This window comes from Idiotropiscis lumnitzeri, chromosome 4 (genome assembly GCF_059441095.1).
Source record: "Idiotropiscis lumnitzeri isolate Australia: NSW breed Sydney's pygmy pipehorse chromosome 4, RoL_Ilum_1.0, whole genome shotgun sequence".
NCBI classification, from domain to species: Eukaryota; Metazoa; Chordata; class Actinopteri; order Syngnathiformes; family Syngnathidae; genus Idiotropiscis; species Idiotropiscis lumnitzeri.
This window is the reverse complement of record NC_142394.1, coordinates 7783937-7903877: the sequence shown is the minus strand read 5'-3', so window position 1 is coordinate 7903877 and position 119941 is coordinate 7783937. Positions and strand designations below refer to the sequence as shown.

Sequence of the window (119941 nt, the reverse complement as noted above, 5' to 3'; positions counted from 1 at the left end):
AAGAGCACGTTGGAAGAGGTCAATAGGCAGAAATCCAGGGTTCAAAGGTCAGATCCATTTGGCCACTTTTCAATGCTCGCTTATTGACAGTTTCTAAAAGCACTAATATATACAGTTTTTTTCTTTTTGATAATATTATTACAATAACTGAGTCCAGATTACAAATGTCAGGGCCTTGCCACATATTTAATCAAATCCTAAATGAGAAACTGCACCAATCCTCCTCACTTAATGATTAAACCGAGAAATAAAAGCAACCTTGACAATCAAAGTTCTTCGATTCCTTGCATACATACAACAGTAAGAATTTATTTTTATGTGTTCCTTTAACACTTGATCAGTGATTGGATTTCTTGATGGCTGAGAAGTCATTGTTTGCAACACCAATCACAGTCATGATTTCATAAAATAAAATGCAAAAGATATGCAGGGGTAAACCTTAGTAAAAAAGAATTCCGAAGATTTGAATCATTATGCTTTTAAGATGTGACTTTAATGAATTTTGTGCATTCAACTGCAGAATGTAAAACAGTGGTCGTTCTGATTGGCTGTTTGCATTCAAAATGCAAATCGACTGCTTTGAAGTCAAAGATGTGTGGTGGCCGATGAGTCTCGCTACGGTACCTCCACAATATGTAAAAATAAATAAATAAATGAGAGTCTCGTTTATTTCCACACTTTTGTTAAGTTCATCATATAATTTTTTTTATAGTTTTTTTGTTTGTTTGTTTGCTGATCATTGAATGATCTGTGTGACCTAATTCATACGATTAATTGATCAGTACCCACTGTGTAACCCACCCCTAACCCTCACACGCTGATACTGCATCAATAACATGCAGATGTTACTTAATAAAAACACAACAGCATTAACAGCAGTAATTTAACACTGGACAATATTATTATAACAAAACATTACAACAAAAAAAATCGCATTATTTAGCAAATTTTCCGAACCTTCGAGCAACTGTTTTTAGCCCCAAAATTGCGAGCAAAAATGACAACAGTGGTAATGTCAGCAACTTTCTTTTTTCCTGCACGGTGGATTTTTTATGTTTGAAACGCTAACCCTGTCTTAAAACCCCCATTTTCATAGTTTGAAACCCAAAGCACATTTTAAAATCAAATCGTAATTTGACACCCTAACTCATGCTTGAAACCCTAAATCCGACTCAAAACTCAAAACCACACAAAAAAATCTTTGACATTTTATGGCTTCAAATTTGAATATTTGTTATTTTCTTATTCACAATAAATTACTTAACCACTTACTATTAAGACAAATGCATAAAAATAAATGATGACAGAATAAATACATTTGAATTGAATTGCCATGAAACCAGAGGGGCATACTTGACCCCACCCATGATCTAACGACATGTTGTGTCACATCAGCACGCCGCAACCTCTGCGGGCACCCACACTACTGTTTTTACTTCTTTTTTTTTCACTTGCAGATGCTCAACCCGACCTTCACACTTCATCAGCCAATGGGATGAGCACGAGCGAGCTGCATGACTTCACGTTTTCACGTACTTTATGATTAGCTCAGCAGTCTGCGCAGTGAAGCTGGCTAAAGCAACTCCTCGCTGGTGTGTTTTCTCCCTGGAATAATCCGTTCAAGGTGCCTCTGTCATGAAGCTGCTCACTTTTTTTTTTTTGTTTACATGCTGCAGTAAATAGAAACATGCAATTCGCAATTCTCATTCACATCAAAGACAATACAACCAAATTTTAAAATGCAGAAAAATGATGCAAACTGTGTAAGCTACAGAGCTGTCAACCTACAGACATTCACCTCAAGAGCAATTTCAATGAATTTCCACATTTACAAAAAAATTTTTAAAATATTTACCCAACATTGATATTCCAGCAACACATGCACACCCGCACGCACACATGTTTTTTTTTTTTTTTTTTTTAGGTAAATGCAGCCCAAAATAATTTAGTGCCACTAGCCATTTTCAGACGACAATGTGGCCGATTCCAGCTCCGGCCTTCCGGTGTGGAGTTTGGATGTTCTCCCCGTGCCTGCGTGGGTTTCCTCCGGGTACTCCGGTGTCCTCCCACATATCAAAAACATGGTGTGAGTGTGAGCACGGGTGGTGTTTGTCTTTGTGTGCCCTGCTATTGGCTGGCAACTTGGTATACCCCGCCTACTGCCCAAAGACAGCTGGGATAGACGCCAGCACCCCCCCTGCAACCCTAATGAGGAGAAACGGTACAGATAATGGATGGATGATAGCCATTTTCATGTGGGGACATATTTTCAATGACCAACACAGAAACATATCATTCTATCAATAATATGCGTATTAATAATACGCATGAATGAACCAGCATATTCTAAGTATTCAAATTATTATGACAGTAAAGACACAGTTGCCATAAAGTGACATGACAATTGCTATTCTATGATCATGAATTAAGTATTCTTTAACACACAGTTGTTGTCCGAGCATTATTGGACGTAATAATCTATTCACAAAGTTCCGGCCGTTCGGGATCCCCTGAAATTCCACCACCACGGCACGTTGTTTGCAGTTGTCAAACGGAACCTGACGGAAGCAGAAACTGTCCTGCTCATGGAGGAGATCAAAGAGTGTAAGGTACGTGAATAAGGAAGCCCAAGCAGACCCTGGCGGGCAGATGATGTGAAGTTGGCCAGGGCAATCACCGCTGTGAAGTGGGGGCGAGCTATTGGTTTTGCTTGATTTTAAAGGCAGTGAGAGACACCTCCTTGATTGGCTGGGAAGCAAGTCAGCCGTGTTTACACCCACACTGGCACAAAACGGCTGTTTATAACCGCACCAAAACGCATGCATCTACGAAAATAACAAAAGTAATGTAACCCCTCCATGTGCAGATTTATGCCACATTGGGCAAGAATACAGAGCCCTGTGTCTCAGTGAGCAACAGTATACATGTATAACAATATGTAATAATGTGTAATGTACGTCACAGGGAAAGCATATGAATGTGACAGTATGTGACAACTTAAAACAGTCGGTATCATTACGTAACAATGTGCAACATTATAACCAGTAACAGTACAGTAAGCCTATATCTGTATCTAACAGAATGGAAGCCTAACGGAATGTAAAAGCATCTAGCCGTATATAAGAGTACGCAATATGCGTTGCACAATGTTTGCACTTTAGATTTTCTTAAGTCGACACTAATGTGACGAAAGCCGACATCGATGTTGACAAATTGCTGTTGAAATCACTGATATTTCTTCAGGATAGCACTGTTTTTTTTCTTTCAATCAGAGGCTAATGGGATGTTTTGCAATAATCTGGAGCTGCAACGGGATGCAGCAAGACGAGCACTCTGCCAAGCAGGCTAAAGTTGAAGGTTGCCCCCCACCCCCCTGAGCCACAGATTGAAGCATGGAGTGAGTGAGCGAGCAAGGGAGAGTTTAATGCTCACAGGACGCATGAAGCTGGCAACAGTGCATGACCATGTAAGTGTCCAGGCATGTCATTAAATTGTCCCGAATCTCCAGCTGCAGCTCATCAATCACAGCACTGGTGATTCACTAATGATCTCTATCTGCTTCCTCCCCGTGCAGCATCAGGACCACCACGCCCAAGACCCTGAGAAAGAACAACACATTCAGGAATGTGTCAAGGCCAAACAGCACATTTCCATCTCTAATGCAGCAATTTGGTGAGCAAATACAGTCTGAAAATACATTTTCATGTCCCTTGTGAGCAAATGTACCTTTTTAATAGGAATATATAATAATATTTAAATGCTGTTTCCATTGTCCAGGCTGTATCACATTTTATTTGGAGAATATCTCATTTTTTCCCAAAACAAAATAAAATGCCAGGAATAGACTTCATTTATTTATTTATTTTATCATTTTAAATGGGAGCGATCCTGAAGTTTTAATGGCAATATGTTATATATTAATACGGCAGAGGCCTGTTAAAGATTTTTGGTAACAATGCAAAATATAATGAAGGCTAATGTAGCCTTTTCCTAAACAAATAGTGTTTTAGTGGCAGAACATTTGCACGCCTTTTTGCAAAAAAAAAAAAATGATCATACTGTTTTAAAAGCAAAATATTCTTTCCAGGCCAAAATACATTTCACTCGAGAATAGCTCACTTCAAATCAAATCAAATGATCAATGTCTTCACATAAGTATTAGAACAACACTATTAAAGGTAATTTGAGCAAATTTCCGCAATGTGTATCAAATTGCTATCCCTTCACATTAATCATTAGCCAAGAAGTAGCTCTCATGGCTCCAAAAAATTGGTGACCCCCAATTGTGGCATACCTAGGTCATTCTGAAGTTGGTCATGGCAAGCTATTATGTTGTCCTGCTGTATTCATAGCCTTTTTATGAGCAAGAAAGTGTTTTTTTTGTGCCCATGATTTGTTGTCAGAGCAAAATACAATGCCTAATATTATTGTAAAAAAATATATTTTTGAGTCTGTGAGCAAATAGTGTTTCAATGGCAAGGTTTTCCTTTTAAATGGCAAGCGACTACCTTCCAGGCCAAATGCCAAGCCAAAGCTTTTTTTATTCATGCAAAAATATTGCATTCAAATGACATACAACCACTTTCTGCACTAATGTCCCCTTTGTGAGCATATGTAGTGTTTTCACAGAAAAATACCCCCAAAAATGTGTTTTAGTATAAACCCATTTTCATGCCTATGGTGGCCTTTTTGTGAGCAAATTAAAAAAAAAAAACTTAAATGTATGACGCACCAATAGTGACTGAAATTTACTACTTATAAATAGTATTTTGAAACATTTTTCAGCCATATCACCCAGCCTTAGTAAGATCATTATGTTTAAAAGGGCATTTATTTAACCGTTGATTGTGACCTGACATTTTAATATTTGCATTGACTCTGGTTCCTTATTTTGAAAAAAAAAATAAATAAATAAAAAAAGCGAAAAGAAAAAAAGATCTATATGGACTTATATCATGACATGCTTTTCAGCCATATTGCAAAACCTTATCTCTTATTGTGACAATAAATAGTGTTCGGGGACATAGCTTATCATTTCAGCATTCCTCGCATTACCTTATACTACTTGTAAACAAGTTGAGATGATATCCCTTGTGAAAAACGATCTCCCAGGCCCCTTGCCGTGTAATTCCGTTCCAATCCGCAGATTTACGGCGGCGAGGACAGGGTGTTTGCAGAGCGCCCCCTTTGCAGAAATGCGGGCTATGCAGCTGCCACGCATAGCGGCAAAGCTTAATAACCGCTCGACCTCGTCATAGTCGTTGTGGTGGTGGCGGCGGTGGGATGGCTGACAGCGAGGAGGTGACGCGAAGGCCAAACATCCAAATGTCAGCGTTCCAACACTCACTGGCTCTCCATTTACAGCCGCCAAACTTGAAAGGAAAACACATGGGCTCAATCTCCCTTGCTCTCATACAACGCGGCTGACTATTCTTGCTGCTGTTCACATTCACATCTGCATACATACCGCAGCAAAAATATAGGTCAATCAGAGACGGCGGCGTAATGTAGCCGTTAATGTATAAAAGGTTAAAAGTTGGGTGGGCCATGATTTTTGCAGTCATGAATGACTACAAATGGGGGCGGCATGGCTCAGTGGTAGAGTGGTCGAAATGTCCTTGAGCGAGATAGTGAACCCCCCACTTGCTCCTGATGCTGCGTCATCAATAGGTAAATGTGGCAACAGTGTTAAGTGCTTTGAGTACCGTAAAGCACTATACAAGTGACAGCCCTTTGACCATATACCAAATGTATCCTCCTGGGTATACTCTCGTTGATTAGGATAGTTTGTGTGTCATAAATGTTCTTGAGAACAATCTGGTACCGGCTGCGGATGGTGATGATTGTTTTAGATGGATGCCGTCATTAAATCACAAGACAAGCATGTCTGTTGAGAGCAGGTAATGATTAAAAGACCTGACTTTCAGCAGTTGTGTCAAAGCAATCACCAAAAAGGCCTTTTTCCAGCTCAAAACTATCATCGGACTGATGGGTTGCATGCTCCAAGCGGACCAGGATAAAAAACGCTTTTATCTCTAGTAGACTTAATTATTATAACTGTCTTCTGACTGAGCTCCCTCAAAAGAGCATCAAAGTGCTGCAGCTGCAGCTTGGGAACTGACCAGAACTGTCAGGTTTAAAATGCCCACCAGAACAGATTACTCTAGTCCTAAAGGCTTTATTTACACAGGCTCCCAGATAGCTGTAGAATTGATTTTAAAATTCTGCTACTGGGCTATGAAGCACTGAATGGTTTGTGTCCTGAATACAGCGGATTGAATATAAACCTTGTAGGGCTCTGGGATCTGCAAATTTGGGTCAATTAGTGGCGCGCTAAATTCAAAATAAACATGGTGAAGCTGCATTTCGCCGTTATGCTGCACATAAATGCAATAAGATGCCAACAGAAGTGAAGTCAGCGCCAAGTATAATTTCTAAACATCTTTAAATCTTTTTTCTTTTAATATTTTGGAAAGCCACACTTATTTTTTACTCTACTTTTAAATATTTTTAAAGTTTCCTATTAATGTGTCTAAATGGCGTCATAGCACAATGTAGTATGTTTTTAAAACTACTTTTGTTTTCTCTGCTTTCTAAATGTTGTTAACTGTTGTTCATGGAAATGCTAGAAGGTGTGTCTTTGCTTTTGTGAAACACGTTGAGTTTCCTTGTGTATATGAAATGTGCTATATAAATAAAGATTTCACTTTTTTTCCACACAATTTACAATGCCTAAAAAGGTCATATTTAACAAAAAATTCTAATTGGGCATCGTGTGTGAATGTAAGGCCGACGCAGAGGTGAAATTATTAGAGATTCATATTTGTGGACGACTGAAATGCATTCTATGATTGTTTAAGACAAGCTAAATATAAATGTGCCACTTAAGAATTGAACAAAACAATCAAGCATCTGTTGGGCACGTGTTGATTGATGGACAGCAGGAGTTAAGTGAACTAGAAATGCAAAGTATTTGACGGTGGAAGTTTTTTTTTACTTTGTGCCATCATAATTATCCTACAAAACAATCTGATACCGGAGTGATCTGTTTTAGCAGGACTTTTACTATTCACCTGTCACCAGACATTGCGTGTTGGGGCGTGCGTGTGCGTGCGTGCATGTGTGTGTGTGCGTGTAAGCTCGTGAAACATGTACTGACACACATACACGCACAAACACACACCCAGATTCTGGAACGTGACAAGTGTCTCTTTTTTTATTACAAATGTTAATAATGTTGTCATGTTTTATGGTTATGTTCCCTCAGATAGAGGAGAAGCAGGCCGTGCAACATATACACACACTTACACATGCACACGCATACACACACACTTAGCATTTGTGCTAAGGTCAGTAATGCCGGCCAGGTTTCGAACGACACGCTCCACTGTGGCCGTCACCTGTCTCAAAGTGTTAACCTTTTGTCTTTTGACACATGTACACACATACGCACTAACACACGCACACACATGACTCACTCGACCTCTGCCAAGACCCAACGACAATTAGTGAGAAGATGACGATGGGGATTGAACAGAATAGAAAGCTGCATTGCTACAACTTTATTGAGTGAATTATCTTGATCCATTATGTTCATTTGTGTTGTGCAAGGTATCAGTTCTCATTAACAACTCGTGAGGAACAATTTCATTACAGTAATTGTACTGGTATGAGAACATTGTGTATTTCTGCTGTTTGTATGCTCCTATTTACTCGCTCACCAAGCAAGCATGACTGCTGTAAAAACTTGTTTATATGCTGTATCTACTGAGATCATCGACGTATTCATGCCAAAATTTCGCCCCAGAAATGAACATATTTGTTTTGAGTTGCTTGCTCATGCTCGGGTGAGCACGTCGAAACCTGTTCAACATTGTTATTCACTTGGTTACACTGTAAAAAGCATGACATGTATTTTTGCCGAAAATGGTCATTTAAGTTGAAAAAGAAACTTTCAATTGTAAATTACTGCCATTTATGGCAACATTGTTAGCGCAACAAAGCGAGCACGTTGTTTTTACTTAAATTTTTAAACTGGAGTTTCATATAATCGCCATTCAATAAACTCTTATCTGTTTGTTGTGAAATGCAGGAAAGCCAATTTTTAGTTGCCTTGGAATTTTGACTTCACTCAAGGATAGCTAATAGTTAGGGAGGAGCGAACCGTAATTATAATTATTCGTGTTAACGCTGTCTGTTGTTAGAGGTCGGTAATGTCCCTCTCCGGTCCAGTAGGTGGCGATAGCTTTAATTAAAAGAAGACCAAAAGTTACGCGTCTGCTGGTGATGACGTTCATTCGGAAAATGAAAACACTGCTCCCAAACATTCCACAGTGTTGGTTGAGGCATGTCTACTGGAAAACGTGATCAACAAATTGATGATTCACATTAAGAGGAATGAGACCTGGGGAAGGAGTGGAGCTGGCGAGAACCATACAATAGGAAAGAGCAAGTCAAGTCAAGTTCATCTACTCAGCCCTTAATTTCACAAGTATAAGTTTCTCGTTTTTAATGTCTTCTATTGTGAGCACCACTCAGTAAAGAATCCATGTGTGCCTCATTCCGACATCCGCATGTAAAAGCACATGTGTGAGCCATGTGTCATACTGTAGATCACGTTTGAAGACACCTCCCCTCCAAACAACCAAACCGATAACTGCTTTTGAATTCCCTATGAGGAGCGTGCCCCCAAAATGCCCGCTTCAAACCAAAGTGGCTTGTTCAAATGGGTGAACTTTGGAGTTTCGTGTTTGAGACCCTAAAGTACAATACATCTATTTCCACCAGGACTTCGCCATTTACTGTAATGCTGCCAGGATGGCCGAGTGGTCTAAGGCGCCGCGTTCCGGACGCAGTCTCCCCAGGAGGCCTGGGTTCGAATCTCGTGGCTGCCAGGATGGCCGAGTGGTCTAAGGCGCCGCGTTCAGGACCCAGTCTCCCCAGGAGGCCTGGGTGCGAATCTCGAATTTCCCCATTGTGGGACTAATAAAGGCATTATAATATCAGACGTGTCAGGGATACCTGCTCCACATTTGGGCGTATTTGGTCTGAATTACTTGGAACAAGTTGCCAATTTGTGGCACAGTAGATTTCCGCTTTACAGTACAGAGGTGAAGGGTTCAATTCCGGCCTTGCCCTTCCTGAGTGGAGTTTGCACGTTCTCCTCGTGCCTGCGGGTGTTTTCTCCGGGTACTCCACTTTCCTCCCACATTCCAAAAACATGCATAGTAGGTTGACTGGATGCTCTAAATTGGCCCAAGGTGAGACTGTGAGCTCGAGTGGTTGTTTGTCATTGTGTGCCCTTTGACCGGCTGGCAACCAGTTTACTGGCGGACTGCCCGAAGGCAGCCGGGATAGCCTCCAGCACGTCTGCGACCCTCATGAGGAGAAGCGGATCAGATAATGGATGGATGGATGGATGGAAGTTGCCACTTCAAACCCAGATGACTGATGATCTGTTTAATTTCGAGTATGGGTCTAGGAGACTATTTGGTGTGCCCTGTTATGATCTCCACCCAGTTTTGTGTAGATTGATGAAATGGTGACAGGGGTAATTATTCTTTTCAAAATTCAAGTCCTGAAATTCCCTTAAATTTCCATTTCCTGTGCAATTTTGTGCATGGATAATCCTGTCATGACAGATATATAAAGATAATTTCATGTTCACTGGTGAAGACCTCGGTGGCAAGTGGTTAGCACAATGGCCTCACAGTACAGAGGTGTAGGGTTCGATTCTGGCTCCGGCCTTCCTGTGTGGAGTTATCATGTTCTCCCCGTGCCTGCATGGGTTTTCTCCAGGTACTCTGGTTTTCCCTCACATTCCAAAAACATGCATGGTAGGTTGATTAGAAACCCTAAATTGCCCCTAGGTGTGTTTGTGAGCGAGGATGGTTGTTCATCTTTGTGTGCTCTGCGATTGGCTGGCAACCAGTTCAGGGTGTACTACTACTACTGCCCGAAGACAGCTTCAAGCGTCTTGCCATGCCAGACATAGATAGCCACCCAGTTTTGTGTAGATTGGTGGAATTCACTCAAAATGGCCTATTCAAAACCAAAATACCAACTCCCTGTTGAATCTTGAGACTTTTGGCCTTTAGATGGACATTTGCACCTGTTTTTGTGTCCAACTGTCTATCAGTGAAACTGGTATCAGGGGCTGATGTTTTTTTTTTTTGGTTTTTAAATTTAATTTAATTTATTTATTTTCCCCAAACCTCCTTTGGGGTTCCACTTGGTGACCTGGGGGGTCCTGTTTGGCCCCCTAAAATACATCAGTTTGATCAGGTTGACAGAACATTAAATAGTATCAATCGCCTTTCTCTTTGGCGGGGATCGACTCCACTCACGCTAATTAGCGTCTTAAATGTTTGTTTTCATTTGAGATAGTCTAGTCGCGGTTACAGATATACGTGTGTTTATATGTAAGTGTGCGTGTTTGTGTGCGTGTGCCAGTGAGCGTGATCCCTGTGTAAACAGAAGCGCCCCCCACAGGCCTCAAGCATCATTGCAAGTCTCCTTCTATTACTCAGCCGCCTGGCTTCGCGGCGCCTCATTCACTAGAAGATGGCGGACTGCGCTCCACTATTAGATGAGGAACTCTCGTCCTTCGTCTTCAATTACCTGACAGAGAACCCCGACAGCCAGGTAAGACATCTGGGTGGTGTGTGTGACGGACTTGGCTTGGCTCTTCCCTCGGCTCGTCTCCACGCACCATCACCAGCACCGGTGCTCGGAGCGGCAAGAGGCCGGCTCGAGGGAGCCCTTCGCCGGCTTGTCAGCAGCAACTCGCCGGCTCAGTGCTCCACGGTGTCTTGCATTGCGGCGTTCACGTGGAGGAGGATATGTCATCATTTTCGGTTTGGAGGATTCGTGGCGGATAAACGTGTGTTTTTACACGGTGGGGGGTGTGCGTGAGGACGCCGAGCCCCCTCCCCGCCGCTGCAGCTGGGGGACTGCGGAGCCGCACTTTGGAAACTTTTTGACGCATTCTTCACGGGGGAAGTTAGCTGTCAGTGTAACCCGGCGTGAACACGTGGTGGTTCCGCCAACGCGTGCACCGAACCCCCAGCGGGGGGCTCGCTGAGCCCCCTGCAAATACATTTTAGCGTCACTTTAAGTCATAAAAACACACCTATTGCAGTTTGTATACTTGATTGCATCTGTTTGTTGTTGACGGCGCGTACACGTGAGAAGCTGCTGCGTTGACAGTCCAAGGAGAGAGTTCTCTGCTTCCCTGCAGACCGCCCGCTGCTCCTCCTTGTCGGGTCATTTCTCACGGTGCTCCGTGGTTGCGGGAGCCTTGCGGTTGTGACGAGACAACATTATTTTGAAGACGTAGTGGTAGCTGGCGCTGTTTTTATTTTGGGAGGGAGAGTAGGGCACGTAATACTTTGCGTAATAGGTTATGTTACAAAACGCGTGACTGGTGTTGAATTTGATCCATGCTATACATTGGCTATATGTGTCTGCAGTTTCAATGCCGTAATAAAATCACCTTTTAAGCGGATTGCTAAGGTGCGTTTTTGCACCTTGCGACTAAGCGCAACTTTTCCAAGATGAGACGTGGCACACAAATCCAATCCCTTATGGGATGTTACTGTGCGCCGATGTGTTAGTGAGGCCATGCTCTGCGGTTTGGATGTCACGCGTTGCGCAGAAACGTGCAGTGGGGAGAAGAAAAGGCGATGCAAATCTTAAATTCGGTGATTTCCGGACGAAGCTGCGGCAGCGGGTGCCCTGGGACAGGACAGAGCGGCGAGGGATCAAGGCTCTAATCCCTCATCTTGCTCCTGGATGGATGCCCCGCTTCCCAAACACGCACAAACATGCTTACTTAGACCCCTAGTTCCTCCCAATCTCCATCCCATCCCTTTCCAGGATGCACCCCAAAGCCACCCACCCACCTCCCCTGATATAACCACTGCATCGCTGCTGTGTGACATTGGTGACTGCATCATGTGTTCAGGAAGATTGGCACTTGAAGAAGGTTAAGTGTGTTTGTGTGTGCGTGTACATGCAGTGGTCTATTTATAACACACCATATTAACCTTTAAATTGCACTTCATTGTGACATTGCTACATTCATCATTTAATCCCCCCTCACACGTACATATTTGATTTATATAGTGTGACCTTGCTCTTAATATACAAGCCATGTGACCACGTTGTTACGCTCCCGTGAGGAAACGCAAGCGTGACCAGTCCGTGGGTCAACTTCCAAATGAGGTCGACGTGCATGTAACGTTGCAACAGGCCTCAAAAATTATTTTTATCAAGTATGAATACAATTCTGTGCATGTCTATGTCGGAATTACAGGAATAACAAGTGTCTGCTTTGAATCTTATCTTTTGCGTTAATATTTACTCTTGGTTATTAAACGGTGCTCTCTCTCTCTCTCTCTCTCTGCCTTTTCGTGCCTATGTTGCTCGCCCCCCTTGTAATACTACTCCTCGTGATGTGTTACAGAACCGAGCTGCTGCAGTCATGTGAGTCGTAGTGGAGGAGGGAGGCAGGAAGGGAGGCGTTAACGTGACGTAGATGGTGGCGCGCCTCCTCCTCGTCCTCCTCTTTTTCCCTCCAGCATGTGACTCTTCCTCTTCTCTCTCTGGGTTGGCTGGCTGTCATTCCCCCTGTTGCACATTCACACGCTTTCTTTTTATTTTTTTGACATCTACTCTTTTGCCATCATTTTGCTGCGTTCGCCGCCGCTATTGAGCTTTCAAAGAGGATGTATAATACGGAAAATGAACTCATCTTTGTCCATAGATAGTTGTGTCTGGAGTGACTGCTCACCTACCAAGTGTGAAATTAAACATCCAGTAACATTTTGGATAGGGAGCCTCTGAAATATCCAGTAAAAATTATAGTGATCTGGCAAACTTTGATTTTGCATTATTAGTCAACAATACCGACACAAAATATGCACGTAGGTATTATTTTAGTCCACCTCACTCACATTTTCACTGTAGTATTTGTGACTTCAAATGTGTGTGGCTTGTAAAATGCGGGGCCTGCGATGGTGAGTGATGTGGGAGTCAGTGAGTGATTTTACAGCTGGCTGTCGTGAACTCAGGTTAGCGACTTGCTGTCAACTGGCTAACCATTAGCCCAGTTTGCGCGTCGAGTCCTCACGTGTCAGTTGTGTCTGTGCAGCTAGTGTAGGAATGTACTTGTTATATGTTTTTTTTTTTTGGTGTTGCCGTTCGTTCAATAAAGTGATTGAAAGTGCATCGGCGGCAGTGTATATTCATGACCACCTGTGGAGAAATACGATACAATCTAAGATGTGGTGGTAGGCTATATTGTTGATGTGCTGTTGTGTAAGCTAGTTACCCTTTCGTGTGAAATACCTCCAAACTTTGGACACTCTCTGTGCTTTACGTACTTTCCTCCTGGCTCAATGCCAAATTTCAATGTGGCAAATTATTTCTACCTAACTCTGAAGTAGCATTAGTTGAGCACAGATGGTTTTTTTGTTATCAAATTATGAAACATGTTTTTTAATTCACTTACAGAATGCAGAATAAAATTTCATCTGAATAATCTATGTAATAATTGACAGAATATTTTTTTCTTAAAATATTGGATTGTGACAGTCCTCTTTTTCTTATTTTGAACAAAAATCACAGGAGTTAAGTCAATTCCAAACCCAAGTCATCTAATGACACTTTACACATTTAGCAGATCAAGAACCACACTCCTCATATATTGCCAGTTATTCATGCTAACCACCAGCACACACAATAGAAATAAACAGAATGACTGAAAATAATACAAGGAATCAAAAATTCCCCACAAGGTCAGTCATAATGGACATATCTGTGTCCTTTAATTCATGCGAAGGCTCCTCTTACCAGCTATTCATGCTAACCACCATCTTGCACTGTAGAAATAGTCACTCACACTTACTTCCTGTCCACAAAGACATTTTAAGGTTACTTGTAATTCAAACTTCCGACCATCAAATGAAAATTAAACGACTAGCCATAGATTAGAAATAAGGAAAAAAAAACAGTGGGAGGTTGGAATAATTGGAAAACTCTGGTTAGCCGATGGCGACAAACGACTTGCACTTTTTAAGACGCCCAATCAAGCGCTGCGCAACCTTCATTTGCCAACTCTCAAACCGCAAGTTGCAAATGGAAACGGTAATAAAGCTTAAAGTCATTATACTGGAGGCCCCCAGCACTCCCACGCACTGTGAGTCAGCAATACGTGTGTGTATCATGTGACCATCTCAAACGTCAGACCCTTACTGAGCACATATATCCTGATATTGCAGGTGCAACCAGTCACCGTTAAAATGCTCCTGCATCTTTAAAGTCACAGTGTTAACTATGATACTAATCATTCTGTAGTACATTATTGCAAATTGCACTGGAAGGGTTTTCTGTTTCCTCCTGGCAGCAAAGTTTGGTCAGTTCAGTACAATTTGTTTTGTGAGGATGTAGTTTAAGTACACATACCATTTTTTTAAACACCACTCGGTTGGGGTGTGGTTAAGGTTGGTGGTCAGCGTTAGAGGATTAGGAATAGGTTCGGGGTGATGGAAGGTGTTAGGGCGTACCATATATGGATATGTGATAAATATATAATAATTGTATACAAACATCTGGCAATATGACAAAGTGTGTTATCTTAACCACATATTGTTTGAAAACTAATTTTCTTCAATGTAGCATGAATTTCACCCAAATATAATACTTTTTAGCGTAACAACTAGTCATTAGTGACGTTAATTACAGAATGCATGTTTTAAAGTGAGTACAAGCAAATACAAGACTGCTTCTTGCAGCTCCAGCTGTTGTGAAATGCGCTATATAAATAAAATGGTATTGTATTTTGTGTCCACGACGTGTCACGGTGCAGCACATTGGTGATGGGAGTGTGACTGGCTCGACGGGAATCGAGCTGACAATGAATCTCGAGAAATTTTATAGTGTGTTCAATAGATTTTTGTCTGTGATACAAAGTGACATTAGAAGCACAGTTGCAATTTTGCCAGCTAAAACAACACACTTGAGTAATTCTGTTCAAGTAATTCAAAAGAAGTGCTCAATCGGAACGGCAACTGTGTCAGGCTATCAGCATCAACGTGTGCAGAGTCATTTACATTGCCTTGAAAAGTAAACCGCTGGCTCTCGCCAGCCTGTATGGGGCACTTGAGCGCTGCGAGCCACTAGCGCTAGTGCCACCGCTAAACGCTGGCAACAGGTGTCATAAAGTGCAGTGTCAGCATTATTAAGTAATTTTTTACTTTGCGACATAATGTTATTTCCGGACGACGTGTTGACGTCTTTATTGGAGCTTTTTTCCGATTCCTACTGCTTATATACAGTATTGGCATTGATACTGATGCCACTATACTGTACTCGGCCCCAGATGACAAACGAACCTTGAGGAGATGCGTTATTGAAAATGTATGAATGGATTGGTTGGTTCGGGTTGGAGCCAGAGAGCGTGCTGGCTAGGATTAGCGTTAAACAGTTTGGGGTCTATGGTTAGGGTCTTGGCTACGGGTTGGAGGGCTTCGAGGATTAGAATTAGTTGGTTAGGGGGTTTAGGCTTGGGGGGCAGGTGTTTTAGGGTAAGGAATTTAAGTTTCGAGCTGTGTTTAAGGAAATAGCGGGAAGCCGTGACAGGGCTGTGAAATTTAACATTACACACTCGTCTGCTTTCCAGATACTTTGAAAGGAATTGTCACTGCTTGATTTAGCAATGTCCGACTTTGGTTGCATTCTGCGTGAAAGGCAAAGGTGGATTCATTTTGAACCAACAATTTTGTTTTATTGCTGTGCGAATGAAGCGATTGCAAATCCCTTCCTGATCGCTAACATTCGACGTGGGAGCGCCTGAGCGCTGGGAATCCGCTGCTTTCCTCCCAAATCCCTCGGAGGTTGAAGCGGCATCCGGCTCGGATGCACACCCTCCCCAAAGGAGAGCATCGTGTTTGCACTCAATAATTCATCAAGGTGCTAACTCAGCTTCTGTTTCGTGCTAATAAAGTCATGTTCTTTTGACTGGACACACATGTTAATCCGTGGTGCAAAACTTTGGCTTTGGAAATTTCAGTCCCGAAGCCCGTCTCATTTAGTGATATGAAGTTTGGTCGGCTTGACTGTCATGGGTAAATCCATAAAAAAATCCAGAAGTCATGTCTTTTAATGTCTCCAGGTGTGTTTGTGAATGTAAAATTTGCTAGACGCGTGAATGCACATGCACACACGCACGTGCACAAACACCCCCACACACACACGCACACGCACACAGTACATATTCGTGAAGTTTACATTTGATGAGGAAATGTCTAAAAATAACAAATGCTTTGTCAGGTGGAGTAATGCAAGACGACTCTGCCTGTGTGTGTCTGTGTGTGTGTTGTGAGTGTATATAATAAATAAGTTCATGCTGACACTGCGCACACCAGTCTGTACCTGCCCATGGCACCTGGTTACCACAGCGACAAAGCATGCTGGCACCTGTGTGTGCGTGTGTGTGTGTGGGTGTGTGTGTATGTGTGTGTCCAGTGGGCAATGGAAATTTCCTTTCACCTTTTCTCCATTTTACACCTGTGCCCTTGAAAGCCTATATGCACACGCACACTCTCACACACACACGCACGCACACACATACGTGTAAGCACACCCCCACACACAGATAAAAAAAACCGTCACAATTGTGTTGTGACTGCAAACCTCCGCCTTGACCTAGCCTGCCACAAGCTATTTAGTGATGCCTGTTGTGACATCATCCATCAACCAGGAAGTGGCTGAGCCAAACAGGAAGTGAATGTACGAGCGGCTAAAACTCAGTTGTTACTTTTAGTAGTGTTAGTAACATGAGCAGCTTGGCTAGCATGTGACCCGTCCTGCGGTGGCATTTGTCAGACTTCATTGCATTAACTGTTCTCTTAACGCATTTGATAGTTTACAATTGTTTGATACATTTGTTCATAGTTTAAATTGCTATCTTAGCTTGTTAGCAGCTCCGTTCTTTGCATTTGCATTCAGTTCGCTGATAACTCGATGCTCATTTTGGCTGTTAGCATAGAGTGCAAACAGATAAGCTTTAGGCATCATTCACAGTTTTAGCTGCTACAACTATATTAGAATTTGGAGTTACTTCCAGGTCAGTTGGCCAAAAATGTTGTTTGTTGGTTTAGAATTCAGTTAGCCTGTTAGCAGCCAGAGAGAACCGAGGGGATGTCAAACTGTTAACCTACTTCGGTTTGACGAAACACTTACGACCATAACAAACCCATAATAAGGTAAGTGGATTTAAATAGTAAATTAGACAGCTGTAGATCATTATAGGGATTGTGGTGGGGCGGGGTCGACAATTTTTATGAATAAGGCCGGAGGGCGGGGGAATGACCGGCAAAAAAGGGTCAACAAGTGCCCAGTTCTGGTAATTTTAAGCACTTAAAAAAAAATCGAACATTTTCATGTGAAAATAGAGCCAAGTATAACATTGACATTTGGTTTGCAGGACAAATTTCTTCCTTGTTGGCCTTGTTTGTTGCTTGTTCTGTTACCTGACCCCGTCTATGCCGTTACTATGAAGGCAGACAGTACCGCTCTCAATGCTCAGTGACTCTTTAGCGGTCCTCCTTGCTTCTTGTATGCACCTTGGCAGCAGGTTGCTAACTTGACAGAGTGACATAACCCACCCACGCCCCCTTTAATCCACCTAACCTCGTAGATCCCAAAGTCTTAATCACACACAATAATCCTGCTTGTGGATTACCTCCGGTGGAAACAACAAACTGGTGCATATATGTTGAACTTGTGCATGTGCGTGTATTTGTGCACGCGTGTGCTTCTGTTAGTGTGCCTTAGCATCTGTTACCGTGAATTTGTTTGTTTGTGCGCGTATGAATGTCAGTATGTCTGCGTGTGTATGTTTCCATGCCTGTTTGCGCTTGTGCGTTATTGAGCGTGCCTTGCTGTTTTTGTTTTCGCATGTATGAGAGTTCATTTTAGCATTTGTGTTTGTGTTACATTGTTTGTGTTTATATATCTTTTTGTGTGTGTGTTCGTTTATGTGTGCGTACGTGTGCGATAGCATTTGGTTTGACATTACAGGTGTCAAGGGCCACTATCCTGCATGTTTTAGATATTTCCCCTCCTCCCAAACATGATCAGGATCATTATCAGGCTATATGATGGAGGATGCGGAGGCGGAACCTCCTCCTACACGCGCACCCGCTTTTCGTTCACAAATTTGTGAGTGTGTTGATGTGTGTCCAGACATCCCTCGTGACGTGCTTTGCTTGTTGGCCGCGTCAGGGCGAGCTCCAGTCAAAACACTGGCATCTTGTCAAGAGAGGGAGTGAGAGAAGCACTGTTTATGCCCGCGGCAGCCACACTTCTTTTTTTCTTCTCTTCTTTTATTGTTATTGCAGTGAAAAGGAACCCCAGCAATGAAGTGAGTGGTCTGCCTTAAGTGGGAGACACCAGGGAGGTTTTAAGCCGTAATACAGCTGCAGGGAGAATCCAATTATTAGCAGCAGTAGCAATAAGGGACACTTTAAGTACAGAAGACAAGGAGGAACGTCATCGGCAATAAAAATAAGCTTAATAGAAACGGAATTGATGATGACTGCCATCCTAATTACGAGTTGCTCTCGCGAGATGTGTCAGAAATGTGCTAAAAGCCATTTTCCGTGTTCATCATTTCATTCTGTCTCGCCGTCGTTGAATATTCTCTGGCCGAATTTTTGTCCCAGTATGTCCCTGGCTCAGTCGGACTCGTGCAATCAGCCTCTCGCCTCCTTTGTGTTTTAAAAAAAGACATTTCCCTGATGGAGGTTGCCGTGATAAATCAGCTTTCAAAGAAATAGGACAGCCAGCACGGAGGCTCGCAGCAAGCCTCTCTGGTGCTTCCTTTCACCGCGCTCAGCTAACATCCACTTTACCTTTAACTTCCTGACTGCGATACTAATGCACCTGATGCGTGTGTGTGCTTGTGGGAGTGCTTGTGTGTACATGTATGTGTGCGACACTATCAATATGACAAAGAGGGCCTGTAATGAATACAAAGGGCAGGAAAAGGTGAGAAAAGGACACTGATGTCCACTTTGATTAGAGCAGGAACTTACTGTGCATGCTTAGCTTTTCCCCCTTTTTTGGGGATGATTTAAAGACCTATGCACACATAAATGAAGTTGCGAAATGAAATGACTAGCAAGTGGTAGCGTCACCACATGTCCTAGCTTGTTATCAAAGCTGAGCTATGCACATCTACTTTTTATACTGAAACGCTATGAATGTTATAAAACAAGAAGTCCAATTTAAAATGGTTAGACTACTCAAAAACTGTGAAAAAATGAAATGAAAAATACTGAAAATAAATTTTTAGTGAAGCAAAAAACTCTTTAAAAATGAAATGAATAAATTAGTTATAAAAAATGCAGAAAAGAAAAATAGACTATGGGTATTAATAAATAAAAAATAAAACAGTTACAAATTAAACAATAAGAAATTTAAAGGGTAATTAATAATTTACTATTTAAAAAACAGTAAAAATCACGAGGAAATGAAACAAAATACAATTAAAATTAAATAAATAAGAATTGGAAAAAATAATCAAAAAACTAAATATGAAATTAAAAATACAAATAAATAAAAGGAAAAGGAAATAAATTAACGTTAAACATAAAATAAAATGCAATAAATAAAAACCAAAAAATGTAAAACCACAATACAAATGCATAAGAATACAAATTAATTACAAATGTTGTTTTTAAAAGAAAACAAATATAAAAAGAAAACTTTTAAAGATAAAAAAAACCTAAACGAATTAGAACATAAATTTAACAAAATATATTGAAAGGTGGGATAGGCTTTAACACGCCCACGACCCTAGTGAGGAGAAGTGGTTCAGATAATGGATGGATGGATAAAATAATAAAATGAAAACATTTTTATAACTAAAATAGAAGAAAAATGAACAAAAAATGAAATGAACAGGTATATTAATTGCCATTAAAAAGAAAAATGAAAAAAAATATTTTTCCAAATTACTCATCAAAAAAAAAGAGAAAACAAATAAAGAAAACTGAAAGAACAAAAAGTCGCGTTTGGATGGTATTCAAGTGTGCCTGACACTCTACTGGATAGCTTAAATAACACTTCAAAGATTTGCATCCTGTTTCATGTGCAGTTTATGACACTGTGTACTCTGACCCGCCTACATCCCGACTCCCTCCTCCACTGATCTGCCAAGATTAGTGTTGAACATAACCCCAGAACTACTTCACACATATCAGTTCAGTGCGGCCGGCGTCACAATTAGCCACGATGGCTAACAAATGGCAGCAGTTCGCAGGCTAAGCCTCGGCCGGCCTGCTTTCGGAAAGCGGGCCAAAGGTCACTGGGCTGCAGCGCTGTGGGACATGACGCAGACCAAACTCACCTGTAGAGGAGAGATATTAGTAAGATAAAAGCAATATACAGTGGGTTTTGAAAGTCTATTTCCGAATTATTTTCAATACATAAACGGTCTCAGCATGGACAATCAAAATTGTTTTTCTTGTCGCGCTGCATAACCATCACTGGCAGCGTGTCTGAAATTGCTGTAAACTGAAAACTAGTTTTATCCCTGTGGAGTCTAAGGCAGAAAGCGCTTGCATACGTATGTAGGTGAAAGTTCCTTTGCATCCATGATCATCCAATCACAAATCTAATAGCAAGATAGAAGTCTCAAAATCATTTAGTTTTCCTCCCCCCAATAAAAAAAAAATACATATAATTTGCACGACAGCGTCATTGTTTTGAGAATCTAAAATATATTCTTGCTTTTTTTAACCCACAATGACCGAAAGAGGGAAAAGTGTGGATTTGATTGCAGATATACTTGCGAGGCCATTTTCAAGACGGACCTTTCAAGAGTAACTCTCGTGAGCCGAGTTGGTCCAACACTCAGAATTGTGTAAGCGTATGTCTGTATCTTATGTCTCCAGCCGTGGTGTCATAAATGATGCCGTTATGATCAGTATTTATTCAAGTCGGATTAAGTAGGACTTCACTGAAGCCGACACGTGAAATGCACGGCCTGGCAAAGGGTCAAATGTTGACATGTTGAATTTCAAAACAAAATGGCATCTTTTCTTCATCTGGCTTTTTGAGCCCCTTTTGTGGGTCTACTCATGACGAACACACTGACCAATTTTCATGTTATTGAGTGAATTAAAACATTTTTAAAAAATCCTCCAGGTTGCCAAATGGCCCAAATAGCCACTTCTGACCAAAATGGCCGACATTTAGTGTTTTTTTTTTTTCCAAGCATTACTCCTTGAGACTTTTTTGTGGGTCTACTCATGATATCCACATCTACCAAATTTCATCTCACAATGAGAAAAAGGCAGACCTTCACTGTCTATTGTTTTTTAAGACACAACACCCTAATTAGTCTCACTACAGCGTCGCCAAGCTGATATCCGACAGTGGCAGTTGATTGGCTCAGATGTGATGAGGTGAACTTGTGTGTGTGTGTTGCATTGATGGGTGTTGCACACTCACAAGCACGCTCACGCGTTGTCGTCTTGACGATCCTTAATGGCCAAATGTAATAACCCTGATTTATTCCCCCTGCGAATAATGTGTGATGACATTATAGTGTGTGTTCATGAGGATAAACGTGCCAGGGAGCGGCGGATTGCCAAAGTATAATGATCGAAAGTTTATAGCGTGTGGATGTGCGTGCGTGTGTGTGTGTGTGTGTGTGTGTGTGTGGGAGGGTGCATACATGTGTGTATAAGTGTTTGTGTATACATGAATGTGTAGACATGCTAAGTACCCACATGATGAGCAATGAGAAGCTTTTTGAGCGGTCCATCCAAGTCAAACAAATGGCCATTTTGTGTGTTATGTTTGAAGAAGTCATGCCTGAAGAGTGGAAGTCGGCCATTTTGGATGCAAATGCCCACTTTAGTGGCATTTGGGCCATTTCCAGTCTTCCTTCAATGGCAGACTAGTTGTGGATAGTTTGTCTTTGGAACTTGAAATTTACCTGAACCTGAACCCAGAAGAAAGTGTCAAGAAGCCGGAAAAGACACACGGTGTCTGCCTTTTTGGTTCCAGATGGCCATTTTACTGGAGATCTCCAGGGTGTCCTTCATAAAAGAACTTATCCCCACCTGCTTAATTTGATCAGCATGTCAATCATGATTAGACCCTCAATACGGCCCAAGACACCATGCTGGAAGTGATACAGGAATTCTTCCCTTTTGGTTCGAAGCGGCCATTCTAGAATTTGACGACTCACCAAAAACAGGAAACTCGAGTAATAGCTTTTTAGAAAATCCAGACCCTGAAACCAGTTTCACTAAGCAACAGAAAATTTGGTAGGCTTGTTCAGTAGACCCACTAAAAAGTCTCGAGAACGAATGCCCAAAAAGTACTTGGGAGTTTGCCAGGATGGGTTTAAAACATCCATTTTCGGATCACTTTGGCTATTTCCACGAAGACAAACTCATCCTTAAGACTGTCGGAATGCTACCAATTTTGAACCTCCTTCAGTATATCAGCTCAATGAGCGATGCAATTTTGCAAGACATTTGAATTTTTGTCATTGTGTGTGGGCAGAGCATGATGGCAAAGTGTGATATCTTTCTCGAATGTCTGAATAGCATCACTCTTTCAAAAATTTTGCAATCATGGAGAGCTCATTTGTTGGCCTGCTGCATTTAAATGGTCACTTGCCGTTCTTTTCTTCTACTTCTATCTCTCTCTCACCATCTTTGAGCTTTTCTCTGCCTCGCTCACTCATTGACCTACTTCCCAAAGGCCCGCTCAAGCTTGCGTGACCACTGTGCTGCAGCAGCATCACACCCCTCACTGCTTGCTGCTGTGTGATGCTTAGACTTGCACATTGACTACCACACACAAACACACATTTGTGCTTTAAGTGTGTTACCTGATGGAGGTGTGGTGAATTTTTTTGCTTGATGGCACTAACTTACTTGCCAGACATGGGGGACTTGGGTCACATGACTTGCCTCAAGTCAGACTTAAGTCAATCTTGCTTGGCTAAACCTCATGAAAGATTTGTTAAATCTTGCCTGTTAACGTTGACTAGTCAACTAACCATATAAAACAAACAGACAAAAAGAAATGCTTGGTAACATATTTCACTCTTCTTGGGCACCATTCCTTCTTTATGTAGAAAGGAGTGAAATCATATGAGTATAATTAGAGAAGTGCACTGTGCTAAAGTAAACTAAAATAAACACTTTTATTGTTTTTAAAGATGACGAGGAACATCATTTTTTATCAGTGTAAATTAGTATAGTCTGACTACCTAGGTAGGTTTTATCTTTAATCGTTATGTGTTGCCGTTAATAAAGGGCTTGTGGAAAAAAACCTCATGTTGTTTTTTAGATTACAAAGTTCCTAAACATAACACTTGTACGTTGTCGCGACTCATGAGTGACCAGGAGGTAGCACATGTGCTTTTGCTGTTCGATGTCTACCGCGGGTATACAGACATTGTGTTTTGGTTTTTAATAAACGTGAGCTTGCTGACGAATGCTGCCATAATCCACAGTAGACACGACAAAATGTTAGCGTACCACAACAAGACATGCGTGTGGCGTTCCATCAGACGCCCACTGTAGCCAGTGTGCTAACTACAGCTAGCTTCCAGAAAATGTCCCTATGTCAGAAATGAAATCAGGCATCAGCTGTAACACGCTTCCTTTTTAGATGCTCGTTCATCATGCTGCTATGAAACTAAGGTTCACGTCGTATTAAGTAATTTTGTGAAGTAAGACCAGACTTTCAGACTCTGTTGCTAGCGCTAACATGAGCCCGATCTCAATTATGGTACCCACAATGCTTCTGTTTTACATCACAGATGAGTAGTAGTTGTAGTAGTCTTGTAGCGGTAGTGGCACACCCACATGGTACGTTGTTTTCGCTCTACCATGGCGGCAGTGCGTCTGACAGCTGGAATGTCGCCGGCCGCACTGATGCAATACAGTATGGGTAACAAGTCAAATTCTTGTCAAGTGAGTGTGTGGGTGTGTGTGTCTCTCCTGAAGGATGCTAATATAACATCTGGTATGTTAGGTTTTTTTGTCAGGTGTCATAAGTATTTTTACTCACGATTTTCGGAAAATTCAGAACTTTTGCTCTATCAAGGTTAGCTTGACTTTTGGGCATTGGCGGCCAGTCAATAAAAAGCGTTCTGGCACCACTGCACCACATAACTTCCTTTGAACATAATATATATATATATATATATATTTGATTACAAAATAAAAAAATATTTTGCAATGTACTTATGCCTATTTAAATGATGAGGATACGTAGTTTATAGGTACTGAAGGGTAAAGTTGTTTTGTTCATTCGTGGTCTGATTTTGTGACATACTTGTGGGACATACAAATCTTTACTTACTCATTGACTCTGGCGAAAACTCCATTAGCCGCCACTGCTTTTTGGAATAAGAGGTGTTCAAAACAAACAAAAAAAGCCAAAGTAAAAGCAAAGATCACTTGAACCAATCTCCTGTGAGCAGGCAATTGCTTCCGACCCCCACATTGTCCGTGGGCTTTCAAGGTTCCTGTGAACTTGCCTTTTTGAAATAACTACACCAAGAAAAGACAAAGAAAAAGCAATAGTCGCTAGAAAAAGAAGGAAACACACCAGGGAATGAACACACGCACAAATGATAGTGGTTTGAACCCTGCAGTTTTGTGCAGATTTTGTGGCACTACTTTAGCAAAATTAAACATTTCTGTATTTTTAAGGTGTTTCTGAGCTTGACGTTTCAGAATTTTTGTCACCAAAAAAGCTACGTTGCCAAAACAAAATTCTGGAGAGCGACATTGACATCACAGATGACCATTTGAATGGCAACTTTTAGTGTTGTTATGGTGGCCTATTAATCACCAAGATTTTGGCAAATGAAAAAGCAAAATCTTTTCAAACTGAGCTCTTGTGAGGTACGCTGACATTGGAATGACTGCAGTCAGCCGCTGACATTCTATTACCGACTTTAGCAGCGTATATTTCCCGATGATTTTGATTGAATTCAGATTTGTGTTGTCCTTCAGAAGGTCCTGTCAACATAACTTGAGTTTGAGCTTGACTTTGACAATCCATTTAAAAATCTCCAATCCGGCCGTTCTCCAGAGGCTAAGGTTCTACTGTATGTGTGCAATAATTAACAAGCGATAGTTACTAAGTTACCCTGTCTGGTGTTTGATTGTGAACGTCAAACTAATCTGTGTCTCGCTCACACTTACACATGCATGTCATTTGGCTTTTTGTGTTTGCAGGTTGTGCTAAAGTCTCATGCACGCACACATGCACGCGCGCACACACATACAGCAACATTATTTGGTAAATCAACATGTTCATGCTTGCCCTGTCCTGCTCTCATCCCTTTTTGCTTTTCTTGTATCTTTCCACTCGTCATATAGTTATTTCCTTTTTTTATAATTCACTTTGGCCTTACCTGGCATCAGTGAATAAAACACACACTGTGACAGATTTTGGATGTGAAGTGCCCAACTGACCTACTCGCTCTAATAGCTTATCGACTGTCCTGCAGGTGATTTATTTATTTATTTTTTTCAAAGTCCTGTTTTTCCTTCTAATTTTGGTTTGCAAGTTGACGCAAACAGAATCTACCAATAAATGAAAGAGTAAGCCATAAAATCTAATAGTAACAATGAGCGAAAGAACAGCTAAACTACAACTGAATTGGCGTGATCTGTCAAAGATTAAGTTATTTGACAAGAGAAGTTCCTACCAACCCTCTTGTGGGTGTATCGCCAGAGCGACGTGAAGGAGGAAGCTGTCGTGGAAGGTATGTCGTCAAAAACAAGGCAATTCAACAAACCTGCTGAAACATTTGGACAGGTGATAAAGTGGAACGTATGAAAATGTGGGCAGAGTTTGCATAGCCTGCCCACGTAAATATTAGCAGTTTAGCTGGTAATAACTTGCCGACTGCCACCGGGCCAAAGCAGCCGTCAGTCATGTAATCTTTTGAGCATGCACATTTGCAATTAGCAATATTAACGACGTATGCAAGATCATAACTTTTAAAAAAATTATATAGTCATATACATTAATCCTGAGGGGTCCATTTTTAGCAGTTCACTGTGTTACTTCATATTGTTGTACATATTGTTGTATTGTTGAATCACCCTATAATTATCTTTGTTGCCAGTACCAACACTTTTAAAGTGACATTTTAAAAGCAATGAAAAAAAAAAAGATTTTCTTAAAAGTCTGCAATGTACCTTGGGTGAAAATTATGTGACAAATTTTATCAACCTGTTGTATCTTTGCTACCCTGTGCGTAGCTCTGACTGCCTTTCAAGGTAAAAGTCCAGAGTTTTCATTCAAGGGACTCACGGAGTTGTCGTGCTAAGCTAAGCTAAGCTTCAGGAAACAAAGCAAAGCGGGAGACATTCGGGCTTGAAATAAGTTCCATTTATGGCCACGCCGTCTCCTGTGACTGAAACGAGGCTAATTAGTAAAAGGTGGGAGTGCTCTTGATGGACCTTTTAGGGTGAAGAAGAGCCGTGCACAGCCTCCTCATCCTCATCTTCCACTGCAGTGCAGGATAAAGAGCGCTCTGGTTCACGTAGCCTCCAGCAAGCCTTTTAGAACCGTTAGCTTGATCGCAGTTGTCATGATTCAACTCTCTCGATTAGCACTTTAATAGCGACACATTCAACCCCAAGGCTACACCTTGCTATAAAGAGTCGGTTATGTCATCAAAAAGGCTACATTATGTTTATGAATATGTTATTTGTTTTCATTGATCATGTGTTCATGTCCAAGTGTAAATTACAGAGGTGGATGCGTCAGTGAATTTCCCCGGTCCATCATAAACCCTTCACCAGTGGCCGGAACACTTGTACGTCATCGTCAGTCCGTTGTTATTTCAAGCCGAACATTTTTTATTTAACCGTGCTTCCGTCAACGCTAAATGAAATCACCTCTTACACTATTCTAACTAACATTGTATCACATAATTTTTTGTTAACCGTTGCCCACTCGGTCTCCATTGCAGCCTGGTCACCCCGGAAGGGAGATTCCCCCTTCTGCGCCCCCTTATTTTTCACCAAATGAGTTTTTGAGTTCTAAACTTGCCCTCTTTGTGGGGTTAAGATCAGGGGATTTTGTGAGTATATGTCAACAGTGGGCATGTGAAGCCCTTTGAAACTCTTCTGTGATGAAGGGCTACGTAGATAATTTTAACTTTACTTGACTGTCTAAATTACAGTTGGTACATCATACAACATGACGCTCTCCAGCGATGTTGCTTTGTCTGTCTGGCTTAGGTGACCCAAACTGGAAGCATTCAAAGAATATTGTGGAAATGAATAATTTCTCCAAGATTTCACAGAAAACCCTAATCATAAAGGTGTATATGCAAATTAATACACATATATGAATTATCAGACTCAAAGAATCGAATTTTCAGTTGTCATGATGGCAACCAATTGAAGGTAATAGCACCGGGACATTTTTAATATTGTGAAGCGTATCAGTGTTGATATTTGACTTTAATTTAGTCTTACGCAAAGAATAAAGTGGACATTTGTTGCGACAGTAAGGATTCTGACACACAGACGGCGCATTTGTTACACACGTATATGACACGCGTCATCTTGAGCAGTCGTTTCCATCAAATGACGGCATCTAGGAGCAATCGTCCCCTTAAGTTCGACCTCCTCCCTTGATGGAATTTCTGTTGGGAGGTGTTAGCATGTAAACAGAGGAGCGAGGACCTAGGAATGTGCAATTTGAGGAATGAAATGAGTCCAGAGGCAATATAGTCTGCTTGAACCAACCCCGATGTATATTCTGTCACTCGTAAGCAAAACGCGAGTCGGTCAGTGGCAGACTGAGAAGGTTTGTTGGTTAGCATTAGTGTCGGTTAGTGAAGATTTCAGTGACATACAAAAACCCATTATTGTTGGCGCTCGATGCCCCCCCCCATGTCATTCATCATCTGCCAGCTTAACACGCGTCTGTCAGTGACGTATTGACGGACTGACGGAAAGTTAACTACTGGTAATTTAAGCAATGCTTCATTGAGAAATCTCCAGCACGCCCGCGAGCAACCCTTGTGCGGATAAGCGGTTCGGATAATGGATGGATGTAAAATATAGGTTGGTTTAACGTATGAAACATAACCATGATATTGCAGCATATCATACTTTGTGTGCATTAAAACTATGCAAAAAAAGTCACTTTTTTTTTTAGTGCATTACTACCGACCTTTGGTCATAACAGCGTTCGTGCTTCTACCAACATGCCACAATGAAATCAAATTTCTTACAAATTAAGACTTTTGTGTTTCATCTTAACAGTATCGACACATTTTATGCCAACCTGGAGGTGTTTGGAATCTATTTTTAAATCGGAACAGATCTCTGTGGTATTATTAGGTGCTCATGTGTTGCAAAAGCTGCCAATCAAGCCAGAGTGCGCGGATGTTTTTTTTTGTCCCTCTCTCTAATCACAGATATCGAGTCTCTTTGTGGAAGCACTCGGGTTGTTTGTGGCCATCTCCAGCCATCTTAGAGAGTTACTGAGATTTTTTTCGGCCTTTGGTGGCCGTCATGTGCCATTAAGATGGGTTGTCAACCGCCATTAGACCCCACAGAAGAATAACAACAAAGAAGGATGATTTTTATTTGCACTTTAGGGACTTACATATTTTATATTGGGGTGGAAAGGATACATATTTATGATCAGAGTCAAATTGCTCTAGCACTCATTGATCCACAAATGCCATTCGACTCACAGCAAGGATGCTCAAAAAGAATCCATCTTTTAATTACGATAAATCGCCGCTGTGGGTTTTGCTTTTTTTCTTTGGCTTTTTTCTTTCCAGCAGCCAAACGTCACCATATACTGTCCATCATCGCTGAGTTAAGCTCATACTTTCGTGGATTTTTCTAGGAGAAGAAAACATTGGAGATTGCAGAAATGTAAAACTGGCAAACACACGTGATGGACAAGTTATTGGACACATTTTGACCATAATAACGTTTAGTGTAGATTCACTATTATGACAAAATGGCTGCCTGAAAACGATATTTGCAGAATGGTGAGGAAGTTCAAAGACCACTTGACGGATGCACACGCACGCGCGCACATGCACTCGGATGTGTGCGACTTTTTGTAGACGCAGCCGAGATTCTGAAAGTTGTGCAGATAAACTTGATGGAGGTCGAAGGTTGTAGTTCAATGTCTCGCTACCCTTGTGCGCGTGTGTGTGTGCGTATGGGTGTTGATGCCTAATATGGCCCTGCTTGCTGTAGTTACATGAGTCTGTGTGTCACGTGCATTGGAGTCCACTGACATGCGTACACGCACACACGCGCACACACCCATTCAAACACTTTCATTTTAGTTACTGTGGAGGCTGTGTGTGTGACCAGGATAATCTCAAATAATCTTCCCACCTTTCTGGATTTTGTGCTGATTCATCACTTTTGACTGAGGTCCGCTGCCCCTTTTCGTCAGTAGATAGCTGAATGACTGACGTAAACACATAATGATTGCATGCCAATTTTATCTGGGTGGAGAATAACATTGAAACCGCTTTCAGAGCATGTTTTACAAAATGTGATCCTTCTTGGGTGTGTTTTATGAAATGTAATCATTTACGGAATATACTCCCCCAAATTTGATCACTATTGGGGGTGTATTTTCCAAAATCTGACCACTTTGGCGGTTAGTTCCCCGGATTATGTTCCAAAATGCAATCACTTTTGGGTTTACTTCTTAAAAGTAGAGTTGTTTCAGTGGACCGCTTCAATATTTTGGCCACTTCCAGGACAAATCTTACCAGTTTCTCAGCCACTTTGACCATTTTGGTACCCCCCCCAAAAAATTCCATACTTTCGGCAGGACAGAAAGAAGGGAGGAAGATATGAACTAACTAACTAAACAGAAATGGAAGCCTCCAAGTGGAGGAATGAAGCACATACCGACAACGGTTCTATTTTATTAAATGTTTTTTCTTCCATTTTTAGTTTTGCTGTTATTTAGGTGCCTTACTTCTTAATGCGTTATTCCCAGTTTAGTTGAAAGCAGCCGTTGGATTTTCTCAGGTGTCTCTACCACGAAAAGAACATTGAACTTGTCGCACCGGACTAATTCTGAGCGTTGTGCGTTAAGCCACTTAGCCGTGGTTATCTTCTGGCATTGGGCTAAGCGGCCTAGTCGGCCCAGAGTCCGACTTGGACAGACATCTTTTTTTTTTGGATGATTGGCTCTGTCTCTCTCACTTGTGATGATGTCAGATGCTGTTAAAATGCTTTTAAGAATGCTCTCATACAGGTTTTTATGGCAGCTACTTACTCCAAAGTACGGCTAATGAAGATCTAATTGCACTCATGCAGTGGAAATAGAAATCATCTGTTCTTTTTTTTTTTTTGTCGGTACGGGCACTGTTTTAAAGTAATATTTTTTTGTTAAGACGTGTTAGTCATTTAATCATAAAACTTACACTTAAATTAATTACACAAACTGTAGTGACATACATTAAGTTGCTGTCTGTGGTTCTTCCTCAGTTGTCGTCGAGCTTTTCCGTTTAGGACGTTTATTGACGATAAAATGACCACTTGGCTGACCAAAATGGTTGACACCCTGTGTGTCCTCTTGAGTCTTTTTTTCACCACGGTATGAGAAAGGGAAACTCCAAATGAAACTTGTTGCGACTTTATTTCTGCGACTTTTTATGACAGACTTGTCTGACAACGTTGACAAGTGAAACTGCTGCCGATGTTTTTTTTTTTTTTTCATCAAGGAATTTGTCTTTTAAGGACCCAAAGAAATGACCAAATTGACCATAAAGTGGCAGCTTTGACAAAAGAAACAGTGAAGCAATGCGGACATTCAACTTTTAGTCCACTGTACATTTTGTCTTGCATTCTTTTCTTTGACTTTTGAGGCCTATTTCCCAAAAAGAAAACATTTTAGGGGTGTCTTGGTAAATTTTTGGAATTGACCACTGTCATAGCATTTGGGGTATTGTTTTTCAAGATTTGATGTCTTTGGGGGTTTGTTTCTGAAATGTGATGACTTTTGGGCCATATTTTCCAAAATCGGCACTGTTTCTCACTATTTGATTACTTTCACGGTAATTTCCTAAAATGTGAACACTTTTAGAAACTACAACTTTCTGGTAGTATTTTCCTAAGCTTTTGCACTTCAGGGGTTTAATTTTCAAAATTTGACAAACTTTGGGGCATAGTTTTTCAAATTAAATTCCTATTAGGACGTATTATTTTTTTTTTTTTTTAACAATTTGGTGACAAGTTTTGAAATATTTGACTTTTTTTCCCACTTACCTAAATGTTACTACTTAAGGATGTATTTTTCCATGCTTGGGATTTTTTGCTCTGTAAAAGAGTCAGACCATAGCGGCCGCAGGATGATGAAGCGCTCTGAGAAGGAGGCTTGGGTTGAAAATGGCGCAAATGTTTGGCGCCGTTGCTCATATCAGTGTGAAATGTCAGAAAGTTGAGGGGAATTTTAATGGGGAACACGCAAGCACATTTCTCTAATAATGTCACCGCCATTGTATGGATGTGAGTATACTGAGTGCACAGGGGTGTGTGTGTGTGTGTGTGTGTGTGTGTGTGTGTGTGTGTTTGTGTGTACGTCATCCCCACATCCCTCACGCCTCAAGGACGGAGATGTTGATTACTCTGGCCTTCTTCCTGTATGTATTTGTGTGTGTAATGATGCATTAGCTACCTCCTCTATATACCTTCTTAATGTATGCACGTGTGTGTGTGTGTGTGTGTGTGTGTTTGTGTGTACGTCATCCCCACATCCCTCACGCCTCAAGGACGGAGATGTTGATTACTCTGGCCTTCTTCCTGTATGTATTTGTGTGTGTAATGATGCATTAGCTACCTCCTCTATATACCTTCTTAATGTATGCACGTGTGTGTGTGTGTGTGTGTGTTGTCCTTGCATGTGACAGGCTGCTGAAATGTGGCACGGTGGGGTGCTCATAGGGGGTGTTGGCCTCGCGTAGTCCGATTGGTTTCTTCCTGTACAATGTGTGTGTATGTGGCGGTGCGTGTGCGTGTGTGTGTGCGTGAAAGATTGGTTGTGTTAATAATCCATTGGTTGGGTTGATGTTTGATGATGAATTGGTTTTGTTATTGGGCGCATTTCTTTTGGTGGTGCTGCCAAATGGGAACATGCAACCAATGTGACCGGTGGGTTAACATGTTGAGCAGAGGTCAAGTTTAACATTAGCCTGCTTGGATGTGACCTACATACACCGATGCACACATGCTAATATTCATGACCTTGTGAAACTGAGTTATTGAAGTTGTGGGTTTGATGGTGTGTGATCAAACTCAAATCCTTGACATTTTTTGCAACGTCTGTGTTTCTACTCTACGTGTTTCAATGTTTGCAGTAATCGAATAAAGTTTATTTACCCCAAAATATGTACCTGGAACCAAAATAGATGACTTTTTACCGATTTTTTAGAAAGGGTCTCTTGAGGCTTTTTGTTGGCCTATTCCTGAAAGAAGTCACTCACTTAAAGCACTTTACTGAGTGAAACTGTCTTTGAAGGACAGTTTAAACCGGGGATTAAACCAGGAATAAGATGGTAATTTTCAAGAACGATCCAGTGTTTTTCACAAAATGGGCTCAAGAGACTTTTTTTAAAATGTATTTTTATTAGGTCTTCTCTTGTACATGCGTATCATACCAAATTTCATGTTGCAACTGGCTTTGGCATTGCTTTGAAGAACCGCTCGAAATGACTAAAAAGACCATAAAATGGAAACATCAGAGTTGATGTGTCTTTCTCAAGACTTTTTTTGTGGGTCTACCCATAAAAGACATGCCTACCAAAGTTCATGCTAATATGTGAAACTGCCTAGGACAAGTCTTTGTCAGGCCGGAGGAAATGGCTATACTGTCAGGTTCTGTGTTTGGTTTTTTTTTTGGTTTAGTATTTAGTTTAATGTTTTGACTTGTGTTTGGTGTGTGTCTCAATTTTAACCAATGTTCACCCGTGCTTGTCGTCTCACCCCCTAGTGTGAACCAATCAGCTCCCTCCAACCCTTTGAGATTTGTCCAGGTGTTCCTCGTTGTCCCGTTAATTTGTATTTAGGACCCAATCTGCTTTCAGTTCATTGTCCACGTCTGTTGTCCTCCTGCATGTCTCCTGTTGTGTTCTCTAGTGCCTTTTGTCCGAGTTCCACGTCCGAGTTCCTTTTGTAGTATTTGTTTTGATACTTTGATCCTTGTTTTGTACTTTGATCTTTTTGTATATCAGAGTTCCTTGTTTGCCTTTAAGTTTTCCCCCATTAAATAGCCTTTAAGTTAGCGCTGCCTCGCTTTCATGCATTTGGGTCCTCAATCTCCACGCAAAACCCCGACACGTTTGACCCCAAAATGTCAGTTTTGATCCAAAATAGATGGCTTTTTCTACATTTTTATACATTGTTTATTGAACCTTTTTGCCATTTTTTTTTGAGGACTGAATTTTGTTTTGCTAATTTTCTCTTTTGTTCAAGTTCTCTTCAAGGCATTCTTTAGGGGTCACATGGCATTATTTGGGCTGAATGACATGTCTAACCTTTTCCTGTGTGCCACAGTGTTAAGATCTCGTGTGTGAGTGTGACAGTGATGAATCGACAAGGCTGCATGTGCTCACACTTGTGTACGTATTCATAGCTGCGTGTATAAGTGGCTGTGTGTGCGTGTGTGCCTGTATACATGTGTTAAGTGTATGTGCTAATTGCTAAAGTCCATTCTATTTTAACCCGCCAGCAAAAACAGACGACATAGCAGGCATACGGTCTTTGAGACGGCCACAATTTTATTTTTAATCTGACCTTGTGAGATGCAGCGAACATGTCCCCTTGAGTTCCGTTATTTTTGGCTTGTCACCTAGCTTTAAAGTTATGACTTTCTACATCTTAGGCACGGGTACATTTATTTTTAAATCCAATTTGAGTTGCCCGTGGTGCTAGTTTAAGCTTGCCAAGTTAAGCGGTAACGCCTTGAAAACCCGTGAATACATCTCAACAGCACTAGCCCTATTGGTTAACTAACTTGGCTGCCAAGATGGCCGAGTGGTCTAAGGCGCCGCGTTCCGGACCCAGTCTCCCCAGGAGGCCTGGGTTCGAATCTCGTGGCTGCCAGGATGGCCGAGTGGTCTAAGGCGCCGCGTTCAGGACCCAGTCTCCCCAGGAGGCCTGGGTTCGAATCTCGAATTTCCCCATTGTGGGACTAATAAAGGCATTATTATTATTATTATTATTATTAACTACGTTAGACCCTTCAACGATGATGAATACAAGCCAATTTATGTAGTGGTTTAGAATGAACAATGAATAATTACTAACAATTGATAAATCAGTCTGGTATTTTTGGTGAATTGATAAATCAGATCTAAAATGTAGTTGCTGATGGAGTAGTGGGATACTTTCCGGACTTGTGCGCAGGTGGCGTGGGATCGGTTCCCACTCGGTGACGGTGTGAATGGTTGTTTGTCTCTTTATGTGCCCTGGGTCCATATATGGCTTCATACGAACACATTTATGTGAACAAACTAATTTAAATGACATAATGCCCAGCTTCATAAGTCACTCATGGTTGTCTAAAAGTGAATCCGATTGACCGATACTCAGTCCAATAGCTCAGAGTAGAGCTAACATTAGCTCCCTTTGGGTTTAAACCATCAATTGTATCTGCATTTGGTTTTATCACCTGTCTTAAACTAATGTTAGCCTTTCACCGCTATGTCAGTTAGGCTACTGCAGTTGTTGGCTAGTGTGTGTTGCCTGCGTGTGCGCGTGCGTGTGTTTTCCCAGAGGACAAAGTGCTGGTGTGGTGAAACTGGATCAAAGGTGCTTGAACAACTCAAAAGGATGCAAAAGTTGTTTCCCTTGAGGAGTTGCAGAGATTATTACTGAGCAACCAGTACGTTTTTTTTTTTGTGTGTATCAATGAAGAAGAGACCTTCAGCCGTCACTGCTTGGCTTTTTCATGGGACTGTACTACCAGTTTTCTACTCATGTTTGCTATGAGTAGATACACCTCCAAAAATATTAAGAAGCAATACTCAAAAGGGCATGGGAAGTTGACATTTTGCTTGAAGTGGCCGCTTTCGGTTCAAATGGCTCAGTTGTGCCCAATGGTATTAAAAATACAGTTATGATTTAAAATTTAGTAACTAGTATCTAGAGTTAATTACTCCACACAAGTCTTAAGAATCCATGCCTGGAAATTAAGACAAAGAAAGTTGGCCATTTTTTTTAAGTCGATATATTAGGCTCAATTGGCTCAATTGTGCCCAACTGGAGTAAAAAAAAAAAAAAAAATCGAACCACCAAACCAGTTTCACTGAGCAAGAAATTTAGTAGACATTTCATTCATCACCCACAATAAAATCCCAAGAAGCCATTCCCAAGAAGACACTGGAAGTGTGCCGTTTTGGCTTGATATGTCCATTTAGGGTCGATTGACCATTTCCTTGAAATTTGGTGACTCTCCATGAAACATAAAAACTCTTTAAAGTTTGCACTACTACAATGCAGAAAGGACAATCTTCTGTTGACAAATCTGTGGAGGCTAGCGTGTTTAACTCCGTACATGAGTGAACTGCACTTCTGCGACACTAGCGTACTCGACAAAACAGGAAAAACGACTAGCTACTCTTGCGGCTATTGCTCTGGGGAGCTAATTTCAACACACGCGCACACAAGCACACCCACACGCAAAAGCACAGACTCATACACAGGCACGTTTTGCGTTTACGCCACCATGCTGGCTGCTTCCCCGGCCTGTTGCATCTCCGTGGAGACTAGGGATTGCACAATCTCACACGCACACACACACACATCCATACATGCATACATACAGTGACACTATCAATTATCTCTCATTCAGATCTGTGGATTGTCTTCATCGTGATGGGAAAAAAAATCCTGGATTCTCAAATTACCTGCAGCAGCACACCATGCTCAAATTGCCGTCTGACGTCTGACCTGAGAGAGAGAGAGAGAGAGAGAGAGCTAGAGAGAGAGAGAGAGAGAATGGCAAATGCTAATGCACGAGCCACAACCAATATTTGTGTTCATCAGCTGTTACTATCATCCTTCCATCCATACACTGATTTGCTTCTCCTCATAAGGGTCGCGAGTGTGCTGGAGCCTATCCCTGCTGTCTTACAAGCAGGAGGCGGGGTACACCCTGAACTGGTTGCCAGCCAATCGCAGGGCTCACAGAGACAAACAACCATCCGCATTCACACTCGTATATGGGGACAATTTCGAGTGTCCAATCAACCCGCCATGCATGTTTTTGGAATGTGGGAGGAAACTGGTGTACCCGGAGAAAACCCATGCAGGCACTGGAAGAACATGCAAACTCCACACAGGAAGGGCGGTGCCGGAATCAAACCCTGCACTTCTGTACTATGAGGCCATCGCGCTAATCAGTCATCCACCGTACCGCCCGTTACTTTTATTTTATACGTAAAAATAGGACAGAGAAAGAAAGAGACTTGTCTGTTCTCACCTATTTGTGGAGTTTGTACTCTTTCCATAAAGATTTCACAAGATTGTGTCAATTTTCTAGCTCATGACAGAGCAGTATTTTTTGGGTGAGATAAGTTTAGCCATGGGGTTGTGAGTGGAAGTTCTGTAGATGTGCATGCATGTGCAGTTCCGTTGCATTTTTTTCCAAATGAAATCATCTGTAAGCCATTTATTTTTCTGTGTAACCATTTAATATTCACTCGTTTACTTACTCTATCCATCTCTGTCATTGAGCGGAATCTTCCGGACTTCCCAGCATATATACAGCTCAATTCTTTCCTGTCTCTGGTGTTCCATCTCAAAGATGGCGTCTCTCTCCCTTTCCACTGTTGCTGCCCTCGGGAGGTGGGAATGCAGTGTCTGCGGGCCGGTGTAAGGATGAGTGTCATGGAAACAGTGCAGCTATAAATACAGTGTGTATCATGCATGCTTCCTCCCTCAACTCGTCTATGAAGAATCCTAACGAAGCACGTTGGAGGAAACCACACTCAAGTCTTTATTTATCGTTTTGGGGAGCAGTTCACTGATTAATAGTTCTAAGATACCCGCTATATGGATGAGAAAATGACACACCGTTGTTTTAAGTCATCTATTGTTGCATTTAATTTGTTAAAGCGTCCCCTAATAAAAGCTAAATTGAATTTGGTCATCTTGCAAATGAAAGATTACATTTTAGTGATGTGCTCAGTCAGTTTGAGCTTCAATTTACGTTAATGTGCAATTTCATTCCAATTGAAAGTGGATGTCTCCTTCAGTGTTTTTATAAACGCCACATCCCAAATGAATGTCTATGCAAGGTGCAGGTCAGTTTTTTTTATTTTATTTTAAAGCAAAATGGCCGACTTCCTCTGTCTTTTCGGGTATGGCTTCTTGGCATTTTTTGTGGGTTTACTCAAGGCCGACATGCCTCTTAAATTTCAGATTGCTCAGTGAAACATAATTTAAGGGCTAAATTTGTAAATACTGGTTCTTGGCTAGTCATCAAAACTTTCTTTTCATATGCAGCGTACAATGCTGTGATGGAAACTCATACTTTTTTTTTTTACAATTTAGCGTCACCCATGTGGCTGGTATGTATAGTAGGGCTCAAATCTGGTAGTAATCAGACTAAAAATCTTTTGGACAAGTTTGCCTTTGAAAGACATCTGGAAATGTAGCTGCTTCAAGCCAAAATTGTTGACTTCCAGTGTTTTTTTTCTTATTATTGGTCTACTCATGCTAGATATGTCTACCAAATTTGATGGTGCCAATTAAAACGGACGGACAGCTAAATTAAAATAAAAATCTGAATCGAGTTGAGCACAACGGATCTTAAAATGGTCATTTCAAACCAAAATGGCAGACTCCCTGTGTCTTTTCTGGCATAGCTTCTCTTGATTGACATGCCTGCTAAAGTTCCAATTTTTCTTTTTTTTTTTAATTTGCAGGAATGAAATGCCAAAAACGAGCAGAATTCGGGTGAGTTTGGAAATGTCCTTCAAGCGTGCTCTGTTCCGGACCGACCATTCGGAAACTCAGCGTTGTTCAAATTTACCATTCGGTTATTCAGGGTGCCACCAAATAGGAATGTAGGAACACGCTTTGTGGGTATACTCATGATAGCCATGCCTACCAAAGTAGTCAAGTTGCTAAGTGAAACTGGCTTTGTGGCTCAATTCTTTTACATTTCTGGAGTGTGTCCTTGGGCAAACATAAAAAAAAATGTTACTTTCTGCTTTATGACATATTTACTAAAAAATAATAATAACTTCGACTGTTAGTCACAGAAGTAATTGTAATTAAATACTTTGTAATACTAATATTTTACTGTGGATGAAATGATGACGATCACATGATCTCCAAAAACACAAATTTTATCTAGACTTTTATGAGAAGTAGAACCTGCAATGTGTGCTCCTTGTGTAGAGTTGAACAATCGCAGTCTATTTTTAGAACTCCTTTTTGTGAGCCTGTGGCCTTCAGCGTTTGTGACATGCAAACATCAAAGTGAATGAAACAACAACAACAAAAACTCTTTGTATGAAGTCAATTCTCTAGAATGAAAATATACAACGTTCTTTTCAGGCAAAAATGCACCTCTGTTAAAAGAAAAAAAGGCAGAATCATAGAGGCACAATAATCTGGTATATTTGCATGTAGTTCCACATTTATTGTTGATCACGAAGGGCCAGTTTTTTTTCCCAGCATTGGAAAAGGCATTTTTTGCTATCCAGGATCAGGTCATCGGTTTTAATTTCATGCCATTTTTTGTTTTACTCAATATTGGATTGGATATCCCACTTTATCAGGATACACCATTTTTGAGATTACAAAATTTTAATTACAAGTGCTCTAAATTATTTATGTATATTTCACGTGAGCTACCACTTTACTAAAATTGGTATTAACTCATTCACTGCCATTGACGGATAAATACGTCAAAGATCCATTTTTTTCACTCGGCTGATAGTGAATGAGTTAATTCGTAGCTCATGTCCCCTTTATCCACTAAATCAATCTTAACTGTTGAATTAATCAAATCCTATCCCAGCAGTTGGAATCATGATCATCCCATTTTGGGGATCAATGTTAAGAATTGAAATATTTATTTCTCTTTTGAACGAACCATTTCCAAGATTTGATCTAGTCAGATTTACATTTTTAACAACCGCCCCACAAATCATACAATTAGTTAACAAAGTTAGACAAACCCAGATAAAGATTAACACTAATAAGCAGATAAACCAGATAAACACTTTTTTTCATCACAACTTTTTTCATGTTATGCTCGAGTGCTGGTCACAGAACGTTGCTGGGAGATTTTTGAACAAATGTTGCTACAGTTTGAATTGTAGATTTTTTTTTTGTGTAGACAAAGCTTTAACAAGTGTTAGTGTACTCAAACATGCAATCAAAGAATTCACTTAAACTCTTGGAAGTTGAATAATTAATCTATAAGAGTCAGATTTGGCCGCTTGTCTGCTTTTTAACAACAAGAGCAGACGGGGAGCGCTTAGTGGTGAATTGTTAGCGATCTGTCCGTGTCCTCGTTGGTGTCATCTCACATTTGTCAACAGTTACGACAAAGTGCCTGTGAAAGTCGTCACGTCGCTTGCTAAAGGGGGCTCGAAGTCTTTATGGAAAACTTTCTAAGTAGATCAAACAGGACAGCTAATTTTCTGTCTTATTTATAGACTGACAAACCTGTCTTGGCTGAAATCATGTAGCGCGTGTAACGGTACTAAATCGAAGAATTTGGCCTTCTACCGTTAACTAGCATTAGCAGAAGCTATGCAGACACAACGCCAGAAAATGATAACCTGTGTTACAAGTCAAAGCAAACATACAATTTGACAAACTGAAAGCCACGTGACTAATTTGCTCTGTTAGCAAACAAAGCTAACCCATATCCTTGTATGTTTGGACTGGGCTGCTTTATAAAACCACTTTTCAGTGCAGCCCACCTCCGATAAGTCACGTCGAACCAGAATGTTGCAATTTAATGGAAGGCAACAATACGACGGGAAACAAAAAGTTGCTGTCTTCGGAGCAGATGGCTCATCCGTCGTCTGTGTGTTAGTTGTATACACACCCGCACACACACGTTATGTATTTTGTTGTGTCATATTCACGTATGTCCATTTCCTCCTCGTGAGATACTAAATCGGTGTGTGTGTGCGTGTGTGTGTCCTCAGAGGCAGCAAGGAACATCGCTCTCAGATTATGCACAACACACACACCTACACACTCACACAAGAAAAAATGATTTGGGAAGGCAATTGCTTTTTGATAAGAAATGATAGCATTTTGATAGCATTTGGATCAAAACAACACGTTTGATTGCAAAAACAATTGAGCAAAATCAAACTCTGCGGGAAAAAGTCTGCCTTTGTTATGCAGTTCTGACTGCATGTATTTGTCCTTGTGTGATGATGATTTTCGAGTGCAAGATAAGACATACGTTTGACCAAAATAAATACATTAATGAAAATTGTTTATAGTGACTTATCAATTAGAAAATATCTTAAATATATTAGAATTCATAATGTTTAAAATAATAAAATAAAAAATCAGACGTAATGGATATTCAAGGCTCTTGACTAATTTTATTTTTTTTACTCGGAGCACAGTTGGCCCCTATCCTAAAATTTCCGGGAGCACAAGTAGAAAATTTAGATGCGCACAAAAATCACAAATTGACTTAAAGTTGTAAATATTTATACGTCCACTCATTTTCACTATACTACTAATAAATGATCGTAAGTGTGGAGCAGAAGTTTGTCAACGACAAGAAATATTCAATAATTAAAAAAAAAAAATGTAAAAAGAAAATTTCTTGGTCCCACATGCGCGAGTAGATGAAAAATTGAGTTGCACTGTCTCAAATTTTAGCGGCAGTTTGCGTTTAAAATGACTAATGTCACCATTTAGGGGCATTAACATATCAATGTTTAACACACACAATGTCATTGAGTGTACAAAGGCCCGGCTGCTATTGTTGTAAAGTGTATCGGTACACATATTACATGTCTGGAGAAAATATATAAAACAAGAAAAACAATGACATTGATGTCAGATAAACTAATTATGTAAAACCCAACTATCAAAAGAAAAGAAGAAGACACTTCTCCAAAGCGGTATCGTTGCGACAGTTATGTCATGGTGCCATTTTTATTTGCCTGTGAAATGCGACGCTGAGAGGGTCAGAGCCGGTTAGCTAGCAAATCCTCTAACAATGTCTTCGTCATAGTTTGTCAAACTGATCACACAATAATGTCTTCATTAGATTTCAGAAAACTTTGTGAAAGGTTGAACACTATCCAAAGAAGAACCCATTAAATGTTGCTGCTGATTCAAATTGTATTTGTGAGCAGGTATGGTAATAATTGACGACAACTTAAACGCTAATTAATTAATTAGTTTTCACAAAACTATGACAATGGAAAGACAAACCCATCAAATTTTGGTGCTCTTGTGAGCAGATATTGTGCCGGTAAATATTGCTGTAGACATGGTAGCTTTATTTTCGACCTTATTTAACAAGATGATTTTTGTGAGCAAGCATTGTAGCTTTTAACTGCAATATGGAATGTTCTTTTATTATTTTTAGCAGGATGACGCTAAAAGAACAAAATTGATTTTGACAAAACATCACAGAGGTTTAGTACTTAGTCCAAGGAAAAAGCCATTACATTTTGGTGGTGATCCAAATTTTGTCAGAGAGCAGGTATTGATGCTTGCTCAGCCACCTCTGCTAATGTTGTTGTTTTTTTATTTCTTTATTTTTTTCATTGGTTAGCCAGAGCTCACAAAAATGACTTAATCGACTTTCACAAAACTTTGTGAAGTTTCAGGGCATGGTGCATTAAAAGTTTGTGAATTTTACCCCATTTCCCAGTGAATAATGTATGAATTTTGATGACAAAATTCCAATATGTGAGTGTTGATCCAAATTTTGATTTTTTTTTTTAGTGTCATTTCAGTTCTCCTCTGATCTCTTATTCAGGATAAACGATGTTTAAATCATTAATATTCCCACTCTGCGGGTTGGGAATGATCTTAATTGGAGCCGAAGCGGCGCACGTAAGCCACTAATGCAGGCTAACACTGGAGGAGTGTATGTATTATGTAGATTGTAATTCCATTGGCATAGCGAGGCGAACCGTGTACTATGTGATGTCTTTAAGTATGCAGGATCTGTGCGACTGCAGCTGTAATCACTGCAGCGTGTCGATGTGTGGATGCATGTGAGTGTGTGTGTGTGTGTGTGTGTGTGACAGCTGTGCTTGTTTTTGCTGTATTACATCTCCACTGAGCCAAATGGTGAGGTGGTTGTGCAGAAACTGCGGGTGGTGGCATGCGTTGTCATGTAAAGTAGCAACTTCTCATTAAGGCATTGATTGAACGAGCCGTCACTCAGCATCATCTGTCGTCTCGTTATTTTCATAAATGCACTATGTTGTCTTGGGTACGGGAAAAATCATGTAATGCGCATGCCAGGCCAGTAGTTGGCAGTGTGTCACAAAGCAAGAAAACACCAGAAATTGTTGTGGTAACGGGACACAAACAATGACACAATTTAAATATCATATGTCAATATTTTTGCTAATTTAAAGTACAATTGTATCACGATTTCTTTTCCTTACTTATAATGAAACTACAAAAAAATTATGACTTTTGGATTATTTCGAATATTGAAACTTCATTCTGCTGATATTGAGATTTGATTCACCTAAAATGATAATTAATTTTCATATAATTTGGGCTGCACCTAATGATTATTTTAATAATCAATTAATATGTTTATTATTTTGTCGATTAATTGATGAATAAAATAAAAAAGTCCTAATTTCCATTGCTATATTGAAAAACACGAACGTGCCGAAAATGCACAAAGTAAAAGCAAATGTTTATTTTTGATTGAAGAATAATAATATTGTGACTTAAATGTGGTCATTTCTTTTTAAATAACATTTCAAGCTTCGATGCACCATGAGCTAAACTGTGGTAGTCCTGTTAGAAGAAGTTAGGGATTATTTCACATTTAGCGTTTTTATTTTTGCATTTTCTTCCTCCTGTGTCTGTGTGTGTGCGTGGGTGGGGGTGTGTGTATATATTATTTGATTTTTTTTTTTTTATTTCGGATGTGGAGTGTGTGACGCTTGCGGGCATGTTGTGATCCAGCGTGAGCGTTTTGTTACTTTGACAGTCGGCATGCCCCCCTGCGAGGCCTTGATTCACTCGTGATATGTTTGGGAAAAGACCATCGCCGTTGTGGGTGTGTGCGTGCGTGTGTGTGTGTGTATGACAGCTGTTTCACGCCGTGTCCTTTTGACCTCCACCCTGTCACCCCAACACACACACACACATGTACACGTATAATAACACACATTTTGGCACCCCAGTCGTCTCCAGAAGAGCTCCACCCGTCCTGGCTGTGATTGAGTTTCAAAACAAACCTACCCCCTCCCTGCTTCTCTGGCACCATCTTTTCCAACCGCAGTGGGGGTGAGGTGGCTGTTTATTGACAGTGACACCCCCAAATATCTCACACGCACACTAGCGGTGTACGATTAGATGAATTTTTCCCACACCTGGTCATCGCTCCCGTGTGTGTTTGTGCCTGTTTGTGTGTGCGTACGCGCACATGTGTCAAGATGGTTATTTTGGGGGGTCTCTGCTGTTTAGAAGACTGGCGAAGGTCTCATGAGATCCTAGGGGAAGCGCATCCCTCCCGAGTACCACGAGAAATGCTTCCAAAGGGAACTGCTATATTTAGATGCAAAGCAAGGGGAAAGAAAAATAAAATACTCTCACTTGGACTTTTACTTTAATCTGGAGTACGACTTTAATACGTACACAATATAGCAAGGGTTTATTCTCGTCAAAATGGGACCTGCAGTCTTTATGGCCTCTCACATTCAAAGTCACTCGTTCTATCTATCTATCTATCCAGCCATCCATTCATTTCTCTCTCTCTTTCTCTCTCGAGCCATCCATACACTGTGGGTTGCAAAAATATTGAGCAAAGCTCAATTTCTCGGCATCGAACAAATGGAAAGTGTGTTTCACCCGTTGCGTAAAAGTGAAATAGCACAAACACAACAATCATTGCTTTTTTTGTTCATGAGCACTCTTTACCATAGATGGAATGCATACGTTTGGATTTCATTTTTGCAAAAGTATTCACACCATGGCACTAAATATGTTATGTTGAGCCAAAAATAAAAATATTGCATGACTTTGTCACAAGCCTGCATTTCGTCAATCATCACTCGTATTGGCTTGATTGCTCCCTATAAACTGTGCCCAATAATCACCTGTCCACAGTCATCCCGCGCTTGTCATCACACAACAGTCATGAAGTCCCCGTTTTCTTCGGACAGCAGGCAATTGCAGATGAATTTACATCTCCAAATCAAATACGTTGGGCTTTTTTCTCAACAAGTGCACGACACTTTCACTGCTTATGTGTTTGTTTATAAAATTACGTTGTAGACGTCATTGTTCCTTTTCCTCCCTCCTCCCCGCTCGTTTTAAGAGTCGTGACCATACAGCTAGTTGGACACATACACACACGCATGCACGCACAGACACGCACGGGGGGATGAAATGATGCGAAGGAAGGAGAGGGGGGTGGAGTCTCACCTCCAAGACAGCCAGAGGAGGAAAGCAGGGAGGATGGAGGAGGAAGAAGAAGAAATAGTGTGTGTAGGGGTGTGTGTGTGCGTGTGTCCAGGCCATTTAGATTAGTAACTGTGATATAAATGCTTAATCTGCCCGGATACAGTCCATCCCATGTTGTTGATACAGGATAGCAAAACGGGGAACGACGGCGGATTAAATGTGGCATCCCGTCATCTCGCCTTTGTGGAATACCTTTTCATGCAGTCGGTCACGAACCCATCTGTGTTACACTTTTGATGTTATCTCCCGTATCGACTTCATCCCCTCCATCCCACATCATTTACTACATACACCAACATTAAACTTTGCTCATGATCAAATTCATACATACTTTAAATTGTACAGGAGTTGACAGGTGTTGGCTATCTATGAAAGTGCAATTTAATGCTGGTGGACTTCTTCGCACCACACTTTATGTCCACCACAATCAGGAGCAGAATGCACTGCAGTGTTTTACTTTATCACTTATTGTGCACGACATCAATTGGTTGGTTTACTGGGACAGGCGAGAAGGGGATGATGGGAAATGTAGTCCCCTTGTCTAATCAGTCTTGTCCTCCACGTGTCTTGTTACTTATCTGCGCATTTCCTCGAAATTCTACCCGACGACCTTGACCGCACTAGCATTGCATCGATGTGTGTGAGTGTGATAGGCTTTTTGTGTGCCGCAGCGGAGCTCGCCGTATCTCAGGCGAAATGAGACAAACACCATTTACTGGCGCATGTGATGTGTGTTTAACATTATTATAGTTGTGTACAGTATATATTAGAGCATCCAAAATCCACATTCACTATTTGTTTGCTTACAGTTTAACCAGTGAATCCTGACTCTACTTGAACGGTTTACTAATTACTCCTTACTTTTGGCGAACAAAAAGACGTAGTCCCCAAAAAAATTGAAATCCAATTTGATCATAATGGTGAATTGTGAATGGAGTGAATTATATTAACACCATATGTTGGCCCTTTATCAAGCCTCGCATTCACTTTTTTGAAAACATATCGGGAGTGTACACTGACATGCGAATGCAACTGCTGGTTTTCCTTTTTTAATTTAAAATAACTTAATACATAACTGAAACCTCCAGGATCCCTCACCGCTCACTGGCTAATGGCAGAACCCAGAGTGTTTTTTTTTTTTTGCTTTTGGTAAAGTTCGTACCAGCTAGCTGGTGCTAAGTTAACCGCCTCTCAGGTCCAGTGTTTCCGTTTGTGCTAGGATAGTTTGAGCTCAACAGCAAAATAATGAGAGCGGCATTTCCACAATGCCGAGATGGCTTCAATGACTTGATTGCATAATAGTTTAATTTGATGCTCATGAGCCGGCTTAATATTTCAATACACGTGTTAACGCTTCATGGTGTTGCGCTCGAAGACGACACCCCCGTCATGCTTTACGTACATACATCACATGCGTGGCCAGTCAAACATTCCTATGACATTAATACACACGACAATATGCTATGATTCATTCTCATTTGCATTTGTTTTTAACGGCCAATTTTCATCTCAATTCAAGTCGGCGCCAATTTGTGCACAGCCCTATCCTACACTACTGTATATGTATTGATGCAAACTATATACTTCCACATACAGATGATGCAATTATTCACGTTTGACCTTGCGAGATGCGCCATTTCCTGCCATTTGCTTTAATTCCTCAGTGAATAATGTATGAGATATCAAACACACACTTATTAAGATGCTGCGGCCTAGGCCGAGGTGCCCTCAAGAAGCTGCCATTTTTTTCGGGGCATGGGAGTCAACTTTACTTTTAATCATGGGATTGAGGCGGTACAGGATATAAAGTTCACCGGAGCAGACACAAGCAGGAGAGTCCTCGAGGAAAAGGGGGACAACCAATTGTTTTTTTTTTTTGTTGTTGTTTTTTTTTTTTAAATGTAGCTGACCCCCAAAATGGACCGGCGCAAGACGGCATATGAGTCGTTTTCACCGGGACGGGACAGTCTCATTAATGAATTTATTTTATTTTTACTGTGGTCCAGGATGAGTTTCTTCTTTGGGAGTGAGATGAGATGGGAGTGAAAATCCACTCCTGTGTCGCCTTCTAGTCTCCGTTCCACTGAATTAATATATAATTTGGAGTCACACTGAGGCAGTTAGTGACTTACTTGGCAAAAATTTTGTCAACAAACATGACATTTCAGATTTTTGGTTTGACTTAATTATTGGGACACTGCTCGAGGGGTTGGAGTAATATAGTTAGCTTAAATTGCTTCCTAACGGGGGAACATTGAATGTTTATATGGATTTATTCATTTTATTTAAATATTTTGAGCTTAAAAAAGATTTAAAATTAGTTTTTCTTCCCCAATGTTTTTCAATGGGTGTCAATTATATGTAGATTTTCACTCTTCATAGTGCAGCCTGGTCCACCATGACAGGGCTCCACTGGTTACATGAAACATTTTTTGACCCCAAATCCACTTTCCAAGTAGCCAGGTTTTCAAGATTGACCACTTCAGTGTCAACATTGCAAACCCACACACATTTTCCAGCCTGAAGTAACTAACCGCACAACACTTTATAATCACGCACACACGCACACACACTCGCCACAAAGAGTTTCACAATGGGCGGGGGGTAATTTCTGGGCCTGTACCAGACATTCGAATTTGGTTGGTGTGTAGTATTCGTAGCAATCTTGTATTTACTTATGGATTTTATTTACAGTTCAGCACAAAGTTGCATGATGTCGGACTTTTTTCTTCGCGACTCTTTAATTCTTCTATGTATGTGATTACGTGGGTGCCACCCTGTGTTCAGACTGAGACACCACAGTTGAATTGAACATTTTTTTTTTTTTTGGTGGCTGAGCACTGAACAAGATTACAAACTTGTGTTGCTGGTTAAACGGTAGTGGTTAAAGGTATTTCTCAATGTGTTCAATGCAACTCTTTGCACTTCACTGTGTTCATTGAAAAGAAGTTGTACAATCGCATATTTTGATTGTGACTTTTTGGTTTTTGATTTTTTTGTCTGCATATTTATTTTATGAACAAATGGAAAAACGAGTAATGGGAAATTGCCGTTAATTTAATGCAATTTTAAGGAAAAATGTTATATCGGGATGAATTCTTTACATTCTACATCGGAATGGCATTTATCAAAAAAAAAAAACAGTGTTATTGGTACTTGGTATTGGTATCTGTGATGACTCCGGAGTACTCATACTAGTATCATTTTGAAAAACGTATCGAATATCCCTAATAATTACTTACTCTGATTACGGAAGTGACTGTTTAACAGCAGAATTTTTGTGGCCCGTTTGCACAAGGCCAACCTAAATTGTGTCATTTCATTTGATGTCCACAAGAGGCGGGATAATGAGGGTCACGCCAATCACGCGCCACCCGCGTCATGTGACAGGAAGACGTGAGAGAAAATAAGGAGCATGGCGCCGTAGCGTGCGCAGGAATGATGGAGCTTGTTCCCGTCGGTTGCCTCCTAATGAGCTTGTTCCCTTGCTGAGACTGATTGGGAGCATTTGACCTCGTCTTGTATCAAGGACGCTTTGTGTGCATTAATGCGGCAGTAGTCGTAAAATGTGTGTGTGTGTTTCATCCCTAGTATGCTAATATATTATTGTATGTAAATACCTTTGTCGTCAGTAGATGCTCATGTCTTACCACTAGGAGAGCTCAAAATCATGTAAATGCCTGACCTCCAGTAAATGCTAAGGTTTTTTCGTAGTATACATGCAATTGCCGCACCTCCTGTAGATGCTAATATCTTGTACTTATACATCCATAATGGCTGCACCACCAGTAAATGCCAAAGGGCTCACTTCTAATAAATACATATATTTTAAGGTCTCCCCTATAGTTGAGGCTGTTTTGAATGTAAAGGACTCACCTTCAAGTGATACTCGTATTTTCGTAATATGCGCACTGCGCACCTCCGGTAGACACTTCTCATAGAATCCAAAGGCCCCAACTTGATTCATGTCAAAGCCTCACCTTGAGTGCATACAATTTTTTGTAGTCGATACCAATGTCTTGTACTGTATAAAGGTCTGACTTGTGGCAGATACTATTTTTTTAAGGCCTCAACTCCATTTGTGGCATTTATGTAGTCTGTAAAGGACTCACCTTCCATAGATAATCGTGTCTTGCATTTACGTGCGGACCTCACCTTCTGGAGATAGTAATGTCTTGTAGGATGTAAAGGCCTCGCCTTCAGTCTGCACCTATTTCTTGTAGTAGTAGTTCATTCATACAATATATATAGTACTATGTAGTATGTAGTGATGGCGAGGCCTTTACATATACTTCTATCTACTGGAGGCAAGGCAAAAAAAAAACCCTTTCCAGTCTTTATTAGATCAGTGTCATGTAAACGCAACCTCAGACTTTTCATTTGAAATTTGAAACATGTTGAATCCCATTGGCTCACACAGACACACGCGCGCACGCATTAACATCTGTGTGCGTGCGTGTGTGTGTGTGTGTGTCAGGTCATCTGTGTGTGGCAGACGCTTCTCAAGTCAGCGGCAGCCTGCCAAGAGCAAGTCATGAGACCCGTGCATGAGCTAAATATAGAACAACACACACTCACGATGCAAGCCAATGAGGATTACGCTGGAATCAATCACAGCCAATAACACACCAACTCTCCTTTTATGTGTGTGTAAATTGTCAGCTTGTCTTTCCTATTACTGCCGTTCAAATTTACGAGTGGGCCAGTTTCCATTTCCTTTAAAGCTTATTCTCGTGTGTTTTTTTTTTTTTTTTTTGAGTCATTGCAATTGCCCGAAATGATGGCATCCCCTTTCACACAGCCTGTGATAATACCTCCAAAGCCTAGAAATTGTTCAGTTGCTCAGTTCTCCCATACTGTGGTGGTGCCTTTCAAAGAGAAGAGTGGCACGGAAAAAAGAAAGTAGCACGTCATTCTGCAATCAGCCTACTAGATGTCTCAAATAGCTGTGGGTCAGCATCGATTGCTTTCTGATCAACAATGGGAGAAGTGAGTCCCATGTGAATTGAACTTCATACCCCTGTACCCTCTACCTTTCACACTTGTGCAGTCTTGTTTCGAATCTGTACTACCACTGAAGCCTGGAAATTGCTTGGTCAACTTTGTCCCTCTGTTCTGGGCTGGTGCAATTCACGTTAAACAGACCACAGAGAAAAAGCAGAGCCAGAGGATGGGTAGTGGAAATCACAGAAAGGTAAAAAGTTTATTTATCATTTGAAACGGTGCAATTTGGACGGGAAGACCTTTGTCCGGCATTGCGACAGCTCGAGAATACTGGAACGAGGGGTAGAACAATCCTGAGTGACAGATCCGTTGAAATGGCGGGGTGATGTGTTGGCGGGAGGGAAAAGCCGATTCAGGGCTCAGGAATAAGAGTGTTGTGGCTCGGCGGGTTTGGTGACGCCTGCGAGGAAGGATGATCCATGATGATTGAGCCACTCAGCAACCTGTCATTCACGTTCCGCTCTGTTAAAAAACAGGGCCTGAACGTAAACCAAAAAGTCATGGATTGCCTCTTGGCCTTTGTGCCATGCCACATTTTATGGAAATGTGCAAATTATTATTTTAAGTAATGCAGCGACTTGACAAACATGGGGCTCTATTTATTTATCCATCCTTCCATTATCCAATCCGCTTCTCCTCACAAGGGTTGTGGGGTGCTGGAGCCTATCCCAGCTGTCTTCGGGCAGTAGGTGGGGTACACCCTGAACTGGTTGCCAGACAATCACAGGGCACACAAAGATGAACAACCATCCGCTCTAGGGGCAATTAAGAGTGTTCAATCAATCTGCCATGCATGTTTTTGGAATGTGGGAGGTAACCGGAGTACCCGGAAGAAAACCCACGCAGAAAGGCTGGAGCCGGAATCGAACCCAAGACCTCTGCACTGCGAGGCCATCATGCTAACCAGGCCCTCTATTGATTTATGTCAGGGAAAATTGTGGCGCTAAAGCCACCAACTCAAACGAGTCGTCAGAGTACCTCACTAGAACATCACGTCTGCCGATCCGATATGTGCAAAGTCTAGTATCGAGGCCACCTCCAATAGTTGCTAATGTCTTTGTGTACAGTTAACTGTACGTGAACACCTCATTTCGAGTAGAAAATGTTGTATATAAAGCCATCAACGCCATTAGATGCTGTGTTGTAGTATTTAAAATTTTCCCCTCCATTAAATGCAAATATCTTGTAGTATCGACGTAAAGGCCTCACCTCCATGAAATGCTGTCTTATCTTATGTAAAGAGCTCACCCGTAGTTGATGCTCTTGTAGTATGTAAATGCCGCACATGCACTAAAGGCTCTCTTTTAATATGAAAAAGCCTCACCTCCTATACATTTTGTTTTGTAGTATGTAGAAGCCTCAACTGAGTTAATAAATATTGTAAAATATTGTAAAATATTTTTAGTGGACTGTAAAAGCGATGCTTTGATGTCAGGGGTGGGCAAACTTTTTGATTGGCGGGCCACAATAGGTTCTAAAATTTGACAGAGGGGCCGGACCAGGAGCAGATGGTTGGAGTGTTTTGGTAACCTCACCTCATCGAAGAAGAAATCATTTTAAATGAAAGTGAAGAAAAGCATTACAACAATATATATGTCTGTGAAAAACCACATTATTTAGAAAATAAAACACTAACAAAGTTTCTTCATTTAATTTTTTTCAAGTTTGGCGGGCCAGATTAAAACGTTTAACGGGCCACATGTGGCCCCCGGGCCGTAGTTTGCCCACACCTGTCCTATAGTATGTGTAGGCCTCAACTTCAGCAGATGCTGTCTTGTAGTATTTAAATACCTCGCCTTCACTGAATACCCAAATTATTTTAGTATATTATGTTCTCACTTTCAATTGATGCTAAGGCCATGCAGTACTGTAGACCTCAGCTCGAGTAAATGGCTCACAATCAGTTGATGTTGTCTTGTCGAATATAAAGGCCCCACCTCTCGTGGATGCCAAAGTCTTGTAGCCGTATACACCTCGCCTCCAGTAAATAATGTGTAATTCTAACATGTCTATTAATGATTAGCTGTCCAGTATGTGTGTGTGTGTGTAGTCCGTGCTTGATGTTCCGTGCGTTGTTGTTTTGTGTGTGTGTAAGTGCAGTCCTGATAATCGATAGTGCTTAGATGTCATGTTAAACCACTTGCTGCCAAAGTGACCTCCAAGAAAGTAGGAAAGGTTGTGGGGTGGATTGGGGTGTCATGGTTATCCGTCCATCTTCATGTGCTGTGAGGGTGTGAGGTAATTACTGTGAAGTTGCCTCCTCATCACCATTTCTCAACGCTTCACCTTCATACTGCGTGACACACTCTCACTATACTCGATAAGTGTGTGTGGAGAATGTACCTCACTGAGCACTTACTTTTATTCCTGCCATAATGGAAGTACTCCTATGTGCCAATTTAGCTGGATTAACCATCAGCTCCAGAAGCATAGTAAACATGTTAATATTCTGTAAAACTCGGGCTGGGAGCATTGATTGCCTTTAAATCATTTCTTTTTTTCTCCTAATTTGCTTTTTTATTCAAAGAATGGAAATAACGTCATTATATTTTTTAATTTGTAAATTTTGTTTAGTTTGTTTTAGTGTGATTTAGTTTTGTCTTTTTGGGATGGTGCAAACTCTCGTTTTTCATGAAAAACATATATTGAAGGTTTATCAGTGTTTCTTTTTTTTATTTTTTTATTTTTATTTTATTTTTTTTAAGAAAAAAAAACCACAATTGTGCAATTTCGTAAGTTCGTCTGAGCCGCAAAATATTTTGCTGACATCACCTTGCCTCACCTACATGACAAAAGAGCGTGACAAAGCAAGAATGTACACATGGCCTTCTCCTTCACCTGGCTGACCTTGCGTTGCTTGCTTTAAAGCGTGTGTTTGAAGTGTGTGCGTGTGTGTGCGTGAAACTGCGCCACCGCATGTATTGATTTATGTGTGGATCAATAAAGACTCTTTTTAATGGGCTGAGCTCTGAAGGTCACATGACATGTGTCCATTACAGTCCACTAAAAATATTTTACAGTGAATTTGTTTGTTTTGGGGGACTGAGTCCCCTCCTCTCACCATACAGTAAATTTTACCAGTGGGTGTCAGTTTATGTGATGACACGGCAATATCCACTATAGTGACTGATGCTCTACTTTGACACTTATTGAATATCGTATATAGCCATCGACTGAAGTGACTTAGGCGCAGGAAGAAAACAGCTTTTTTTACAGCTAATGAACCTAAAATCACTCAAATAAACCATAATGTACTGAGCTGTTTTTGTCACTAGTCATCTGAAATATACAATGACATCATTTTAGCTTACCATCTAAATTGAACCTTCATGATTATCCCTGGTCATCGTCAAAGGCGAGCGCCCCCTGGAGAACAAGGTGTTTAAATTTAGCGGCGTGGGACGTTGCAGAGGCCAGTCGGCTTTTCCACGCCGACACGCTTCTTTTAGCACCGTTAGCACTCCTGCATGCAGGCGGGAGCGCTATAAATAGCTTGGCTTTCATGCGCCGTCGTCCCGGCAGCCTCACTCTCACTTTCTCTCTGTCTTTTTTTTCCCACTGTTACCAAGAGCAAAGCTTGACCACACATGGAAGTCAAGACGATTTTGACTGATAATACACAGCAGCTATGAAGCTACAGCGTGATGGATTTAAATTGTCCATAGGTGTGATAGCGATTATGAATGGTTGTTAGTGGCTGGAGACTAGTCCAAAATATACCCTGCCTCTCGTCAAGTCAGCTGACATTGGCTTCAGCTCAACCAAGAACCTAGTGAGGATTAGCGCGGTAGAGCATGGAGCGACGAACGGATTATTTATTGTCTTTTTCTTTATTTTTATTGTGCAGGGCGGTTTGTGTGAATAACTAGCAAGCAATGGAATTTATTGTATGGTATACTGTATACTGTATATACAGCGATGCCTTGAGATGCGAATGACCCGACCTTTTATAGATATCAGACGTTGTGCGGCCAATTTCTTGCTTTGACTTGTGAGCAAAAATTTGAGACGAGCTGTGAGGTGGCAGTGAGCGAAAGTCATGTCTGGATTATACTGCTCCCAGGTGGCCAAGGTGCACAATGTCCATTGAATTGAAGCCAAAATGTGGCAAAACCTCTTTAAATCTTTACATTCTAACAATGTTTTATGAAGTCTTTCTCTGTGGCTCACTTGTAGTCGTTCTGGTTATTTCTTACTGTGCAAGGTGGTGACTCGCATGAATAACTGGCGAGGCAAATAGCAACATAAATTATCACACACATATAGTGAACTTGCATGTGACCCAGTGTTCCATAGATTTGTTTTTATAGTCTGCATTATTTCTACCTCTCATGTTTATCGCTATACGGAGTAAGAAAAGTGTACCGAACCGAGTATGCATCAGAACAACTCGCCTCGTTGGCAGTGGGCCCAAGGATGGCACCGATTGGTTAATGTAAGTATACCGTGTATTCAATACTCCTTTTGGTAAATTCATAAACCCGCTGCATTCATTCTGAACTCATTCTCAACTCAGATTTTCCCTGGAAGTGTTCCCTTTCAATAACATCAAAGGTAGCAGTAGTCTCCCATATAATTTCATGCCCATATTTTGTTTAATCTGCCTTTTTCTCCCCCCCTCCTAATGGCCCAGTTAAAGCGTCATATTGGGAGCCAAAGACACACTGACTGATTCATTTAATGCCTACTATATTGTATTTGTTGAAGACGCCAAGGCCAGGAATTATAGCCCCACTTTTTTATTACCGTTTCTTTCTCGGCCATGTTCTTACGCTCGCCGCGGGCAATACGGGGTGCTCCTTGCAGCACCGCAAGGAATAATCACGACGTGAACTCTAACTGACCCCGCTTTTGCTACGTGAGAAAAGCACGCTTGCCAGGAAAAGAGATCCACTCCAGTCGTAGGTGCTTTTGGATTGTTGCGTGTTCCTGTAGTGACTGATGCGCAGCTTTGTCATCAAGGGCCCTGTCATGTCCAGTGCAACCAGTGTGCAAAGTGCAGTTTAACGGAGCTTTCTTTCTTTTGGTATTTCGGTAGACAGGCGCAGGTAAAAAGGGGCGTTTGCGCTGTTGTGGGACTTGTTTGCCATCCAATGGAACCATAGCATGGTCGTTACTTTAGCTTTTTCTTCTTCGTTGGTTTAGCGGCTTCTTCTTTGGGGGTGGCTGCGCGCTGCCTAAATGACGCACAATGACTGATGTGATCAAACATTTTATCAAATGCATTTTTTATTACGATCAATCACGTGTCAATCGCAATACATCTTGATATTGGATTATCGCCCTGGCCTATGCTGTAGCAGAAATTGTTTTGGAATAGCTGCTCACTGTCATAACTGACGCACAACTTTGACATCAACTCATGCATATTGAGGGGAAACAGGTTTTAAATAGATGTCCACTGTCGTGACTGATATGCTTCTCGAAACTAATGCAGAGACAAAAACAAACCTTTGAATAGCTGCTCTCGAGTGACTGATAGTCAAACCTGATATCAAGAGTCAAATGCTGGTATGTTTGCATTAACTTAATGGAAAATTGCAACAACAACAAAAAAAAAAGGAAGAAAGGTAAATAATTCCCTTACATATTTGTGATTGGAGTGGAGGATGTACCAGTTACCTTGTGGTGCCAATCCTAATGTGATTGTGTGGCCTTGGCGGAGGTTTGCACTCCACTTTGGATGCGTATTTCATGAGATGAAAGAGAAAAAGGATGCGTCTTGCCAGCGAGCCGAGGGCGCACGTGAGCCAGTCGGGATGTGATCAGCATTCTAAGAGTGTCAGACACATACACATGCACACACCTGCACGAGCAGCTGGAGGGAGATGAAGCAGTGGGAGGGTCTAATGGAGGGCATCCTTTCCTCCACCATCCGTTCTTCCTCTTTTCTAGCCAGTCACGACATCCCCGCTCATTCTTTTACCGCAATAATGCAGATAAAAGATGTAAAAATATATCTTTATTGGGTTTGACGTACCTATACATGCTTCAAACCAACCTGGGCAGTTTCCAGTCTCCTTATCGAGAAATGTCCCAAATTTCTTGTTGCTCGTTGAAACTGGTTTTGGGGGCTGTTTTGTAATGTAGTGTCATGTAAATTTTCTTCACATTTTTCTATGATAAGCTCAAACATGACCATATTAAATATAATCCTTTCATAAACATCACTTTCAAAAATGTATTTATCATTTTTAGAGTTTTCTTAAAGGGGATGTCAACCCTCAATTTCTCCTTACAAGAACATGTTCAAGGCAGGCCCAATTGTCTAAACACAACATCCTGACCAATATTGTGTTCATTGAATATGAGTTGAGCAGCAAAATCCTGTTTCAAATATTTCTATTATGAGACAGAGCATATCGTTAATACAATTATGGAGCAGACATTGTGCCTCATTTTCCACAATCCAAACAAAAAACAAACCGGAAATGTAACTAAATAATAATCAAAAATAGTAATTATAATAATAATGATGATAATAATGAATAGAAAATTCTCTATGATGAAAAATGAATACATATAACAAAAAACCTCCCCCTATCACACCCCAGAGCAAAATCCACCTGATTTTTTTTAAATATCTCATGGGGGCAGCCATTTTGCAACTTTCTGAAGACTTAAAATGACATCATAGTTGCTCAGGGTTCAAGTAACGGTCAATCATGGCTCATTTTAGAAAACAGGTGAGCCATGACTGGTAAGAAAATATTTGGAGTTGACCTCCTCTTTCCGGAGTTGTTCGACTTTTGAGTTATATGGCAAATCAGGCTCCTAAAATGGCTGCTGCACACCAAAATGGCTGACTAAATTTCAGTTGTTATATAACTATAATAATAAATAACACAGCCAAATATGGTGACATCTTGTCGACCCAAATATACACACACACATCAAGCACATGCGAAGCACTGATTACCAAGCCAAATCTCAGACATGCCCTTCATAATTAGCATATGCTAATCCATAATCACAGTTTGAAAGGCAAATAAACACTAATGAGTGACGCAGAGATTAATGAACGTGATGAACGAGAGCCGTTAATTTTTCCAAAATTACGATGGTGTAAACCCACATGCCCCCTCACCCAAAAAACAACAACAACAAAAAAACAGCTTTTGTAGATTTGGAGGGGATAAAGCACTTTCGTAAATTAATTAATGCTAAATGAGTCATTATAAGTGATTGGAAGTAGATAACAGTTCAGAGGTTCATATTTCTCACCGCTTATTCATAATTTCTCATTAAAGTCATGGAGGAAATGTTCATTAAAAAATAATCAATTATTTCTTTCTTTTAATTATTTCTTATTATTATTTCAATTATTTTCTTTCTTCAAATATGGTACTTTTTTCACGAATCTATACTAATGGTCAGTCCCTACTTTGTCTATAATTTTTACGCCATTTTAGCAAATTTAAATCGGTCAAAATACAAATACTGCCGATCTTGAATGCAACTTAAGTTTCAGAAGTGTTGCAAAAGTGTGGCAAAACTACTTTAGTGTTCTTAGGTTAGCCACATCAGCAACTTTCACAAAGTTTGGGTCATTAGCCATTGTATTTCGCCACATTTTAGCATGCAAAGCTGTGGTTTCTGATGTGAAGTGTCTTTTTAAAGGAACAGGTCTAACCACGTGCATCAGTGTAGCAGTAGACATGCTGTCATCTAGAATACAATAGCACACTCGTCTTTTTGTTGGCGAAAGAAATAGTCTACAACGCAGCCAGTGTTTCACATATAGACTCTACTCTGTGTTGTTATTCAGTCGTTATTACTTAACGACTTCCATTTTCATAACGTGCTATTCAATGTCTCCAGTGGTAGACACTCACTTCCTCCCACTGTGTCACACACTTTACTTCCTTTTTTTCACATTTTCACAATGATGTGGCTCGGTCTGTGTGTGTGTCTATGACTGTACACCACAAGGCTGTTCACGTCGTGTCTGGAAAATCACTCCTGCTGCAACAGTAGATAACATTGATTCTTGTCACTCTGTCATTATCCTGTTATGGCTGTGTGAAAGGCAAAAGCGGAGAAATGAAGGGTCTTCAGTTTTTCGGGGTGGGATTTTTGTGCAGTTCAGAGGCAAAGGCAAGAGTGTATAGTTGGATTTTATCAATTCAAACTTTGGTTGCAGCAGCCCCCAATTATACCCCACCCCCTTCCACTCAGAGTGAGAGTCATTGTTATAGCTGCAGCTGTTGTGAAATATGCTATATAAATAAAGTTGTATTGTATTATATTGTATTTAGGGTTAGGTCAAGGTCTTTTGCTCCATTGCTGGTCTATGTGAACGGGACAGAGATCCGTCATATATCCAGGCTACAGAAGCCATTTAAATCTGTCTTTTCCCCGTTAATCTCACATACTACTGTTCCGTGTGAAAGGTACCGACTCGGATGCGGGTGTCAACCACAAACCTCTGAGAGCCTTTAAATCTGGCTTTTTTCAATATTTTCCGCAGCAATCTCCTTAACTCCACGACCTAACTGGCCCCGCCTCCCAACCCAGAAGGGTAACAACCCTGAAAGATTTGTTCTCGACATCCATGAGCTTTTTATACATAAAGCAAGACGCTGATGCTGAGGTTATCCACTTTTCTGATCGCGCGATTCTGCTTCACTTGTGTGAAAGTTTTCGCGATGGACTCAACTGACCTGATCTCTCTTGTTTTTTTTCTCACCTTCAGTATGGGGAGGAGGAGGTCTGCTCAGACCGCCTGGACACCGACTTTGCCGACATTGACCTCTCGCAGCTGGACACCAGCGACTTTGACAGCGTCAATTGCCTTGGCGAGCTTCAGTGGTGCAGCGACCAGGCGGCAGACGCGTCGCCCGTCTCCATCCGATACAGCACACCCGACGAGCTTTTTGAGGTGCGCGTCCATCTTGGCCTCATTTACAAACCAGTGTTTCGGGAATCATACTTGCTTTTTCACATTATCGGCTCTTTTTTGATTTTTGTTCAATCATTTTTTGACGTATTGGCGCCATGGGCAAATATTTTCAAACATTCTTTGGTCTGTTTCATGGTGAAGCATCAAAATCTGCCGCCAATTTGCCCTCACCCGAGAGTGAAAACCTTTACTGGTTGCAATTTATCGTCACCTATTTGTCTTGTGTCGTGATGCCTTGAGATACGAGTGACCTAATTTACAAGCTTTTCGAGTTCTGAGCCACCATCAATGATTGTTTAAGATTACAAAATTAACACGTAGATGAAACGTGTTTTCTGGTGCGTTCCAGATCGAAGAGGAGAACGCGGCACTGCTGGCCGCTCTTACGGACAGCCTTGACGGCATGGTGGATGCAGAGGTGGGCGGGCTCTCCGTCTTCCCTGCCCTGGGTGAGGACGAGCCCGAGCAGGAAGAGGACGACCAGGACCATCTTCATCTTTCCGTGGACGCAAACCACATCAAATGCGCGCAGGACACAGAGGACCCCTCTCTGGTAAGACCACTTTCTGCTCGACTGTCTCTACTTCCTCTCGGACTTTCTGTACTTTCTGCTTTACTTTCTGGAGTTGGTGTTCTACTGTATACTGTCAACTTCCTGTGCTACTTTGTTTCCAGTATTTATTTCTTAGTGTATCTCCTAGACGACATCCTTGACTTTCTGTGTGAATGTCTCTACTTTCTACTTGCTCGACTTTCTTCGCCACCTTATGTACTTCCTATTCCTTCCTTCCTGCAACCCTTCTTCCACTTCTTCTACTACTTTCTGTAGTTCCAGTTCTACTCGGTGCTTCCTGCATAACAAGAGCTCCTTCCTTGTTATGTTTCCTACTTTCCGTACTGCTCTCTCAACTTCTTTGCACTTGCTCACTGTCGTTTCTGCACTATTCTCTGTGCTTCATGTACTATTCTCTCAACATGACTTACATATGAAATGAAATAGGCCCCTCACAGCTGCAGCCAGAGGGCAGCCATCTTACGTTGCCACTCTTACTGACAATTTCTGTTCAGTTTTTGCTGAAAAAACAATATCAGTGCATGTTTTATGCGAGGATCTCTGTACAGGGTAAAAAGAGCCTTTCAAAGAACAAACTTCACTGTTTGCATTGACGCTCAGTGTATATTATCTCAGTATGCTGAGGGACTGACTGAGGTTAGGTTACATTTCACAGTGAATTGTTGTGTTTTGTTTTCATTTTGTTGTTGATGATTCTGACTATATGATGTTGATGAATTTTAGAGTAGCACTCTGAGACAGTCTGCCTTATAAAAGATTTTTTTTTAATTGCATTCTTACAGTGAACTGTGCATGTAGCGCTTTTCCTGTGTTTAGCGAGTGGCAACGTAAAATGGCTGTCGTGACTTCACCTCTAAAGACACTGTTGCATTGTTAGTCTATTCATAGTGATGGATAATATGAAAAAAAATCCATCATGATATAGACCATTTTATATCACGATCTCTATCGTATTTGCAACATATTTATCGTCATATCGCCCAGCACTATATAAGTCCGTTCTCAACTTGCTTTACCTCCTTCTCTACTACTTGTACTACTTGCTCTACTACATTCACTTCTTCCTGTACTTCTTTATTTACTTCCTTCTCTACTGCCTACAACTTCCTGTAATACTCTTGCTACAACTTGATGGACTGCTTTCACTCCAACTTAATGTACACCTGTAACTTCTCCTATTACCTTCTCTACTTTTTGTATTCCTCACTTTACTTCCTTAACTCCTGTTCCACTTCCTGGTTGACTTTAGGAACTTCCGGTCTGCTTGCTGTACTACCTTCTCTACTTCCTACACAAATTCTTGTATTCCTGCTTGCTATCCAGGAGAGCCAGTGAGATTAATCATAAACAATGAAAATAAATCACTGTAATTGGCTACCTGAACCCACAGATTGTTAATTGAAACATTTTCTGATGTATATTCTTGCTTGTACTGTACTTAAGGGTGTGTGGTGTCCAAGTACTCTCTACTAGTTTGTTTTCCAATAGCGTGCGCCCCCTCTTTCACTTTTCACACGTCATTGTGGGATGCCTTAGTGGACCACCCCTCCCTCTCCCGGTTGCGCTCCCTGTTATTCCTCGAACTCCAAAAACTTCCAGGAATCTTACTTTGTTTGTCTTGTTTTGCACCTGCGGATGTTCAATATCCTGAACCTTGATAGACTCCCGTTACAATGCTAACGTGCCCTTTAAGACAGACTATAACTCATCAATCACAAAAGCTAGAAGGAGCTTTTATCTGTGTCTATGTATGAGTGTATGTGTGCTGGTTCTGGACGACAAAGATGCTTTTGTTCTGGCTGGCTGAAGCGTAAATATCCACTCAGCCTTGCAGCCTCGCCATTTGCATGGCCCGTTTGCTAGGTGGTGTTCTATCAATCGCCAGAATTTAAATTTTCAAAGATTTTTGGACACGCTCAAGGGTCGTTAGGCGGTGCAACACTCCATGACCCCTTCAACACACTGTTCAAGTTTTGAGAAGGCTGTTCTATGATGTAAAATTAAGGTAGTCATATGTTCATCAGTCATTGTTTTGATTCATTGGGGTGAGTAGCATGGTTGAGCGCCAAATATTATGCTTTTGGCCTACAAATTTTGGTAAAAGCTGTTCTCTGATGTTAGATCAATGAGTTACATGCTCACTTGGGTTTCTTTTTTTTCTGGCAAGCTGGGGAGGTTTTGGCGCTGAGCCCCGGGGTAGACAAATTCTATTGATGTGGATGCATGTCTCAAAAGGTTGGCGAACAACTATTTTATGCCATTTAATCAGCAGCTGTACACTAAACATGTTTTTGTTTGGATTTTTTTCATAGTAGTTAGGTGGGAGAGTGCCAATTCTGGCTATTGGATATTGAGGGGAATATGGCTTCAAATTTTGTGAAAGGGTGTTCCACGACATGAAATCAAGGGAGCTTTATTTTACTTTACTGACTTTGTTTGGATGTGTTTTGGTGAGTCAAGGAGGTTTTGGTGTCGGGGATAGGGGTGTACCAATTCTGTCTCGTTTTCGAAAGGATTTCTGCCTTAATACATTGGAGGAATTAGGCTTTAAAGAGTTACTTACCCCCAAATTAACTTTATTTTTTTTTGCTGATAAGCTGTATAAATGGATTTGTTTTATTTTGACATTTTAGTGCATGTTAGGTGAAATGTTGAATTTGGGGGAGACAAATGTTTGTGTAGAGCCATCTTCAAGTTACACACTGCAGGGCATGTGAATTTGGCTTTCTGTCCTCTGATTTGACTATCAGGGAATCATGTCGTCACTTCGGAAATCTTGACGTAGTCAGCTCAGCAACCGTGGGGTATACCAGCTGTTGGAGTTGGAGTTGGAATAGTAGGGTTTGCTAATTAGCATAACATTTTGTTAGATAGCTTGTCATAGTATCAAATTATTTAGGTTGTATTTTGTCACTGCTGCTGTCAGTTACCACCAGACCATGCCCAACACCCCCCTGGCAAGCTCAGTATTCCTCCAGGCAATATTATTTAGTTGTGGAGCAAGAGTCTGCTACCGGGGTGAGTTATCCTTTAAAAGAAACAGTGTTGCTATATGCTAAATGGGCTATGTTTACATTTCTTCATGGGGTTGAGTTGGGGGACATGCTTCTGAGAATATAGGTGAACCATTTCTGTGTGAGTGTTGAAAAAATTTGGGAAGTTTTGTCACATACAATCTATGTAAAAATACACTATATTGGCTTTATTAGTGTTGGGGTTCATGCAGGTTGGGGGTGTTAGTCGCTGATTTTTCATCTAGTTGAGTCTCACTATACAAGCCTTTAGCATGTAGCTTAGCGCACTGGTAAGATACGCACCAAGTGTATAAGCAGGGCGCTAAATGCCATGGTGGCATTGTTTAGCCGATAAACAATGTGTCTCATGATAAAGCTGTCTTTTTGTTTTGACAACAAATAACAAGTACACCCCTGGCCTGCCCTTGGGTGACTTTGTGAAGTCAAATGACAAGCGAGGCAAGCAGGTTAATCAGTTACGTTGAGGAAAAATAGGAAGAGAAAGAGAAAATGATTACAAGTCAAAGTCACTGGTGTTTTAAATCATGCAATGTTTCATTGAGCCAACTTCAGTAGATGACAAGAACAAAAACACATGGGGAAGTAGAAATAAAATATTTGATTTTCCTGGGATTTTCTTACTTGGAAAAAAATCTGCATATATATTTTATGTTTACAATTTTTTTATTTCGCAGGGCAATAGACTCTCAGACCCAAAGATGCTAGATCCCTCTGTTGGTACATGTGAATGTGAACTACATTTGCCTCTGGCGTGCCAGTCAGTCTGATCTGAACAAGTTTGAAAGGATTACAACTCATTACAATTATTTCCAAGACAAACTGCATTAATCAAATGTGTCAATAAACTAAGTATCTAAGTACGGAGCCCCCCAGGGGACATCGGGAAAAAAATTATGATTGCGTTATAATGCAATAAGATTGCGTTATAATGCAATACTTTGCAATATATTGCAATAGTTAATGCAAAAAAACGCAATACTATTGCGTTATATTGCAATACTAATTGCGTTATAATGCAATACTATTACAATATAACGCAATAGCTTTGCGTTATATTGCAATAATTTTTTTTTTTTAATTGCAAAATAACGCAAATTATTTGTGATGGAACGAGAGATTCCACTTCCGGGTTGCTTACCCCTAGTAACTTAGCTTAGAAAAAAGGGATCCTGCTCAAATTTGCTTCATTTACTCAAAATGATCCTAGAAATACACAGAATAAGTCACTTGATGGTTGGGGGTAATAATTTTGTGATTGGAGGCACCTGCCAGAATCAGTATCCCCTGGTAACTTTGCCTAAGAAAGAGGGATCCTGCTCATACTTGCTGCAGTTCCTCAAAATGATCTCAGTAATATACAGTTAGTCCTTTGATTGTTGGGCTTCACCAGTTTGATCACCAGTGAGGTTACTGCCTGCCATCATATACATATTGTTTTGAGTTGTGTAGTTGTTTGATGCTTTGAAGACGTATATGGATGTCCTACTGTGTAAGTGGTCTTTGAATGCAACTCGAGTCCGACGCAGAACGCAAGTGACTTTATTTTGTTTCTCTTTTGCTACTCTTGACGTGGCTGTCGATGGTTACAAAGACAAATCAAACTCTCAATTGAAATACAATTATGTGTTCTCTACCAGGAGACCACCTGTATGTATCTTCCCACTTAAATTTGATCAATCTGGAAAAATGATAGCCCACTTCACTAATCCTCTCCCCCCTTTTTATTGCGTTCGATCACTGAAATTCATTAGTCGCTTCATTGATTGCAAAACTTCTTTGGCCAAACAAATGCAAAAGCAGGTAATTTCCCCCCAATTGCAGCGGAGTCAAATGCTTACTTTACGTGTTAAAACACCGCATCCATGCACCCGACATCGCCTCTTTACAAGTCTAGGACCCGGAAGTGTACGTCTTTTCCCTTGTAAAATAACATTGCGTTATATTGCAATAATTATTTTTCATTGCAATATAACGCAATAAAAAATGGAAAACTTATTGCATTTTAACGCAATAGTATGGCGTTTTTGTTGCATTAACAAATGCAATATATTGCAAAGTTTTGCATTATAACGCAATCTTAAATATTTCCCCAATGTCCCCTGGGGGGCTCCGTATCTAAGTGAATTAGTTAAACACAAATGATTTTTATCGTCCGTTTATCTTGTGGATTTGATTTATCTGATTTCACCGTCTAACAGGCAGTCACAGAATTTATTAGTCGTTTATTGTAGGTAGGAATATATGTATGTCTTAGATAGGTAGGGAGGCAAAGAAGGCACAAAAGGCATGTAGGTAGGAAGGAGGGTAGAAAGGGAAGCAGTTAGGTGGGAAGGTTCTTTCGTGTTACTGCATGTGTGCTTTCACATAAGGTTGAATGCGAGGCTTTGCGGACAAGGACTTCATTGATGTGACCAAGGAAGTCATCCAAAGTGGAGCAGACTTTGTTTGAGAGGACCAGGTTGCTTCCTCATGCTTCCGGATGCTTCTGCAGGGTTTTGCATGTGTCCAGCTTGTGCTGACCTTCGAGTTCCTCTTCAGTATCTTAAATGGAAACCCCCTGTTCCTCTTCCTCCTCTTCATCACCATCGTTGTTGCCTTATCAGCCAAGTTGGCTGGCCCACAAAATTTCCACAAAGGGGTGGAGGTCATTCATCTAGTCCAGTCAAGTAAAATGTATTTATCTAGCCCTTAATCACAGAAGCGTCTCAAAGGGCTTCACATGCCCAGAGTTGACAAATGTTGACATCTAATCTTAACAGCTAGGAGGGCAAGGAAAAACTGTTTTCCTCTGTCATTTAGACAAACTCTGTCAAGTGCTCATGTTGCACTAAAGCAGTGCTTCTCAATTATTTTCTGTCACGCACCCCTACCAAGAAGAAAACAATTTGCGCCCCCCCGCCGCCACCATTTTTTTACATTTCGTACTAATGTACATTTTCTTTGTGTATTGATGTTAGATTATGTCAATAAAATTTCCCTTAGCAAAGCTAAATTGGTGAGAAATATAATTTTGAGAACTATTATTGTGAGGATCTCGAAATTCAGTACCCTGTGCCTATGGTGCAAATATTGATGAAATGATAAATATTTACTATATGTTTGACATTGAACCTCTTCGTCGTGATGACGTCATCCGTTTCCATCTGAGAGCGTCTGCTAAATTTCCAACATAGCCGTCGTCTTATTTTATGTTTCGATACGTAATGGTTGCAATGCGACATTTCTGATCATAGCTGCTGGCTCTACGCCCAAAAGCAGTTCGAGTCTGACCAGAATAAGACCGCAAGCATACCCTCACTGTCTTTTGTCCCTATTCCGATATTATCTGATAGGTCTGTAATGAAGACAGCCAATCCGCTGTTGATATTGTTGGTGATGATGATGATGATGATGTGATGACCATTTTACACCAGACTGGTCAATAATTATCTGATAGCGTCTTCCTTGTGTTGTGTTACCAGCTGAAGATCTTGCTGCTGACTCCGCCCAATGTGCCTGTGGGCAAAAATGGCGCCCATGGGCATCACTATAGCAACAGAGGATTGCACTCACGGACAATCCGACCTCCAATTAAGGTGAGGAAAATACGTAACGATCCAAGGTCACAGTACAGCTTGACTAGTGCCAATCTTGGAACACAGAAAAAATAAGATAGGGCCAATCATACCTGTTAGGGACGTCTCAATACAACTTTTTCACTTTTGATACGAAATCGATGTAATATTAAGTGATATTATTCAAAGAACAATATGGCACATGGCCTTTTACTTGTATAGCACATTTCCACCTTTTAAGGCCCTCAAAGCGCTTCTCACTGCTGTCACATCTACCTACCTGGGCCTAAGATCATCGTAGATGGACTGATGCAAAGTAGAAAAGTGATGTGTGGTCTGACGAGTCCACATTTCATAGATTTGGAAATTGGTCATCCGTGCCAAAGAGGAAAAGAACCATACAGACTGGTGTGGATGCAAAGTTCAAAAGCCAGCATCTCTTATGGTATGGAGCTGTATTAATGCCAATGGCCATCTGTGAAGGAACCATCAAATTATTCAATAAGTACTCATATTAATGAACTCACAGAATTGTTATTTTTTTACTCTAAACATCACCACACTGGATTTCAAGTGAAACGAGCAAGATAATTTGAGCTTTTTTTTTTTTTTTTTTCTTCTACATAGGGGCTCCATGTAAAAGGCTTGAACCAAGTTCCTGTGAGAAACTTAACACATCAATCATGAACATAGCGATTTCCAGTCAATAGGAATTACAACGTCTGTTTTATATACAATCGATCTTGCGTTGGCTTTATAAAGACTGAATCCAAACTGAGTAAAATTAGATAATAAAAATGCAGCCTTTGATGCTACATACGCCCCACTGCAATACGATTGGCTGGCACATTGCCAAATGACACGCATGTCATGAAGCGCTGCCATCACCATGGACGCCCCCATAACGATGCACCCTGCCATCTTGGGTTAGCGGTCGTGAGGTAAAAAAAACTGCACAAATGTACAGACGGAATCGACCTGAAATGATGGAACGGATCGATTTTGACCGTTTTCAAACACCGTTCCGCCCCTACCGTAGAGTAGTAGCAAATTGGTAGCACAAACACACACAACAGATTTATTCTGAAGGAAAAAATCAATTAAAGAATCTTTACAGATAGAGTTATCAATACAGGTTGTGTTTATTTGCATTTCCAGTAATCACTAAAGTTTTCTTTTGAATCAGCCCTTGCTCTTTGTTTTTGTTGTTGAGTATCATACCTGCAATTCTATCAAATTAGTCAGTCTGGGAGACTTTTAGCATCATTGCTATTCAATTTATTTTCCTCATGCATAACAACAAGAAACAATGGTGTATATACTTAAAAGTGTCTCTCTCTTCAAATTCAAAACACATCCAAGCTGAACTTGTGACTGATGTCTTTATTCACTTTTCAATTGCACTCTTCAGTCGTCAGGAACAACAAACAACTGCACTAACGTCTCATTTTAGACCTGAGTGTCGTGCAACGAGAGAGGCCATCGCTCATCAACAAATGTGGCATGGGGGGGAATGTACGACTACTCTGTACTTGATGATTGTGGCAAAACCCGCCCAACTTGGAGCAGCAAAGCAAAAGCCCTGAGGGGGCAGCTCTCTGAAAGAGAATCGTGCAAAGCAGGGACTACTAATTAACTTTATTAGACCAGGGCCAGTACTTTTAGAGACTCAGACTAGTATCGTACTAAAAAGTAAGAGCAGGATATTATCAGACTATTACCAGATTATTATATCAAGACAACAAGCAGGCTTGTACCACACTAATACAAAACCAGTACCAGAAGTTACCAGATGGAATTACAAACAAACAAGACTGTGACCGCAATCACACTAGACGTGTTACAAAAAGGATTAGTACCAGATAAGAGCAACACTAGAAAGATACCAAGACTAAACTAGACCCAGACCAGTTTGACACAGCTACCAGACTTGAAACAGATGCTGGCACAGTGTGGGAAGCAATGTATCGGTTTGCTGCTTTCTTAGTGAAACGTTCCTAATATTTGTGCGGTAATTTAACCACCTTGTCTACACCCACTCAGATGGACCCTTCTCAGGTGCGGAAGCCGCGCGCCGTGCGTCCGGTGGGCCGCCTTTGCACTGAGCTCCACCGCCATCTCACCACATCCCGGAGGGACACCAAGGAGCCCCCAGCTGCCGATCCGGAGGATGAAGAGGAAGAGGAGGAGAAGGAGGAGGATGATGACGAGGACAGCGAATCAGAGGAGGACGATGATGAGGAAGAGGAAGAAGAGTCTTCCGGTAGCGAGGTGGAGGCAAGTCAAGGCAAGGCCCCCACGGAGCCAGCCAAGCCTCAGTTCACCTCGGAGAAAGAACTCCACTCTGTGGTCGATCTTATCACCTATATGCACACATACTGCATGCCTATGCGCAAGCAGCAGGGTCTGGACCGCAAAGACCCATCCAGGCCTCGGATTCGACCCGAAGTCACCCGCCCATCTGTAACAAACTCTCACAGCCGGGTGGTCCTGGTGCCCCCCCCAGTGAGCGGTGGGCTGGTGGGTGCCCAACGCAGGCTTCCTTTCGCGAGGCGGAGGGAGATGAAAAATGACTCGCTTCTCCGTGAGCTCCTGCAACAGAGTAGCTCCTTTGATGTGAGCAAGCCTTACGGACTGCACAGTCCACCGTACACCCAAGCAGGATCTGGATCCCCATCTTTGAACCGGCCAACCGGCCCCGGCACCCCTAAACCGAATCTTTGTAAAGACTCTTCCTCACCCGCAAGGAGAAACTCCTCCAGCGAGGTGCCGCAAAGTCCCACAGAGGACGGCGGCTCCTTCTCGGTTCGCCGTTCCAGGCGTCTGGCTTCCTTCCCCAGCCGCTTTGCCAAGAGGCTGCGGCCCGGACAGGAAAGGGAGGGCGACAAAAAGGAGGAGCAGGATGACGGGCAGGTGGGTTGCAAGCTCTCGCCAACTCAAACAAGAGCGGGCACCACGACGGAGACAGGAACGCAAGGTGACACAACTGAGGTGACCAACACCTGCTGCCACAATGGTGAGATCATGTCCACTGGCTTTGTTTGCATTTTTTGGGGGTTGGTAGCAGGGTTTGTAGGGCTGCATGATATTGGAAAAATATGCAATATGCGATATGGGTGCAATACAATAGTGATATATCAAAGGGTGCGTTGCTTGGGAAGTTGTATTCATAAAGTCTTACACTAAACAGGGTTGTGGGATTTGTGGATTGAGGTGTGCCAACTGTGTTGGCTTGTTGGATGTTGAATAGTTTAAAGCATAAAATCCCCATAGCTATATCAAAATAGGGTATATATATCCTGAGTTGACGAGGATTGGGCTGTACCACAGGGTGCATGGCTTAAGAAATTAAAAAAAAACAACAATTACAAAGAGGATGTTTCAAAAAAAGTTGTCATGGTATGCCACCTCTGTTCTGACAAAAATAAGTATACATTACCCTTTTAACCTGATCAACCACTTATGTCGGGTGCAACACATTTTGGCAATCCCACACCAAATTAGCCAATCAGTAGCCTAAAGAAGGTCATTTGGGGAGAGGAAGCACATTAACAAGATGATCAATAGTGTAGTTGACTTAAATATAAAGTTAACTCTATGCTGTATGGCCGGCTTTGGCAAATGAGACTTGACTGATAAATGTTGTGACATTGTGACGTAAATTAGTTGTGGAAGGAGAACAGTGCTTCTCATTGTTGACCACATGCTCCAGTCAGTCCTTTATTGCTCAAATTTTTTTTAAATTTTTTTTTTGTGTGTGTGCGTGTGTGTGTGTGGACAGAGAAGCGAGCCTGCCTGTGTCTGCCTCTTGACGCCACCAAGTCCACAGGGTGAGAATTTCTCTTTGCTTTGTCACACTCATGCCGTCCAGGGGCAACATTGTCCATGCCGTGGAGGTGCCAATGAGTTTAGGATTCTTTGTTTGTAGCCACAAGCGAGCTGTCTGTCATAAGAAGTGAGAGCAGGTGCATGAGCAGTTTACTCAACAGCTCACACACATCAGTTTTCACTCAAGTGCTTCAGGTGTCTCTGTCTGAGACCTTGAATGAGGTCTCTGTTGGAGTCCTTGGTCTCAGTCTGAAGTCTTGAGGGAAGTCCCTGTTGAACATCTTGAACGAGAACTGTGAGTCCTAGAAGGAGGTCTCTGTTGGGAGATTTGCAGAATGTCCCTGTGGAAGGCCTTGAAGGAGGTCCCTAAAGATGACATTAAAGAGGTCCCTGTACAAATCTCTGGTCCCTGATGGAGGTCCCTCTAGAGCAGGGCCAATGTTTTTTGACCCCCAAATCTGCTATTTAAGCAGCCAATCTCCCCCAAACAAGCCAATTCAGGGATCAGAATCAGAGTGCCCTTTATTGAAATTGTACTCAGTGTACAATGAGAACGGAGATCCAACCTGCAGCACAAACACGTTTTAGGTTTGGAGCACAGAGCTCTGATCAATGAGCGATAATTCCGGGCCACTCGATTCACACCATATTTAAAGGGACAGAAAGTGAGATTTTACATATGAAGTACTTGGGAAAAAATTGTGCACGTGAGACTGATAGTTTGTGCAGTCCACAGTTTACCAGTCGACCTCGATCAACTGGTTGGGCACTATTGCTCTTGAATCATTGACTTTTTTAGGAGTCATTGAAGCATGTCCTTGTAGGAGTGCTTGGGCTGCATAGGAGTCCTTGAGGGAGGTCCTTTTTCGGAGGTCTTGAAAGATAGACTTTAAAGGAGTATTTTAAGAAGGTTTCTGAACAAGCCCTTGATTGACAACACTGGACAAGTCCTTGAAAACGGTCTTTGTAGGAGTCCCTGAAGGAGGTCTTGGATGAGCCTTGTAAGAGTCATTGAATTTGGTATATGGACAGGACTTTGAAGAAGAGCCCTGTAATGTCTATGAGGTCTTTAAAGGAGGTACCTTAAAGAGTCCTTGAAGGAAGTCCTTACATGAGGTCTCTACACAGTAGAAGTGCTTGAGCTCAGTTTCTGTCTGTGTCCCCGTCGGAGGCCCTGTGTGTATGTCTGATTACTTGATAATGTAATCCTGCATCCGTTTAATACGCACGACTTTGTCAGGTTATCATTTCTTATCCCAGCAACCTAATATTGATGCATTCTAATCCAAAACAGATTGTATTCCAAGATGCTTAATGATTCTGACTGTAATCTGAGCCGAGACTGGCGTATCTTCTCTGCCCTCGCTTTTCCACATTAACCTCCTGCCGGCGTCCCTAGAGCGTCTCCAATTCACTCCGGCCACCATGCTGAACACTTTCCCTGGCTTCAGTCCATTCTTCACATTAATCTGCCTTTTTAAAGAGCTGGACGTTTTTTATTCCCGTGGCCCACTGGCCGGTGTGCTTGTGGCGCCAATGAAAAAGAAAGAAAATAGATGGGAGAAGAATGGTGCCAAGGACAGGGCTGCATGTGGTGGCTGTGATAAGAGAGGGGGTGTCATGATGAAATCTTACATGATTCTCTTCTTTTGTGTTTTCCGTGACTGAAGAGAGTACAGCAGCAAGACTTTTGAGCCGACGCTTGGCGTGGATCTGTGTGGAACTGCAGGTAAACTTTGAGTTTTTGAAGAAGGTATCTGTATGAATCGTCAAAGGAGATCTCGCTGAGTTTCATAGCGTGCCTTTCAACGAGGACCATGTGTCAGTGAACCTACCGTATATAAATAATGTCCCCTGCAGGTCTGACGCCTCCCACCACGCCGCCTCACAAGCCAGTGGAGGACGACCTCTTCAAGCCAACTGAGGCCAGAAAAGATGGCGAAAGAAATGGCGATGGCGACGAGTCCATTCATTCGTCTGTCCATTCGTCCTCCGGCAGTGTCGGTGGCTTCCGAGGCTCCTGGCTGAACCGCGCGCATCAGCGTAAGCTTCCGGAGCAGACGGAGCTGTATGCCCAGTTGCGGCGCATGGGTCAGGCTGTAGACGGCGACGCCTGCCGTGGCTTCGGCGACCACGACTACTGTGTGGTGAGCCTTGGAGAATCTCGCAAGCGCAGCGTTGCAATGCTGGATGCCATGTTGCAGGGGTCTGGAGAACCCCAAATCTATGACACAGCGCCAGAAAATGGCATCCTTTCCGACGTCAGACAGTCAATGACAACATCACAATGCCCATCCGCCTGCCAATCAGCAGTCGCCACGCCCCCTGCCTCAGAGGAAGAGGCGGAGTGTTCTGCTGCGTCCCGCTCGCCCTCGCCGACCCTCCACGTGTGTCCTGACTCTCCCGCCAGCAAGGCAGACTCCAGGTAAACATCCCAAAAGAGTTTGACGTTTTAGATTATTTCTAGTCGCCAGGTGTATTTCTATTGTGTAAAGTGGTGATTATCTTGAATAACTAGCCAGAGGAGCGATTGTATTAGTTATATGTGACTTGGCAGAGCGAAATCAGTTACAGTGACCCATATTTCAGGAAAGAAGTTTTGGCTTCATCAAAAAGAAAATGATCTGAGTTTACCAATGATATATTTTACTCATCACATCATTATTACTCAATTCGTTTTTTACGAAAGATATGAATGATGAGTAGATACAACATGCCTTTTAGCTCCGAAGCTCCAGTAGTGCTAAGCTAGTAGGGTCAAAGTCAGCCAATTTAATTTGTGTAGCCTGTCCAAATATGGTGACCACGTAAGCACAGGGTTTTTTCGCGCTGTTACAGCATGCTGGCGTCTACTATATCAGTGATCATTACACATTTTGTTACTCAAAAGTAGATGAGATTGTTTCTTGAAAGTCCTGCAGATTCGTGGAAAAAGGGAATTGTCAGCTTTATACTGTTACTCGTATGTTGGGGATTCCCTGCGTAGATATCTACGACAATGGCAAGGTAATGCGTGATTGTTTGTACGTTTTGAAGTAATTACTGAATTCTTTGTTTAGTACATTTTACAACGTACCTTTTGATTATTGAAGACTTAGCAATACTTTTTTCTTTAAAATAAAACTTCTTCGATGGATGAGGTATAAGTTTGACATACTAAACCATTATTTCCTTATATCTTGCAACTTCTATCACAGTTTACAATGCCGAGTTACATATGGGCACTTTTTTGTTTCGACTATGTGGATTATTTCCAGTGGTTGTGTTTCGTTCTATTCTGCAATGTACTTCTTGATGTGTTGTCCAAAGCAATGGACCAAAGTGATGCACCTTTTCACTTTTCTCTCCCTGCTGTTTCACCTTTTTTTGTCCTTTTTTCCCTCATCCTTTGCCTCCCTCCCTTTTCTCTCATCCTCAGTGAACACTCTGAGATGTGCCCAGATGACGAGCGACGGAACAAAGCCAAACCTGACGAGGTACACAGTGTTCCCGCTACACTTCGTATTGAATCACTACACTGTTTTTGTGCGCGCGTGTGTGTGTGTGTGTGTGTGTCTGCACGTGCATGTAGAGACAACATCTGCAATGCTAAAAACCTCCCACGTCCATCTGCGTTTTTTCCAGCCCGTTGCTAACTGTTGCCATGGTTTCCTTGTTGCCAGGAGAACTGTCAGGTGTTTTACATCCACAACCTGCCCAGCAGCATGACCCAGAACATGTTGAGGAAGCGCTTCCAGGTCTTTGGCACGGCCGAGGACTGCAAAGTCATCATCTGTAATGAGTACGTAGCCTGCTTCCAATGAGATCAAGGACCTTTATACTAGAATAATTGAATAAAACGTCTCAAAATACCTTGTCCGTAAACGCATAGGAGATCTTCCATTTTGGTTGAAAACATTTTAGACTCCTTTTCTAGGGGTCCTTCAAAAAAATGCCCTTACCAATTTCACTTAGCCACATGAAAAGTAATAACATGAGTGGAGCCAGAAAAAAGTCTCAAAAACCATGCCTGAAAAGACAAACGAAGTTGGGTTTGACTCACAAAAAAAGGCAGTGGAACCAAGCACAAAAACGCAAAGGAAGTCTGACATTTTGATTCCAAATGCCAATTTGGTCTGATTGCTACCAAAATTGAACATCATATACTCACAGAGGACAGACAGGCAAAAAGGTTACAATTTCTTTATTGCGTGAATCCACAAGGTCCTATTTGTTTTCTGATTTGTGTCTCTTCTACTGTACGCTTAAAGGGAGCGTTGCGGCGTCATAAAAATCCGCCAGTCCGGCATCCAGAGGCACCGGAGGGAGCGGGAGAATGTTTTCCAGAGCGCACCCCTGAGTGGGAGGAGATTGTCGAGGAAGCGCTACATTGACCTTGGTAACTACTACAGCACACAAAAAAAAAAGCTGTACCTTCCCTTATGCTAGGCTAATGTTAGCCTGACATAATATCTGGGCCTGTCTAATTTGAACGCAAAGCGAACACTTCTAATACAAAATAGTGCTGATCCACACGAATTGCAGGATAAAAGTGACATTTTGGGGCGTAACAGATAGAGGTGTCACGATTCTCCAAATCCTCGATTCAATTTGATTTTTGATTTTAGTGTCACAAGTTGATTCTCTTTTTTTATTATTATATTTTATTTAATAGCACAATGTTTTGTTCCTTGAATTTTGTACAAAAGACAGGCTACCTATAAGTGCTGCAATTTCCATTATTCTTGTCTAATTTATTACATTTGTCACTAATGGCCACATTTAAATCACTTATTTACAACGTAAAAATGACAATCCTGTTCTCAGCACTAGCAACCTAGCAAGAGTTGCTATAAGCTCCGGTGTCAGGCTACCTTTATTTACGTTACAGGGCTCGAGACTAAACTTTTGTACCGGTTACACTGCTGCATATATTTGATATTAACAACATGCTCACAAATACTTTTAACATACAACAGTGTGCTATAAAGTTGACTGCATCTCTGCAAATTGTTGGACATAATAATCTCAAAACGAAACTTCACTTGAGCCGCGGATAGCCTCATGTACGATTGCACTGAAGCGAGGTTTCTGAGTGTGTTGCCAGGTTTCCGTTATTCCCAAATTGCAACAGTCCCACTCAGCCCAACTCAGTAGCGACTTTTTTTTAAGTAGAGTTAAGAGAAAAACACCCCAGCCGTCCGGCGGCCACCTAAAGTTGCTACTGATGTTGTAAATGTAATAATTTTCAGTAACACAATTCCCTTCACTGTTCGAGGCTAACGTTAGCATTTATCCCCTCTCTCTCATTCTAGATGAGGCAGGTCCGGGCCCAATCAAGAGCAAGTACGACCCGTTGGACTTTGACACGCTGCTGAAGGAGGCCCAGAAGTCCCTGCACCACCGCTGACTGTCCCGCAGCGCTGGCTCCAAGCCGCGCTGTGACTGTCCCGCCTTATTAACGCCGCGCCCCGCAGCAGCAGAAAGAAGCGGTACACACTCTCCACGCAAAATGTTTACATTTTTAGAAACCGTTGGGAGAAAAGCGACGACGAAACGTTGTGTTTTTTTTGGGATAGGCAAAGGCGGCTACTTTGTATTAGCTACGAGACCAGCCTCGGCACTACGTCCTGCCGAGAGACCTCCGTAGCAAATCCTTGTTCTGTGTGTGCGTGTGTTTGTTTGTGTGTCTCTGTGTGAAAAAAAAAAATCGGGTGGCGGGCGGCGTCTAATCGCCATAAAAAAGTTAAAAAAAAAAATTGTGTGTGATTGTTAGAAAAAAAAATGAAAAAGATACCCGCTTTGTTGGATGTTCTACATGGATAAAAAACTTTGATGTGTGCAAAGAGTATAACGTTCAATGTAAAAAGGTTGACAAAAGTTTACAAAAATGAAGATTTTATTTCTTGTTTTGTAATTGTAGTGCTTCCTTGATTTGATCTATGCACCGTTGGGAGGTTTTTTCTGCTTTACCCGCTGTCAACGTCAACGCTGAATCCCCAAAACCTGATTTTTACCGAGGCGCCCCCTACTGGTCTGTGTTAGGTTAGCGAAATGGATATACCCCAAATGCATTGTGGGAATGTTTCACCTGAAGAGTAGGCGGCTAATGTCAGCCTGATAAACCATCATTCATATTTTGTTTCAGCAGGTTCTTAAATGGTTGTTGGCATTATTTTGAGCCAGCAAACACTACAAAACAGCACAGCTCTGTTTTCTAGTGGCTGCCAGGATGGCCGAGTGGTCTAAGGCGCCGCGTTCAGGACCCAGTCTCCCCAGGAGGCTTGGGTTCGAATCTCGAATTTCCCCATTGTGGGACTAATAAAGGGAATATTATGGCTGCCAGGATGGCCGAGTGGTCTAAGGCGCCACGTTCAGGACCCAGTCTCCCCAGGAGGCCTGGGTTCGAATCTTGAATTTCCCCATTGTGGGACTAATAAAGGGAATTATTATTATATTATTATTATTATTATTAAAAGTTAAATAATGTTCGCTTTAACCAATTAGCCCACAGCACACCTCACTTGTATGTACACTCTCACATTAGCTTTAGTCATCTCGCAGGACCTCAGTACACCTGTTTTCTAGAGATATATCTGTCTTATTGTGCTTAAAATTTTGTTAGCAATAGCTGTAGCCTGCTAGCCCAAACACGCAGAACGTTCATTTTACATTCACTGTAAGATTTAGCAATCCACCATGACCACAAAGCATCTCTATTTTCTATAGTTAGATTTATCCAGCTAGCAAAGATCATAGCACTCCTTAATTTTACATACACTGTCATCTTTAGCAAACCAACATATCCACAGTGGAACTCTGTTTTACAAACGCCTTCAATATTAGCGTTAGCCAACTAGCACAACTGAAGCACACCTCTATTTTCTAATGAGACCCCTCTGTTTTACATGCATACTTGGCATTAGCTATGCTTTTTTCTACTGTTAGCTGTAGCCAGCTAACACAACTACATTCCCCAATATTTTGCAGCGATAAATTTATCCAGTTAGCGTGATCACAGTGCGTCTCTTGTTTTACATGCACTGGGATGTTGGATACCACTGTTTTTCAGACAGAAGCCAGTATGGGAATTCACTTTTGAGTACTCACGGATTCCGATACCAAGTACCAATATCAAAAGTACTTTTGATACATCAAAATTGAATTAGTCCAATGACAATGACAGATAAATGTGAACAAAGATTTCTTTCTTCTAACTGTTTTGGTCTCACCGGCGATTAGGTCAAACCAGTCGGTTAAACACAAATTCGGTTGAAGGCAGAACTTCTTTTTGGACATTTTACTGAAACCTCGTGTGAAAAACTCATGGAGCACCCCTTCAGAAGATCAAGGGACACGGTTGATCTCATTTACCCCCAAGCAGCTGTCACAGAGGAGCTTTTTAACCATCTCTGTGACTTCAATCGCAAAAATAGGAGAACCCGTTTCAGAGACAGCAGACTTTGGTTCCTCATGAGAACTCCAGCTCGTGGAAGTGAGGTGGTTTTCCTAGTATTGTCCCCCATTGATTCACAGCATCCTGAGTTAAGACCAGCAGGGTACAATCCCCAATTTACACAGTGTTTATGGTGCACTGTTTCCTCCTCCTGAGATGCAGGATGATGGACCAGAATTGCAGAACTCCCACGCCCAAGTTTTTGCCTTGGTGACTGTCAAAGCTGCATTCTGCTTGGCCAACCATTACTCATCTCTGCATCTTGTGGTGATGTAATTCCCTTGGTTTCATCAAGTTGCACTCTTTTCAAAACTCTCACTGCAGCAGATGCAAAACTGCTTTGCCAGGATCCTGACAAAGAGTCATAAATATAACCATACTGACCCACTAGTTCTCTAAAAACCTTCATTGGCTACCTATCCGCTCTCTACCAAATCAACTACAAACCCTGCCTTCTTACCCACCAATGTCTCTGGGTAAATGCACCATTAGCTTCTCAACTTGTGCACCACCACAAGTAGCCTATATATTTTAACAATAATATGTCTATGTGACCCCACTAGTCCAAACATGGTATTCTGATTACTGTTTTAATCCATCTCAGGCGGCGGCCATTCTGCCACTTGCTGTCCACTGCAAATGACATCATATTGCCGAAGTGCTCAGGTAACAACCAATCAGAATGTCAGGCTGATAGGATACCTGGTATCGGAATTCAACCATCCCAACTGTTAACGTTCGATTTCTTCATGTAACAAAACCACATAGCATCATTGTTGTAAAGTAAGCATTTGCCATTTAGTTAAACAATGTTAGCATTAGCAGGTTTGCTGACTTACAAAACCAATCAGTAAAGGTGGAACAATCCCACATTTGAAAGCTGCGGTCAGGTCCACTCCGCCGATGATACATTTCTTGTTTACATTTGAATTGCAGCCTGTGTTGTTGAATGGAGTGGAGGTGCGATTGGTTAGTATGGTTGCCAGTGGCGGTGGCGCCATTACGAGAAATATCCCAGTCCCCCTCCAAATGATCCAACTAACTCATGTTGGTTTGGTCTGATGGAATGTATTGGTCATTCTGAATGTAAACATCCCCTTTAGCGGCAGTTGTTTGCGCCCAATGCGGCCAGTAGGAGGCACCGGAAAAAAAAGGGAAGGGAGCGTTGGTATTTAGCAAGAAAATGACACGGGTGGTGTCAGCCGAGCATCTCTACCTCACGTCCATGCGTCGATGCTCTCGCCGCCGCCATCCTGCTATCCTGTCAGGGTTCATCCTCCAAAGCCTCTTCTGCATGCCACCATCTTTGTAGTCTTAGAAAGATTAAATCTAGCCTTCATTTTGCTATAGCCATCCAGCCTGACCACAACATACCTCTGTTTCACACACTTAGCATTAGCTTTAGCTTAAAATGTCTGCCAGCGGTTGACGCCTCGGCTCCAAAAATGGCGGCGTGTGGAAGGCTTTAGTCCAGAGCATTTCTTCTCCTCGCCAAAATGCGATGCAACTCTGCACGGGTTCTTGATTTTCTGGGTCCTTCCATAATTTATCATCAACTCACACATACACACACACACATACACACAAGAACGTTGAATGTTTACATCATGGTTTACATAAAGAGAAGCTCTTATATAAGATAACAAACACACACACACACACGCACACCCCTACATACATACATACACACGCAGTATGGTCTTATATATAATGTGTACATAGCACTTAAACATGTATTTTATTTGGCGGCGGCAGCAGGATTTGGAGGGAACATTGATGTAACTTGACACACAAAGTCCGACACTGTTTAAAAAATACAGTACATGAAAAATCCCTTTAGACGATCACATTTGTTTTGGGGGTTTCCCCCCCCCCCCCATGTTGTTGGGTGCAATACGTAAGAATGGTCACCAGGAGGAATGTGATCAACACGTGTACAATAATCAATAGTAATCTTGCACACATGACGTCCTGACTGGGATTGTGGGGGTGAAGAGACAAGGGGAAAGGAATGGGCATGATGATGATGATGATGATGATGATGATGATGATGGTGAAATCACATTTAGCAGTTGGGAATTTGTGGGGGAACAAATTTGCCTTTAATTCTGATGCACATTTATATTTTTTAAAGTAAGTAATTTAATTTTGAAAGGTACATCCACAAACTCAACACATGCACTTACATACCCGCAAGCTTACATACATGCACTTACATTACATACACAAACATTAATTCATATGTACGCACAAATGTACACATACTTGCAGATGCAATCTTACATTCACATAATGCATAAACAAATACTTAAACGTAAATAAAAACACATATAAAATGAAAAAAACTTGCCGAAACTTTCATTCATACATGTATTGCAATCACATACAATTCAATTGCAATTTATTTTTTTGTTTGGCCTCTTGCCATCTCCTCATCGTGTCATCACGTCATCGCGTGATCACGGCAAAGCCTTAAAATCAGCAGTTGGTTCTTCCCCTTCCACACGGCAGCCCCTCCAATCCGACCGCCACTGAGGACGTTTATTTAAAAAAAAAAAAACTCTTTTTCAATAGCCATATTCTAAAAAAGGTATATACATATATATGAATATATGTCAATATATATTTGTGTGTTTGTGTAGATATATCTAGATGACAATATACTTTCTTATAGAAAACTTTGATGTTGACCTTTTTTTTTCCCTCAAGTATTTTGAGAAGACACATTTTCAAGTGTAATAATAAGCACTGTCCACTTGGGCTAGTTCCAATCAATCCAAATATGAATAATGATAATGACAATAATCAAACCTTCCAAAGGGAATAGATTCTCGCCACAATGCAATACTTCCTGCGCTTCGTTTCGGGAAAGTGGGGGGAAAGCCGGCAAGGAAAACTGTAAAACTTGACAAAAAAAAAAAAAAACAAGTTGGCGGCTTTCATGTTTGCTCTTCACACGCTAAAATGTTTTTTTTTCTACTAAATCATTTTATCACACAAAATAAACCTTTAAGGATGTCAAATGAGCACTTAGTAGGCAAATGATTCTACGTGAAATAAATATAAATATAAAAGTGAGAAAAATAAATGTGAGCGTGAGGAACAATATAAGATAAAGGGCATATGTTTTATTTTGACTTTTAAGGACTATGACACTCACCTGATTCTTTTTTTTAACATGAAATATGCTAAATACTTCTAGTGAGATTTTATATTTTTACATGTTTTTTTTTTTTTTATTAATTTATGCTCCACTTAGCTTGGATGTTTCTTGAGGTGTTTTCTTGCTCTCTTTTTATTCTCCTTTTTTTTTGTTTCTTTGTGTGTGATTTCACATTGGGTGAAGAATGTGGAGAGGAGAAGGGCAGGGGGGGAAATGGCATTTCAGTATTTTTGAATTGTTCAAATCTAGTTTCATAGATGTTCTTGTTATAAATTATATTTTAATTGGTGTACATAGTTTCAAGCAGGAGACGCTGGCTTCCTTTTAAACTGAATACATTTTTCTCTTCAGAGATTGTTTACATTATGAAACTGTAGAGACGTGCTCCTCATATACTGTATAAAGGACATATATTCATTGATTTGCCTCCAGAAATAAAACCCTAATCAACAGCAATTACTTGCAGCCCTCCATCTTTTTTTTAAATCACGAAAGTGAACAGTTATGTTTGTTGACATGAAAAAAAAAAGTATTGTTTGTTTTAATGTTTACAAAAGATACAGGAAACACCTTGAATAAAAAAAAAATACTTGAAATTTGGACCCTGGTGTGCTTACAGAACCTTGACATAAGTATACCTCAAAATGACATCGCATACCTTGTGCACAGAGAAAGCAAAAGCCAGATGTGCTTTTCATTCTTTCCATTAGTGTGCAGTTGGCGCACACATGCTTAGTAATATGATGGCTTGTGTTAAATGTTTGATACAAAAATTTACTTTTTTAGGAAGGTTTGAAGACTTAAGCAAGATTTATTTGTCTTTGCAAGCGAACTACGTTTTGCTCATATTTTTCTTACTTGGGTGATAACTTGAGCAAAAATAGCCAATAGTTACAAAAATGTAGCTTAAGCCATCAGAAAAAGTTCAGACTTTTTGTGTGACCAGCTAGGAGGTGTTGGTTAAATGTGCCCTGACTTATAAAATACATTGTACTACTGATGTCTCTTCCCGTCCACTCAACTGGAGTGTTTTAAATGTGTGTGATGTGTGTGTTTGTTCCTGTGTAAGAAGAGCGGAAACTAGAAGTGACACAAATGTTGGAATTCATCCTGTCAAGTACTTCCTGACCTGTCGGCTCTCCGTCTTCCTCTTCTCCAATTTGGTGTGACTGCAGAATGGACCGAATACATCAAGAACGTATGTTATATTCCAAAACCTACAGAGTATCCTGAACTTTCAAGACCTGATCAAGGTATTAAACAACAGTTAAGTGGTTCAAGGTATGCTTTCAGGGAAAATCACAGCACAGTGAAAAGCAAGAAACACACCAGACAGGTCAGCGATAAAGTTTCGGAGACGTTTAAAGCGGGGTCAGATGAAACAAAAATAAAAAAATATGCGACGTTTGGAACATCTCAAGGAGCACTGTTTAATCAATCATTCAAACAATTCCCATGCATATCATCAAATATACCTTTCACGTGCAAGCGTAAAAAAGAAGCTAACCACTTGTTAATATTAAACAGAATAATAAAAAACAAACAAAATACTGTTAGCAAATATTTTTTCTTTTAGCAGAAAAAACGGTTTCCAAATTCATTTCGTGACAATTTGAGTTTGAATGCTAACGCTAAAGCACATCTTGCTATGGAAAATGTTAGCATGTGATGCTAACATACTGTGGAAATTTGGTGCATTCTGGCGAGCGTCTCACACCGCAGCCAGCCGGTCCTTTTGGATCCTGCTTGGAAACAACAGCGAGCACCTAAAAATAGTCGTCACGGCTCCAGCTGAATCTCGCCCCCCACCTCCCCTCCAAAACTCCATTTCACACCCTCTCTCCTCCTTTCCTCTCTCTGCAGCAGTCACGGGTTGTCCCTGCGTCACGCTCGGCCTGGCTGGCATCATGGCCGTATACGGCAATCCTTTGAGCTGCCGTCTTATGTCAGCAGCGCTTACGTCACGAGGTGGTGACGACACGCACGCTTACGTGGGCGCTACTACAAAGCGCGGAGGGGGAGGAAGGATGGATTTAGAGCGCTTTTGACCCCCTTTGCAGGCTCCATCCGGTTTATTAACGCTCGGCTGTCATGTGCACTGTTGTGAAACACTGATGTGACCCACATATGAGAGTGTGGTGCGCATGGATGCAGCTTCTTTCAAGTAGGAAAAAACATTTTGGGGTTCAGGTTTAACATTTTCCAAGGACATCCTTCATAATCCGATCACCCTTAAACACATTTTTGGTCAAATTTGACCGATTTGACTGTAATAAAAAAAATACCCATAATGTCAGACTTATGTTTTTAAACATTCAATCTGCTAGCATTTGATTTTATAAATTAAAAAAAAAAAAATATATATATATATATATATCTGTATGTGAGAAGAAATTCAACTTCATTCTCCTTGATTGCAAATATTTTAGACAAATTTTGGTTCCCTCTGAAAAACACCTTCCTAAAAAAAAGTGCAAAGACATTTTCCCACAAAAAGCATGACTTTAAACTTTATTTTAAATTTCACCTCAATGATGTACAATTTAGTTTTTTCCTTGCATGTTTGTTGTTTTTTTTTTTATTTCAATCTTGTAGAATCTCTTGAAAAATAAAATAACTTATTTTACCTTCTATTTTGCCTTTGGGAATTTTTCCAACCATGTTCCATCAGGTGCTTGTAAAATTATGACTTTTTCATGAAAGAAATATGACTAATGTTGTGAGATTACTTTAACGTTTACTTAACTTTAAATCTCTCTCTCTCTCTCTCTCTATATATATATATATACACCAACCTTTCACCCTAAAAAATACATCTTTAATTTTGTTAGATTATGATACCCCAACTGAGCACTTAAAAAAACACAAGATGTGTATGAAAATAGCATCATTTACTATTGTTTGAAGCAAGCAAACAAAGGTGGTGTTAAGAACTGGTACATAGATCATACATCAAGCATACTGGGTTTTGTTGTACTACAGAAGTATAAAGTTTAGCTGCAGCTAGCAATGTGCAACAACTACTTCATCTTCATTCTCAAAGTGTACCGCAAGTGGTAGATGGACTCCCCCTAGTGCAAAGTGAAAGCATCACTGAATTAAATATTTCAACTGTACCCCGATGCAGTGGCTTTAACTTTTGAGTACAGTACATTTGTACAGTAGAGTTCAGTTTTATTTAACTTTGAATTACAATACATACGTGTTAAACTGCTTGTTTCCAAATGAAACATTTTTTTTTGCTTCCTGTATGTGCAATCCATTTTAACGTAATCATTATTTACTTCTAGCTGAGCGTACAAGTCTTGGATTGGGCCGCACTCGCTGCAGGAAGAAAAACTTCAGATTAGGTGGGATGAAAATAGATATTTGGATAGTTGAGCATCGGTAGCGACCTGTACCTTGTCTGGCCGCTGCTGCCTTGCCAGCTGCCTCCTCCTTGGCCTTTTTGGCTGCCTCCACGGTGGCCATCTTGGCGTCGTGCTCCTCTTTGAGGGCGTTCCACTCCTTGCGGTTGTTGAGGAGACGATCCAGCATGGGGGTGATCTCCACGTGGAAGCGGCTGAACTCCTGATACCAAAACACGACAAAACGTCACGTTCTGGTACGCCACCCCCGCAAAGAAAAAAAAAAGTCATGCTCCCCATCTCTCCTCCACGACTATTGATAGTAACATTTGTCTAGAAAATTGCAATAAGTATGCCTCTGCATAGCATTGTATTCTTATTAACTTTAAAGAAAACAAAATGAAAGAAATATGTATCAACTAACAGCAAAGAATAACTTTGTAAACATTGTTTTTAGTCTCTCTCCAACTTTCTTTTCATCTCCGTTAAACACTTTTTTTTCAAAAAATTTTGATGTTTTGCAAAAAGAACTCATGAGATTGACTTTTTTCTTCAACAAGTACCCTATTTTTGTAATTTTCTGAATGTTTTCTTGTAAGAATACAAATGTATTCATAGAAAATTTAACATATTACTTTTTCCTTAATAAAACACAATTTTATTTACGTAATGACTACTTTCTGAAAAAAAAATCTTTTAAGATGACAATTTTTATGTAGTGGGGGAGTTATTTTTTTTAAATTGCATGATATAACCTTGTAAACGAAAGAGCAAACAAAGTCGATGAAGCCACACTGAAGCTTCGGAAGCTCTTCTGCTTTGTTTCTGTCCATCATGGGCTGAAAAGGAGAAAAAAAGCGAGGCAGGAATTGAGATTCTTCCTTCTCCACTGCACACTTCATTAAAACACAATTAAGAGTCTGTTCCATGTATTGATCGTCAGAGAGCATCCATCTCAAAAACACTTACAATGGGTTGTTGCTCCAGGACGGTTCTCTCCAGGTCTCCTTGCTCCCAAAACTCAGCAGCTACAGACAGCGCTACCTGCAGGGGGGGGGGGACACTTGGTGATGAGCTTTTTTTTCATCAAAGAATACAAATGGAATATCCCAACACAAGACTTGCAGTGCTATTCTCATTCATTTGCACAATTTTTCCAAGGAAAAAAATTACTTTCATTTTGTAACATTGTAAGTCTTTTCTAAAAAATAGGATATTTTTTTATAATTTTTTTATGAAAAATCTATCTATCTATCTATCTATTTATTTAGCAAGCTAGCTAGCAAGCTGGCAAGCTGGCGGCACGGTGGGCAAATGGTGAGCATGCCACCTCACAATTTCCTTAAACAATTACTTTTTGGGTTAAAAAACAACAACAAAACAAACCAAAAAAAACCCACTTTGTTTTCCTGAAAAATATTTCTTTGTTTTAAAATGACCCAAAAAATTGTGGAAATAAAAAATAGAAATTGAATCTGTATAATTTGTAATATGGTGATTTTTGTCTTTAAAATAATATAATTCCGAAAAGTAAAACATAGTTTTCTTTATTTTTCTTATTGTGACAATGTTGATCAAACACACACACCTACATACACAAAAGTGACATCACACTGACCTTGCTCTGAATCTCCCAGGGCTTGGCGATGGCCGACAGGTCACATGCCGTCATCATCATGGCCCTGCGCGCTCAACACAATTTGATGGATTAAACAGTGTGTGTTTGTGTGTGGGTGTCGGTGTGTGTGTGTTTGTCTGTACGGGCTTACATTACAATCTCCTTGCGCGTGGTCTCCAGCATCATGTACTTGGTCCAGTCGTTCCAGTTCTCGTAAGTCTTGGATTGGTCCACAATCTTCTGGAACATGGTCCTCTTCCTAAAACAGGACAAGGACAGCCACATTGCAGCATGGGATTGATCAACAGGAGCTGTGACAAGATGGCCGGACAGGTGGTACTGACTTGAAGTAGAGCGCCAGGTCGGTGGCGATAATAGCGATGTCCATGAGGTGGATGACGATGTCGTGCTGGCGGCGGTTCAGGTTCTGGTAGATGTTGAGTGACTGAAACAAACAACCATAGTGTCAACACTTGTTACATTCGGTGATGCTAATTAAAGTGGTTCATTGAGTTCTTAAATGAGTATTTGATTAACATTAATATTTGTATGATGAGCTTACGGCAAACATCAAGTCAATCATTTTCTCTGCAATAATATGTTCTTTGTGTTCTCACTCATCCACCTCTATTCAGGGATCCAAAAAGGCTGACATTTACTTTACTGACACCTGCTGTAGACTGAAATTGAGCTCACAGTGCCCATGAGCTCCAATTGCAAATGTCACTAACAACATAAATTGGATACCAGTTTAAAAACTGAATGAAAGTGTCTTTTTATTTATTTATTTTGTATTTAGAATAAAATACTTTTCAACAACTATAACGTTGTGCTAAAAATTAAGTTTTTATTTGAAATTAAATAAATTGAGTTCCAAAACTGAATAAAGTGAAAACATGCTTTTATCTAAAAATTAAATACATTTTAAAAATCATTAACTTCATTATTTTTATTTTTTTGTATTTAAAATCGGATTTTTTAAATTAAACAAATCAGGTTCCAAATTGTTGTAAAATTTTCTTTTTTTAACTGTAAAATTAGATAAATTAGACACATAGATTCACAAAAAAATATACTAAAATAAATATTTTTAAAATTTGTCTTTTTAAACGTGTTGGCACTTTTTTAAAAAATAAAATAAATGTGTATCTACGATTAAATTAAACCTTTTGGGGGTATATTAAGATGAATCTTCGTATAATATTTTTTAACAAAATAATCCATCCATTATCTGTATCGCTTCTCCTCACTTGGGTCACGGGGGGTCCTGGAGCCTATCCCAGCTATCTTAGGGCAGTAGGCAGGGTACACCCTGGACTGGTTGCCAGCCAATCGCAGGGCACGTATAGACAAGCAACCATACCTAGGGACAATTTAGAGTGTACAACCTGCCATGCATGTTTTTGAAATGTGGGAGGCAACCCACGCAGGAGAACATGCAAACTCCACAAAGGAAAGCCGGAGACGGAATCGAACCCACGACCTCTGCCGTGCGAGCCCATTGTGCTAACCTGTCGTACACTGTGCAGCTTAACAAAATAAGTCTGTTTTCATTTTTTTGCACTTTGTTTTTTGGTGACCCATTTTGTGTCTAAAATGTTTTTTGAATTGAACCTGATGTTTTTATTTAAAAAAAAATATTAAAAATGCTTCAGATTTTCATACATTGTTTACTTTATTATTTTATTTATTTGACATTAATTTGGCCGCACGTCAAATTCTCCACACCGGTGGACCGAAACAGCAGCTGTCAAAGTGAGTTTAACTCAAGATGTATGTGTGTGTGGGCGCAGGGGTGGGGGTGCGTGTGTGTGTGTGTGTGTGCGTGCATGTGCGCGTGCCTGCGCATGCACCGCAACACACCTCATCTCTCAGAAGAGTCTTGCCAAACTCAAGATGGTGTCTCTCCAAGATGGACGAGCCGTGAAGCTTCGCCAGAGGATTTCCAGACCTGAACACACACACACACACCCCCGCACACATACACACGGTGAGTGCACACGTATTAAGGAAGGGCGGTTACATGGTGCTAAATCATAACTGATCATTTTAGGATTGGCTGGACCTGCTGCACGGGTTGGCTCGTTTTACTACAGGTGATGAATTGCGTTTGTAAGAGCCAGCGAACGTCAACAAACATTGCGACAAACAGCTTTTGTGCTCACTTCATCTGGTAGAGGTTGTTGGTGCCTCGGTGGTCAATGTCGTGACAGAAGCCGGCGGTCACCATGGCCATGCACTCCAGGTCAGTGTAGTAACGCTTCAGGTCGCCCGTCTGAACACACCAATGCACACTTTACTCTTTTGATTTATTACTTTCTGTAGGATGTTTTGTCAAGCTCTGACCTTGCCGAGCTGACTTGTTAGAATTTTGAGCTTTATAGCGAGTCATCAAACTTCCCAGCCACGCTCGGCCCACATGCAAGGATGAAAACTAAAATGTTTTCTAATTAGTGTCGTGCAACTTTCCAGTAGATGAGGTTCAAATTTTGCAACAATTAGACAAGCAGAAAATGGCTGCTTCGAACTAAAATTGGAGACTTCCTTTGTGCTTTTGGGGATGGATTCTTTTGGTGGGTCGACTCATGACAGACATGACACCCAAATGTAATTTTGCAAAGTAAAACTGGGTTATGACGACTGACTTTCTTTTTTTCTTGCTTGAATGGCCAAAATAGCTCAACAATTCAAACCAAAATGCTTTCTTGTGGATCTGGTCAGAATAGATATGGCTACCATTTTTTTTGTTGCGAAGTGAATGTGTTTTTTTTTTTACATTTGTTTGAATGGCCAAAACTGAGATAAATTGGCTAGTTCCTCGGTTACTTCAGTAAAACTAGTTAGGAAAAGTTTATCTTTGTAGGACATCCTGGAAGTGGACAAAAAGGAGCCTAAAAATTCAGTTTCCAAACCTTCCTGAGTGTTTTTGGCCATCACTTCTTGTGACTTTTTTGTGGGTCTACTCATGAGCTATGTGCATGTAGGTGTGTGCGCGTGTGTGTGTGTGTGTGTGTGTGTGAGAGAGACCATGAGCAGCGTGAACATGGTCTGCCCAACATTGAATCCGTGTCTCCAGTTGTGATAGGTGATCTTCCTGTAGCCTTTGCTAAGTGAATACATGAACCTCACCAGCACCTACGAACACACACACACACACACACCCACACACACACACCCATTAGGCCTCCATTTGTTCAAATAGGCGTTAAAAATAGCTGCGCAGTGAGTTTATTTCCAGCAGGACACCGGCGATGCTACATGATTAATTAACTACCTGCATTGGAGCCGATGAGGGTTCGCTTAGTCTCTCTAAATAAAACTCTGAGACTGCAGCTGTGTTATGGCTTTCACAAGGAAGACAATTTTAGTCAAATTTCCCCTAAAAAAAATGTGTGCAGGGAAGTTTTTTTTTTTGCCATGGCATCATATGAGTGTATATTGACAGCATAACTAGTGAATGGAGCCCTTAAGACCTTTAAATTGATATGTGACTTGATGTGGTTTGTTAGTATTTGATTTTTAACGTAATTAGTGGTGTTCTTCACAAACAGGTTTGTATGTGCGCAAGAGTGAAAGGCAGCAGACAGAAAAGTATTTCGCCTAAAATGAGGCAACAAAAGACTTGGTCACCTCTCTGGGAATGTGAAACTTGTCCACCACTTTGAGCTCGTAGTACATCCTGATGCCGCACTTGACCAGGTCCAACTCGCTGTGCTCAAAGTCGCAGAAGTGAAACTCCAAGATCTCCGCTTTCTTGGCTTTGGGGAGGACTTCAGACTGGACACAGGACAAACATATCATTCATGAATCATGTTGGGAAAAAAAAGGGAATGATGTTTGTGTTGTTTTGATCACCAGGATCTCCTCCAGCTCCTCCTCTTCGCACTCATCCGGTTCTTTCCCCCATCGCTCGCGGGTGTTCTGAGGATGCAAAGGAAGCCACCATTTGGCAAATTTGACATTATAGTTGCCAAGCAATGACATAGAAAACACAGAAATATTGCAATTTATACAATTTCCAATTTTGTCTTGAGGGACTCTTGGAAATGTTATAAAATGACCATAAACCTTAATTTGGAATTTCTCCTATGGCATGTTTTTTTTTTTTTTGTTCTACTCATGCCAGATATGCGGACCAAATTTCATGGTGCCAAGTGAAATTAGCTTCAGGCTTCCTGTGTTTTGTTTTTTCTTTCTTTTTCTTTTTCTTCAGTCTTTTTTGTGGGTCTACCTATCGTGGAATTATCTACTAAATTAAGTCAATGTTTTTATGTGGGTCATGATTGATGTGCCTCCCAAATTTCATACTGCAAAAAAACTTTCTTGGGGGTCTACATTTCTTAATTTGCTCATTGCAGAAAAATGAGGGATAACTGTAGTTTTTTAAACTATTTTCTTTTTCTTTTTACAGCTCCATAAATACATTTGTATTGTATTGTGTTGTATTTTTTCTACTCATGGTAAACATTTATACCAAATTTCATACAATACAAATATATACTATACTATACTATACTATACTATACTATACTATACTATACCATACCATACCATACCATACCATACAATACCATACCATGCTATACCATACCATACTATACTATACTATACGAAGCAAACACAAAACATGGGACTGAAGATAAAATGATGACTGATCTTCATCAAGAGATGGAGGCGTTCACTGACCAGGACATTCTGTATCTCGTCCTTGCGACACTTGACGTGGTAGAGCACCATGTCCTGGAAGATGTCCTTGCGGTTCTCCAGCTTGTTCATTTTGTCGTATGTGTCCGGGTTGAGCACCGACCAACCCAGGAACTGAGTCAGAGACTGCAATGAGGAGGGACAGAATCACCAACTTGTGGAGAAATGTGACATTGACAGCAACTATTGTGCTGAGTCCTCGTGGAGCCGTATATTTACATTTAGATTATTTTATCATGAATTAAACTGGTTTAATGCTGAAGAATAATGCATTACTTCGCTTGGCAACAGGTGGAGCACTGAGGGAAAAAACTCATTTAATTTTATTTTTCATTCCAACTAAATAATGTCAAAAATTGTTAACTAAATACCGGTAAATGACAATTGGTAGAATATGAGGAAAATATACTTCTGTTTAAAATAAATGAAAATATTAATAAAAAGTGGAAAATAATAGAGCACTGATGAAAGTAGCTTTTTTTTTCGATAAAAATTAAAATTCTGAAAATGGAACTATAACAAAACAAATTTAAAAAATATCTTATAGAGCAGTGCATTTGTATTTGTTTAGAATATATTTAAATTGTGATTTTTTTGATTTTTCAAAATGTGGAAACAGGCAGAGCACTGACAAAATTAATTATTTTTCTTTTTATTCAGAAAGAAATTATGAAATAAAAGTAATAAAGCACTAACACAAAAATCACTTGTATTTTCATTCAGCAAATTAAAAAGGCACTTATTTTTTAATCTCAAACTATGAAATAAAAAAATACAATAATTATAAATAAGTGACAACAGGTAGAATGTTGACAGAAAGAAATGCTTTTGCCAAATGGATGGATGGAACATTGGTTAACAGGAAAATTGAATCAAAGATGGCATTATGTGTACCTAAATGTATTTTTGTCACTGATTTAAAAAATGTCTTTACTTTTTTCTCACATATCCGATTTTTTTTACATGTTTTTTTTTTTTAAGTTTGACCAATGAAAAGCTGACACAATGTATATTTTACCATGCCTTGCAATTTATAGCAATGTTTCCCCCCCAAATTCCACCTGTTGCTGAACCCAATCGTTAATTTTTTTAATATTATAAAATATATTACTTTTTTAGACATTATATTGTTGCTATTATGTCTTTGTTATTAGTTTTATGAAAACCTGATGTGCTAGAGAAAAAACATGGGCACAAGATGAAAAAGTCACTTTGGTTTGTGTGTTTATATTGAAAATGTGACACGTGGATTATTGCTCAACTGCGAGCAGTCGACCTTGTGAACAAAGTGGATGCAGAAAAGTCTCCTGGCTGATAAATAATGAACACACACGTCTCTCTATTTAGAAACCCGTGAGTCACACACACACACACACACACACCCACCCACGCACGCCCACACACACACACACCCACACACACACCCACAGGCACAAGTTTTATACGGTAGATACTCCACCTCCATCAGCGTTTCGTCCATCTCGTCAAAGGGTTTCCCGTCCTTCCTGTTATAGAAGGTTGCCACGCCCACAATCTCCTCTTTCTTGTTGACGATAGGCATGGACAAAACGTTGCGAACAGTCCACCCCGAGTTGTCCAGAGGTTCTTTCTGTGCAAAGGAAGGGATTCACAACCATCAATTAAAAAAATACAGACATATATTTTACACTAAAAACTAAAGTTACTGCATATTAACTGTACGGATATTTACCTTTAATTTAGTGACAAAAAATCATAAAACATTCAAACTAATAATATGACCAATGACCATTTAGAAGTTACAAGAAGTAAAATGTACAATACTCGCGATCATGCATAAAATCATTTGTAATAAATGCATATCAAGCTTGTTAGTGTGTAACGAAACGTCAAGAGTGTTTGTAGTATGTGCACTCAACATTTAAAATGGGGTGTGTTGTGGTGTTGAGGGTCTTGCAATGATCAAAAGATGCAAAAGCTGACATGACTGATTGCTGCGGCATGGCTACTCAGTAGTGGCTATACTGCTAATGATACGCCAGCAGCCTGAGCAAACTCCTTTCGCATGATAATGCTTTCCACATCATCACGTATGTGCTACTTGAAATACGTTCAAATGACTTAACACAACTGTTGTTTATGAGGATACACCTTGCACGACGGCTACATTTTCTCCTTTGGAGATACACACACACACACACACACACACACCCACACACAATGGCGACGAACAATCTTGTCGAAATTGTTTCATTTTGGGATGGTAACGCTAAGTCATGGCTGCCCATCAACTGCTTGTTTAGCTACTTGTTGGTTCATTGTCCACTTATTGTTTCCTGAAGTTTCTTATTGCGTCTTTGACTTGAAAACCAAAGAAGAGAAGGAAAAGCTGGACTCTAATTGGCTGTTGTCACACGCATTGCTGCCGCCTCTGATCACTTGCTGATGCTCACAGGTCATCACTGTCACTTAATAATTCTTGATCATGTAAACACCAAGCCCTATTTAAATTGCCCGTTGGAAGGACATTGACAGAGTGGGGGTTATTTTGGGACTGATGTATCTGTTTTAGTGGGAAAAAAATGAGGCCGTTTTTGTTTTGCATCTGTCTCTCGTCCAGTACCAGGTGACCTGCGGACCAGTGGTTGGGGACCACTGCTCTAAAGGATGTATGTTAAGTACATTGAGTTTGAGTATGAAATGCCCTATATAAATAAAGCTGTCTTGCCTAATAAATATGCAACATGTAGGGGGAGTTTAATACATATGTAGTAAATTTGTAATAAGTGCATTATAAAACAAATAACTCAAATGTGTAAGTGCTTCATAAGTGCATGTATATATAATAAGTATATCATGAATATGCGATATATGTGTAATCAATCAATAATAATAGAAGTGTAATATGCGTGTAATAAATTTGGGATAAATGTTTAATGTATATCATAAGTTTGTGAATGTTTTACATTGTGTAATAAATTAGTTTGGTGCAATGCTTGTATAGTAGAATTATTTTGAGGCATTTTTTATAAACAATGTTTTATGATCCAGTAATTAATTTTCAGAATTTCCTATGGGACCAATGTCATTTATACTGTACGTACTGTGCATCCATTTCCTTCTTCTTATTCGGGGCTGGTTATAAAAAGTGATATTAATCTGATTGAATTGTAATGAAAGAATGTAGCTGAAGAAAATCCACATCATCGGCCGACGTGGCAGAGAACAAGTGCGTCCTCTCAACCGGGTGATGGGCTTCGAAAAGAAGGAGTAAAAATGATAAATTTGGTCATTAGAGTTAGCGCACCTCTCCGTGGCAAAGTGATTCTAATGGGAGGGAAGATGAGAGGAGCTGCCCATCCTGCTGGAAAGTCAGTGAGGAAAGATAGGGAGATCATTTTTTTCCCTTTATGACTGCGACTTTGCCCCACGTGTACTCACGTGCACGCACACATGACATCACGTTAGTGCCACAACAGTAGGTACTTGTGTACAATTTATTGACTTCCAGTTCACAGGGAGGCCTGATGGAAACACCGCCTTTAAATCACACGGTTCTTATGTTCGAGCTCATTAAAATGAGTGGGTGTACCTAATTGAATGCACTTTGATATGAAACTGTGACTCTTACCTGGAAATCAAAGAATTCATCTTCAGCTGCGTTCATTATGTTGCAAATCTGTTAGAAACAGAGAAAAAATATTGTTAGTATAATTGTGCTTGAAAATGTGAACAAAGATGATGGAGGAGACAAACGGGGCAGAAATAAGAAAAGCATAAATACTAAATGTCAACTTTTATGTTCAGAAAATAACTCAGATTGTATAATAATTGTTTGACTAAGCATATATATGTGCAATTAATGTATAAATAAGTGTTCAAATATTGTGTAATAAATTTGTAGTAATAAGCATGCAGAATTTAATGAACGTATTATTGTGTAAACAAATGTTAGATCCCTCCTAGATGAATGGTGCACAAAACACAATCGATGATTAGTATGATTTCTGGATCATTTTTCTAAATGAATACAATTGAATACATCTATCATAAAAACGCTCAATAAATTCCTACCAGTCCATTTTCTGCAACATAGATCGGCAAGCCGCTGACCAGAGCCCAATGGTCTGCTGGAGGGTTCCTGCACGTCAATAACAACAGCATTTGATTCCGAATAATTTATAAGCCATCAACAAAACTGATTGTATGTATGACTGACGGGATGACTTTGATGTCTTCTTTGCCGTGCAGGATGTAGTCAATAATTTTGTAGAATACAATTTCCTGGACAAGATAAAACAAACATGGTGTTGAGTGTGCATTCAAAACTGGTCAACAAATTTTGACTACATTTTGTAGAAGACAATTTCCTGGACAAGATAAAACAAACATGGTGTTGAGTGTGCATTCAAAACTGGTCAACAAATTTTGACTACATTTTGTAGAAGACAATTTCCTGGACAAGAAAAAACAAACATGGTGTTGAGTGTGCATTCAAAACTGGTCAACAAATTTTTACTACATTTTGAAATCAGAGATGCAAGTTAACTTTTCTTGATAATTTTTTGCATTGATTCCGAAACTGCCCTTGTTTTTTTCTCGAGCACATCGAGTTTTCATCACAGGTGTGCACTTTACCCTATTTTACCGCTGCGTCCTGCATCCTCTGTCAGCTACTTAGGCACCCTATTTGTCCTTACACTGTCCTTATTCATAAAAATCATCGCCCTCCGTTGCTGTCCTTCTTGCTCCTTTTAATCCGTCCTTTTCAAAAAACTTCTTGTCCTGCGTCCTCCGCCCCAAAAGTGGACGTCCGTACCGGGGACAAAATGCCGATAAATGGTTTCCATAATAATAATAATAATAATAATAATGGGTGCTGCAGACCCTATATAATAATAATCATAATAATATTAATAATACTAATTTATTTTATTTATTTATTTATTTTAGTTCTCACGTATGGCAACTTTAAAATCTCACATGTCACATATTGCCAGGCCAGGTGTGCCTGCAAATTTTAGTGAGTGCTAGTTCATATTAAGTTCATTAAAAGTGCGATTATTTGCTACAGAAGCAATAGCAGCTCGGGCACTAATAATATGATAGCAAATTAGCAATAATATGTAATATAAAATATTGTAATGTATTTACTAATATTTATGAATTAGGGGTTAGGTTTAGAAACAGAAACTTAAAAAGTAAATAATTAAAATACTGTATCTTCAAAACCTAATGCGGTGGAGAAAAAGTAAACACCAAAAATATGTTTATGGACATAGTGCCATTTCTGCTTAAAAATTTGCTGTTGAACAGAGTAATCATTTTCACTTACCCGACCATCGGGTGTTTTGGGTCCGTCGTAAGGAGGAACTTCTCCCATCAGGACAGGCCACAGATCAAAGAACTCCTGCAAATAAAAGAAAAGAACGGGACAAATTTTAAGTCTTTGTTGCTAGCTTTGACACTTTGGATGTTGGTCACCTTGGTTTTGGTCATGTCCAGCAGACCCACAGAGTAGCGGTCGCAGTTGAGGAACGCCCGCACTGTGTACAAGGCCTTGTGAAACTGCCTCTCAATGTCCGTCAGCTCCTCAAATACCTTGCTGGCCGACCACAACAGTACCTGCATACACACACATACAAAGTGTAACTCTTGTTTAATAATTGTGTAATAGACGTATAATAAGTGTGTAATGTGTGCAGTAGCAAAACAGTGCAATCAATTAATATGTTGGTGATAAGTTCATAAAAAATATCAAATTATTTGGTAAGGTCATAAAGTGTGATAGGTGAGTAACAAAAGTTTTAAATAAATGTTTTGAATTATTTGTAATAAGTGTAATAAAGGTGTAATTAGGTGGAGAGTGAGAAAGTACATGCCCTTTCCTATACACATTCCAAACTGTAGACATCAACTTCCTCCGATAACTTTGGATCAGAAAAAAAAGAAACAACTACTGCATTCTTGCTGTGAAAAAGAACTATAATAATCCATCACAGCCTGAAAATAATCATCTAACCTTCCAACTTCCTTAGAACTCTTGAGTTGCATCAATCACCACTGCAACTTTGTGTTATTGTCCCAACTTTTATTGCTACGACCGCTCTGAGTCACGAAGCTTTCTCCCTGAGCTGTGGCAGTCCACAAAGCCATCGGTTAAGGCAAGACACGTTGGGAAAAATCACTCACCTGCCCTCTCCTGGTCTCACAGTTGTGCAGGTAGCTAAGGTGGAAAACCCTCAGCACCAGGTTGGCAAAGTTCAGGTACTTGTTCAGAGTCTGCGGGTAAATTTATAATCATTTTTACGATTGAAAAAGTGGTTATTTTGTTACAATAATTCAAAATACCAAGAATAATATTTACATAGCTTATTTAAGTTAATGTGGTTTATATAATTAAAAGTAGTACATTGAAAAAGAATTTACAATCAAAAGAACTAAAGATGCCTAAAAACAAAGGACAGAAATAAAACCTAGTTTAGTAAAATTATGAGCAATGCAAGAAATGTAAAAAAAAAAAAAAAAAGTTTAACAAGTCTTTAAAAGACCACACTCATATGTATGATTACAAAACAGTAAAGTTTTAAACCTGGAAAAAAAAAGCATTCACACTTGGGGCTGACTTGACTTCTGTTAGCAGCTTATTCCATCTGCGTGAATCATAACTCTGCTTCACCATCTTTGCTTTGAAATCTGGCCTCCACTAATTGACCCAAGTCTGCAGATTTCAGAGCCCTACTGGGTTTATATTCCATCCATCCATCCTTTATCCAACTTCCAAGCCACTAACCCACACAAGGGTCGCGGTGGTGCTGGAGCCTATCCTAGCGGTCTTCGGGCAGTAGGAGGGGTACACCCTCAACTAGTTGCCAGGCAATTTCAGGGCACACGTAGGCGAACAACCATTCACACTCACAATCACTCCGAATTTGGAGTGTTCGATCAACCTGCCATGCTTGTCTTCGGAATGTGGCAGAAAGCCCACGCTGGCACAGAGATAAAATGCAAACTCCACAGAGGAAGGCCGAAGACCAGAATCGAACCCTTGACCTATCCACCTCTCGGCCACAATGCTGCCTGGGTTTACATCTTACTATCATTTATTTAATGTATGCGGGACCTAAACGATTCAAAGATTTATAGAGCAGTAACATAATTTTTAAATCTATTCAACAGCTGCCTAGGAGCATAATGCCTTTAAGATTGTAGTGATATGTTCTGATCGCTTGGTTCTGGTCAGTACCCGAGCTGCCGCTGCAGCTGTTTGATGATCTTCTGAGGGAGTCCAGTCAGGAGACCATTAGAATATTCAAGTGTATTGATGATAAAAGCATGTATAAGCATCTGCTGGTCTGCTTTGAGCACGGAACCCTTCAGTCTGATGATAGCTTTGAGCTGGTAAAAAGCTTTTTATTGATTGATTTTATATGCCTTGTAAAAGTCAACTTGAAAGCTTTGGACATGGTCTTTGATTTGACAGTGACTCCAAATGTCTACTAATGGCAATCCTTTCTTTATTGCCCAAAACAATTACCTCCATTTTGTTCTGGATTAGTTGAAGGATAATTTTGTTCATCCAGTTATATATTTGTTTTTCAAAAGTGGTACATGACTTTAATTGAACTGCTCTTATTTGGGGACATTGCTCCGTATAGCTGCATGTCATCTGCAGAGAAGAGATAAAAACATACGTGGAAAGAGTTTTAAGGTGGCTGATAACACTTTCTCTTGAAAAATGCCAGTTTTATATTTTACATTTTATTCCGCGTTTTGCATCCACACTGATGCAGTGACAGAGTCAGTCTGCAGGCCCACGTTAAACTGTCGTCCAATATGTTTGAGTGTTATTTGCATAATTGTGGTAGGACACTTTATAACTGTGCGTAAGATGGGTACGAGAAGCATGTAGAGATTGAACAGTAGGGGTACCAGTATTCACCTCTGGGGAATCCCACAGTTCCTAGCCATTTAGTCCATGACATGGTTACCATTTTCAACAAACAATACAAGGACCACGTGATGGAACTTGAAGTAGTTTAGTTTTAATATTTATTTGTCCCCTTCTTAGGTCAAAATCAATAGGATTCTTACTCTAGTATCCATTTCAAAGGATCCATTAGAAGGCAGCGTTTCACACAGAACTTAGGTAAGACTTTAAAATCAATGGGTTTCTTTGATGCCAGACAGATATGGATAAACAGTCCCAGAAGACTGGTAGGGAAATTATAGGACATCTCTTTCCACCTTGAAACAGATCTTTAAAATCAATAGGTTTCTTAGATGCTGGACAGACCACCCCTTCCCAAGTGCCACCCAATATTCAATGTCAATCGGGAACAATGGCCCAGGAGGGGTATGGAAGGAAGACCAGTCTCCTCTGCTGCAACCCCTGAGCTAAATACAAAAGGTATTCATAATCGAAAACAATTCATCTTGAGACTTATAACACTTTAAAATCATCAGGATTTTTCCCCACCCCCAAATGCTGAACTATAACCAAAACAAATTGGCTTCATGTCCTAATATGGAAAAATCCTCCCAGTAGGGAGGTAACACGTCTCCTGACACCCCCATTGGTGCTCAATTAAAGTCACTAGGTTTCTCCGAGTCGACATGATAAGACTATTCAAAATCATAAGGATTCTTACACATTCAAACATGCCCTCCCAAGTGCCATACAGAATTCAAAATCAATTGCTGTGTGATGAAACAAGGCCGGCACAAGCTGCTCATGTCACATATTCCACAAGGGGAGCTCTTGCAGTTTATCTGCCAATGTTATGAATCGACCCCAGCGCGTCTATTTCTGTTTCTGACGAGTCAAACATGGCGTACTCGGATTTACTGCACCCTGACCGCCCTGATTTTGATGCAAAAGAGGGATGGCGCTACTATTGGCCAAGAAAATACTAGTTCCATCCCACAACGGCGCACAAATGTGAAAGTGTCCCATGACGCCCAATTCTATCTGTGCAAAGTCCAGCGAAATACCAAAAGAAAGAAGAGGGTTATTTATTTTACAAAGCGACACAACACCTTCATTAAACTGCTGACATTTTGGGCCATGCGTGTCATCTGCAGCCACCATAGTCAAACAACAAAAACACACAATTTAGAGTTTTAGAGAGACAGTCTCAAGGTGACAGAACACTTTAGCAGAAGAAAATTGTTTTGCATCCTCACACTGACCTGTTCAATGCCGTGAGAGAGCCAATCTAATGACACATAAATAGATCTGAGTGTTGTTTGCAAAATTGGGGTAATACGGTAAAGTTTATATTTCAAGGCACTGCTATATATCATTCAAGGAAACAATACAATACGGACATGGTTACCTCCTCATCCGTGGTGGTGAAGTGCGGAGCGTCGTCCATCTTGTTGATGGCCATCATGACGGCCACCATGTCCTTGCCGTTCATAATGGGCACGGCCAACACGTTCCTGGTGGTGTACTCGGTCAACTCATCCACAAAGTTGCTGAAGTGAGGATTCTAAAATGCCGCAGGAATGGTGGAGGAGGAAGATTTCAACTTTTAAAGCCAAACCCAATGGACCAGGAGAACAGCGTAGTCCTCAGGCGAGGAGGAGACTTTATTAAAAGACAAGCGAGACTTAAAACCTGCAGACGGACGGATTCTCTGGAGACAGAATCAGCTGTCTTTTGTCTGACCAACACTGCTATCAGATTTTTAGATATATTTTCTTTATATTATCAGACGAAGCCAAAATAATTACTAAGGAATTTCCTTAAGTCTAGACTTTACAGTTTCAATAACTTACAATTGACCTGATATGGCTTAACAATTTAGGAGCTTTCTATTTTTGTATATCTCATATATGTAATTAAATGTTTTTTATTGTAAATAAGATTTGGAAATCCCAAACATAAATTAAGGTAATTAAGGGGCTTTTGCCATTTAGATTATGATTATAATTGTCACTTATGTTTGCCATATTGTAAAAAAGGCTTTCCATTTTGATAACTGTAAAGTTAATTGTAATTTATATTTTGTAAAATTTTGATTAATTGTGAAATAATGACAAAATCAGTGTTTTTAATTACATTGAAGTGTAATTTTGGAAAATAATTGTTAAATAATTTTAAGAATATAAATAAATCATACAGAGGTAATTATGAACATTACTACAATTAATATTTTTTATAATTAGAATAACATAATGAATTCAAATAATTGAGCTTTACCTTTTACATAATTATAATATAATGGTAATTCATAATTGCTTAAATTGAAAATATGAAGATAGTTTTTTTATTTAAATGTGGAAGAGAAGAGGCTCAGATAATGGATGGATGGACGTTCTAAATAATTGTAAATATGATTTAGTTGATTGATATAACAATAGAATCATTAATACTATTTTAAAATTGTAAAATAATGAATATTAATAATAATAATTGTAAAAAGAAATTATAATAAAATAGAATAAAGGATTGTTTTGTAAGAAAATAATGACTGAATTTTCCTTCATAATGTGTAAAAATACATTATAAATTCAAAATGCAAACTAACAAATCCAGAGAAGTCGATTTTGGTAGCTGTGGAGCAACAAAGCGGTTTTAAAATGGCTGCAAGGTGTCTTTGTGCTGCTGCTTCTGCTGCTGAGTCAGTGGACAGGGCTCCACTGCAGGCTTGTGTGACCTCTGCCTGTAATCTGGGATCGCTCTAATTCGGGACAGATTAACCATGCAGTTTCATCTGAGAAACTGTATACCACACACACACACGCACACACACATACGCATGCAAACACAAGCACGCACACACACCTGAATACAAAACCCATGTCGGGGTGAGACGAGCATGTGAATGATGTGAAGATTAAAAGGGAAGAGAGAAGTACTGTTGTATGAATGTGAGTGGAAGACCAAAATCCCAAACATAATCTCCATCTTCAATGGAAATAGAAAGTCTCATCAACTCGCCTCAAAGGCCGCTGCACTCACTGCATTAGCGTCACAAAGCAGACCAATTAAGAGGAAACAAGAACTGTCACCAGAAATTCTGGAACTGAAGTACTTTTACTCATGTGCGCCCGTGAGTCAAGGCCGGGCAGGAATGCGTTTTACAGCTTTCCGTTGGAATAAAATTCCCAAACACTTCCAGATGCCAAAGGAATTAAGTGATAATACCATTGCTTTGAAGGCCTGGTTTTGAAGGAAATTGTTCTGTCACGTCGCTCTCTGGTGGCCATTGTGGTGCAGAGCATCAGAGAAAAAATGAAATAGCAAACTGGGAGGGAGATATTAACGGGAGGGAATTGAAAGAGTGTTTCGTGGCAATCATCGCACCCACGATGGATCAGTTACATTCTTTCACCGATACGGGATAAATGGATTAGTAATCGGATTGGCTCAGGCGGTGCAAGGAACTTGAGTAGCACTGCTGCGTTTTAGTTATCAAAATAGGTCAAATTAGATTTATTATTATTATTATTATAATTATTATTGTTGTTGTTGTTGTTTTTATTCCTATTATTCTCACATATAAGAATTATATATTATCTCGTGAATTTTTTGTATACATTTATTCACAAAACATTTAAAAAATCTAAACGTCTTTTCTTGTTTATGAATATGTGCATTCATTATTCATATTTTAAATGTGTTATGTAAATTATTTAAAATTTTGAAAAAGCACACTTACTTTAGTGCTACAATACTCCCTAAACCCTTGAAAGTGCACAAAATCAACAATAAGCAGTAAATGAGCTCCACAATAAAGCTAATGAACAGTTATCAAATAGTTACAATTTAATAGTAGTTTAGATCATTTGATTTTGTGGTGGGGTCCGCAAATACACAAATATGACATAAACACTACATAAAGCACATGCATTTATATGTTTCAATCATACGGGTCCCATCAGGGAGACTTACACTTAATACTTTAAAACAGTCATGACATTTTTGCTTTTGATAAGTTGTGACTAAGCACTCATGGGTAAACAGTTTATTGATATCCAAGAGAAATTAAAAAAAATCTGCCTTTCCACACAGCTATTAATACTCATTTTTTCTGGTTTTGCTGTTTCTGTCATTGTGTTATGGTAAAGTGTGTATGTAGTTTAATTTATTACCTGGGACACGTCAGGCACGTTGACCATTTTCTTGGTGGAGGCCACAAGGCCCACGATGCCTAAATCCAGCGGGTACACGATTTCACTATCAGGCTGCACAAGGCAGTCGTCGAACATGGAATCTTTATGCACATTAAATAACCTGCAAGGCACAAGTGTTGACGCAATATCAATAATAGTAGACCAAACATATGTATTTTTATAATTCTGGGATCAAGGTGGTGTATTTCGATTAGTAGCTATTTTGAAAAGACCATTTAAAATGTCATTCAATTTGGGTGCAGAGTCACACAAAGTTACAGTTGAGGTTAAGAAATGCATTTTCACTTCTGAAGGGGGACAGTCCACTTGTGTGTTGGTGAGTGACTTAAAGAGCTCGATAAGATTTAATATGTTGAGTTATTGAGGCAGTCTTAGTGAATTTATTAGTTTGGTAGTTAGATCAGAATTTGTCAGTTAGTTTGAGTGAGTGGTAACCAGACAATCACCGTGCCACACCTCAGGGAATTTAATACAATATTATTAGATGTATTATAAAATATCATGGCGAATATGTACATCACATATTGCATCTGCACAAGCTGCCTGCCTCGCCATAAACCCACCTACCATCCCGACATCTGCAGTTCCTTTCCAAAGTGGACCATGAATCTGAGTCAGCAGTTACGGTCATTAGTTAGCAGTCTTACTCAACAACAACAAGGACCATCTCATTAAGGTGCAGATCTCGATAAAAATGCGGCTCGGGAGTCTTTTTTTTCCCACTTGTGTCCGTTACAGTCTGCTTGCATCAGGGTCAGAAGAAACAATGCAGCAGATGAAACTGTGCTGGGGAAGCAATTTTGTTGCTTGTTGATTTGTAGTGTGCATTACTGCCATCTACTGGACTTTGTTTTAGCCTTGGCAGAGGTTTTTTTGGTGTGCTTAAATGCAATAAATAAAGATAAAAAGGAGGCTCAACCTGGTGGCAAGCTCAGCTACGCCATTCCTCTGCCTGTACATGAAGAGGCTCATGCGGTCCGCCCTCAGCATGAAGCTGAGGTGCCGCATGAGGTTGAAGAGGGACTTCTCCATCTGCAGGTTGTCCTGGATGTCTCGTACCAGGTCAAATAGGATCTCGCTCTCCTCCACTGCGGAGAGCTGGTGATAGCGGCTCACGTCCACCGCCGTGGCACGGCCATTGTCCAGCAAGTCCGACACAAGCTTGGGCCGGAAGTTGACGTCGTAGTACTGCTTGGCGAACTGCGGGTTGGCGTCAAGGAACTGCTCGGCCGTGGCGGCGTCCAACATAACTGTGGAGCAAAGTAGACATTCTTTATCCTCTCTGTAGAACGACTACATGAATCCTTGTTGAGTTCAAGGTGGGACACAGCATTACAATATGATTTGCAGCTGCAATTATGCTGGAAAGTATGAAATGGCCTTAACACTCTCCCAGGTGGCCTAGGCACGCACAATGGGCATTGAATTTCATGAGAAAGTATGACAAAAGCTGTTTTTATTTTTTTTAATACAAGCTAATTGCCTTTACCGTAAGATGGTATCTAGTGTTTGTGTGTTTTAATTTGTATTCTAATTTCCTGTTAATTTCTATTACACCATATGGAATACGCTTTGCTATAGCTGTAGCTGTTGTGAAATGTGCTATATAAATAAAGTTGTATTGTATTTTTAGGAAGTATAAAAGCATTTTTTGTATGCGTCACTAAGGAGCACATTACTGTTCAAATATGCATGACTTTGAATATTGACTAATCTAATTTAATGTACTTTATCCACAGAAGGCATCTTACAACATACTAACCAATTTCAGGGCACACATCGACAAACAACTATATGCGCTCACAATCACCTACAGGCAATTTAGAGTGTTCAATCGGCCTGCCATGTATGTTTTTGAAACGTGGGAGGAAACCGGAGTACCCGGAGGAAACCCACGCGGGCACGGTGAGAACATGCAAACTCCACACAGGAAGGCCGGAGCCGGAACCGAACCCACATCCTCTGCACTGTGAGGCCAATGTGCTAATCAGTCACCCACTATGCTGCCCTTGTCGTATTGTATTCATTTCATTTTAACGTTAGTTTTTCAAGATCACTTTGTTTTTAGAGCAAGTTTGATGCTTTTTTACTTTTTGAATAATACTTCATTTTAGGTTTTTATTAATTGTAGTATTAGTTTTATTTAATATATGGAGTATTTGCCAAGAAAAAGCAAAAAAAAAAAGAAAATGTCACTCGGCATTGTGTAAAAAAGTTAACTATAATTCTTAAACAATTGTTTGACTTTCCATCTTCTGGACAGCAATACTGAAATAAATACATTCCAAATGAACCACAAAGGTTCAGGTATGATAGTAATTGACAAAGTCAGATTGTCAGTTTTTGTCAGTTTTTGAATTGTACGATGTAGTTTCAGTTAATTTTCGTATTTCAAAAGCATATTTCAATTTCGTTTGACTTCGTTAAGAACATATTTTTGCGATTTTGGTTTTAGCAATTTCATTCGTTCTCAATAGATTCAACAACCTTGCCCACTACCTTCATGACGTCACAGTAAGTACATCATAAAAAGACAAACTGTACCTGATAAAGTGTCCGTCCGTATCGTCTCCAACTGCACAATGTCTAATCCCTCTGTCTCATCACAAAGTCTGCAAGTGGATGCGAGAGAAAATGGGATTAGAGCAAGGGTGTTTTTAAATGATCACATGTGCTCGTAAAACTGCTCACAAATGTAATCCGAAGATTATGATACCTTCGAGTGTTGAGGGTCACCACCTGGAAATGCTCCCTCTTTTTTTCTTTCTTTTTTTTTTTTTTTTTTTTGGAATATTGACTTGAACCGCCATGCATGTTCATAATGACTGGACACCAATATCAACGCTGACGCAAAACTATGAAATTCAGTGGTAATCAACCATATTGGTGCGAAACTGTCTCTTTGATTATTGGACATCTTCCCAATTAAGATTAAGATGACGTAAAATTGCAGAAGATGCTTTGCCATCATCAGGATGAAATAAATAATCTGGCCATTTAATACATCATACAAGGAACAATACCAGACACGACGATATTATATTATACTGTAATTTTGTTGAACCCTGCTGTAACACTTCAAATTTCCCCATTGTGGGACTAATAAAGGACATCTTTATCTTTATCTTTAACCCGAGACGATGTACCTAATTAAATGGCCTGTGAGTGCGACTCTAGTCGGAGTGAGAGTTCGCGCTGTGGCGATTTATCTTTGTAGTCCAAGGAGCTCACGTGACCCGGTTCTCACGTTGCTCCTTGACGTCACGTCCCCCACGCAGAGGTGCTTCTGCTTGACTTGAAATAGAAACCAAATGGAATAAGAAAACACGAATCTTCTCCTCACGCCTCTGGCCAAGAGTTCCAGCACACACCAAGTTAGTGACTTTAACGTTAACATTTTAAAAACTATCATTTTGTTCCTCGTTGCTTGAACCAAATGTGACATCAACTCGCTTCTTCAAGTTTGACACGTTGCCGAATGCCGACTTGTTGACAAAGGGGGTCATTCATAGGCTTGAGTAAACACGCTAGCGACCTTACTAGTCGGCCAATTTGATGAAAAGGATGTTTAAAGTTCTTCTTTTTTAATCGGAACTTCTGGGTATTAGCTGTTAAATATAGCCTGGATCAATAATCTCATCAACGCGGAATTAACATTGCCAAAGTTATTGCGCTTTGTATGAGTGAGTAATTCGCAGAATGATTTTAACAAAAGATAAATTCGTTGCCTACTGCATTCAGTGTTACAATAATGTGTATGAAAAAAAAATCATCAGTGCACTATTCTAAAATGTGTTCACATATATAGTATTTAAATTAAACAATGCTGCTAAAAAAATGTCCCCAGCAATTTATTCATCATATTTTTCCGGACCTGAGTAGCTACTAGTGGGAGGCGCCCTCACCCCACTGACTTGACATGTAATATGATGACGTCTCAGAGGGGTTTCAAGACCAGTGAAAGCTTTCATTCTTTCACACTTTGCACAGTTTATCCAAACACTTGTGTGCTTGTTTCAAATCTACCCTCCTCAAATGTACCCTTCTCTTTACAGCAGTCTCTTCAAGGTTGCTAGTTAAACCTGATATTAAAAATGGCTAAATACTTGCACCACCATAAGAACTACATTGCACAATAAGAATAAACAGAAAAACAATAAATGATCCAGTTAGAGTGACTCAAATATTTTTAGAATCTAGTGTTGTAGCAATTATGCAATAACCAATCAAGTACTCAAATAAAAATCGATTTTGCATTACGAAATGCAACTCACTGGCATGTGAGGTGAAGCTATTACTTTTATCCACCTATGGTCGTCATCCTCACTGTAGGATCCGTGACTTTGCATGTGTATGGCTTTAAAATGAGAATGAGCTAGCTGGTTGGCTGCTGTGCCTGTTCAGTGACTCTGAGTTTGTTGTGAAGGAATGTTGTTTGATCAATAAAGGGACAGGAGGTGTTGGGAAAGCTCACTTTCTATGCAAACTAGTTCAGTTCATAGTTCATAATTCTAAATTTTGGACAAAGGTCACCGTTCCACAAATGAACTACTTCATAGTTCTTTTCCCCCAATATGTTGCTGTGAGCTATTACCCTTAAAGTACTGGTATTTTCTAATGTTTGCCATTCATTCAGTCGACACTCATAGCTTGCTGCAATTTTCACCCTACAGTCTAAAAAATATGAGGATAAACCTCTTTCTTGAATGGCCTACTTTGTTTGATAATGAGGAATTAAAACAAAATCAGAACTGTAGTCCTTAATATACAAGCATAAACATAATCTGAGGTAGGAATTGGGCAACATTGCTGCTATGTCTCTCGTACTGCAGAATAACGACCGGCCTCCTATTCTTCAGGTGAGTATTCGTGAAATGTTATCACGCTCTGTATATCGCAAGGTTGGCAAGGCAACCATAAAACGGTGACCCATCAGCAACTTTGGAGTGCTCACAGCTAAATGCACGCCTCCAAGGGAAAATGCTCTTATTCCTACCAGAGACTAGCAAACACTAATTTACCTTTAGTATTTGTTGCTCACCAATTTAAATTTCCACACTGAAGTAACCACTACATGCTTTTTTTTTGGTCTATTTTGCCAAGCTTTACATTATGGGCATGTGTGAGTAATGGCCGGGGTTGCCAAATAAGGCATCTAACCCCCTACATATAAAGGCCCGTGTACTGTCCGGGTTTTCTCCTGAAAGTCTAAAGAAACCTAGCACTGACCAAAAATATACTACAGTTCAAAAACAGATCATAGATGCCAGAATGTGCACATTCATAAAACAGAAATAGAATGTGTTCAATTCACGTTCACCCAAGGTTCATGAACTTTTGTTTATTGAACGTGTTCAGGGGGCGATTGAACTTGTTGTGTCCGTATGTGAACACTTGTTGGGGAATTGCAGTACGTTCTAATAAGTGGTGATATACAGTATATTATTTGTACTCAGTGGTACTTCACTACATGTACTTCAGTGAAGTCCTACTTAGTCTAACTTGAATAAATCCCCCTCATAATATCATTATTTATGACATCCCGGCTGGAGAAATCATATACAGAAACACACTTACACACTACTGAGTGAGTCTTGCATGACCTTGCTTGTCTTGAAACGTCCGTCTTGAAAATGGCCAAGTGCATGTGCAATTAAATCCACTCTTTTCCCTCTCCGTCAGCCATTGTGGTTTCAAAAAGCAAGAATATACTTGACATTTTTAAATGGTCGCCAGTTACGACTTTCTGGTGTGTTCATTCTGCATAGCTGGCTCCTCTGGACAGTTATTGTGATCCTAACTTTGTATCTGTTGACCGTAGAGAGCTCGATGATGCCTCATGAAGATGCCTGCAGCGCATCATCTGGGGACAAGCGTGAGCCGCTCATCTTGGAAAGAGTGCCAGAAGAGGCGAGACAAAGCTGCCAGGCGGTGTTGTCCCGCCACTTCAAGGAACACTGCTCCTGCTCCCCAAAGAAGATCAAGTCCAAGGTCCTTGGCTTCATCCCCATCCTGAAATGGCTGCCGCGCTACCAGCTGAAAGACTGGCTACTTGGTGATGTCATGTCGGGACTCATTGTTGGAATCCTGTTGGTGCCCCAGTCCATTGCTTACTCCTTATTGGCCAGCCAAGATCCCATTTACGGGCTCTACACCTCCTTCTTCTCCTGCATCATCTACACGCTGCTGGGCACCTCCAAACACATCTCTGTGGGCATTTTCGGTGTGCTTTGCCTGCTGGTGGGGCAGGTAGTGGACCGGGAGTTGGCGTTGGCGGGATTCCTTGCCGAGGGTGGCGTTGGTGGCAATGGCAGCACCGCCCTTGTGGGCGGCAACAGTAGCATGGTGGAGACGTGTGACAGGAGCTGCTATGCGATATCCGTGGGAGCAACTGTCACCTTCATTGCAGGGGTCTACCAAGTGCTGATGGGTATCTTCCAGGTGGGCTTCGTGTCCGTCTACCTGTCGGATTCGATGCTCAGCGGCTTCGCCACGGGAGCCTCGCTCACCATCCTCACCTCCCAAGTCAAGTACATGTTGGGTCTGAAGATCCCCCGACCGCAGGGCTGGTTCACGCTCTTCAAGACCTGGTTCAGCATTCTGACCAACCTGCGAAACTGCAACTTGTGCGACCTGATCTCCAGTCTGGTGTGCCTGCTGCTGCTGCTGCCCTCCAAGGAGCTCAATGAACGCTTCAAAGCCAAGTTGAAGGTCAGTCATTCGCTCAGGAAAAACAACACCTCCCTCAAACAGACCTTTCTTTATGTTCAGGCACACGTCAAGAAATGTGTTGCATTAGTTTCTGAATGGGCACGATGGCCTCACAGTTCAGAAGTATAGGGTTTGATTCTGGCTCCAGCCTTCCTGTGTGGAGTTTGCATGTTCTCCCTGTGCCTGCGTGGGTTTTCTCGGGGTACTCCATTTTCCTCCTACATTCCCAAAACATGCATGGCAGGCCGATTAAACACTCTAAATTGCCCCGAGGTGTGAGTGTGGTTGTCGTCTATGTGTGCCCTGCGATTGGCTGGCAACCAGTTCAGGGTGTACCCCGCCTACTGCCCGCATCATAAGCCTCCACCTGCTTTTTGTCCCGTGAGAGCCATTTGGACTCAATAGAGCCCAGCTCTTGTGAGGAGAAGTGCAACCGATAATGAATGGATGGATAGTTTCCAGATTAGTAATTCAATTTAATAATAAACTCCTCCTACAAATAAAACACCTTCCTTTAAACTTTGTTTCAGGTCAAAAAATGGGCTATATTTCCTTCGCTAGTCATTGTCACTCCTCACACGCACACACCGTTCCCTAGTTAGTCGTGATTTGTCGGCATGTCACCCCCCAAAAAATAATCACCTCCGTCAGATGCCTGCCTTTAAATTACAGTGTAGGTGAAAAAAATGTGTCCCTATTTCTTCAAATGGTGATACAACATGCTACAAATTTTCACTGGGTGTGTCATTCACTTAAGGGAACTAAAGGCCTCCGCAAATAGACACCTTTCTTAAATTAATACCTCCATTCATATTTTAATCCAAGTGGTGAATGCTCTGTTATTTGTTCAACTAAGATTACATTTCCAAATTAGTAGCCGGGTACCGTTCAATCATGTCATCTACATAGGAAAATATATGACTAACTCCCTTGAACAGACACCTTCCTTCAGGTCAGGAGAGATTATTTCCTCAAATAGTGGGTCGCCAAGCCCCAATTAGTCGATGGGTCAGTCATTCACTCATTTCAGGCAAACGAATGCCTTTTTCGAATTGTAGATTCTCTTCAAATGTTGGCCCAGGTAAAGCAACGTTTTGTTATCTCCTCAAATAGTGATTGGCTCTTTAATTGACGGCATGCCCCAGTAAATTGCCAGGTCCCCTTGCGACCAGTAAAAAACCTCCCACAAATAGACACGTCCGTTTTCTCCATCCGGAAACATAATTTTCAATGGAAATATTTTTTTAGTAACTGTAAGAAGCTACTTTTGCTCTCTCTGTATCAAATGTGCTATAGAAATAAAGTTGCCGTGTCTGACGACGTTGTTTGTTAATGGACTTTGAATCGTTAACAGCTGAGGCCCTTTGAACGCTGTTGCTAACCAAAACAGCAATACACATTGATGCATATATTTTGTAAATGAATACCTCGCTCATATAGTCTGTTCCTCTGTGTGTTATCCAGGCTCCAATTCCTTTTGAGCTGTTTGTTGTCATCATCGCAACGCTGGCATCTCACTTTGGCCACTTCAACACCGACTACGCCTCGGACGTGGCGGGCGAAATCCCAACAGGCTTTCTGCCGCCACAACTACCGTCTTGGTCGCTCATCCCCAGCGTGGCGGTAGACGCCTTCTCTATCGCTCTTGTGGGCTTCGCTATCACCGTGTCGCTGTCGGAGATGTTCGCAAAGAAGCACGGCTACCGGGTGGATGCCAACCAGGAGATGTACGCCATCGGCTTCTGCAACATCTTGCCTTCCTTCTTTCGATGCTTTACCACCAGTGCCGCCCTGACCAAGACACTGGTCAAGGAGTCAACAGGCTGCCAGACGCAAGTGTCGGCCCTGGTCAGCGCCGTGGTCCTGCTGCTGGTGCTACTCGTCATCGCGCCCCTCTTCTATTCCCTCCAGAAGTGAGTACAGGGAACCTCAAATTCATCAAATGTCGGTGCAACCCAATCAGGCAACTCTGGCTTCCTCTCTAGATGTGTGCTGGCTGTCATCATTGTGGTCAACCTCCGCGGCGCCTTGCGCAAGTTCGCCGACGTCCCCAGCATGTGGCGCGTCAACCGCGTGGACACCACCATCTGGCTTATCACCATGGCCGCTTCAGCTCTGATCACGACGGAGCTGGGCCTCCTGGTGGGCATCCTGGTGTCCGTCTTCTGCGTCCTGGGCCGTACGCAGCGGGCTCAGGCTTTGGAGCTGGGCCGAAACGCTGACAGGGACCACTACGAGGTGTTGTCGGCGTACCGCGGCCTGCACACTCACGAGGGGGTGGCCGTCTTCAGGTACCCTGCACCCATCTACTATGCCAATCAGAGTTTGTTTAAAAAGTCTTTGTACCGGCATGCGGGGCTCGACCCGGTGAAGGAGAAGGCGCGGCGCATCAAGTTTGAGAAGCACCTGAAACGGCAGTACGCTGAGCCAGAATTGACGCTCAGAGAAGACGGTGAGGTCACCTCCAGCGTCATTGTGACTTCGGACCGCAAGGCTTTACGCAGTATAGTACTGGACTTCAGCGCCGTTTTGTTCCTGGACAGCGCTGGCGTCAACACCCTGAAGGAAGTGCGCAAAGATTATGCCGAGTTGGAGGTGGCGGTTATCCTGGCTCAGTGCAACATGGCCGTCTTGGACGACCTCCGACGAGGGGGATACTTTCCAGAAGAACAGGGAGGGGACAACGGCTTGACCTTCTTCACCATCTCAGACGCTGTCAATCATGTGCAGCGCACGTCGGCGCTAAACGGCTCCTGTTAATTTTTCCTTAGCCGTCATGTTTACAAAAACAAGTTACTGATTGTGCCTTCTGGGGCTGGGTTTACACTGCAGGTCTGCGACTGTAATGCAATTCTTTCTGCCAGTTAGTCCTAACAACTGCCACTTTGCACGAGAAAAATAAACACAGCTCAAATAATCCCAAATTTACATATCACGTTCAGCAGATTTTTTTTTCTTTGTCTGGGATATCTGATTTCTTTTTTTTTTTATTATTCTTATTTAACGCTGTTTTGATGCATATCGGAATTTCGTGAACCATGTAGTGTATATCCGGCCTTGGCCAATTCTTTGCCATGTTTTAATGTTTTTATTTTAAATCCCAATCTCTCAGCGGTTTTCAGGGTTTAAAAAAAGAATGGAAACTACTTTGACTCCACACTGTCAACTCTGGACTATGCACCGGCCTGTTACTGGTTTCAAGGTATACTGCGGTTTAAAAAAAAAAAATCTCCATCATCTGTTGTTGGTGCGAGAAATCTGTTTACTAATAGAGCTACAAAGCATGTTCACTGGGGAAAAGTTACTCACGCAAATACTTCAATGTAATTCATTCTAGATCACTAATTGCAATACGTTAAAACGTATGTCTTTGCTTACAGTTATCATACGGTCATGCCTAGTATGGACAAGTCTCACTTTTTTGGAGACCTACTATACATAATTGTTCATAACCTGGAGCCCTCAAGGGAGGCAACTTTTCCTGGAAGTTTAGGATGTTACTGAAATGACACTTGGTACACTACCAAAGTTTTATGTTAAAGTCAATATAGCCCAACAGAGAAGTTACTGACGTCCAAATGACTTTTTGTTTACTTAAATAGTCACGCTGCAAGATGTAATTTATTATGACATGTTGACAAAGCAGGTGGCACGCTTCTGGCCTTTCTTTGTGGAGTTTGCATGTTCTCCCCGTGCCTGCGTGGGTTTTCTCCGGGTATTCCGGTTTCCTCCCACATTCCAAAAACATGCATGGCTGGTTGATTGGACACTCTGAATTGTCCCTCGGTGTGATAGTGAGTGCGGGTGATTGTTTGTCTTTGTGTGCCCTGTGATTGGCTGGCAACCAGTTCAGGGTGTACCCCGCCTACTGCCCGAAGACAGCTGGGATAGGCTCCAGCACGGAGAATGGATGCATGGATGTTGACAAAGCCATAAGAAGGCATTTCCTCATCTGTTAAGCAGCTCACGTTCGATTCCTCTGCCTGTGTGTCTCTAGGGCGATGCACTTGCCATTCAAACACAGAGCTGAGCAAAGTTCACAGGAAAAAAAACATTTATTTTAAAAGTGAAGTCAAAATGTAGAGCTGAAAGCTTGATTGTGAAATATCATCAGAATGAAAACGTATTCTCAGGTATAATTACTTCACAGACTTGTAGTATGTGTCAATTTATTTTCCAATTTTTGCCGTACCAGACCCAAACATTACATCCCGTCCACTTCCAACTGTAAAGATTATTTTATTAGAGTAGGTTATTGATTTTGAACTATGCTTGAGGTAGCTGGCTTTGCTAGTGGTGTGAAAAGTTGTTCAGACCGTCCTCTACCAGCCACAATTATGCTGTAGCCCATATTTTGTATGGTGTTCAATCCACAATGCTGCAGGATACAAATTAATTTTATTATTTTGTTCATTATTATTCAAACTCATGTTCCCAACCCTGAACATGTTTTCTTTGCACATTTTAACAAGCACTTGTTGGGCGTTCACCAGCTGACTCAGGTGATAGCTATATAATGACAATCATTTATTTCAAAGCCAAAACCTTTTGATGTGTCCAAAAACAAAAAGTGGATTGTAGGTGGATTTCTGGATAACAAGTGCCTTTGTTGTCATAGTAAAAATGTATCATCATTTTTTCTTCATGCCTTAATAAAAAGCACAACTCATGTTGTTTTTTTTTTTTTTGTGACATAACATTTTGGGCTGGTCTAAATGCACAAAAGCCTCACTGGAATGTTTCCATTGCCAGTGTGGGCATGCAGCTTCTATTCATTTTGTTTTTGTTAAAGTCTAACGCTTGCACCACCCTGTTCCATCAATCAATGAATGGTGTTTAACTTCCAAGTCACAACCTGTGATGAACACAAATATGAATCGCACACCTGCATATCAAGACCTGGGTATTAAATATCAGAAATGTGCCGTTAATTTATTCATTTCACAATGTGTTCATTATTGAGAATTCTAGCTACATAGGTTTAAGGTAGCTTCTGAAAACAACCCAGGCACATAAACCAGTCAGACAGTATTCCCAAAAAGTGGACAAGTATTATTTCCAAGTATTTTCATCTTCACCCCAATTATTAAATTTAGCCGGGGATTTGGCGCCATCTTGTGGCATTTTGTAATACTACAGAGGACGCCCCAAAATAGGCAGATCACATTTTTCAGCATATACTTGAAAATTGTTTGGTTACACTGGGAAAAAACACACGAACATGATTTCAATAAAACCAAACTATTGTGCAGAACGCTTTTTCTACGTCCACAGGTTGAAGTGGGCAAGAGTAGTAATGTATACATTTGGATTTTGGTGGCGATCGGTCGCCGTTTTAGACAACAGAACTGACAAATCCAGCAATATTACCACGCTTGCTTCCCTGCTGTGACGTAGACGCTGAAACGGAAAAAAACGCCAAACCGAGCTCCTGTTGGAAATCATCACACACAAAAAAAAAAACCTTAACCTACAGAGTCTTAGGGGGAGCATTTTAGTACTGTTATTTTTACATGCAAACATGTTATATAGGTGCCAATGTTAACGTCAGTGAAGTGTCCCTTAAACACCTGCTACCATGCGCAATGCTGGAAAGAGCTTCAGTAAGGTAGCAAGTTTCTGAGTGATACATCCAGACTCCCTGACTACAATAAAGTTTTTCCAAAACATAGATAGTTAATCGCTCACCTTTAGTGAGTGGTTGCTTGACGAATTTAAAATCCCGTCACTGCAATTAACCAATAACATTCAGAACATGCGAATGCATTGACGGTGTTCGTGTGTTTTCGGGATGGTGCCGGGTACTAAGAAGGAACATAGCCCCATCAGAAGACAATGTAGCCCCAGTTAAACCACCAACATTTTATTTGATATTTTAAAGTATATTTGTAAATTTTTTGCTCAGCCCTGCCATGTATTGGTCAAGACGGCATTTTTCGCCCCGGCATAGAGAAAAGGAACTCCGGAACCGTACCTGTTGATTCTTCCACCAGAGGGCAGCATTGGCTCACATCAAATGGGTCACAAGCACAACTAGAATATCTCTCATTGGTAGCAGGTTTTAGGAATGTTTTTTTATTAGCAATTATAACGACACTTCTTGCATTGGGAGTGTAGCTCAGTGGTAGCTTGGTGAGCTTTGCATGTACGAAAGTTGATGTGTTTTGATGTTCAGCTTCTTGCTCACTTCTTACACACAAACTCACAATTTCTGGTGCAAATCTTGCAGCTGCCCCTTTTTTGTCCATAAAAACATGCAGTATTTGTGCAGGTGAACTGTGACTATGAAGAGTCTACTATTCCCCTGCGGACAGGATATAGTTATGCACTTGACAAGGAAAGTGGTCGTTTGCCATTTAAATGCAATATTTCCCCATTAAAACTGCATAGAAAAGGCTACATGAGACACAGTCTCTATAACGCTGTTAAAACGATTTATTTTTGCTTTTAAAATTTCTTTCCCAATATATAATATGTGACCTTTTACTTTAACATTAGAGTTCCTTAAAAAAATAAAGTCGAAATTGGATAAAAAGTTATATTTCTCAGGAGAAACACGATTTGTTCAGTAAAAGGCGACACATTATGTGGCGGGTAATATATTTTGATCAGTTTAGGCTGAATGTGGCTCGTTTTCCATTATAGCGCAACATTTTATCATTAAGCCAGTATTTGCTTGAACAGAGACACAGAAATGTGATATTTTGTCATGGCAAATATACCAGACAATCTAAATTGATTTGCATCAACATCATCACGGTATCGCATCATAAAAATCCCATGTTTCTTCTGTTGTGCCCTACTTGGCACATTAAAGTTTAATACTCTGAATCTGAATACAAATTGAATCATCACAATGTTGTTGTTGTGTCTGGAGTGACATAAATCAGTTGCTGAGCTCCCACATTTGTGCCGATGATATTGCTGCATAAAAGTTGAACATATTCAGCTCGCTAACTTATTAAAAGTTGCTGGTGTTCCAGCACAAAGATGATGAAAGCATGACACACTTGCAAGAAGAACGCGTCACTAAACATGAACAATTTATTCATTTGCACATCATAATTTGCTTCCTGCAAAGGAGTACACTGAAATGTAGGGAGGGGTGGTGGGAAATTGCAGTCTTACAAGAATATAATGAGAATTAAAATTCCTTTGGAACTATTTAGTGACAGCTGCTATGCCTGATATGTGCAGCAAATGATGATAATCGTAGATGGTTAGTGCCTGTCTTTGTCTCTCTGCACATCTCCAATATGTTTTCCAGACAATTTCAGTATGCACTTTAATTTTCCACAATTTGACTGATGTACAGTATTTTAGTTTTGCTGATTGCATATAACCACAGATAAAAAAAAAGAATGACGTGAGTCACACAGTACAAGACAGGATATTTTGTTTTATTTTCAAATTAAGAAAAATAGCACTCTGTAATACACGTTTAACAACTATTGTAGCACTTTATAAAAACATATAGAAAAATTAATTAGAATTCATTTATTTGCTAGTAACATCACCAAAAACTGATGCATTGCTTTCAGTGTTTCAGCATGAGAGCTAATACTCAGTTTCATCGACTAGAGGCTCACTAGAAAGTAGAGAAAATACAAAAAGGTAGATAAAATAATTGAAAAAACAAACAAGAATGAAATTTAATGATAATAAAATAACACATCTAATACAACACAATAGACAAACAAGGCAACTTGTCCATTTTTCATAGTCATGTCAGGTCGTATCAGTTTTAGGCATCTAAATGATTCTGCAAACAGCTCTGTCCAGACTTGAGGCATTTTTTAGGTCTTTGTCTAATAACGTGCGTTAGGATCAGTCTCAGCCTCCAGCCTCAACTTGCGGGGAAGCAAATTCCTGAATTGGACAAAAAAAAAGTCATTAGGTTTGGGAGAATACACTTCCACTCCACTCAGTGATGCCATTTTATTGGTTTGTTGTCCATCACCTTGATTGTGCATATAAAATGTGAGACATTGTGGAGCCATGACGTGATGCAGTCAGAAAAATGTGAAAATATCAATGTATGCATGTATTTGAACGCATCATTATTAAGCCAATCTCTTCTGTACAGACTTGCCTCGCCCCTAATTCATCCAACACTTTGATAACAGAAAGTAGTCTGTCACACACAGACGCACAACTTTGGGAGAGTGGCGGTCTCAAATTGGCCCGTCACATGCACGGCCGACTACATCATGCATCAAGGGGAGTCTTTTCTGTTTCCACAATGTCTAGCACAGCATACTCGGGTTTACTGCACTCTGACTGCCTTGATTTGAATGTAAATGAGAGATGGCGCAACTATTGTGCGTGAAAAGCCTCGTCCCATCGCACAACGGCGCGCAAAGTTGCAAACACCCCGTTATGTTTTGTTATTATTTTGGCGCTTCACACAAGCCTGTCACAAGATCAACTTATAGTTTGATGTGAAAAAATGGACACAATCGTTTTTGGGGGCTCGATAAATGGCCATCTCCAGGCGCGCGTGTCAACATTCCCCTCCTGTTTGTCAAGTGTCAACTTGTTCACTTCATCAATATCCCCCCCAAAAAATACAATGATCGGTTATCAGCATCGGACATACAAAGCAGGAAATGATTGGTTATTGGTTGAAATTTTTCATGTCGTGCTTCACTACGCACAAGGTATTCGGACTTCACCACACTAGCCTCCACACACTGCGTCGAAAGCTTTGGTTGGATTTTAGATTGGTTGGTAGGTTGCTTAGCAACACTCTTTTAAAGCACTTTGGAGACATGTGGAAGGGTGACACTGGACCTGTAGTTACTGGCAGTGTCCCTGTCCCCAAAATTGGAGATAATTGTGACAATTTTGATCCCCAGATTTGTGGAAATCCTTTTGATCCTATTTCAAAGGTTAATCAGATGTGTAATTGATTCCACCTGCTGGTCTGTTACTTTTTCATGATTGTGACTTTAAGATGATGGGTGTCGTTTGATGTTGAGTTTCTCATATTTGCAATTATTTTTTGTCACTTTTTCCTGCAGAACTTGAAGTTAACTAAATTTGTGCGCCGGCTTGTATCATGAAAAACGTGTTAGTCAAACAGTAAGTCAAGTGAATCGTATTTGGAGGGACTACTGCATAAAATAGATATTTTTAAAAAAACCTTTTTTAATGTCAGGCTGCAGTCAGTCTGACTCGCGACAAAGCTCACCTCTCACCAGTCACATGTCTTTTCCTTTCACTTTTGCTTCCAGGGGTAGAATAGTGGAGGAATCTTGTATGCGGTTTCCCGCTGGCCTCCTCAGTGCAAATGTCAGTGTCACGCGGTGCATTTCATTCACTGTTAGTCAACATGGCCACCTTTTGTGCGCCACTAAGCACACCTCAAATGTCAGAGCAGGCGGGCGATGGGAAAATGCTGTTTTTATGATGGCTTCTTCCCCTTCACCATGATTGCATTTAACATTAAAAGCTTTGGGGAGGATGAAGGAATAATGGGTGGCATTCGTCGCTTTCCCGTCGATTAGCGTGTGAAAGATGAAGACAGATTCTAATTTTAGCTGCCATGAGATTCGCCTCTTTGGCGGCCTGGACAATAGCGGAGATGAGTAGTTAGACCCTTATACTCAAGTGAAGTGGCGTGTGCGTGTATTTGTGTGTGCACAAGGACACATGCTGCTCAGTGGATGTCATCCCAGCAGGCTGCTAAAATGTTCAACTGCACGTGTTCATGACACAAAGATGTTTTCACATGGAAAGATACGGAGTGTATGTTTATGTTTAAAGTGTTGTGGTTAATAAGTGAGGGTTTCAAGCTTTTTTTTTTGAGGTTTTTGAATTAAGATTTAAATCCAAGCGTTTCCAATTGTTTCAGACCAGAGCGAGCTGGAATTTCAAATGGAATTTTACGGAAACCCAAGTTTGAAAGGTTTAGTATTTCAAATAAGAGGTAGCGTTTCAAATTAGGGTTAAAACAAAGTCTCAATATTCGGGTGTCCAAATAAGATTTCAAGCCTGGGTTAGGGTTTCAAAACAGGGTTTCAAGTGAGGTTTCGGGATTCAAATGAGGGGTTAAAATCTGGATTACATGGATAATGCAAACACACACATATAGACTGCAGAGTGGGTGTCAATAAAATCTCTTTTTATTTACATTATTTTTACAACCGACTCACTCACTCACTCAGTTCTCATCAACAAAACCATAAAAAAATAATCCAAAAGAAAAAAGTAAATCAATGGAAATTGATTGAAATAATAGTTCTTTAGCATGATTGTGTGCGTGTGTGTGTCAAAGTGCTCATGCTTTACACATGGATGAGCTCACAGCTTGAAATGGGGACAACAAACAAACAAAAATAATAACTTGGAATCATAAAAGTAATGGAATAATTCACCAAAAGTGAAACTACACTAAATAGACAAACGTAATGGGACACCTCCAAGTCGTGAGTGGTGCATTATGCCTCGGTGAACCTTACAGGTGAGGAAATGCCCCGCCCCACCCACATACCAAAGTGACCCCTCAAATTGTCTTATATATTTGAAAGGTCTAGTTCAACTTGTTAATGATTAACTGATGATCGGGTATGTCTCATGACTTTTGTCCACCCGCTGTTTGTGAATGACACAAAGTGATTTAAAGGAGGCCGTTTGAGTCCTCCCACAATTTAGACTTGCAGTTAAAATGTAAAATAGCAGTTTCAAACCTAAAATAGTAGACTTCATGTGTCCTTTTTGGCATGGTGTGGTGAGACTTTTTGGTTGGCCAAGTCAATTTCAAGTTGCCAAGTGAAACTGGTTTTGGGGCAGATTCCAATTTTCAAACTTCATTTATTAGAGTTGACAGTTTTGTGAGTCATCTAACTGCTGGCACGTACCGCCCACATGCACTGACGAAAACCCAAATGTTTCCCAAATTAGCACCAACCATTTGGCAAATTTGTCTTTGATGGACTGAAGACAATTGTATAGCAAACTTTTTTTGTATTTTTGGGCATGACTTTTCAAGCCATTTTTTTTTGTGGGTCTCTTCATGATAGAGATAAGTCAACCAAATTTTGTGATGTAAGTCAAATGGCTTCAGGGGCCTGAATAGAGGACATAAGAATTCCGAACCCACCATTTTCCCCCCAAAAAACAAAACAAACCCAACAACAACAAAAGAAACAAAGTAAAGTGTCATTATGTAAACATGTTGGTGTACGTTCCCAGTCCTGAGCCTGA

The 119941-nt window shown here is 40.7% G+C and overlaps 3 protein-coding genes across 6 annotated transcripts; 2 read left to right on the top strand and 1 right to left on the bottom strand.

The window, feature by feature from the left end:
• Positions 1–10504: 10504 nt before the first annotated feature.
• On the top strand, positions 10505–80686 carry ppargc1b (peroxisome proliferator-activated receptor gamma, coactivator 1 beta). 3 transcript variants are annotated; one of them, XM_088293679.1, is made up of 12 exons: positions 10505–10644; positions 58435–58620; positions 58991–59194; positions 65712–65825; positions 67848–68820; positions 69586–69634; positions 71303–71361; positions 71493–72057; positions 73051–73108; positions 73295–73413; positions 73883–74010; positions 74927–80686. In XM_088293679.1, exons 1-12 carry the CDS (start codon positions 10564–10566, stop codon positions 75019–75021), a joined length of 2631 nt encoding a protein of 876 aa, XP_088149805.1. In that variant the 5' UTR covers positions 10505–10563; the 3' UTR covers positions 75022–80686. The 3 variants fall into 3 exon arrangements, with proteins under 3 accessions (XP_088149805.1, XP_088149807.1, XP_088149806.1); XM_088293681.1 differs by lacking the exon at positions 10505–10644 and adding an exon at positions 16706–17267; XM_088293680.1 differs by lacking the exon at positions 10505–10644 and adding an exon at positions 58210–58332.
• Positions 80687–83102: 2416 nt separating this feature from the next.
• pde6a (phosphodiesterase 6A, cGMP-specific, rod, alpha) lies at positions 83103–104709 on the bottom strand. Its single transcript, XM_088294070.1, has 24 exons — positions 104567–104709; positions 102942–103272; positions 101981–102122; positions 99217–99372; positions 96071–96160; positions 95363–95503; positions 95214–95288; positions 94098–94162; positions 93953–94019; positions 93510–93557; positions 91359–91508; positions 89882–90025; positions 89051–89116; positions 88826–88972; positions 88223–88330; positions 87361–87470; positions 87059–87146; positions 85540–85640; positions 85347–85454; positions 85196–85259; positions 84547–84621; positions 84333–84416; positions 83632–83800; positions 83103–83554 (listed from the first exon to the last, which is right to left on the bottom strand). The coding sequence occupies exons 2-24, from the start codon at positions 103268–103270 to the stop codon at positions 83517–83519; spliced, it is 2565 nt and encodes an 854-aa protein (XP_088150196.1). The 5' UTR covers positions 103271–103272; positions 104567–104709; the 3' UTR covers positions 83103–83516.
• A 557-nt stretch (positions 104710–105266) lies between these two features.
• Positions 105267–113402, top strand: slc26a2 (solute carrier family 26 member 2). Of its 2 annotated transcripts, XM_088295128.1 has the most exons (5): positions 105267–105396; positions 107844–108733; positions 110198–110646; positions 110719–111185; positions 111277–111444. In XM_088295128.1, the coding sequence occupies exons 2-5, from the start codon at positions 107852–107854 to the stop codon at positions 111294–111296; spliced, it is 1818 nt and encodes a 605-aa protein (XP_088151254.1). In that variant the 5' UTR covers positions 105267–105396; positions 107844–107851; the 3' UTR covers positions 111297–111444. The 2 variants fall into 2 exon arrangements, with proteins under 2 accessions (XP_088151254.1, XP_088151253.1); XM_088295127.1 differs by having other exon boundaries at positions 110719–113402.
• Positions 113403–119941: the final 6539 nt, after the last annotated feature.

Excerpts from the sequence above, each read along its gene's own strand:
- ppargc1b (XM_088293679.1), top strand. The coding sequence starts at position 10,564 with ATGGCGGACTGCGCTCCACTATTAGATGAGGAACTCTCGTCCTTCGTC. Across the intron at positions 69,635-71,302 it reads GACGCCACCAAGTCCACAGG|AGAGTACAGCAGCAAGACTT; the intron begins GTGAGAATTTCT and ends CCGTGACTGAAG. Across the intron at positions 74,011-74,926 it reads GAAGCGCTACATTGACCTTG|ATGAGGCAGGTCCGGGCCCA; the intron begins GTAACTACTACA and ends CTCTCATTCTAG.
- pde6a (XM_088294070.1), bottom strand. The coding sequence starts at position 103,270 with ATGTTGGACGCCGCCACGGCCGAGCAGTTCCTTGACGCCAACCCGCAG. Across the intron at positions 85,260-85,346 it reads ACGCGCAAGGAGATTGTAAT|GGCCATGATGATGACGGCAT; the intron begins GTAAGCCCGTAC and ends TTGAGCGCGCAG. Across the intron at positions 84,417-84,546 it reads TCCTGGAGCAACAACCCATT|CCCATGATGGACAGAAACAA; the intron begins GTAAGTGTTTTT and ends TCTCCTTTTCAG.
- slc26a2 (XM_088295127.1), top strand. The coding sequence starts at position 107,852 with ATGATGCCTCATGAAGATGCCTGCAGCGCATCATCTGGGGACAAGCGT. Across the intron at positions 108,734-110,197 it reads GCTTCAAAGCCAAGTTGAAG|GCTCCAATTCCTTTTGAGCT; the intron begins GTCAGTCATTCG and ends TGTGTTATCCAG. Across the intron at positions 110,647-110,718 it reads CTCTTCTATTCCCTCCAGAA|ATGTGTGCTGGCTGTCATCA; the intron begins GTGAGTACAGGG and ends CTTCCTCTCTAG.